The 144179-nt window shown below is 40.3% G+C and overlaps 1 protein-coding gene and 1 non-coding gene across 3 annotated transcripts; one reads left to right on the forward strand and one right to left on the reverse strand.

The window, feature by feature from the left end:
• Positions 1-32714: 32714 nt before the first annotated feature.
• On the forward strand, positions 32715-102659 carry LOC103697272 (protein DETOXIFICATION 46, chloroplastic). Of its 2 annotated transcripts, XM_039116389.1 has the most exons (14): positions 32719-33356; positions 33444-33538; positions 38495-38603; positions 49331-49386; positions 51016-51071; positions 55789-55927; positions 83057-83194; positions 83273-83341; positions 83440-83550; positions 84142-84270; positions 85788-85865; positions 92614-92685; positions 102052-102114; positions 102198-102659. In XM_039116389.1, exons 1-14 carry the CDS (start codon positions 32945-32947, stop codon positions 102297-102299), a joined length of 1629 nt encoding a protein of 542 aa, XP_038972317.1. In that variant the 5' UTR covers positions 32719-32944; the 3' UTR covers positions 102300-102659. The 2 variants fall into 2 exon arrangements, with proteins under 2 accessions (XP_038972318.1, XP_038972317.1); XM_039116390.1 differs by lacking the exon at positions 85788-85865 and having other exon boundaries at positions 32715-33356.
• A 27818-nt stretch (positions 102660-130477) lies between these two features.
• LOC113461112 lies at positions 130478-130541 on the reverse strand. Its single transcript, XR_003383168.1, has one exon. It is a non-coding gene; the product is annotated as a small nucleolar RNA U49 (small nucleolar RNA).
• Positions 130542-144179: the final 13638 nt, after the last annotated feature.

The following is a 144179-nucleotide window of genomic DNA, read 5'->3' on the forward strand; positions in this document are numbered from 1 at the left end:
AGGAGGCGCGATCCCGGATGAAGCGTCTGGCGCAGAGCTCAATCGGGAGGTGGGACTGAAAGAGGGGGGATGTGATCCCGGATGAAACGCCTAGAGCGGAGTTCCACCGGGGAGAATCTCCCGTTGATCCCAGATGAAACGGCTAGTTGGCGGAAGTCGCGAGGGGCGCCTCCCGTTCCTCCGGCAGGGGTTTCCCAGCCACGCACCGGAGAGGAGGTCCACGATCCATGGCAACCTGAACAGCTCCGGCTTGGCAGGCTCCACCGCACCTGCACTTATATTTATAGCCAAACTGTGGCCCCCGGTCGTTCCGATGCGGGTGGCTCCAATAAATGCGGGCGCATCGAATCCGGAGCCGTTCCGGCTCTCGAGGCGTATCCTCCCACGACCTCCTAAGCGTCGTTCTCCTTAATTGCATTCTTCATGCAGGACACTCCGGGCGGCGTGTATCCCACGGCCCACGTATCTCCGCACGCGCCCAGGCCGCATCCGCCTCGAAGAACGCGCGTATCGCGGCCGCTTAACTGGCACTCCTCGCAAGCAGCAACTGGCCGATCCGATTTCCCAGGTAACGCCTCAATTAGCATTTAATAGCCTTCTGGTGTTCCCCAGGCGACGTCGAGAGGAGGAGAAATACGATGCAGCTGGCCACGGAGAAACCCCGTCGAGCGGCAAGTGATAGGCGCGCGACCAACGAGCGGAATTCCCCGAGGCTCGGCCCTCGGATGCCAGGCTAACCCGATGATCATCCCGGGAGCAGACTAGCCTGAAGCCCCGACCGGTCGCCTCGGCTTGCGCCAGCCTTGGCCGACCAACGAGCGGAATTCCCGAGGCTCGGCCCTCGGATGCCAGGCTAACCCGATGATCATCCCGGGAGCAGACTAGCCTGAAGCCCCGACCGGTCGCCTCGGCTTGCGCCAGCCTTGGCCGACCAACGAGCGGAATTCCCCGAGGCTCGGCCCTCGGATGCCAGGCTAACCCGATGATCATCCCGGGAGCAGACTAGCCTGAAGCCCCGACCGGTCGCCTCGGCTTGCGCCAGCCTTGGCCGACCAACGAGCGGAATTCCCGAGGCTCGGCCCTCGGATGCCAGGCTAACCCGATGATCATCCCGGGAGCAGACTAGCCTGAAGCCCCGACCGGTCGCCTCGGCTTGCGCCAGCCTTGGCCGACCAACGAGCGGAATTCCCCGAGGCTCGGCCCTCGGATGCCAGGCTAACCCGATGATCATCCCGGGAGCAGACTAGCCTGAAGCCCCGACCGGTCGCCTCGGCTTGCGCCAGCCTTGGCCGACCAACGAGCGGAATTCCCGAGGCTCGGCCCTCGGATGCCAGGCTAACCTGATGACCCAAAGATTGATTCATAGATTTTTTGATGATCACAAAACCTTGAAGTATAGATACTAATGTTTATGTTGCAAGGAGAAAGATATTTATGTTGCAAGGAACATAGCAAGTTGGAAGAACACAAGAAGGCCTCTAAAAGCACTCAAGAAAAGTTGGAAGAAAGCTACAAGTTATTGGCCAAGTCTCAAGTTCAAAAGATTCAAATTGGAGGAGCAAATTCAAGGAAAATTTAAAAGAATAGTCTTCGAGTCGACTCCTGAGGAATTCGAGTCGACTCCAATGCTTGGCGAGTCAACTCGAGAGTAGAACGAGTCGACTCCAGGGTGTAAAAGGCAGAAAAGTCAGAGAGGGATTTTCGACCCTGAGATTCGAGTCGACTCCTGAGGAATGCGAGTCGACTCCAATGGTTGTCGGGTCGACTCCAAAGAAAGCGAGAGTCGACTCTCAGTGGTACACAAGGGAAAACTCAGAGAAGCAGTTTTTGGACACTGAGATTCGAGTCGACTCCCACAAAGTCCGAGTCGACTCCAAAGACAGCGCAACCCCAAGACAGAAGACGGTATTTTCGTCTCTGAGAGGCGAGTCGACTCCAAGACAAGTCGAGTCGACTCCAAGGCAGCGCGGCTCCAAAATACAGAGGATCAGTTTTCCGACTCTGAGATTCGAGTCGACTCCCAGACAGCTCGAGTCGACTCCAAGGCAGCACTACACTAAGATGGCAGAAGACCAACTTTCGAAAACTGAGAGCCGAGTCGACTCCAAGGAAGTTCGAGTCGACTCCAAGACTGGACGAGCCAAAAGACAGAGGATCGGGAGTTCGGACTCTGGGATTCGAGTCGACTCCCAGGATAGTCGAGTCGACTCGAGTGGACAAAATTCAAATTTGGAACAGTTGCCGAGTCGACTCCGGAAAAGCTTGAGTCGACTCCCGCTACAGCCGAGTCGACTCCTGATCGCGCGAGTCGACTCCGATCCCAACGGTAATATTGTCAGGAGGTGCAGACTGGTTCCAACGGCTATATTTTTGTCTCTAACGGCTATATTCTTGTTTCCACTCCATCTAAAGCTATAAAAACAAGAAGAGAGCTAGGGGAGAACTCATGGAAGTGGGAGAGAACATTTAGGAAAAAGATTCCAGAGAGATTACACGGAAAATCTCCCATAAGCACAAAAGGGCGCCATTCAAAGGAAAATAGAGAGAAGAAGAGCATCCAAGTGAATCCCAAAGCTTCCTCTCCATCCGTGTGCTGCCTCGGTGATCCTCTACTTCGTGCCAAATCAGAAGAGGGTCAAGTAAAGAAGAAGCCGAGCTCCTTCATCTTCAAAACTCGTTTGAGGGCTTCTCTTTACTCTATTTGTTTATATTGTCATATTTGCTTGTTTAAGAAGCTTTGTTTTGTTTTATACCTTGTTTTAATATCTTGTAACTTGATTCAATCAAGGGATTGAATCAAGGGGTTAAGGTTTGTTGGTGAGCCAAAGGGAAAACCAACTGTGCAAGGTTTGTTGGTGAGCCAAAGGGAAAACCAACTGTGTAAGGTTTGTTGGTGAGCCAAAGGGAAAACCAACTGTGTTAGGTTTGTTGGTGAGCCGAGGGTAAAACCAACGAGTAGGGTTCGATTGTGATCCCGGAAAAACAATCGGAGTGGTTCTAGTCGGTGAGCCTGGAAAAACCGACCGAGTTCGTTGTGCGCTCGTAAAACAACAAGTTGGGTTGTGAGCTTGTAAAACAACCGGCTGTAATCGTAGGATTATAGTGAAATTCCCAAGAGGTCTTGGGGAGTGGATGTAGGTGCTGGGGTGCACCGAACCACTATATGTCCTTTGTGTTTGTAATGCCTCTAGTTATTGTCTAACTAACACACTTACTTACTTAGATAAATTGCTTGCTTAATTCTTATCCGCACATCCTTTAGTTGCAAGCATATTTAATCAAGTCGAAGTCTATACATCAAACCCTTGCTAAGTTTAACTTTCACTGTGCATCTATACAACTTAGCATAGTTAATCAAAAGTTTTAGAAGTAGCATAAAAGTTTTGAAAGACCCAATTCACCCCCCCTCTTGGGTTGTATCTACTGGGCAACAGTGGTATCAGAGCAGGTGCTCTAAGTTTAATCATTGATCTCACGATCAAGAGCCAAAGATCATGACAACTCAAATAGATAGTTTTCTAGGAGAAGGACAATCAATTAATACACCTCCACTATTTAATGGCATAAACTATACACATTGGAAAATACGCATGCGCATCTTTATTCAATCACAAAACTATTATTTATGGAAAATCATAACAAATGACCTTCACACACTCTCACAAACTATTAATGAAAAGGACTTAGCACAATTGAACGCTAATGCTATGAACATGTTATATTGTGCTATTCAAGAAACGAAGTTTAATGAAATTTCTGCATGCTTATCTGCTAAGGAGATCTGGGATACTTTAGAAAATATTTATGATAAATCTCAGACTAGCTCACATGTGCTTCAAATATATACTAACAATGAGACTGCAGAAAAGGGTGTTGAATCTCCCTCAGTCGAGTCGACTCCAAGTATCTCAGAGTCGACTCTCAAGTTCACCGAGTCGACTCCAATAAGGTCCGAGTCGACTCCGAGGCAAATCAGCTTCCTAAAGACAAAGAAGAAAAGGAAGCAAGAAGAAAGGAAGAAAGAGATAAAAAGGAAGAAAGCCTTGACCAAGAAAGAGTCAAGCCAGAAAATAAAAGTTAGGAGCGACAATGATGATATTAGCTCCAAGAAACTACAAGAGGTAACTGACTTGTGCTTTATGGCACAAGAAGACAAGGTAAAAACTGAATCTACTCTTACATCAAATAATTTTCAAGAAGAATTTTCTTATGATGAATTATTAAATGCTTTTCATGATTTGTATGGTGAATGTAGAAAATTAGCTGTAAAGAATAAAAATCTTAAGAAACTAAATCTGAAAATTTCAAAAGAAAGAAATTCTAATGATGAAATACAAGAGAAACTAAATTCTGAAAATGAATGCTTAAGGTCATTTTCAGAAGAATTGATTCAGAAAAATCATAGCTTAATTAAAGAAAATCAAAACTTAAGCGAAGAAATTAATCAATTAAAATCTTGCATTAACAAATTCACCGTAAGCTTAGAAAGATTAAAAAGATGTTTGAAAGCCAACATGCTGATTTTGATAAATCAAAATTTAGCTTGACTCCTTCACTTAGCCATAAATCTCTAGAGAAAAAGGTTATCAATTTACCAAGCAAACCATTAAATAAGATAATTTATTTCAAAAATAAAAAGGATGGGAATAACAACTTTACCTATCGTTCTAGTATAATTAAATCAAATGGTAAAGTTATTACTATTAAACAGATATGGGTTCCAAAAGGAACCATATGTCCTAACTCTCAAGGACTCAAGCAAGCTTGGGTACCCAAAATGAGAAATGAGGATGTACACATAGGTGTACCAAGGTACCATGGAACATAAAGAAACTTAAAAAGTTATTAACAAAAAAAATAATAATGAAATCAGTAATTCTTGCATCTCATCATTATTTGTGCTTTAGTATTTGATATGATTTGCTAGTAGTGATCAATTTTGTGATATAGAAAATACTTTTGGAAATATAATCAAATCATTTCATTTTACTCACTAGTGGATAAGGTGCTAAATGATTAATCAACTTATTAAGAATAACTCTATGAATTCTCTATATGCTTGATTGAAGTTTTTATCTATGGCATTATTGTTTATTGATCATAGATATGATAATGTGTACTTGGTATGCTTTTGAATATATGCACTATGAATACCAAGATTAAAGAAACCATATTTGGCATATGAAATCAGCTCATGCTAGTATGTACTTAATCTCAAAAGACCTTGCCATAGGCTTACTTAGATTATCCTCTTAAAGGTCAAAGTTTTACTATGCATGCTAACTAAGGAAACAAACAAAAATAATTTCTAAATCTAGAGATGTTGTTTCCATCACTAAGTTTTCAAAAGCTTACATTGGATTTGTTCTTGGCAATAAATTAAAATATTTTCTACATTTGCTAAATCTTGTAAAGGATCAAATGATAAAGGTTTGCAAACTATGAAGTAAAGAGTATCATGGCATAGTGATTGAAAACCAATTTTGTGTTAAGTTGTGCACAGAAAAATAATATTTTCAGCACCAAGGACACCTTAAGTAAAATAGGATTAATAGAATTCTTGAAGAAATGAAAAAGACAATTGTGTATGATAGTCATCTACTTAAATGATTTTTTAAAAAAAACTATCATCACTGCTTGTCATACATATGATTTCTATTAGATCTATTTTTGATGAAAACTCCTTTTGATCTTCTGAAAAATGGAAAATGAACCATTGCATATCTTTCATATTTTTCAGTCGTACATGTTATGCTTGATATGTTCTTATGAAAAATAATGCCAAATCTGATAGAGATATTCTATCCTTGGATATCATTCATCAAGCAATGCATATAGAATATTCAATGAAAAATTTTAGTTGCAAAAATATCAATTCATTTTATCTTGAGACTAATGATTTATTATCAAATACTAAATCAAATTATATGGTTAATCTTTTACATATAACAATCTGAAAACTTGTTAATAATTATAACAAAATTGAGTTTTTCAGAATGCACTTAATGATTGACTACTAAAAGACTGAATCAAGAAAAGATGAAATAGATCTTGATTCTTGCATGATTAAAAGTAAAGATCACCTATCATTTGCTTGCTTGAGCTTTATATTCTGTCAAATGAATGTGTAGAATTCACTCCTATGTGGTTATTTATTATGTTATGAAATAACCACCATATTTAAAAATTACACATTACATATATGATAAAGCAATATGTGATTTAAAACAAGCATCAAAAGCTTGATATATAAAAGCTTAGGTAACCTTGTTGATAGAAAGTAATAGTGATAAATCTATGCATCAAAAAGAAGAATCTATGATATCTTGCTTGCTCATAGCACACATTGATGGCATCATTTTTGTTCTACCAATGAAAATTTATATGAATAGTTATATTGCAAAGTGAGTTTGAAATATGATGAATGAATTAACATCTTCTCTCAAACTCCAAATTAAGACAAACAGGAAAGGGGATCTTCATTGACCAACGTTAGTCCACAAGAAAACTCTTATGAAGATTGGCGTGAAGAAGGTATATCTATGACCCCATCTTGTAGAAATTGTAAAGGATGAGCAAAGTAGATCTATTGTTTAAAGCTGTATTGAAGCATGATAGAATAATTATTTTATCATACAGCTAGTAGACCAGATTGTATGCTCATTATGTGACCTTGTGCAAGACTTCAATCTAACTTTAATTAATCATATTTTATTGATAACAAATACGTCATAATCTGAATTTTGATAGAAACAAACGTTTAAGATAAGTTGATTAAAACTTAGTTAACACATCTTATTGATAATTATCTTAAGCAAATAGAATCTAAACTAAATTGATTTGACCTTGATAAATCTGTCTATTGCCTCACATGCTTGTCCTTGAACTATCTTGGTTAATGAATCTATCTCTTTAGTTCAAGTGATATGTGCTTGCTTATATTTAGGCAATCTCTTGAGTAAAGTGACTCAACATGCAACTATTGTCATATCTTATATTGAGTCATCTAATTAAAAATATATATGTTGGATGAATGCTTTGTATCTTAAAGAAACTAATGACCTTCCTTCAAGAAAGAAAAATGAGAAATTTCAACTTGAAGGATATCTTCATGTAAGATACACTAAACATTCACATGCAAACAAGAGAGAGGATCTTCTTCAGCCAAAAGTTCACACATAAGAAATCTAGTTTGGCTTGAAGAACATATAATGAATAGGTAATTTAGATACCTTTCTCACAAATTAATTGAGCAAAGTCAGTAACTTAAACCTTATTATGGCATGATTAAATTCTTTAATTATTAATTTTTGATATCATGTCTATATGTGTATGACTGACTTATACTTTTAGAAATTATTTCATGGTTTGCCCAAACTAAAATATATCTTTGCCTATATCATAACCATGAAATACACAAGTATATGCTTAAAATTTTGATGTAAATAACTTGTGAGAAGTTATGAATCTTGAGCATAATGAAAATGTTGTTTGCATATATACATCTATATGATACATAAGATTATTCTTTATTCTGCTCTTTCATGTAAATTACTTGAGAATAAAAAAGAGAGAGAGATAAAGAAAAGAAAATGGACATTGTTCAAGAGATGAAAAATCTGAGTAAAGGCAAGTACTTCAATCTTAAGGAAAAGCAAAACAAGCATAATATATTCGGCACATTTGGAAGGGATAAAATCTATAATTAATTACACTCAAACAGGGAGAGTTTGAAGTAAATTTTAACCTTTCTATATTGCTCATCATAGGGATGGTGCCAATGGGGAGGCTAGTGGTAGTACCCGGCACTATTTGACCCAACTATTCGGTGTAGGGCATATTAGGGACGGCACAAGAGGGAGGCTAGTGGTAGTACCTCGTGCCCCTTCCCAACTCCACCGGATAGGGAGCAAATAGAGTATAGAGCATAAGAAAGTAAAAATGAAAGACAAAGTAATAAAGTATATAAGAAGAATCAAGTCAATTTTTTAAACACTTGAAAACATACTTTAAGGATGAAATCAGTGCAAGATTATATATAAATAGGGGAGTTTATTTGAAAAGAATTGATTTTGATCCTTGACATTCTTGTCTTAGTATTTTAATGCATGACTTAACACATGGTATATTTTGCATATGGTATGATGTCTTGATTTATGATTCTCATGTTTTGTAATGCTTCATCTTGGACAATTTGTTGAATGTTTGAATTGCTACATAACATCTTTTGTTTGGTTTATTGAAAAGAAATTTCAGATTTGTCATTCATAATCATCTTAAAATCTGAAAGTCGAATAAAATTGTAGAAAGGAGAAGAGAAGAGTATCTCTATTTAGGAAAAATAAATTGATTTTGATCTATCTTTCTAATTGCCTAACTTTGATACATAATGTTCTAATACTTGTTAAAATATCCTTATTTTGTAATAATTTAAGATGAGCCACAATGTGAAAGATACATATCTCAAACTATGACTTAAAAAGCCTCTATTGAAAATCTTTATGAAATTCAGAATATGATTTTGTATAAAAGTTTAAACTCCATATGATTACTAAATAAAATGTTAATGTAAGAAAAACAGAATTTATTTTGATCGCTCCGATACACTTCCGAAACATATCATTTCTTAATCTTCAAAGTGTACTCATATTGGTCTAAATGGTGTGTCTTTCAATGATCTTGATTACAAGCAAATATTTTTAAATATATGACTTTATTTTAATATTTAAAATTTTATTGAGCTTCATGTGTACATAGCTGAAAAACTGTGATTAAGAAATTGAAGTTTATAAAATATATACCTCAATGATCATCTATATGTTTTTCCCTCCTACATTATAAAAGACTTCCATTAATATAGTGAATGATCTTAAAGCCTAGAAATATTTCACCTCACTCAAATGAGTCTAAAAGAAAGAAAATGTAAATGGTTTTGAAAGAAACTGAGCTTCAAATGAATCATTTTTGATTAATATTTCAGTACATTTTCTCAAAGTTGAAGAGGAAGCATACCTTGTTCTTAAAGGATTAGAAAGAGTAATTGCTACAAATTTTGAATAATACTAGATTACTCTACATTCTCGATGTCATAGAATTTCAGTGTTATTCACGTTTATCACTATAATCTGAAATTCAACCAATTTAAAATGATTAAAGAAGAATGCATCTTTTGAGGGGGAGCTTTAGATATTCCAGTATCCCTATCCCAAAGACACTTTATTTTGATGCATGCTTTGAACTTTATGGGATTGATTTTGATGAACCTCCTTATATTGCAAGACATGCTTTAATTACCTTGAGATGAGTTCTATAAAGGTTGTCTTATCTCAAACCTTGAGTCTTATGAAAATAAGCTGAAACTTATAGAAAATATATTTTTGAGATTGACAATTTTGTTGAACATTATCTTAGGATTCTAAACTCTAAATGGAATGATCAATTGAGGGGGAGAAAGAAAATTTCAGAAGGAGAGGTCTTATGGAACTTAATTAACATGAATCTATAGGAGAGGGAAAGAATACTAAATGAAAAGTGATCCTAATACTCTCCAATATGTATCATCTGAAATTTAAATCTGAAAATCTTTATGATACACCTTGAGGCGTGTTATTTGGTTAGTATATCTTATGCATCACTCATGAACCAAATTACAAATCTTGAGAGCCTCTAACTTAATGAAAAAGGGGGAGAATAACGTGTAATTGACTTGAACTTTAGAACTTAAATTGTGTGCCAATTCATATTGTTATGTATCAAATTGTGCTTACTTTCTACAGAGATAAAAGAAAGTCTCTAAAGAAATCATGTTGCATGATTTCATATTTTGGTGTTTGTGCCCCAATGATCTTATTATCATTAAAGAACTTTGAAGTTATTAAGACTTAATGATCCAACATGATGATGTGTCTTTTACATATATAGGTTTTGACCTGTTACTCTGAAAATTAATTAAATGCTCTCCTGTTGATAAAACACTTAATAGATTGGGCAAAAGATCTTAAATGAACAAGCTTTCATACTTATTATTGAAGAGATGTTAGACTTCCATTCGTGCTTTTCATTGAATATCATTTGTGGTACTTCTTGAATTAACCTAAGAGAGATTCCACCCACACTTGATTAGAAAACTATCTGTGGTATCAAATTAGAAAACTTCTTGAAATCACATTCAATGTGTTCTGCTCTGAAATTATCTTAATTGGCTCTGATCTGTGCTCACTAATCTGATTCCAATATTATTGCCTTGAGTTATATGATTCATATTCTTGCAATAATTCAACATTCAAATCAGAGTACAATAAGGAAAAGAAATATTTGTGCTTAATGTTTCCCTATTTTTTTTTGATGTTGTCAAAAAGGGGGAGAAATATTTAAGTATATGCTTATAATGCTTTTTGTATTGAGTACAAATCAGCTTAAATTGATTGTGTTAAGCTGATTGAATCTAAAGCAGTATCATGAAGTATGTTTCAAATATATATGTTTTCTACTTCATGCAACTTAGCTATGTATTACTTCTAGAAAACAATATCTTTTATATTGCATATACTCCAAGTTTGTCATCATCAAAAAGGGGAGATTGATGACCCAAAGATTGATTCATAGATTGATTTTGATGATCACAAAACCTTGAAGTATAGATACTAATGTTTATGTTGCAAGGAGAAAGATATTTATGTTGCAAGGAACATAGCAAGTTGGAAGAACACAAGAAGGCCTCTAAAAGCACTCAAGAAAAGTTGGAAGAAGCTACAAGTTATTGGCCCAAGTCTCAAGTTCAAAAGATTCAAATTGGAGGAGCAAATTCAAGGAAAATTAAAAGAATAGTCTTCGAGTCGACTCCTGAGGAATTCGAGTCGACTCCAATGCTTGGCGAGTCAACTCGAGAGTAGAACGAGTCGACTCCAGGGTGTAAAAGGCAGAAAAGTCAGAGAGGGATTTTCGACCCCTGAGATTCGAGTCGACTCCTGAGGAATGCGAGTCGACTCCAATGGTTGTCGGGTCGACTCCAAAGAAAGCGAGAGTCGAACTCTCCAGTGGTACACAAGGGAAAACTCAGAGAAGCAGTTTTTGGACACTGAGATTCGAGTCGACTCCCACAAAGTCCGAGTCGACTCCAAAGACAGCGCAACCCCCAAGACAGAAGACGGTATTTTCGTCTCTGAGAGGCGAGTCGACTCACAAGACAAGTCGAGTCGACTCCAAGGCAGCGCGGCTCCAAAATACAGAGGATCAGTTTTCGACTCTGAGATTCGAGTCGACTCCCAGACAGCTCGAGTCGACTCCCAAGGCAGCACTACACTAAGATGGCAGAAGACCAACTTTCGAAACTGAGAGCCGAGTCGACTCCAAGGAAGTTCGAGTCGACTCCAAGACTGGACGAGCCCAAAAGACAGAGGATCGGTGAGTTCGGACTCTGGGATTCGAGTCGACTCCCAGGATAGTCGAGTCGACTCGAGTGGACAAAATTCAAATTTGGAAACAGTTGCCGAGTCGACTCCGGAAAAAGCTTGAGTCGACTCCCGCTACAGCCGAGTCGACTCCTGATCGCGCGAGTCGACTCCGATCCCAACGGTAATATTGTCAGGAGGTGCCAGACTGGTTCCAACGGCTATATTTTTGTCTCTAACGGCTATATTCTTGTTTCCACTCCATCTAAAGCTATAAAAACAAGAAAGAGAGCTAGGGGAGAACTCATGGAAGTGGGAGAGAACATTTAGGAAAAAGATTCCAGAGAGATTACACGGAAAATCTCCCATAAGCACAAAAGGGCGCCATTCAAAGGAAAATAGAGAGAAGAAGAGCATCCAAGTGAATCCCAAAGCTTCCTCTCCATCCGTGTGCTGCCTCGGTGATCCTCTACTTCGGTGCCAAATCAGAAGAGGGTCAAGTTAAAGAAGAAGCCGAGCTCCTTCATCTTCAAAACTCGTTTGAGGGCTTCTCTTATACTCTATTTGTTATATTGTCCATATTTGCTTGTTTAAGAAGCTTTGTTTTGTTTATACCTTGTTTTAATATCTTGTAACTTGATTCATCAAGGGATGAATCAAGGGGTTAAGGTTGTTGGTGAGGCCAAGGGAAACCAACTGTGCAAGGTTTGTTGGTGAGCCAAAGGGAAAACCAACTGTGTAAGGTTTGTTGGTGAGCCAAAGGGAAAACCAACTGTGTTAGGTTTGTTGGTGAGCCGAGGGTAAAACCAACGAGTAGGGTTCGATGTGATCCCCGGAAAAACAATCGGAGTGGTTCTAGTCGGTGAGCCTGGAAAAACCGACCGAGTTCGTTGTGCGCTCGTAAAACAACAAGTTGGGTTGTGAGCTTGTAAAACAACCGGCTGTAATCGGTAGGATTATAGTGAAATTCCCAAGAGGTCTTGGGGAGTGGATGTAGGTGCTGGGTGTGCACCGAACCACTATAGTCCTTTGTGTTTGTAATGCCTCTAGTTATTGTCTAACTAACACACTTACTTACTAGAAAATTGCTTGCTTAATTCTTATCCGCACATCCTTTAGTTGCAAGCATATTAATCAAGTCGAAGTCTATACATCAAACCCTTGCTAAGTTTAACTGTTCACTGTGCATCTATACAACTTAGCATAGTTTAATCAAAAAGTTTTAGAAGTAGCATAAAAGTTTTGAAAGACCCCAATTCACCCCCCCCTTCTTGGGTTGTATCTACTGGGCAACATAACCCGGATGATCATCCCGGGAGTAGACTAGCCTGAAGCCCCGACCGGGTCGCCTCGGCTTGCGCCAGCCTTGGCCGACCAACGAGCGGAATGTTCCTGAGGCCTAACCCTCGGATGCCCGGCCTTAACGCCGGAGGAATTTCCTGAGGCCTAACCCTCGGATGCCCAGCCTAACGCCGGAGGAAATTTCCTGAGGCCTAACCCTCGGATGCCTGGCCTAGCGCCGGAAGATATTCCTGAGGCCTAACCTCGATGCCATGGCCTAGCGCCGGAAGAATTTCCTGAGGCCTAACCCTCGGATGCCTGGCTAGCGCCGGAAGAATTTTCCTGAGGCCTAACCCTCGGATGCCTGGCCTAGCGCCGGAAGAATTTCCTGAGGCCTAACCCTCGGATGCCTGGACCTAGCGCCGGAAGGATTTCCTGAGGCCTAACCCTCGAATGCCTGCCTAGTGCCGGAGGAACTTCAAGAGTCAGGAGTCGGCGAGATGCTACCAAGAGTTAAAAAGAGGAAGGATGTCCGCCGAAATCCGCAAACCGCCAGATCAGCGACAACCTCCATACGCCATAAAAAAAGAGCGGGGAGCTCGGAGCGCGCGCGCCTTTCCGAGGGATGGCAGCAATCTCGAAGCATCACTCCCTTCACCCGTCCCCTCCTGGTTCCAGGCTCGGAAGTGGGGGGCTACTGTTACGGGGAACTTAGCCCACCATGCCCCACGTGACCGGCACGCGCGCCCAGGAAGACTACGGCTGCCCCTTGATCCAGCAATCCGACCTCGGGTCGGATATCTTCGGCTCTGCAGTCCGACCCGAGTCAGCTGCCCCTTGATCTAGCAATCCGACCTCGGGTCGGATATCTTCGGCTTCGCAGCCCGACCTCGAGTCGGCTGCCCCTTGATCCAGCAATCCGACCTCGGGTCGGATATCTTCGGCTCCGCAGTCCGACCCCGAGTCGGCTGCCCCTTGATCCAGCAATCCGACCTCGGGTCGGCAATCTCTTGACAACAACAGACTGTTCTCCTGAGGCACGCCGCGGCCCCCTGCTCCACTACTCCCTGCAACGGCCGAATCCGGCGCTGCCCCACGATCCCCTGTAACAACCGTACGAAGCGGAGCTCCACTACGCCCTGCCATGGCCGTACCCGGCGCTGCCCCACGACGCCCTGTAACGGCCATGTCAGTGGCAACCCCATCGTGCCACACGATGACCAATCCCCAGAAAAACCCCCCAGCCTGATATATATGGGGCTAGGGAGGAAGGGGGAGGGGAAGCAAGATTCTCCATAGCATCATCTTACCTGCTACCTCTCCTTCTCCTTCGATTCCCTCTAACTTGATCGTCGGAGGGCCCCCACTACCCCAGTGGTGGTGCGAGGCTTGCTTGCAGGTTTCCCGGCGGAAGGTGGAGCGCAACCAAAGCAATTCAAAGGAAATCCCGTTCACACCGCTGTGCCAATCGTTCTCGGTTTGGACCCCCAGCAACAGTATGCTTTTAGTTGTATGTGAATATGGAGGGAGCATATCGAATGGCGATACATGGCCAAGAAGAGCTCACCATAAATTTTTGACTCTTGATTGAGACGGTGGGGCCATGTTTGATTGATTGGTAAGAAAGATGACCCCAAGTTATATTCCATAAGGGCTAGGATAGAAAGTCAAGAGTCCAAAGCCAATAGTTTATCACATCAATACTAGTATGCAAGGTGATGATAATCGGAATTGAAGGGATAGTTCAATCTATCTCAAAGGTCGGCTGCTTTCATGATCAGTCACCTTAGAGGTAGAGGTGTACTAAGTATGATGTGACCATGTGAGCAACACTGTATGTTTGAGAACTTAGATTATGCAACATATTTTCTACAGATTATGTTATATTTTATATGCATTTGGCTCATTATTACTATTTTTTGGTGTAGAAATGAGTATTAGCATTTTTAATCCTTTAATAAAAATTTCTAGAGAAGACAAGTCGGATGGTCCTAACTATACTGTCTACAGTTGTATGTGGATTTAGTGTTGTTCGGTAATAATCTTAATTAGGTGTTAACAGAGGTTTGGCCAATATATCCTTGAGGTGCTGACCTTATGGATCAACAAAAAGAAGCACCTAAGAATTGGGATTGTACCAATAAAAAACCAAAGATTATTATTCTCGCTAGTATGTCGGATATTCTCATATCACGAAATGAGAAAATAAAAATAGATATTTAATGTTCATAAAATATTTGGTGGATACAAAGGCTTGCACACCTTAAGATTTCGAGGGCGTTGATAAACACTAAGCTACTAGAGTGTGTCTATATGGTCAAGATAATTGGCTATATTCAAGAGTTTGGAGCTCCAAGTCTAGAGATGGATGTAAACATCTAGATTGATACTGTACTATAAATGCTACTAGAGTTAGTAATTTCACTGTCACGCCCGAACCTAGAGGTAACAGATGTGGACCATGCAAGCATGTAAGGCTTACAAATCAAGTCATAATAATCTCAAAGCAATAATAATAATAATTCTTCGATCCTCAAAAACTAATTTAATCGACATCTAAACAAAATCATTCTCACAATCAATTATTCCAAAGTGATATAAGTTAAAATATGCTAACTAATTCCAACCAAATAAATTGTTCTAAACTGATAGGGAATAAATTAATTTTTGAAAAATACATATATCCGTTTTAAAATTTATTATTATTTTTTAAAAACTGATACTAGAAATTCAATATCAGGCTATGGACACGTTACTCAGGGACATGGGTCAGATACAGAATGCACGAAGTATCAAATACCAATATTCTAATCACTGGTGGTTTGGTGTCAAAACTAGTTTTCTCATATTACAAGTTGATGGGGCCAAAAATAATCTTCATTGGCGGGGATGATTATAGTTGTGCTGAGAATACATACATATAAAATAAATTTTATAATTTTTCCAGTCATATTTTCTAAATTTTATAACATAACTCATATCATATTTTAAAATAATTGCTATCGTAACTATAACATGTCCGGCCCATTTGACCAAGTATAAAACAATATAACAATCATATTCGATAAACTAATTATTATTTTACCAAAATTTGAAAAATATATTTTGAAGCATGAGGTTATTTACCTCTTCTCGCTTTAAAAACTTTACTTCAGTTGGACGAATTAGATTTACCTATTTTAATATCATTAAGATACCATTATTTTTTTATTATCATAAAGGCCAAGCAAAATTAATAATAAGATACTATTATGGATACAAACCTTATGCCCAAATAAGGGTGGAGAAAAGGAAATGTCAATAAGACGATGGTACCCAACTGCATAGGTCAGTCCGAACAAGGTAAATTAAACTAGTCAAGATCAGACATTATTTAAGTAACTCAATAAAGGTCAATGATGACCGAATTTTCAAGAGACTTGATAAGTGCTGAGGTAATGGGCCGGCCCTATCGCTCGGGCACTGAGGTAGTTCAGGACCTTCACATTGGAGTCAATTGGAAACTGAACGAAGAGAGATAGAACTTCATGCTTTATAAGGATGAAGAAGGATAGGGCTGATCAAGCGATAAAGCCCAACAATCCGACCGATTCGGTCAAGTTCATTCTATCCAATCAAAGATCAAATCAAAGTATAGGTAACTTATAGCGATCGAGGAAGGCCATATCTAGTGGAGTCCAATAATGATCAAGACGCCAACAAAGATTGGGTAAAATTCAACATGTTTGAATGCTCACAACTAAGCCAGTTCCAGACCTCCTATTTGGGCCAATCTAAAGTCCACAAAGTAAAGACCTGGGACCCTCTATTAAGCCCCAGATCATGTAGAGAGAGATAAATAGAGAGAGAAAGGATGGGAAGGAGAGAGAAATAAGAGAGAGTAAGGAAGTTTCTCTCTCTAACCAAGGAAGAGGGGTGGTTTCCGAGGTCAAGGACCTATGGTTGGACAACAAGCGATCGACGACGACTGGCGGCTGGTAGCCCCAAAATAGATCAAAACAAGAGTTTTGATAGAGATCAGAAGTAACCAATTCTAACAATATCCGAATGACTGTACTTCCATGCAAAACCAGAGTTGACTATAAAAATGGATTCGTATAGAATGATATATGAGGTTGGCGAGATGGCAACGTCCGACTATTCAAATTGGTCAGCATAACGAAACTCAATCCATCTGATCAAGAAATATATATCGAATCAAGAAAAGAATAATAGATCAAGAGTTATCAATTATGGATTCAATGGTAGCTGATAATAGTCGGGGTGAAGGAAGGACAGGATCGATTAAATAGCAATGCTCGACAATTTGGGTTGGTCTGCTCTAGCCAATCCAACTAGTCAAATCATAAAATAAGAATCATACCATGACACAGATAATACAATAGGAATGTAGGATAATAGAGTCCAACAGTACTCAACAATGGTTGGGCTAAAGCTGATGAGCTGCATGGCCACAAGCGAGGTTCAAGATTCTCTCTTCAGAGGGTCACCTAAAGATCCATTGAGAAGGCTAGGACCCTCCTCTAGGGTCCATAGATCCAAGCAAAGAGAGAGAAAGAGAGGAAAACAAAACAAAACGAGAGAGGAGAGAGAAAAGAGGAAAAGAAAATAAAGAGAGAAAAGGAGAGAGAAGAGAGAGAAGAGAGAAACAAAGTCTCTCTCTAGCTAGGGAAGAGAAAGAGAGGAAAGGTGGCTGCGGTGATGCCTGGGGTCAGGAGATCCACGGATGCCCACTATGGAAGGCGGCCGATGGCAACCGGTGGCCGTTGGCGAGAAAAAAAAATTCTCCTAAAATAGGGTTTCGAGCCCCTTTAACCCATGAAACCAAGATATCTTAGTGGCTGGGACTCCGGCCATGGCTATTAGGGGCCAACATAGAGATGAGGTGAAGGTCTCGACGATGAACACTAGCGGCAGAGGTAGCCAGAACAAAAAAAAAAGAGAAAACAAATAGGGGCGAAGACAAGGGTTCTTCTTCTCAATTGATTTCTGGAAAAATCGACACTGATGGTGGTGGTTTGAGGTTGTGGAGAGAAGAGGAAGAAAAAAGAAAAAAAAAGACCAAGGCCTTACCTTGCTTTGGTGAGCTCTTCGACCTTGATTCCTGGTGGGCATGATGCATCCAAGCCATTGGCAACCAAGGGAAGGAAACAGAGAAAAACAATGGCGGCCGTGAGATTTATCGGTGAAGAAGACCTAGGGGTGTCGATGGCTTAAATAGGAGTGGAGGCTAGGCTTATCCTAGCCTCTGACAGAGGTTGCAGTAGAGGAGGACTCCTTCTCCTCCTCCTCCATGGTTCACTAAGGCTCTGACCTGTTCTGAATGGAAAAAGGGCCTTCGGGCCCTTAGTTGGCGTCAGGCCGGGTGATGGAAGCCCTCAAATGATGGATGGCGGATGATATATTGATGGTGTGTTGGGTGGCTAGGATTCACCAAAGTGTTGGATGAATGCCCACGGTAGGATGGATGGTTGGGGCTTGATGGCGTGATGGATGGATTGGATTAATGGACCACCTCAGGGCAGCACCAAAAATCAAAAGATAGTAGTGGGATTTGGAAGTACGACTAGCTCAAGCTAGCACCTATTTTCATGGGTCGATTTAGAGCTAATGCCTAGAATTTTTTTATTCATTCAAAAGATCCCTTTCAAATTACATAAGAGGCTTATTTATAGGACCCCCTAAGGATCTCAGCCATCTCTTCAAACGAAAGATAATTCAAACTCAAATTTCAAATTCAAAATAGCAACTCTAAAGCCTAAAGATCCTCTTTCTTTCAAGGGATGACCAAGTTAACCTCTAAGCCATGCACATGTCTTTAAATTCAAATGGCTCATCCGCATGCCTTTTAATTTAAATTCAAATAGTTGATTGCTCTCCCTAAGATTTAAGAAGCCACATGCCATGCTCCTCTCCATGTGCCATGCCTCCTTGCTGGTCCTTTGTGCCTTATACGCCTTTTTTCAAAGTGGGCTAAAAGCCAATTGCATTGGGTCCTTGCAAGCTGCCATCCAAGCAATACATTTGCTTGGCTTTCTTGCTTCGGCTCTCCTTGCCTTTCTTGCTGCATTTCTCATGGCTTTCTTCATGTCTTCATCATTCCTCCCCCCTTCAAGACTGACCTTGTCCTCAAGGTCTAGCTTTGAAAATTTTTCCTTGAGAACTTGGATGTTTTCCCATGTGGCATCTTTACTGTAAGTCCCTTCCATTGCACCAAAGCTTCGGTTTGGATTTGACTTTCTTTCTCCACTTGTCGGTATTCCAATACCTCACTTGGCTGAACATTCACCCTTCCTTCTTCATCTACCATTGGCCAATCATTGACCACCTTGCTTGGATCCTCAGTTCTTCTTTTAAGCCATGAGACATGAAAAACCGGATGGATGAGAACCTCGGTTGGCAAATCTAACTTATAAGCAAGCTGCCCACACTTCTCCAAGACTTGATAAGAACCAAAATACTTACCCCTTAATTTGCTGAGTGTTGCCTTTGATAGAGCCTTGTACTTTCTTGATAGGTATTTGAGGTACACTCACTCATCCGAATCAAAGGACTCCATGCTCCTTTCTTTGTCAAAGTGCTTCTTCATTTGCTCTTGAGCTTTTGCCAAATTCTTCTTGAGCTCTATCAAGACTTCATCTCTTTTCCTAAGCTCCATGTCCATTAGATAATTAGGTGAACTTCCAGCTTCATAGGATACAAGTGTAGGGGCCAGCCTCCCATAAAGAACCTCAAATGGTGATTCTTTGATGGATCGGTGGTATGAAGTGTTATACCAAAATTCTGCCCAAGATAAATACTCTTCCAACTATTTTGGATATTGGTGCACATAACATCTAAGATATTGCTTAAGAGTCCAATTAGTTACCTCACTTTGGCCATCGATTTGGGTGTGGTAAGTGGAATTTATTGCCAACTCTGTGCCATGCATCTTGAAGAACTCCCTCCAAAAATTGCTCATGAAATTCCGGTCTCTATCCATCACGACACTCCTCGGCATGCCATGCAATTTCATCACATTGTCCACATAGAGCTTGGCTATGGACTTGGCGATGTAAGGATGCATCATGGCGACAAAGTGAGCATATTTGGATAGCTGATATACCACCACAAGTACCCCATCAAATCCATTGGAAAGGGGGAGCCCTTCGATGAAATCCATAGTGGCATCTTTCTATGTATTGGAAGGGATTGGTAAGGGTTGCATCAAATCCTTTGGCTTGCAGCTCTCACTCTTCACCTTTTGACAAGTATCACACTCCCCCACATACTTCCTTATGTCACCTTTCATGCCTTCCCAAAAGAATAAGTTAGCTATCCTTGCCCAAGTTCTATACACCCCTGAATGTCCTCTCTCATTGGAATCATGAAAGTAGCTCATAACCTTTTTTCTAAGCTCTCCTACATTTGGCACTACCACCCTTCCTTTATATTTCAAGAGCCTATTTTGCACTTCATAATTTTCCACTCCTTGTCCACCCACTTCTAACTTCTCCATCACTTTAGAATATTTCAGCAACATCTCTCTCAAATCTCCTGGCATTTTAGCCCTTAACTCCACTCTCATCTTCCTCACCCTCACTCAAGGTCCTCGATTGAGAGGCAATGGTGTTAGCAAAGCATTGCCCCTCATGCCTCAGAAATTTTTTCTATCTCATTCAGCCCAATAGTTCTACCTCCAACTTTTTTATTCATTCTCAAAGTGACCCATTTTCCTCCCCACATGAATTTCGTACTCATTTTTTTATAATCCGACACTACCTTTCCTAGCTCCCTAACCATTGTACACCCAACACTACATCCAACCCTATAATTGGCAAAGAATATAGGTCCGCCTCAACCTCAATCCCTTGCATTTTTACACACACTCCCTTAAACATCTCTCTACACTCCAGCTTATCACCACTAGCTACCTTCACCTCGAAAGGTCCAATTTCAGTTAAAGGTAACTTCGAACATTCAGCTACTTTAGAGTTTATGAAGTTTAAAGAAGAGCCATTATCAATGAAAATGGTTACCTCAAGCTTGCCAATGTGTGCTTGAGTCTTCATAGTTCGAGGACCCACAACCCAGGCCAAGGCATGGATGGAAATGTGTGGCTCCCCATCCTCGGCTTCATCGAGCTCCTCCTCCTTGCAAGCTCCACTATGGCCCTCCTCCTCTTGGGTTTTCTCCCCCTCAAGAACTGGCTCAATGAGGTAGACATGCTTTGCCTTGCATTTGTGACCCAGTGTGAACCTCTCATCACAATTAAAGCAAAGACCCTTCTCCTTTCTTTGTTGCATTTTCTCCCAAGATAACTTCTTTATGCCTTTGATAGGGGGCTTGCCTCCAGATGTACTGCCACTAGGACCTCCCAGGATGAAGCCCTTGCTGAATCCCTTATTGACCCCAAATGGTGCAGCTATAGGGATTGTCTTCTTCACCTCAAACCGGTTGTTCCTCCTTAAGTCCTGAAGTTGATCATCCTTCATACTTGCAATCTCCAAAGCTTGCATTAGTGACCTTAGCTTTCGAAGCTTCACTTCGACAGCCAATTTTTCCTTCAATCCGCCTACAAAAGACCCAATAAGAGCCTTCTCGGACCAGCCATGCACTCTAGTAGATAGGTACTCGAACTCCTTTTGATAATCCTTCAAGGAACCCGTTTGCTTGATCTTCGAAAGAGCTTCATGGTAGTCAACATAATCAGTGGGTCTGAACCTCTTCAAGAGCTCTTTGACAAACCTCTTCTATCTCAATTCCTTTTTTTGGGCTTTGTAGATCTTCCTCATCCATTGCCACTCCTGATTAGCTTCACCTTCTAGGAAGTAGGCAGCATAGGACACCTTTGTTTGACCTTCCATGGGATGGTGCTCAAAGTATTGCTCGGCTCGGCTAACCCATGTGCTAGGATCGTTCCCATTGAACTTGAGAAAATCCATCTTAGGCATAGCTGCCCCTACCCTCGGTCTTCTCTCATATCCTCCTCTTCTCTCCCTTCAGTCCTCTGCATCTTCTTCACTCCCTTCGGAAGACTCCTCCGCTTGGCTTGAAGATGCTTCACTAGATGAACTTGAACTTTCTAACCTTTCATTGTACCTCTTGCCCCTAGATCTCTCGGATCCTCGCTTTGGTCCTCATTGGTTCTTCTTCCTCCTTGTTTGTTTATGGACACCACGAGCTGATGGAGCACCTCTTCGACATAGCCTAGTCTTTCATTGGCAGCAGCATTTTGAGCCTCTAAGGTTGCTTCCAAGGCTTCAATCAGCTCTCTATGAGTTGGTTGTCTTTCGGCCATGATCTTCTTCTTCTTCTTGGCGTCAATGGCTTCCACTTTCTTGGGTTGAATGCTCTCTTAACGAAAGCACCAATGATGGAAGCCCTCAAATGATGGATGGTGGGTGATGTATTGATGGTGTGTTGGGTGGCTAGGATTCACCAAAGTGTTGGATGAATGCCCATAGTAGGATAGATGGTTGGGGCTTGATGGCGTGATGGATGGATGGGATTAATGGACCACCTTGGGGTTGCCCTAAAAATCAAAGGATGGCAGTGGGATTTGGAGATAGAACTAGCTCAAGCTAGCCCCTATTTCTATGGGTCAGTTTAGAGCTAATGCCCAAATATTTTTTATTCATTCAAAAGATCCCTTTCAAATTACAAGAGAGGCTTATTTACAGGACCCCCTAAAGATCTCAGCCATCTCTTCAAATGAAAGACAATTCAAACTCAAATTTCAAATTCAAAACAGCAACTCTAAAGCCTAAAGATCCTTTTTCTTTCGAGGGATGACCAAGTTAACCTCCAAGCCCATGCACATGTCTTTAAATTCAAATGGCTCATCCACATGCCTTAATAGTTGATTGCTCCCCCTAAGATTTAGGAAGCCACATGCCATGCTCCTCCCCATGTGCCATGCCTTCTTGCTGGTTCTTTGTGCCTTGTACGCCTCCTTTCAAAGTAGGCTCAAACCCAATTGTATCGGGTCCTTGCAAGCCACCATCCAAGCAATACATTTGCTTGGCTTTCTTTGCTTATGCTCTCCTTGCTTTTCTTGTTGCATTCTTCATGGCTTTCTTCATGTCTTCATCACCAGGCCAACAGGCCGACCTAACGAGGCTGGGCCTAATATTCTCCCATCTTAAAAATGAATTTTGTCATCAAAATTTGACATACCTTAATTTGCAAAAAGGCCTGAATATTTCTCTTTTCCTAACTCAGGTCTTCTTACCATAATACCTTTCGGATCAAAGAATCAATATTACTAACCAGTTCCAAAATAACTTGAACCACCATACTTCTGCTGCGCACCCTGATTCAAACTACCAAAATCCATTGGAATCACTAATAACTTTTGATCAAAATACTACTTTGTATTATAAACCAAAGAGATCCAACATTTTAATTTTTAGATAAAGCCTAAAAAGGAACTTTTGATTCTCGTCCCTTAATTTACCTCGAACATATCCATCTAGATTAACCCTCAAGTCAATTGATTCGTTCAAAACCATCATATAGGTTAGTTATTATAATTCAAATATGAATTAAATCTTAATTCTCTTATCAATTCAACTAAAGGATTCCAAGTTAAACTCCTACAAGTAAAAGCAACTAGATGAATTTTCTCAATGCACCCCCAAATTAGAAGGATATAAATCAACACAAATAAGTAAAACTGACTCAATTATCTCTCTTAGAGTTTTCTTCATCGAGATCTTTAGCATTTATCAAAAATCTTTCATGATAATCATGTAATCCTCTAAAATTCAAATTCTTTATACAAATCTAGATTTCATCAGCAACCTCAACAATATTGGCAAAAGACCCTAGACCGATTTATAAACCCAAACTTTGAATTGAAGTTTCATATGCATCACATAGTCTCTGATAGACATAAAATAACTATACTATCTAGAGCTGCAAGTTGGATTTGGTATTGTTTGCTAATAATCTTAACTGGGTGTTAATAGAGGTTTGGCTAATATATCCTCATGGTGCTGACCTTATGGATCAACAAAAAGCAGCACCTAAGAATTAGGATTGTACCAATATAAAATCAAGGGTTATTATTCTAGCTAGTATGTTGGATATTCTCATATCACAAAATAAGAAAATAAAAATAGATATTTAATATTCAGAAAATGTTTGGTGGATACAAAGGCTTGCACATCTTAAGATTTTGAGGGCATTGATAAACACCAAGCTACCAAAGTGCAGGTCCATCACTAATCATATGGTCAAGATAATTGGCTATATTCGATAGTTGGAGCTCCAAGTTTAGAGATGGATGCAAACTTCTAGATTGATGTTGTACTACAAATGCTACTAGAGTTAGTAATTTCACCTTAAACTATACTCCCAAAAGTAAAACCTTGACCCTTGCTTAGTTGCTCCAACAACTCTATGCAGCTAAGGAACTTGTTAAAAGGAACATAACTCTATAAGTGCTTTCTGCACAGGCATCATATCCTAAAATACAATTTAGGTTGAGGAGTGGAACGAAAGATAAGAAAGGAGTTAACCAAGGGTCTATTTAGTAGCAATAGAAGGTGTAGTAATTACCAAGTCAAGTACGAAAAAAGGGTAAGAAAAAGTTGAAGGGTGCTCCAATTGTGGCAAGTCAGGATATTGGAAGAGAAATTGCCATTTGTATCTAGCTTCCAAAGCCCAAGGAATAGTTGAAGGTATTTTTCCATTCAAATATGACTATTTGATGTTATACTTAATAATCTTGGGCTATAGACTAATAACATTGGTCCATGATTTTCTTTTTTGCAGGGAAGGCTTCGAAGCCAGGGCAAGTTGAAGAAGATGAGATCTTCTAATTGAAGCAAAATAACATAGATTGATTGTAGTTAGTATCACATCAAGGTGGATATATTTTTAAGCCATAGATATTCTTACAAACAATATTTAATTCTTTTTATGGTTTTGATGTTTGATCTAGGAATGATGAATTTTAATAGTGGCTTAATTAGTAATTATCAATTTTCTATGATTATACTGCTATTGGTGATGTCAAAATGTTCGATTGATGTTATGACTTTGGTATGAGTCAATTTGGATGCATATACTTCCTATCAATATACTTTCTTTAATATGTTTAGTGGGAGCTTTCAAGCTTCACATATCATTTGAAAGTGAAGGAGATGACTAGTTTTTTTTATCTTATCTCATGAAATGAGAATTGTTAGCACAAGTAAGAACACATGGTATGCTCAAGGAATATATTGAATTAGTTAAGCCAAGAGGTTCTTTTCAAAAGAGTTTTGATTGGAGTAAGAGAGACAAAATTTTTACCTACCTTTTCTCCCAGCATATAGCATAAATTGTCATATGATAGCACCCACCTAAGTTATTTCATCTTCATAGGCGGTGATTATTTTGGTTATCAATTGACATTTCTAGTTGCATAAAATTGTTTGATCTTATTGAGCCTTAATAGGTGTAATTGGTTCGTAAGAAAATTCTAAAATGAGAGTTGACTTTATTGTTTGATATGATAGTTCACATATTAAATGGGAGTCCCTCAAGTATAATTCATATTGGATTGATAGTATATTCCTCATAGAGTAATTAGTATTCATATTTATAAAGTATGAGAGAATTTGAGATGGTTATTATGAAGGAAAAATATCCCGCACAATCCGATAAAATCGGATGCCAGGTCAGAAAATCAGTTTTAAAATTTTATCTATTTATTTATAACAGGTATAAATAAATAACATAACTATATTATGTTTACCATACCTCGATCCCGCAGCGGAAGATGGTCAAGGTACTCAGGAACAGAATCTGGTACAGGGCCAAGTGCTGGATCAGATACTGGATCAGATGCTAGATCTGGTACTGGATCGGGAACTGGATCTGGAACTGGATCTGGTGCCGGATCTGGTACTGATGGATCTGGTGCTATGCGAGGCCCGGATGTACGGACCCTCTACTTCACACGCATGCCAAGAAATGCAGGAAGGTAGGATGATGTCTGTATAGTGCAAAAACCCTTTTGCAAATAAAACCCTGGAAGAAAAGAATTTCAAAAATTCCTTCTTCCCTTTTTCTTTTTCTTTCTTTTCCTCTTTCTTCCCGTTTCCTTTTTCTCTCTTTTACAGGCTACTCAAAAGATCATGAATCTCCCCTCTCTCCGGATAAAATCTCTAGCTCAGAATGAAGAGAAAGCTAGCCTATTTATAGGCAAAGACAAGGCTGAACCAGGGAAGAGAAAACGCCAAAAGGGAAGAGTGAACGCCAAACGTTTCATGATTTTATTAAATTTTTTGAACCGTTTGATTTCAATTAAATCAGTCCTATATTAAAGAGGTTTCAAAACCGAAGAGACACGTCTCTTCGGATCTTCAAATGGTAGCCGAAAGAGGGAAGATCAAGCGGCCTTCGATGTGTTCGGAAGAAGAAGAAGAACGCGGTCCACGGGAGAAGGTTTGCAGAAAAATTGGTCACTGGACCGAGGAAGAAACCAGAACGTGTCATTCAATTAGAGGGGCAAACAAGTAAATTTCCATCAAATTTGACTTTTCTTAAATGGGTTAATTCAAATGGGCTGAATCAAATGGGCTTGGGTCCATCATTGGTTCTAAACCAAATTGAAGACCAATTTGAAAGATTTTGGATCCGGAAAAATTCCACATGAATCTGATTCATGTGAACTCCAATTAGTTCAATTTTCAGATCAATCCAAGTCACACTTGGACTAGAATAAATATGGAATAAATTCTAATAAAATCATCATTAAGCCCAATTCATCCAATTCAAAACCAAACTCAACAAATGAGTCTAAATCAATTTCAATTACATTAATTGAAACTTGATTAAGCCAGAATACAGACATAATTAAATACACATCCATGAAATTCAGTATGTACCTCATGTTCAGTGCTAGCTGAACATAGACAAAACCAAATCTCAAATGACCCACAATTTAATTCTCAATTAAATTGGATCAAGTCCTTCCTACTTAACTTGACTTATGTGCGTGACTCCGATAGGTTCGAACACTAAGCCGGTAGTACATGGACTACTCCATGCACTAATCGAGGTGACCATCTAGCAATGATACCCGACGTCCGGATAGGTCGAATATGCAGAGCAACATTCAAGAACCTAGACGTATGGTTGTTGCATAATTCATCCCTATGACCATCGATGCTCAAAATGACCTCAGAGTGGATTGTCGACCTCTGGGTCCGGTCATCCATAGTGTATTTCAAATAATCAAATCAAGTGACCTATCACTTGGTTTACCCTGGCCAAGGTTTTACTGAATTGAAATACAGTGAGACATCAACTCCTAAAATCTGGAGCGGTCAATCCCATCTTGACTCATACACAGACTTCGCGAGTACTTGACTGCACCCAGCATCCTTCCGATCCCTGAATTAGAAATTCAGGTCATCCAGTGCCTAAGTACAGTGAGTTGCTTGCAAGTCACCGTGACAGTCTCAGGTCTAAGGGGTACTTATGTCCACATGCTTTGCGAGCTAACTCCCGACAGTGGAGTGCTACGCAGGTGAGTCACTGTTCAGTGATGATGTACTCCTACATCTCACCTGTATGCCATACATTGTCTCCACACTCCTTGGTTTAAGAGGACAACCAACTAAATGACACACAACGACCTATACTTGATATAGCTATCGTCCAATTGACAGCTCATCATTTGGTCGCGAACTGATTTAAGGACTAAATGATAAAACCTCTTTTATCCACTAAATTAGTCCTAAGGACTTCATCACAATACACAGGAGTTCAATTTGAAAATGTAACACTTGTGATGAATAGAAAATTGCCAGAATAATTTTTTATTCATTTTAATAAAACATATACATAATCCAATTTCTTACAATTAAAAAAAAAATGGCTTTGGGACACAATTCCCAACATATTAGCCCTTCCTTTTTAGATAATCGATTATGGATATTTATGAACTGTTTTTATTCATTGGGTGCATCATGATATAATCATAAGATTTTCTTATTTTCTATACCCCATAAGACAATTGCTTACATTGGGCAATGGAATTTGCGAGGATAGCTTATGCTACAAGAAGGTTTTGTAACCTGAGAGGACATAAGAATGTAAGCATGCACCATATGTTAGCTCTATGAATTAAAGACCCAAATAGCTTGAAATGCAAGTGAGAGATTGTTACAAGTAGTGTATGCCTTAAAAGCTATTTACATAATTAACGAAAGAACAAGTTAAGAAATATGGTTATCTCCTTTATATACACAGTCATAAACAATATTAGGCTGTATCATGTGTCGATTTTAGTGCTAGAAACGAGTTTATATGTGTCACTATTGGGTGGAATGACCAAGTGGATGGAGTGTTTTCCGTAGAAAGAATTGAATCACTATAGACACTTGAAAATTTTTTATAGCTAAAAATGAGGTTGGGTGTCAAACGTATATGGTTATCACTATGTACAGTATTCAATGTCAAATTAGAGTTACTTTTTTCTCACAGTCATCAGAGTAGTTGACTTTGCACTAGTATAGTGGGTATTGAACAGTCAATTACATAAGACCATCTCTTGAAAAATCACTATCAAATTTGGTGATGTTTTTTGTACACACAATATGCAAGTGGTCCCTAAACTTAAGGATATGACTACTTACTACATGTTGGTTCGTTAAATTTATGGCCAAACCCATATATCAACAATCATAATCTAGATTATTTTCTTGATGGGGAGCACAATAGTTTTTTGCTCCATATCACAAGTGGAAGTACTGATTGTTCCAACAAAGAATCCATCTACAAGAATCTATACATATAAGAACAGAGACATGCCACACATGGAAGTCTTAGATTTAGGCAGCATTTTATTCAAATATATTTTCCATAATATATTACTAATTGCTCTGAATATAACCAAAGGTTATTCAAAATTGGTTCTATGTGTGCGTTGATTAACTATAATTTATGCATTTGACCTAAGGTTCTAATGGGCCATAAGATTAGTTAGCTATGGATTTGATAATGCAATGATTTTCCCCACCATACTATTAAGGAGAAAGGAAGGTGAAAAGACTGAAATACAAGAACAACTATTGTGCATGAACGAGGCTTTCTCTATCTACTCTATCTACCTAGGATTAGCACGGGCATAAATCATTATGTATAGAAATGCTGCTCCACTTTGATTTATTGTGTCTATGGCATAGCCCATCCAATAAGATGGGACATGATATATTAGATACCTGAGTTGACTTTAGTAACCCACATTTGTCTGTCAACCTCGACCTTCTAGGATCTTTTTTGAGTTCTCACAAAGCTTAGGGTCTATTTGTTGAGTAGGTGAATCAATCCCTTATATAGGGATTGGTTCATATGAGTTGGCATATTAATAAGTAGATTGGATTGGCCTATACAATGGTTTTGCTAGAGTAGCGAGCTCTTAGGGGCTAGCTCTAGGTGGCCGATTGCTTCTAGAATCTCTAGGGATGGCCGTCCAGACCTTGGATATCCTAAGTGGTTGCCTACTACTAGGGTTTCTTCCTAGCTAGCCAACTAGAACTAGGATTCCATCCTAGTGGCTACTAAACACCTAGGGACTCTTAGGATACAACAAAATACCCCTAGGATTTCAATCCTTGGGTGGTAGCTTAAGAGGCCTAGAATTTCTTAAATGGGCATAGACTCTTTCCTATAAAGGGGGGAGAGGCGCAGGGTTTGAATGATCCTAAGCGGAGAGTGCCATTTCTAGGGAGACAAATAAGAGTGAAGGAAGAAGAGAGAGAATGAGATGAGGAGGAGACTTTATAATATTTCTTGGAGGACCCATGGGTACGAGTACTCTATGTGGTGCCTAAGATCTATTTATTCATCTTTTTCATCATCTCTCTCTATATTTTTCTCATCTTTGCAGGTAATCTATCTCAATATGCATACTGCCTATGTATTTATGGTAATTTATTAGAAAAGAGAGATACTATTTTATTCTATTTATATAATTTTACTATATAACACCCTATGGATGGATTCCATATCCTTCATGAACCACTTTAACCATCAATGTTGAGTGTGATCTCAAATATGGTCTCCTTTAACTATTGGTGTAGGATGTATTTGATATAGACTAGAAACATTTCTACCTTGAGATTCATGAAAATGCCAAAGAAACAACACCTAGCATTAAGAGTGACCCTAGTAGAGACTAAATTGACTTCTAGGCACGAATATGGCCGGAACTTGACCTACGGGTGCCTAAGGAGCTCAAATGTTTAGTCTTATGAGGTGACATAACTAGTAGTAACTTTGTTATAGATAAAATTTTATCATGAAACTACTTCCAAAAGTGTTTTTTGTCAAGTAAGCTTTCTAGCATAAGTTTTATCATGTCAATCAGAGGTCGAATAATAAAACTATAGTGAGACATCGAAAGATATGTTAGTATAGTTAATTTGAAGTTGTGAACTGACGACTAGAACCTTCTATCAAAAGATGTTAATAGCGACAAGGCCATAGCTAGTACAGTTCTATGATAGAAAACCTATCTTTAGTTGGTTTTTTAGTCCCAGTCAATCTACAAGTCGTCGAACAACAATTAGTATGCATCCAATTGATATCAACAGTAAATAGGTCTTGTTTTAGTGCCCAAATTGTTCTTAAGGCATATAAATTGTTTTTAGAAGCCTTCTTTTGCAATTTTTTGACTTCTAGTCGAGTTCTAAGGGATTCCATGAGTTTTTATAATATAAAAACTTTGGATCATTATAAATACTCCTCTCTTCCCCTCTTTTTGATCTTAGTTAATATTATTGAATTTTGAAGATCTCTTTGAGTGTTTTCTTGCGCATCTAACTTTATCTTGCTATGATGCAACTTTGTTGCAGTTTTTGTGTAGCCCAAAGGATCCCTTTTCTTCAAGTCTGAATCTAGAAGGTCTTGCAAGAAGTTGGTGCAGTGTCCGTAGATACGTGGGAAGCTCAAGAGAAAACTGATGCGACTTCAGCTGAATCAAGGGGATTGGCTGGTGAGGCACCCAACCGGTTGTCCTAGTTTTAGCTTTTCTTTTTTGCTTTCTACTTCTAGATTAGCCATCTTGTTTCTATTTAGCCTTCTAGTTCATTATTATCTACCTTCTATTTCTGGTTTAGATTCAAAGCCTCCTAGTTAAATTTATTTTGTAGTTCTTTTCTTTATATTCTTGCTTCCAAAAATTAATATAAAAATCAAAAGAATATATATTGTTTTTTTTTTTTTTACAATTCTAGAAATCCTAATTCCTATTTGGCATAGTTGATGCCTTGTTCAGAACTTGATGGGTTTATCATAGTCATATTTGTTTATCATAATCATATTTGTTTCTTAGGTTGTTTTCAACTTACAATCATGCTTGGCCTTTGCTTATGCAATAACCAATTGGATTAACCTTTTGCTTTCACATGCACATGCTGACTATACATAGTTAATCACTAGTCCCAACAATCCTGCCTGTGTCAATGACATTGGGCATAGGCTCAAGCTGCATTGATCATTGATGTGGAGCGTAATCCTACAATAAATCAAGCGTAGATGAGTAAAAATATAATAAAAGTCAAAAGATTCATGTGACTTTTCTTGAGAATTATGCCATGCAATATTTTTATGCTTTGAAATTCATGATGAGAGAGTTCTTTACCTCATTATATGCATTTTGGAGATTTAAAGCGCGGCAGCAAAGAATAGAAGAATAATGAACCAATATGCTTTCGATATGTTTAAGGTTTTGAACCTTTTTGGTCCATTAATGGAAATGATAAAAAGAAACTATTTCTTGGCTTGGAAATTGGGTTTGAGTGGTTCGAAATTCATTTGGTTCAAGTCAAATTAAGGTTTTTTGGGCCCTAAAATTGCCTAGGTTTTTAGAAAAAGGAGAATTGAAAGCATAAGTTTGGTAGAGATTCCAAAACATTGGGTGTTTTGTCAAATTGGGAGAACAGGTTTCATGAGGTCGCCGCAATCTCCCTTGTGATTTAAGGGCTCGTTTGGTTCGCGAGAACCATTTTCCTTCCGGGAATATGATTCCTGGGAAGCATATTCCTAGGAAGAGGATGCCTAGAAAATTATTTTTGGCATGTTTGGTTCATCATGAAAAAGTGACAAATTTCTAAAGTACTTATGTTTGGTTGACCATCCACTCTCTTGGAAAAGTTATGTATAATTTCTATTATACTCTTAATAAAAATTAGGTTTTTAATACCTCTTTAATATTTCTTTAATGCTGAAGAGACTTTTTGGAAAAAAAATAAAAATGAAGTGATTCCCGCCTCATGGAAAACTAACTTTTCCATGTTTCTCATCGGAAAGACTTTCTCATGAATTGTGGGAATCATATTCCCATGCGAATACAACTTTCCCGTCTCTCTCCTTTGAAAACTCCAACCAAACAAAAGGTATTTCATTACTTTTTCGTTGACCACACATTTCTCCCTTCTTTTCCTGCGAACCAAATGAGCCCTAAAGAATTGGAACTTTGAGAGTAGTTTAAGACGTTACCAATATAAAGGCCATCCATATCCAAGCATTGGCAATTGTCAAGCCCAAGCAACTCCTAGTCTCATGATGTCCGATGGTGACCATATCCACTCTATCCTCCTTTCAGCAGCTGCTTAGAGATGGGGCTGATAAATAGACTGCAAGTTGTGATGAGAGAAGAGTAGCATATAGTTAGAGTAGAGGTGGCGATCGGTCCGGATCGGATAAAATATATGCTAGATAGGTCAAAAATAGATCAATCTAAACCTGATATTTTTATTAAGCAGGTTAAAAATTTAAATCAAAAATATCATCATTTTATTAAATAGATAATTTGATTTGATGTACAATGGGTTGAATGATGTTAAACGGACTAAAAGAATCAAGCATTGCCATCAATATCTAGAAGAGCTTTTCTTGAACTTAAGAATTCATTTAAATTTAAATCTAAACATTTGCGATCTTGATTTGATCCAAGCTGGAGAGCTAGTGGTATAACGATCAATTTACAACCATATGCCGTGCCCCTCTTTCAATGTCTTCCAGGCGGCATTTTCTTTGCCCGATCCCGTCTACTTACATTCCGTCCAGGACTCGTTCAATCTCGCATCCACGCGCACTCGCCAGCGGTCGCCAAAACCCCACGTTGCTAAATACGCCTCAATACCAACAAATCTCTCCTCTCATGTTCGTCTTAAGCGTCCCACTACCAATCGCCAAATCCCTTCCGCCCCTCCGTCAAGAAATCAAATAGTCCCACACCTACCACGCCTCCTCTCGTTTCCTCCCTTCTACCCGCGCCTCCCGCTCCCATGGACCTCCGCCTCCTCTCCTCCCGCCTTCTCCCCCTCCCTCCTTCCATCACCCGCCTTCCTTCTCGCCTCTTCGCCTTCCCCTCCCGCTCTATCTCTTCCCCCTTCCCTCTCCGCCCTTCTATCCCAAGAATTCGATTCCCGCCCAGTGCTTCCGGCCGTGTACGGCTCAATCCCGCTTGCTCGTCCCATGCCGAAGAATCCCAGCTGCCCGACAGCGGCGGCATCGCCGGGTCCTCCACGCTTTCCGGGGAGGAGCTGGATTCTGGCCCACCGAGCATTTGGGCGCAGATGAAGGAGATTGTCTTGTTCGCGGCTCCTGCGACTGGGCTGTGGATATGTGGGCCTCTCATGAGCCTCATTGACACTATGGTTATTGGCCAGGGGAGCTCCTTGGAGCTCGCCGCCTTGGGTAATACCCCTTTGTGCTGCAGTTAATGTTGTTTCTTGTCTTTATCCTTTTCAGTTTTGGTGATTTTTGTGGTTGGGGTTGTAATAGGACCGGGGACGGTGTTCTGTGATTACCTGTGCTATGTGTTCATGTTCCTCTCCATTGCCACTTCCAATATGGTCGCCACTTCGCTTGCTAAAAAGGTCGGCATTGTTGAATTTCTGTGCTTGAAATGAATGTTAGGGACCAAATTCTTTTAATGCTTACCGTAGTCAATTGTATGTTTTTGGACTATATTTCTTCTTGCTGATTTTCTTCATGATGGCTATGATAAATTCATAAGCACGCAAAATGCAAGCCAAAAGTTACATTATTTCAAATGACGGAAAACATGCATAATTACTTTATTGCTTCTTAGAGATTTTAAATTGTTATTCTAATTAATGTTTTTGCAAACACATATCATTTTCAGATTTTTAAGATTCATCTTTGTGATCGATCATGGCTTAGATCGATTGGAGGTGGCTAGGTTCTTTTTATGCCTCGAGTAAGAGGACTCTAAATTTGCTGAGCGGTTGATAGAAAGAAAATAAAGATTGTGATACAACATGATAAAAGAATTAAACGTGGAAAAAGGGGAAGGAATAACTCATTTCTGTTGCTTTAATTGTGACCAATTCTGTTACTCAAACTGCATATAGAAGAAGGAGAAGTAAGTTGATTCTTTTGCTTGCAGGCGAGACTTGAGCCACTTCCTTGATGATAGAAAGATGGTTGCCACTAACTCCACTAGGCACTAAAACTCCATGTGCAAGCAGGTTGACCCTCAATTCTATGGATACATCGACCTCCATATGCGAGCAAGTTGAACCTCCAATTTTTGGAGGACATCCATGTGGAAGTAGGTTGAACCTTCGGTCTTTGGGTCACTCATCATCCATGTGGGAGCAAATTGAACTTTCACTCTTTGGACAGAATTGGAACCACATCCACTGATGGTTGTAAGACAGTCATCATCAAGAAAGACTTTGGATCCTAGGATCTTGGGAGGGAGTCATTAGTCCATGTACTCATAGGGTAGAAGATGACTGGTGCTTGGTAGAGTTGTTAGTGTCAAATGTATTGGAAAAAGAGGAGAGCAATTGAAGTTAGCCATATGCTCTTATGGAATAAAAATATGGTAATTTTGATGTAGGCACATATATGCAGAGATGCATGAGTTGTAATGCTGACTTCTCATCCTCTTACCTCCTTTTTCTTCTTACCATCTTTACATTTCTTTTTTATTTGACTTACAACAAAAATATAAAAGAACTTATAGAGGTTGCATTTTTGATCCTTAGCAAGACATAAGATATGATTGTAATCTGTGAAAATGAAACAAATTGAAACTAAAAAGAAATAGATATGGAGCATGCTTAGGGTCATTCTCAAAACAAACAGGCGGCCTTATCAAATCACCAGCAAATATTTAATGACTTTCTGACGAACACTAGGTTTTGCTTTAGAGAACTCTATATTTCTTTCTATCAAATATCGTTGGGGTGAGTGGTTGTGGAAGCTGTGGCTTCAATTTACCTACTAATAAAAAAACCTAGACTTTTTAATGAGATTTTGGCCAAGTGAATTAAAAGTAAAGTAAAAGAAAGAGTTATTTTTTCATCTTCCACCAAGCCAAGAGACCATTTCATGTCAATATAATGAGGATCTAAACTAGGATGCTTTCCTTAACAAATGCAGTGTTGTTTGGACTGTTGGATTTTCCAATTCTTAAATTTGGTAGCAATCTTGGAAGCATGATATGTCTAATAGGGTTTATAAAAAAATAATCTTTTGGAATTGCATTACCAAATCTAGCAATTTTACCATTCTAATCTACCTTTGCTTTGAAAAAAGAAAGGAAATATAAAAAGCATACTTTCTTGATTTCCTCATTATTCTCTCATTGTTGATTTCTAAACAAAAAGGAGAGTTTCTTTCCACACCACAAATTAAGGCATAATTTATTTTTATATCTCCATTAAACCTATATCGTAAAACAACATCCCTCCCCATTCAATCAAACTTTCCTCTCCCAAGAGAGACAAAGAAAAAAAACTGCCTTTCCCTATGTTTTCATTCTATATTTACATATTCTAGATCTTGTCCCTCCTATTCCTTAGTCTCCTTGATAGTTGGCCAGGCCTTGGCTGTTGAGTTTTCACTTTGGGGTCTGGGTAAATCCTGATTTCTAATAGTTGAGATGGATGAAAAGTAATAAATACAGAAATGAAAAGAAGCAAAAGGAAAGGAGGAGAAGGAATGGAGAGAAAGAATTAGAAATGGAGATGAAGGAAAAGAAAAAAAGAAAGTTGAAGGAATAGCTAGCAATCTTGTGCCCATAAGATTAAATATTTCTAGGGCCTTGTACCCATTTCATGCCTCCCACACAAGATAAAGAGAGGGAAAATATCTCTTGATATAGTCTGAAAGCATGCATCTATATATTTTTATTGGGATGGGGAGTGGCCACTTTTTAATGGCCTTTCTAAATGACGTTGTGCAATAATCCCATGGTAAATAGAAACTCTTTACATATAAATTCATACTTCATAGTCAATGAAATTCATGGAAAACAGCCTCTAATCATTAAAGAATAATTAAACTGACTAAACTTTGGTTTAGCCATCCAAAAACCTTTGAATTATGGTGCAAAATTATCCAATTCGATCCATAAGTTTTGGACTGCTTTTATGACGATTCGACTCTGAAAGCATCATGAATCCCATCGTACCACCAGAACGATTAGAAGTGGGGAGGTGGAATCCTCTAAATGGAGAACTTCACTAGACTTGTGGAATTCTCCAGTTGAACAATTAACAATGAGTCAGAATATTGCTAGTCTTGACACATTCATCCATTTAGTGAATCTCCCCTCAGAACTAATTTTAGTAGCTATGACTACATTCGCATTGTTTATAGGATTTGATTTCCAGTTTCTACATAACCCACATCATCATTGTATTTATGAAAATGTTACATTAAAATGCCTCATGAAATCCTTTTCAAAGAATATTCTTTTAGTGAAGAAAAAACACTGATTTTTAAACACAAGGTTATCAACATCGACTTAGGTGCTGGCACGGCATGGCACAATACATCTTGCATGATTTCCTTGCTGGCTTGTGGCAAGGGCATGATATTGGCTAAATGCATTAGTTGGCATGTTTTCATGCTAGTGCGCAACATTTGCACAGAATGGCACGGTCTTGTATGTACTGTGCTAGTGCTCGGCCGGCATGCCCCTCTGCATGTGATACTAAGAACATTGGTTGACAAGCAAACTTTGCATTTTGGCCAACAATTGAAATTTCATAGATCTTGTTAAAGGAGGTGCTATAGAATTTGAAAGTTTCATATATTACTATTTTGAAATGAGGGTGAGGATATTATGAATGTAATATTGATGCCTCTCAAGGAACATTGATTGTGAAAAAATAATGATTTTTTTTCTCATAACCTCATTTTTGAGAATATAGAAATCCCTCTGATTGGTCAATGACTATGAGCCAATCAAACATCACACATGCAGATTAGAACTGGTATGTCATATGTCTTCTGTAGAAATTCGACCGGGATGAGCTGTAAGACACAAAACATGATGAAGTACCACAGATAAAAACTGCGCATCAATTACCTTGATATATATATCGCTCTAGTAGGTTGCTCTGATTCCAACATTGGAGTTGAAGTGAGCACTAGCTGTTGCATTATCCAACCCTAAATTCTTTGTACACCAGTCCCATTAGCTAGATTTATCACCATAATTATATCCATTTGTTGCTGCACTGCCAAGAGAAATAATGAGAAACTTACTAAAGTAACTTTAGGTAAATGGCAAATCACATGATGTTGATTTTTTCTTAATATAATTTTAAACGCACTTTTTTGCATGCATTAGTGCCGTGGATATTTATTCTTCATCAATCTGTTAATCTTGTTAGTAAGATTAATGAAATTCAAGAAGTTGTATATAGCTCCAATTGACCAAAATAAGTGCCTTAGTATTTGTATCGTCTAAGTATTTTTCCATGAAATAACTGGCCCATATAGCAGTATACTTTTCAATCTCTATGTCAACAATGGTATACAAAGAAAAATATCTACTATGTGGTTGTACAAATTCTTATTATTGGCCTTAAATTCGCCTCGATTGTGTATGCAGAATTAAATTTGCCTCTATAATTGTGGAAAGGCTTCTTACAGAAAAGTTGCTTCTTCAAAATTTGAATTTATATAGCTCTGGGTTTCTTTGTTTGCTAGTGTTTTAAGTGGAATTTGAAAGAACACCCTGTAACTAACCTGAAAAGTTGTGGCTTAGAAGAAGTAAATAGATTTAGGCACTTCCTTGGTGGCACAATTGTTAGGTGGAAGGTTACATTGACAGGGCGTGCCTACAAATATCCTTGCCTTTCCCTGGACAAAAATAGAACTAAAGAGAGAGAAGGTAAGATATTCTTATGAACATGGGGGCTCGAGAGCTGCAAGGGACTTTATGCTTACCGATGTCTATTCATTAACTGCTTTTTTTTAGTGTATTTTGAATAGGAATACATCAGTTCTGTTCAATAAGGGCTTTTGTTATCCATTTTACCACTAATCTTTACTCAAACATATAAGTTAAGCTTTTAAAGGTAGGTGGCAAATTCTAAAGTGTGCTTCTTTCATGGAAGTCATTGAAAACTTGTGTTGTCTAGGTTAAATTATAGAAATCCCCATAAAACATTCCAAAGAGTCCTGTGCTACCATTCAGCAATATTTGCTTCCTAACTAGCTTATGATTTGGCATTCATGATGTGAAAAACACAAGAATTCATTTTCTAGAAAAAGGCTCAGATATGTTAAATGCATAAAAATGAGTCAGTGTACTCTAATGGATATTAAAAGAAAATTGTTTTAGATTCTAGATCAGTGAATGCCTGTGATAGATGCAGCTTAGCATTTCTTGAATTCTTTAGTAACTATTTTATTGCTTTATTGATCTGCAACAGTATTTTTTTACCCAGATGCACCTCAAAGAAACTCTAGGTGTCAAACAATTATTTTCTAATTTATGCTGTTTTGCTTGCCATGCTTTCTATCATATGATGACGTAGGCAAATGTGATATTGTAAATGCAGGATAAAGGGTTAGCACAACATCAGATATCCATGTTACTCTTTGCTGCTTTTGCTTGTGGCTTAGGAATGTTTCTGTTTACACGATTGTTGGGTCCTCAAGTACTAGCAGGTATATGAGAAACCTTATAGAAATTATGGCAGTTGCTGAGATGATATTGCATCAGTTTTATGCTATGACTTCATTTTTATTTCAGTCATTTTTTAATGAGAAAACATGTGGATTTATAAAATAGTGAAATAGCCTTTAAATTCTATTTTCTGAGGATTAAAAATGAAAAGAACAAGCTCTGTCCTTGATCTCAAGGCTGATCAAACATTAAAAATGAAAAGAATTATTTATAAGATATGGGTTCCAAAGAAGTCTATAAGTTGCTGGGAAAGAGATAGGGAGATCATTCTGCGGAGAAATTTATGACGAGTGAAATGATGATTGCCTTCAGTATCCTCCTTCTGTCATGAAAGTTTGGTTGTATAAAATTCAGTGGAAAAATGAGGGATTTTGTCCTTGTATACATTGAGGTTTTCAACAAGTGTCAAAGATAATATCACTACTGACGACTGCTGGAGATGAGTCGCAACTTCAAATTCTTGTAACAACTATAGATCCTTGCTTGGATTCACTTAGCCCCTGTAGCAGTTATCTAGTAGTTTGCTAAGCCCTAGAGCTTGAGAGAGAACCTGGGAGAGAAAACACAGGAGAGGAGGGAGCTATATGGGGCACGTGAGGAAGAAAATGAACTTGAAGGCTGGGCACCTAGCCCCCTTCTTTCTTAGTGTATAGGGTGTTCATAAGGGGCTAGCCCCCTTTCTTCTCTCCTAATCTGGTAATGCACTGCGCTATCTCGACAACCTGCATCACTTTACGAATCTTCTCAATATTCATCAACATCATATCTATGGTGTGTGTAGCATATGGAATCTAGAAAATATATGGCTGCCTGTCCATCAGAATCTCTTGGTGGCCTTATATTATGGTCCATTATCTGTGACCACCTGCACGACATTCCGCTCCTTTACATGGTCTCCATTAATTTGAGGATCTAATGGACGTCGTGCACCTGATTCGAACTATTAAATGACTTGTGGAAAAATATCTTCATGTTCCAATATATCAAAAAATTAATGGTGCTCCCCCTGCTGCGACTCGTCCAACCATCACAAATTAGAGTCAAACTGTTGGTGCCTTACTTGCTTTGGTAGGAGGCTATCCACTTCTCTAACTCCTCTTTACTATTGTCTAATAGCTTGCTGTATATGTCCTTCGATCCAGGAGGATATACACTCTGATTGACTCCCTAGATGGAGGTGTTAGCAGATTAATAGTATGTCATCTACCGTATTTGTAAGGATGTGGTTGAAGTGGAACTAGGGTGTAGCTCTCCTCATGTCCCTTTTCTTATCTTCGCTAGCATGGTGTTAATGCTCAGCTGCTTGGAATCTTTGCTGAGAAAGGCATGCAGATCTATATCGTGAATGGTGGTTCATGCAGGAATTTCTCTGGACTTCTTCCCTTTCTTACTACCAAAGGCCCCAAATATAGAGACTATCTGGTTGCTGCCTCTGCCAACAACCTCTCTGACTGACGAAATCCTTTTGTAGCCTAGATCTGCGCTGGAGGACTCAGAGCTAGAGTTTGACTCAAGGATCGCCGAACTGGTATTGGTAGGCGTACCGGTCGGCCATTGGATCGGCTGAACTAGTACAAAAAGGTCATAGCGCGCGCGCAACGCGCTATGGTCTTAAATGCCACAACGCACGCTGTGGCAGATTGAACCGGACTCGGTGCAAAGCTGCACCGAGTCCTGGCTGAACTGGACGGGCGGTTCTGGCCCCTACGGGTCCGGAACCGTTTTCTATGCCTGAACTGACCCGATCAGATATTGGACTGGTTCGGTACGAGCTGAAACGGCCGGTACGGGCCGGTTTAGGATTCCTTGGTTGACTCATACTATAAGGGCCCAAACTAAATCTTTTGCTTGACAATCTCCTTCCTCTGACACTAGTCATTGATGCTTTTTTGGATGGCAGCTTGAATCTGTGCCTGCTTATCATTGAGGATGACTGCCTCATAATTCTCTGGATCTCTCAAGTTGTATGATCAAGGTTTGCCGAACCAGTACTAGAACCTATACCGGTCGGCGGCTGGTTCAGTACAGTACCATATTGGTATCGTACCGACATATTATACGCAATGGCATGTCGGTTCTGAATCGACAGGCCAATTTTTTTTAATATGTTTTTAAGTTTGAATTAAAGAAATTAATTTTTTTAATTTTTTAATAATTTTAAGTGTTATTTGATGTTTCTTGATTTTTTTCTGATGTTTCTATGTCCAAATATATCCTAAATGATGCCTTTTGATGTTTTAGAGTGATGCAAAACATAAAATAATTTTAAGTGCAATTTTTATTTCTAGAATATTTTGCATGCTAAAAGAAGCAACATGAAATATTCTAAAATCAATTAGTAAGATACAAAATATAAAATGAAGTAATTAATTACATATATCTAAAGTACAATATATATACCGATATCTAAAATCTCGTCAAGTGGTGATTCTCTCATAGATATCTGGATCATTAGCATAATCAGGAAGCACATTAGTCCACTCCTTTAACCAAGTGGTGTTGTAGTTCTATACGCTCTTTCCATAAGAAACGCGTTCTAGGTTATAACCAATCTTGATTCTCACTGAAGCTCTAGCTCTAAGAAGTATTCTCTGGCTGATAATACAACTGTGGAGGGGTCCATTCGAATATGCCGGAAACATCTGATCCGTAAGATGCTTCGGGCTGCGTAGGGTAGCATCCACCGAAAAACGATGATTCAGACACACCATATCCATATCCGTATCCATATAGGTCATAGGCTGCCTATGGCTGTGGGTAATAGGGTCCAGCATACGACTCGGAACTTGATACGTCTATGGATCCTATTCTATGTAGGGATCATCTGCAACCATTGTATGTCATGCTGGCCTAAAATGGGCGGTACAGGACATACCGTATCGTACCAGTTCGGTATCGATACTGTATTGTACCATATCGACACTGTGCTAGTTGGAGTTCGGTACCGAGATGACGAACCATGTCTGCAGCTGCATTGTGTCTTCCTGAATGATCTCAAGAAGCTCGTCTCCTGTATACAATTATATTCTCGTGGGCTCTACCAAATCGTGCACCACAGTTCCTATCTTGTGTAGCATGTGTAAATTAGAACCTACCGGTATATCGAAGACCACTCTATTGCTGCGTCATAAATGGTGGTTCTTTGCTTTTTCTATCAGGGTTGCAATTGCTTTTTCTTTTTCTTTTTTGCTGCGTTGAGGAGCTGCCTGCTTTTCCTTCGTGCCCTTCTTTGCCTGGCTATGTTGGGAGGATGGATGTAGCCTTCCTGACTGAGTCGACTAGGTAGCATAGTGGCCTCGTCTAAGCAACTCTTGATCATATCTCTGGGAGAATGTCTCGAACCAGGAGTCATATGACGACTGGCTCCCTAATGACCCTTGTGGCTGTGGTTGATTAGCTGGAAGTAAGGTTCGCCGTGCCGGTACCGGAGCCCATACTAGTCGACCGACGTTATGGTTCGGTACACTCCCGTGCCTTCTGTGCCGGGCCTATACTGACACAGTAGAGAGGGAGAGAGAGGGAGAATAAGAGAGGAAGAGAGAGGGGGAGGGAGGGCCATCAGAGGCCTCCGTTGGGCGCCAGAGGGGCGCCGGAGGGGCCCGTGCCAGCCCTTTGCTTCAGCCCTCCAACACCTTTTAGCACCCCTCCAACGCCCTTCGGAGGCCTCTAGCGGCCCTCCCTCCCTCTCCCTTCCCCCTCTCTTTTTCTCTCTTTCCTTCTCCCTTTCTCCTCCTGCCTGTTTCTTTTTTTGAATGCTGAATCCGTCCTAGTCCGCCCCGAATTGAGCGATTTGGGGATGACTCCATATTCCTTGGCTGGAAGGACGTGTGGAATGTTAGGATCTGCCCATTGCCATGCATCCACCCTAGTTTCGCTATTATGAAACTAGCCAGTCGTGGAGGCGATCCTAGTTCATCAAGCTCTAGCTCCTGCTGTTGGCCCACAAGCCATCTGATAATAGGATCATCCTCATTGCCAACGAAAGCATAGTGAATTGGATTCGTATAGTTGAGCTCCACTTCCTTCTGAATGCATTTCAGCCTTAACCTTAGATTGTAGTGAACATATATAAGGTCGTTGAGGTGTTTCTATTCAGACGGCTCTTTTGCTTGCTGTGGATGAGGGCGAAGGTGGACTAGTTACGCTCACAACCACTCGACGAGATTGTCTAGGAGAGGATTCGGATAGCTAGCCACTTAAGATTTTTTGTGGACAAACCAAAATGAATCCACCATTCAACTGCAAAAATATTGAAGAAAATTACATATAAGATAGTATCATATTAGTAACCATTTAACATCAGGTAAAAATGATCATTGATATGTAATATACTTGGATTCAAACTTTTTTTAGTTACGACAGCTGCCGAGATTCCAAAACTATCAGTGTCCTCTCTAAATATTTTCGTTTGTGAAAAAGAACTGTGTTATAATATGTTAATCATTGAAGACACGAGTTAATTTATGCTCTAGCAACTAATGTCACGCTCTAGCTTCTTACTTTTTGAATCTATTCTTGCAAGTTTACCGAACACATTCAAAAATTTTTACACCAGTTGATAATTACTTAATTAATTATTTAAAAATTGTAAAATTATATTATAATAAAAAATCATCAACTAATGAAAAAGAACCGTGTTGTAATATGTTAATCATTGAAGACACGAGTTATTTTACGCTCTAGCAACTAATGTCACCCTCTAGCTCCTTACTTTTTGAATCTATTCCTGCAAGTTTATCGAACACATTCAAAAGTTTTTACACCAGTTGATAATTACTTAATTAATTATTTAAAAATTAGTAAAATTGCATTGTGATAAAAAATCATCAAACTAGTCCAGAAAATACTTCTACATTGTTTATATCTAACACAATTTTTTAATAATTTTTAGAGTTACTTAAATATTTTGTAATTAATTTTTTATAATAAATTGATATTTAATTAGGAGATATCTATAACGTTAATTTTAATTCAGATTAATGTAGAACCCAACTAGAGATCATACATATCTCAATTGATCGTTATTTAATTAATTATTTAAAAATAGTGAATTTTCATTGTAACAAAAAATTATATTTTAGTCCAAAAAATACCTCTGAATTATCCAACATATAATACCAATTTTTTTATAATTTTTTATATTGTATGTATATTTGTAATTATTTTTTAAATAAAAATATTTAAATATAAAATATCTAAAAAAATCATTTTAATTTGGATCAGTGTAGGACTCTACCAGGGGTGCTATATGTATTTTTTTGAGCCCATAGATATGCACAAAAGACCATTTATTTAAATTTTGGCCTAGGTTTTTACATGCATGATCATGCCTAAACTTACAAAAATTGCTATGAAATTTAGATATAAAGTAGCATGTATACTCCCAAACAAGCTATCAATTTCACAGAATTTTTTTGGTCATTATTTTATTTTTAATATTTTTTAATGCAAAGTATATTTGTTAATTTAAAAATTCATAGGCTTAAAAAAATTATGATTTTGGCTGCATTGCTCATATTATTCGTAGATCTATAGCATATCATGAATCATACTGAAATCCAAAATTTTGGCATGATTCTCTCATTTTTCTATTTTTGTTTGATTTTTAAACAAGGTATGCAATCTCGGTGTTGGACCTCGTGCCGGTACCATGTTGGTACAATGCCTGGTATGATGGTTGGTTTAGTGTACTGACACTTGGTATGCTCCCATATCGAGTATTGGTTTGGTAGTACTGTACAATACTCTTTATATAGGGTGGTGTGCACAAATATTGGGAACCTTGGTTTTAAATGTCTTGGTAAGATATATCTTAAAGATCTTCTAGAGAAATGAAATATCATGAGGTATGTGTCCGGCCATTTGATGGTTCAACTATCTTTAAGATAACAACTGTCTCTAGGATAATAACCGTCAAACCCATAATTGATACACCCATCTATCGAGCTTAAGGCTTTGTTTAGACTTTATAGTTTTTACATTAAAGAAACTCTTCATCCAAGAAAATAATTTGCAAAAACGACAAATATAACTTTTTATTTTTACACAAATAATTTGTACACTTTTTTGACCATTCACTAACCTATTTTAATTGTTTGATCAATCCTCATCATCAAACTAGTTGTTCACTTGAATTGAGTAGCAAATCTCTTATTGGACATATTATATATCTCAAGTGTCATCCATACATACACACACATATATAATATACCTCTAAATTATAATTCTTTTGGTCTATCTGGCTTAGCTAGTCATGTGACTATGGCTTATGCTGGTCCGCATGGACCTAGCAAGTTAGGAAACATGTAAATACCATCACATGAGAGATCAAAACCTATCTATATTACTCCTTATAGAAACACTTACCTCGTCTCTCGACCTACACATTTTTTATAGAGAGACACAAATTAAAGACTACTATTTTTTGTGAGTTCTAATTCATTCTTCCTTATTTGAGGTACATTGCTCCCCTTCCCTGCAATTATATAATGGTCATTCTGAGATATCTACTTCCTGTTCTATTGATGGTTTTCATTCTTGTAGCCTTACGGTGATCTAGTGTCAGCTGGCTTTCTCTATCTCACGAGACATAGAGATGTTAGCATCTGAAGGCTCAAACCTCTTGCCAGCAATTGCATAGAGTTTTAACTTGGTCTGTGATAGCTTCAATTATTTAAGTTTCTCTTTCTCTCTCTTTCTTTCTCCCACACACAAAAACACATACATACACAAGCAAGTGCGCACAGATAACACTTGTGCATTATTCTTGTTCCTCTTTAGTTCACTGGAGGAAGTTAAAAGAACAATTACTAGGTCATCGAAGGAATGTTGTACTACCTAGAACTATCCTGTTTGGGGCGTATCAAGCCGTATCGGGGGTGGACTGGCATGGTTTTGCCCTTGAGTTTGATAAACTGACGAGGGAGGGAGGGGGAGGGAGAGGGAGAAGGAAAGAGAGAAAAAGAGAGATACAGAGGGAGGGAGGGAGAGATGAGGGAGAGAGAGTGAGGGGGAGAGAGGCCGAGAGGAGAGAGAAGGGGCTTTCGAGCCCCTATTTGCTCCACCGTGCGAAAAGAGGGGCTCCGCCCCTATTTCGAAACAAAAGAGGAGCTTTAGCCTTTTTTTTCTTGAATTTTGTAAAGTGAAGTCGGTGCTGACTTCACTTTAAGAAGTTTCAAAAAAAGGTCCAAAGTCCCTGTTCTTGCGCGCCGGAGGGGATGGGGCCTCAAAAGCCCCCTCTCTCTCCTTCTCTCGACCTCTCTCTCTCTCCTTCTCCCTCTTCCCTTGCTCCTCTCTCTTTTTGCTCTCTTTCATTCTCTATCTCTCCCTCCTGCTGCCTCCCTCCATCTCTCTCTGCCCCTCTGGCTCCCTTCCTCCCTCACCCCTACTTCCCTCTCTCTCTTTTCCTCTCTTTCCTTCTCCCTCTCCCCCTCCCCCTCCCTCGCCGGCTATGTTGTCTTGATATGGGCTCGGAACAGAATGGCATGGTTGCGTACTGTATCATACCGTACCGTTCGGCAACTAGTATGGGTTTTGGTACCAGCACAATAAACAATGAAGTCATCCTTCTAATCTTTAGGAAGCAATATTTACCCATACTTTGCCTGACTTGATCTAACCCATTGCTTAGTCTAATTCAAATGCAAATTGAAGATAAACATGTCTTCATATCATTGGATAATTTCCTGTTAAATATGTTCATTATAGTCCTAACCTATATGAATCATAACTATCAACCATTGGCCTCTCTTGTATGAATCCTGATCCACCAATTTATCCTGTTTATTGTTACTTTGATGTTATTGCAATATTAACATCCTGGCATTTATGAGTATTGAATTAGGGTTCATTTCATAATTTGATATGACTTTTACAATTAGTTATCAACTTAACGTTAGCCCGCCACCTTTTTCATTTGGGCTTGAGACTGACATTGTTGGTAATAACCCCAATTATTTACTAAAAGTCGATTCTGTTTTTCACCAATTTTTCTAATCATGTTATTCAATATATTTGCTAGACTAAAAAGCATAACAAATATTATAAAGAGTGGCTAAGAAGCCTCAGTATCCAATCAAAAGTTCAACGAACCAGATCTATAATTCTTATCCCTATATAAGGATATATTAAATGGCAATTGCACTGACAACTGCTAATATTTTTTGATGCCTAATTTCTCTCTCAGCTTGGAAATCCAAAATCAAGAAATATTAGATTTTATAAATAATAAACCAAATATAGAAATAATGATTATGCACAATTTAAAGAAAAATTCTGATTTTCTTTTTTTAATTTCTGATGTATTGCAAAGGCAGAAAACCATAGATCGCTTAAAATGAATGCAAGAGAATCCTATTAAAGATCATAATTTGTGTCCTAGAATTGGGTATTTTTGGATTGTTTCCAATTGGAATCGATTCATTATACTTTAGAAACTTGTACTAGGTTCTATGGTACGCCATACCGTACCAAACCGGAGGTATGGGGCGTACTGTTCTGTACCAGTTCGGTATCGGTACACCGACACTCGGTAGTTGAATCGGCCGTTATACCAGGTGTACCGATATAGTGACAGGGTGGCACTCGTACGGGGCAGTACTGTGATGGCGTACCTTGCTAGGTTCTCTTAGGTTAAGTTAGGTGAAACAAACATCTTTGATCTGATCTCCGAACACTTATAGGCTTGTGGTTTCATTTATTCATATGAAATGGGCTGCATTTTGCTTGAATAATTTAACGGTTAGAACCAAAAGACTATCATGGTTAGAGCCAAAAGAACAAGGCTTTATAGCTTCAGCTGTCTCATACTTAATGCAAAACTATGCTTGTTATATTGATCCTCCCAATGACATTCCAAAATTTTTTGGCTGAAAGTTCAATAGTTAGCCATCTAGGTTATCTGCTGGGTCATTGGTTTATCTTCTTTTTTGTGTTGATGACATGTTTATTGTAATAAGGGGCATGCCTAGGATCTTCAAGTTTGAGGCTTTAACTGAGACATTTCGGAAGCATGGAAATTTTGAAGGACTCATCAAATGACAGACTGTGATACCACAAGCGAAATATGTTCAGAAAGTTCCAGCATATGGACAGAAGAACAAAATTGCAGGGAATTTCTAGCACATTACATGTTGTTGGCGTGACCTAATGTATACGAAGACTCTAATTAGATTCATTAAATGCATTAGTATTATGCCAATTTTGTTACTAGATAGATGAAAAATTCAGAAAAGGAGCATTAGGATGCTTTGTTCCGAAAATAAATGGAGAGAGCTGGTGGTTTGTTTTTTTATAGAATGTGTTATCAAGGGCACTGTGATAGATCTTTTTGAGGCCAACTTTTCTTGTCACTGGTACGGACGATGGTAGAGAACCTACAAGTTTTGTGCTTACTCATCTCAAGGGTCTTTTCCAAGGTCTGTTGAATCGGTCGGAACCGACGGGTTCAGCCTGTACCGTACCGGTACCGGCCTCCACCAGTACGGTATAGCGGTGGAATTCGGTTCCGACCCCAAAGCCCGTACCGGTGCGAATTGCACCGGTTTGCACCGGAGGGGTCGGAACCGAACGGTTCCTTGCTCGTACCAGTGCGAACCGCACCGGTACTCGCGGGGAAGAAGGGGGGAAGAGAGGAGAAGAGAGGAGGAAAGAGGAAAAGAAGACCTCTCGTGCTATCGGGCCTCTTTCTTCCTTCCGAGCACCTCACGGGGAAGAAGAGCTCCTTTGCTCGCAGGAGAAGGGGGAAAGAGAGGAGAAGATAGGAGGAGAGAGGGAAGAAGAGAGGAGCTCGGGAAGAAGAAGAAAAGGAAAAAAAACAAAGAGAGAGGCTGCGGGAAGCGCGCTCGCATGCGGGGATGCGAGCGTGAGTGGGGAAACGCGTCCCCGACTCGTGCCCGCGCGCGTTCCACTCAGTGGGAATCGCGGTCGACGCGTGGGGAACCGTGCGCGTGATTCCCTGCGCGGGCTCGCCATGCGGGGCAGCAAGCCCACGCACTGCCCTACGTGGCCGGTTTTAATGCGGCAGAGTGGCATTTAATGCCACTATGCAGCATAACGCGTCCGCGCGCGTCCGCGCATTTTTTTTCAAAACCGGTTCGGGATCGGTTTCGAACCGGTGTCGAATCGGTACCGGTCTTCACCGGTACGTCGGTTCGGTCGGTTCGTCTAACCTTGGTCTTTTCTATGGTACTTTTGCAGTATGAATTGATTTAACTTTGCCTATTTCAGTGACAGATACTTGGCAGCTAGAGAAATGGTAAAGGAAGTATCATGCTTGAGGAAATTGGTTGGTTGTATTGTTTCCAAGAAGTCAACCATGCCATTGTGATAGACAGTGTATTCCACATTGTCCCGTTACAGATGAAGCATGTTAATGCATGTTATAACATTAAGGAGATCTAACTGGTTTATTGATAAGTACAATTTCTTGTACCAGAGGGGGGGGGGGCAAGAGAGATTCATTTCTAATGCAACATTGATTGCGTGAATGCTTCTTCTTCTTCTTGTTTTTTTCTTGTTTTTCCAAATTGTTTTCACTTAACGTTTGGTCTCTTTTGTATGCTTTGAACATATATTGGTTGTACAGCTTTAGTCCAGCTTCAGCATAATTACTCTATTTTTTTATGCTTTACGCTTTGCATCATTAATTGATCAGAACATTGATTATACATCTGAAATTTGATTTCACATGTTTCTCATCCATGTTCAGCTTTTACTGGGTCAGAGAATATGCACATTGTTCCTTCTGCCAATACATACATTCAGGTGCATATACTTCAAAATGCACTTTTATATTTGATGTATTGAGAAAGTATAGCTTACAGTTTAACTAACTTGAATTTATTTATCTAAAAACACAAAATACAATTTTCCTTGCTTAATTTTGATTCAATTTTTTGCTGTCTCTGAATCATAGCAGTTTATATATTAGTTTGTTATCTTTAATTTAGTTCATTCCATTGTTCTCTTCTTGAACTTCGTATTGACTTTTTCTTTCCTTCAAATTGAGGAATGCACCATTTAATTTTAAAAGACGACCCCCAATTGTGCTTAAAGGATTGCTGATTCTCTAATATTTAACTGATAGGAGTTAAGTACTTTATTTTAATTTATTCTCTCTCCTGATATCTGGTTCCTTGGGATTGTCAAACTGACAAACATTGAAGTAGTTTGTTGATATGAAAATGACTTGTTGGTTTAAAATATCATGTTACATAAATTTTTGGGCATTTGTATGATATACATTATTAAATGTGGATCTTATGATCCTCTGATATCACCTTTCTATAATCAAATTTAACAAAGATTAGAATAATAATAAGTTATTGCAAATGTCATCTGGATCTTTTATTTAGTTATCATCCATTGTTGAGCCATAACAACTATCATATTCCTTTTCACTTGGGAAAATCACAATATAACTACTTGTATTCTTTATGTGAAAAATAAAAAGAAAGATTCTCTCAAAAATTATTGAGTCTTATGATATTTTTAACCCCATAAAAGCTTTAAACGATAGTGTCAATACTGAAACAAGGAAAACTTCCCAGTTCTTTTCCAATATATGAGCTTGTTTCCAAAATCTTTAAACAAAACTCTAATTTCCAGATTTGAAAATCAATGCATAATCCATGAAATTTGATGCCACAACCGTTAGATGCCAATGAGAGATTCTGATTGCTAGAAAATGGAAAAGAAAAACAACTAGAAGAAAATCTCCAAGGGTTTTAATTTTCATTTGTTTATTGTCATTCAGACTTCTAACTGTATGGTCATACGATAGCTCTTGGCTTATTTTTTGTCCCGAACTCTATTGAAAGGTCTCATAGTGACATGTGATGCAATGAAAATAAAACATTTATTTTATGGGTTGGTATGCATCCTACTTATTGTTATGCTTCTATAGAAATAAATGTAATGAAGGTATGTGCTGGCATGTGTGAAACAAGTTGCACAACTTTTAAGTTTGAACTCTTACTCAGTGAATAGATTGTGACGTATGACAGCTGTTGTTGATATGCTAATCTGGGAATGCTTCTCAAGTGAATAGATTGTGACATATGACAGCTGGTGTTGACATGCTAATCTGGGAATGGTTCTCACGTTGTCATTATATTTTCAAAATGTTGAATAGACTGAAGAATTAAAATATTGTAAATTATCTATGAGAATGTTTGTTACTTTGTTTAGATTGTGCTTAAATCATACCACACGATTAGTTCTAAAAGCATACATCCTGCATATATCATTCTTTTGCATTGATATTTATAAATACAACCGAATGAAATAATATCTAGTGTTCTCTGAATTACTTTAATTCTATAATCTGTAGTTTTTTTTTTGTCATAATCTGTTAAACTTTTCTTGATGTTTTTATCTGTTGTTTTCCCTCAGATTAGAGGCTTTGCATGGCCTGCAGTCCTTGTTGGAATGGTTGCTCAAAGTGCTAGGTATTATTTTTGAACATCAATTTCCTTTTTGTTCTTAAAAAACAATATAATCTTAGAAACATGTTAATTCTGTTCTTTTATCCATAAAATATGCTAACTATTGCTTGCCTAGCAATTTAAATATGGGTCCAAATATTGAATAATCAATATGTCTCTTTGGATGCATTTATAGTGCTGATTCATTTTTCTTTTATACACTATGCTAGTATCTTTATATGGAACTTTTCCCTTGAGATTGCAAAAGAGCATTATGCCATTCAAAAGACATAATAGATGCATTATATTGTTTTTCTTATAGAGTTCATATCTGGTTTCAATATAAAATTTTGAGCCAGTTTGTAAAATTTCATCTCTCCTCTTGTATATTACCTATTTAAATTATGCCTTTATCTTTTCACTAGCACAACAAAGATGACCGAACTATGCCGAATCGGCAAGTTCGAGCGTCCCCCCTCCCCCCGCATTCATGCTTGTTAAACCCCTCCTGATGAGTTCTGCCCATCCTCCACCCCCCCCCACCCCCCCCCCCCCCCCCCCCCCCCGGTTTGCACTTAAAGATATTTTGCACAGTTAGATGGCAAATTGGCAATAAGCCATGATCATCTTCCATTGTGTCATCACATAATTTGTAAATGGTACATGACATGATTGTGTAAATTTAGCATATGTTATTTGACTTTTTTCCCGAAGTTTAAATATTTTGAATGGAAAAAGGCATCCTTTCCTTTTGTTTCTATACCATTCAATGGGTCAAGTACCAACTACTATGGCCATTCCGATGCTTTTAAATTAATATGTCCACTCAGCTGATCCCTTCTGTAAGGGTTGGCGCATGGCACCGTCTGTCTCTCGATTCATATTTTTTCAGAAGGAAAACGTCCCTAGAAAAGAAAAAAAGAAAAAAGCATGAGAGTTAAAAAGAAAATATCCTTGGAAAGAAAAAAGAAAGAAGCACAAAAATTAAAAGGGGTGCAACACGACGACTTCCTCTCTCCCTCTCCTTCTCCCCCCCTCTCTCTCTCGCTTCGCTAGGATTAGGGTTCGAGTTTCTCTTAGCCCTCCCCCTTCCTCCTTCCCTCTCCCTCCTCTCTCTCTCTCTTGCTCTGCAAGGGCTAGGGTTTTCCTTGACCCTCCCACTTCCTCCCTCCCTCTCTCTTCTTCTCTCGTTTTCTCCCTCTCCCTTGCCTCTCTCTATTTTCCACATGCCCCATAATGGCACGGTATAGTCCCGTACCATACTGAACTAGTCGCCAACCGGTATGCCTTCAGGTACTGGTTCGGCGAACCTAAGTTCAAAAGATGTTGAGTGAAATTCTTTCTATTTATGTATTTGTTGGATAAGAAAAATGTCTCCTACATGTTTTCAGTACATGCTATTCTTGTTTATCATGTGGCTTTGTTGGTCTTTTCTATTAGTGCATAAAGCGCCCATGCCGATTTGCTTCCAATGAAACTTTGCTGCCAAAACAATTCATTTTGTGGCTTGGGCTTGCACATAGCATGGACATTTGATTACAAGGGACAAACTGCTAACGAATAACCGTAAGGGACTTGTCGAACATGTGCTAAAATTGTAACTTTATATGATGCAATCTTATTGCTAATGTGAATCAGTATAATAATCTTAAACTTAAAATCTGAAATACTCTGCATGAATTTTTTTAAAAGCTCATCTAGATGCAAGGATGATACATAAATATTATTCTACCAATGCAAGTTGCTGAAACTTAGTGTTGGGCAATAAATTATATGGCATACACAAATAAAGCATAAATTCAGCAAGCAGAAGCATTGGTAGTTACCAAATGGCCATAAAAGGATTCAGGATAGCAGATCTTATTTTGGTCAGGATAAATCAAGTGCAGCCAACTGTTCGATTATGTCATGTCTTGCTTCTTGCTTTTGGATCAAGAACCATTCCTAGTAAATTGAAAATCTCGCTTCATTTATATTAGAGGAGTTAAACACTCTCCAAAAGCCATAGAACTCTAATTATGGTTTGTTTAGATGTGGGGGTCCAAGTAAATTCCCAGATCTGAAAGTCACTCAAAAATTTGAAGTTCATGGAAAAAAGGAAAGTTTTTGATGGAAAATTCAAAGAAGAATTAGGCTTTAGGAATTCATGCTGTAGTGCGGCTGTGGGAATTAATATTAGAGGCTGTTGGGGCTGGTTGGACTCTCAAGAAGTCCACCACATGCTGCTATTTGGCTAGGCTCATGAGGTCTGATAGCAGCGAGGTTGGTTCATTTTGAGGGCCAATTCGATGGTCTACTGCTTTTGTTGCATTGGAGGGTAATAAAAGAGGGGAAGAAGCTGCGATAGGTGCAGTTATGGCTAAAAGGAGTCAATATAAAAGGAGATCAGGGTGAGGATGGCCAAAATATATTTAGAAGGAAAGCAAGTAAAAGAAAGAAGGGTTGAGGTCTTAATGATCTCACACCATAAAGGCTTGGAATTACCAAGGCCTCCACAATAAAGTTGATTTCATTAGGGGGAAGGAAGTAATTCCCTCAACCTGCTTAACTCAAATCTCTTAGAAAAATTAACGAAAGTAGTTTCTAGGTCCTTTTTTCTTTCATTAATGAATAACAAATTGAGATACATAGCTTCTATCTCTTGCACAATTGGGTTGGATTCCTCTTCTAGTTAAAAGAGAACACAACTTTTCTAAAATAGGCATGACATGAAAAGCTAAAATCCTACACGAGGTAGATCTCGACTTCTACATTGCCTTTGCCTTTAGCTGCTTGGTGAAAGGCTTTTCCGAAAAGATAAGTTTTTCTTTGACCGGCATATTTTGGGGCTCGAACGATGGAAGTTGGTAGCAAAAGCATCATATCTTAGAGCTGAAAAAGTTACCCAATTTTTTTAAAAAAGACATCTTAATCAGGTGGTGTACGGCCAAATTATGGCCTTTGGAAGTTGGCAGGTATTTTGGCTTCTCGATGTGGTAGATCTCGCTTTTGGACCCTATTTAGTCCTTTCTATATTGCTTAAAGTGGTCAACACCGAGTTTGGTGACCCTCTTGGATCACAAGTCCATACATGGGACATTAGAGGAAGAAGATTATGACTTTTTCTGTTTATTAAGAAGCATTCATGTATGAAATTAAAACCTTAGGAAGCCTATTGATACATGTTTATGGTTTGTCCATTCCTTTTGAGAATAGTGCCCTTTTCTTCTTGAATTTAGGATGTAACTAATTAAACCATTTTAAAATTGTCTCTATGTGCATTAAATTACACTGAAGCAGCAAAATGCATAGAAGTATACTAAAATTAAACACCAAGGACTTGATATGCTGATCTTGATTTTAGTTGTACTTTAATGATGCTATTCAAATTTCTAGTGTTCCACCATTCTCTTAGTCATCGCACAAGGTCATTGATTTTGATCCATAAGCTGGGATGTTTCCATGATTGTCTTGTGTAGACCTGAAAACAACGAGTGCTATGCCGGAATCGGGGCCCGGACCGGTTGCCTGGCGGCATGGGTCGGTATGGCCCCGTGCTATTTTGTGCGACCCTGTACCAACACAGTAGAGGGGGTGGGGGAAAGAGAATGGGAGAGAGGAAAAGAGAAAGAGAGAAGGGGGAGAGAAAGGAGGGCGGCAGAGGCCGGCGGAGGGCCAACAAGCCAGAGGAGGCGAAGGAGGGGCTTTGCCTTCGGTTCCCCTGTCACTTAAAAATTGCGTAAATAAAAAGGGGCCCCATCTGGAACCCCTGCTTCGAATGAAATAGAGGAACCGAAGGCGGTGCCCCTTTGCCTGCTCCGCACGGCTCCGCGGCCTTCCGCCTGTCGGTCTCCACCTCCCTCTCTATTCCTTTCTCTCCCTCTCCCTCCCTCTCCTCTCTCTCTCTCTCTCTCTTTTCCTCTCTTTCCTTCTCCTCCCCCTTTGTTGCCAGTTTCTCGTTTTGGTTGTCGGAACCGTCCCGGTCCGTTGCCGGTACAGCGTGGTACGCCCTGAATCGGGAGGTTCGGGATGGTTTCGCCGACCATGCCTGAAAACCACAATGATCCAGTAAACAACCAAAAGAACTAGCTCATCATGTGGTCATCTCTAGAAATGCAAGTTTTTGCTCATGCAAATAATGCAACCTATGGTCATTTGCTTGTATTCACAATTGGTCGCATGTATTGCTTACGCTGCAAGTAAATATTTCCTTGCAAATAGTATGTCATGTGTGGCTTCACACATCATGTAGCCTCACATATCATGTAGCCCTTGACTTGAATGTTCAATGTCATGTCTATGGGTCGGTCTAACATCTGTTTTCATGAATATGCATGTGCACCAGTTATGACAGAATCATGGTGTTTGTTAGGTTGGAAAAAATATTATATATATTTTTAAGCCATAAAAAAATTGTTTGCATTCTTGTAGATGTGCATAGGATATTCAAATTTTGGACGTTGCATTAGTGACTATACATTGCTCAAGATGATGAATTTATATCATTGGTTGTATTATATTATTGAGAAAATGATGCCTTGATTCTGTGTAGTTATAAATTTATTCTTCCTAGGTAAAATATTCATTTCAACATTTGATGGTTCATGATGATATTGACATTTTTTGCTCCTTTTAATATCCATTAATTTTGTATAATTTGGCTATGTTTAGAATTGCATTTTGATATTTATGTCATTAGTTTTTCCCCATGCATTAATTGCTTCACCAAACTAAGTCTGTTGTCATATTGCTGTGCCTACAGTTTAGGTATGAAAGATTCATGGGGACCATTGAAGGCTTTGGCAGCTGCTAGTGCCATAAATGGTTTTGGTGATATTCTCCTCTGTTTTGTTTTCGGCTTTGGTATTGCTGGTGCTGCTTGGGCGACAATGTTATCACAAGTATGCATATTATAGTTTCTTTAATAACGTGCAAGTTTATTTATATGTCTATGTACATTATTGGACAAATAACATTTTCAAACAAAGATTATTCATTATACTTTAATTTGATATAATATGAGATCCTGACATGATTAACTTATTAAGAATATGGGTAACAATGTCCTTCTAAAAGGATTTCGAGATTAATGAAAATAAAGTATATAGTTTTCGAATTGCTTGTGCAAATGGTGGAGGATACATACCATGAGTGTTTGATAGTTTAGTTTAGAAGGCTTGCACATTTGAGGAGGCATATGTAGGTGCTTCATGGGAAAGTTAGGAACTTAGGATAAAGGAAATGTAGTAGCAAAAATAGAAGGTATCTGTTCAATCTTCAATGTGATATTTATATTCTGAAAAACTAGATTATTTTGATTAACTAGTCTCATGATGTCTTTTTGCATCCTTTTTTTGCAATCTTTTGAGTATTTCTTGTTAGGAGTATGCCCTAGAAGCCAATTTGACAGACGCATTGTAATTATTCTGGAGGCATGAAATTTGTACTTGATCTTTTATTACTTAATAAAATCAGGCATTTTGTTCATTCATGTTATTATGTGTCCATGAATCGTCCTAGGAATTAATAAGATGATAGCATATATTCTCAAGAGTTGAGAATTTAAGGCATGTGTAATTAATAGTTAATTCCTGAATAGCTCCTGATCGATGGATCATCACTAATGATGGTGATCGATCCGATGAGATTAGTGCATAGATCATTTTCCTTAATGTACGAGTCTTAAGTCCACAGTATGGGGACACTGGGGTGATTGTGCAAGTGCTTATTGGAGAACAAGGGTACTGAGCGTGACCAAAGGAAGAAGTCACTTGGATGTCTATCCATTCGTCAGTGACTTACTTGATGCTGCAGTTGTATGACTAGTACTTAGACCTGCGATGCCTCAGCTAATCACCGTGAGGTTGCTGTAGTTTGACGAAGACATAAACATGGGCCCTAAGGGTTCTTGTGGTGCAGATTGGCTGCAGTAGGTTCACTGTCGGATTAGGGTTGCATCAAGATGGGATCTATCGATCTTGATAGATTAGGAGTGATCCTATGTGATTTATGAGACTAAGTTCGAAAGACCTTGGCCAGGACAGTTTAGGAAAAAGAGTTTTTCAATTTCGAACTTGAGTCAAATAAATTTGACATAAGACAGACGATGGGGTTTGACGAGTTATCCATAACCTCCGTCATGTCGGGATGCATGATAGAGGTACTGTATCATACGCTAACTACACCTAGAGGTTCATCCATTCTATTCTGCTGGGTTGTCACTATATGCTGCTAGGTATCACTAGTTGATTGTGACACTCGAAGGCATTCACTTTGTGATCATTGAACCCTAAGAGTAGAGTTGAAATCGTTTCAAGCCATTGTTTTAAGTAAGGGTTGTGATAGAATTAAGTAAGGGATGTAGCTGATTTTCGAGGAATGAATCAAGGAGTGATTGATTCTTGAAATTATTTCTTGTTTGTATGGGCATGATATGCCTATTTAAAGGGCCCTGGCGTGAAGCATTGAAGCCTCCTTGCAGCCGGCCACCCTCCCTCCATCACTGACGTGAGCAAAGAAAGAAGAAGAGGCGTCTTCTTCATCTTCTTCCTCCTTCCTCTTAAAGTAATCAAGGAGTTAATTAAAGGAAGAGGAATTCAGCCATCATAGATGATCTCTACAAGGGAGCTAGCACCTCGGTGAGATCTTGGAGCGATCTGTACCTCGTGTGGATACCTGTAATGGCCGGACGCTTGTGCAGCTTCGAGCGAACCAAAAATCTCACGATCATCAGATAGTGGTGAAGTTCTACCCGCTAAAAGGTAAAGATTAAATCTTTATAAATTCTATACGATTAGGAATTGTAGTAGATCTGAAATTAATCTAGTCTTTAATTTTAATCTTTCTTTTAGATTTCATAAATCTAAGTTAGAGAACTTTAGAAAATTTTTGAAATTTATGTTTCCTAGAACGTTCATGAGATGAACGAACCCCGCACGTCTTTCCGCTGCAATCATTGCAACGCGTGCGGGGGTAACCCGACAGTGGTATTAGAGCCGCGTTTATGGGATTTAGATTAAAATTGATAGGTTGATTAGAATTTAATTAAGATCTGAAAATTTCATATGCTTGCTGAAATTTCTGCGTGCTGAAATTTCAGATTTCAGCATGCAGATTTTTTGTTTAAAAATCTAGATCTTGCACGATTAATTTTAATTACAATCAGATTGCAATAATTAAAATCATATCTTGCATGATCAGAATTTCTGTTGATATCATATTTAATTAAAATTTTCAGATCTGAAATTACATAAGAAGCCTGTGATAAGATTCAATCAAAGATTCATGATCAAAAAGATAAATTTCTATTTATGCCTATGCTTAAAAGGAAATTGATATATGCATGATATGCATAAGATATGATCAAATCATGGATTCATGATAATTAAAGAAAGATTTTGTTTAGGCTAATGCTTAAAAGAAAATTGATATAGGTATGAGATATATATATGTTAAGCAATCTTTACATTAGATGTGAATAAAAACCCAAATAGCTTAGGACATTTACATAAGATGTAAACCTAAACTAATATGCAATTTACATAAGATGTAAACACATATGCAAAGGGTTTCATATTCACATAGGATGTAAACTTGAACAATATGACATTTACATAAGATGTAAACGCATAAACATATGAAAGCAGTTTTATATTTACATAAGATGTAAATTCTATTCGAGACTTGAAACCTCCTGAATTAGTCAAGAGTGAACGATATATTGAGCTAGCCATATTTGATTAATTGATCTAATTGATGTCTAGAAAAACATTAAAGGTGGTTACTTAATTAGGACCTTACTCTCTGAGTAAGGGGAGCCTCCCACCTGCTTACCTAGCCAATTGATCGATTACCTCCTATGAATAGCTCAAAGTTGGAATCACTAAGACCAGATTACTTAATATTAAGTCTATAGGTCTTCCACCATAGTAGAGTTGCTAAGATCTTTTTGGTGTTAATTTGTCTCGGCTGGACACAGTGGGCAAATTGCATCGAGGGGCTGGACCTCTCTATTAACATGAGATGTTGTAGGGGTAAAGATGGGGTTGGAAACAAATAACTGTTAGGTGAGGACCCAATGACGACTTTACTTCTGCAGGAATTATGGTGGGTCTGACTTAACTAAGGAACATGACCAATAACTGTTAGGTGAGGCCCTTATGACTTGGAGACCAAGTAGGCTATAACTTGCTTATAAATCATTGTACAAAGAGTTGTACACTCATCGTTTATGTGTCACCAATAACTGTTAGGTGAGGTGGCATGTAAATTGGTGGGACCGTAGCACCCTACTTGAAACCTAGAGTCGCAGATTTTCGTTTCTCTACTAAAGGAGTGTAGGAGATTCGAGAAAATAGTAGGAGATATTTTGTTTTAAAAGTTTCTAAAACAAATAGAAATTCAAATTCAAATTCAAATACAAAACTCTAACTAGAATCTTTACTCTCTGCAGATAAAAATGTCAGCATTTAATCCCTTGACCCGCATCCTTGAGAACAACTGATTGACCGGACCCAATAATAAGGATTGGCTCCGCAACTTGAAAATTGTCTTAAGTTGTGAGAACTTAGGGTATGTACTGGACCATGACGCCCCAGTATTACCAAATCGTTCGAATGCTGAGCAGCATGAGACGCATGCTAGGTGGATGGATGATGACAATAAAGTTAGGTGCTATATTTTGGCATCCATGTCCGATGAACTACAATGCCAGCATGAGAGCATGAGAACTGCCAGGGACATATTGAATCATCTGCAAGAGTTGTATGGTGAACAGAGCCGCACAGCTCGGTTTGAAGTGTCTAAGAGGCTCTTCAAGGCCAAGATGCGCTTTGTCCATGATCATGGTCTGACCATGATAAAGGACTTGGAGGAGCTTGAGAAGCTAAGCATGAACATGCACAGGAAATTGCAAACCGATTTGATCCTGCAATCCCTTCTTCATATGGACGGTTTATAGTAAACTACCACATGAACAAGATTGAATGCACCAAATTTGAATTGTTAAAGACGTTCGTAATAACTGAGGGAGCCTTGAAGAGTTCAAGGGGCACAGTTCTCGCTGCCGAGTTGACTTCTACTTCCAAGAGAAAGTCTACCTAGAAGAAGAAGAAGTTTGCAAAGAAGCAGAAAACCGAGAAGAAGCCAAAAAAGGAAGTTCCAAAGAAAAAGGCCGCAGACAAGGGAAAGTGTTTTCATTGCAACGAAGACGACCATTGGAAGAGGAACTGTCCAATCTACATGGGGAGTATAAAGAGCAAGAAATGTGACGCGCCTTCTGAAGGGATGTCAGATATGCTCATTATTGAAACTAATCTAACAGTTTCTTCTATTTTCAATTGGGTTATAAATTCTGGTTCTAGTGCTCACTTGTGCACTACTATGCAGGGTCTAAAGGAAAGTAGAAGGCTTACGGAAGGTGCGGTAACCCTCCGGGTTGGCAATGGAGCAAGAGTTGCTGCTATTGCTGTGGGCACGTACCCTCTGTGATTGCCATCTGAATTTAGTTTGATACTTAGGGACTGTTATTATATACCTGCTGCTAGCAGAAACTTGATTTCTGTATCTTGTCTAGCACAAGAAGATTTTGAATTCAATTTCAATAAATACTACTATTCCGGTTATTTGAGAAATAAAATGGTTGCATGTAGTTTTATGATTGACAGGCTCTATCACTTACATTTGGATGTGTCTGTGTATGTATCTGAGCAAACAGTGAGTACCATAGGATCAAAAAGATCTAGAGATGAGATAATGAGATAAATCAAAAGTATTTGTGGCACCTCAGGCTTGGTCATATAGGAGAAGACAGAATAAACAAATTGGAGAAACATGGGCTTCTAGGCTCATTGACTTTCGAGTCATATCCGATTTGTGAATTCTGCCTTCAAGAAAAAATGGCCAAATTACCCTTTGTAGGACACGGGGAGAGGTCCACTGAAATACTTACCCTAGTACACACTGATGTGTGTGGCCCATTCGATGTGCAAGCTAGGAGTGGTTATTCTTCATAACATTTACCGATGATTGTTCTCGGTATGGGTATGTGTATCTTATGAGATACAAGTCTGAAGCTTTTGAAAAGTTCAAAGAGTTCAGATATGATGTAGAAAAACAAACAGAAAAACTTATTAAGGTTTCTCGATCAGATCGAGGAGGCGAATACCTTAGTGGAGAATTCCGTGATGTTGCCCAAGGTGACAAGCCAAGAGGGGGGGTGAATTGGTTTCTCTAAATTTTTACTATCTTAATTTAGTCAATCAATAAGTGAGTGAAGTTAAAACCAATACACAATGCAAACACACAAGAAGTATAGTGGTTCGGTGCTCTCCTAAGCACCTACGTCCACTCCCCAAGCGATCCCTTGGAAATTCACTATAATCCCGCAGATTACAGTTGGATTGTTTTTCGGGCTCACAATCCAAAAACCTTTACACTTTGGTTTTCCGGGATCACCAAAAACCTATGTTGGTTTTACGGGCTCACCAACGAACCTTCACAATTGGTTTTACAGGTTCACTAATAAACTTATGTTGGTTTTACGGGCTCACCAACGAACCTTCACAATTGGTTTTACGGGTTCACCAATAAACCTACACCGTTGGTTTTACGGGCTCACCAACAAACCTTTACGAGGTGATTAAAAGAGAAGAAGATTGAAACTCCTAGATGAGCAAATATAACAATTATAAGCTACAAAGAAGAGTTTAGAATATAGTTATCGCTTGATGAGACTTTTCTCTTCTTTGTCAAGAATGCTTCACTCTTCAAGGGTGGATGGAGCTCTTAATGTCTCTTGGAATCTGCTCAACCACTTTCTTTTGACTCTTGAGTGAAGCACTTGGATGAAGAAAGTTAGGGCTCTTGTCTTTCTTGTGTAAGCTTTGATATTTTGCAAAAGGATGTTTTCTCTGATGAATAGTGTCCCTTTAAATTGTTTTCCTCATCCATCGGACACCCCTCATTGGTCAGATTTCAAAAACTAGCCGTTACTTGCTGTTGGAAGGACAAAAAGTACTTCTGCAGAACTAGCCGTTATGCTTCTGCCCGTGCTTGGGTTGACCCAAACTTTCCTGGGGTCGACTCAACCCACTGTTCATCAGACTTGGGGTCGATTCAACTTTCACTGGGGTCGACCCAACTTTCACTTGGGTCGACTCATGCAACATTGGGGTCAACCCTCTCAGAAAACACAGAACCTTGTGTTTCAGCCTTCCTTCACTTGGGTCGACTCAACTCTTTTTGGGTCGACTCAAGGATCAGTTGGGTCGACTCAATTTTCACTTGGGTCGACCCTCTCAGGGATTCCAGAGAACCGATTTTTGAATGACATAGCCTTTGGGTCGACTCATGTTCAGTTGGGGTCGACTCAAGGTTGGGTCGACTCAAATTTCATTTGGGTCGACCCTCTCAGGGATTCCAGAGAACTGTTTTCTTGAGGCTTGAAGATGGGGTCGACTCAGCCTTTACTTGGGTCGACCCAAGTACTGTTCATCCGTGCCATTTTTGCAGAAGTGTGCCAGATGGTTCCTTGATGTGCCGGGGTCGACTCCACCAATCTTAGGGTCGACTCATTCCACACTTTGCTGTAACTTAGGGTTAGATTCATCCATATAATCAATGAAATATTCTTCAAGCAATTTTGAATATATGTCATGGTGGTGCTATATACTCTTAACAATGAAAATTACTATCATTTTCTTGAGAGTACGTTTTACTTGAAACTTTGCCGAATTAAAATTTAGAATTCACTATCATTCTTCAAGCAAATTTTATCTTATTATTAATCATTGAAATACATCTTGATCTCATTCTACTTATGTACCGAGAGTGACGAACTTAGTAATGATGTATCATATTACCTTGTAAAATTTAATTAGATATTCCTTCAATGGTTGAGTTAATTATAAAAATACAACTATTATCCTCAATCTCCTCCTTTTTGATGATTACAAAATATTGAGTATGAGCAGATTGTTACTTAAGTTAAAATCCGTTTTTAGAAGAGCTCAAGTTGCTGAATTTCAGCTTTTCAAATTTGAGAGTGAAGTCTCCTCCTTTTTCATCCAAATATTGCCAATTTAATCTTTTTGATTTACTCCCCCTTCTTTTATATTTGGTTAAAGATGAAACTTCAAAAATTTGAGATAAAACAAAAGTCTCAGATTATGTATCGAGGTATGAGAAGTACGTGCCAAATTCTGAAATTTGATTTCAATTTGAGACTTTAACTTTTTCATTGTTACATATTACTCCGCCTTAAGTGTATAATCTTTCCTATTATCATTTTCAATTTTGTTTATCAACTTATTTCTTTCCTTACTTCTTCCTCTTTTTGTTATCATCAAATAGGTGCATGGCAATAGATAAGTAGACATAGTAAATAATAAACATTCAGATTTTACTGATCAAACATGGAACATTGTAGTATATTAACACCAAAAATACAATGTTTTTCAACAAAGTGCAATGTACATGATCAACACAAAATACATATGAGAACTAGATAAATCCTAGGCACTAATCAAGGTGCTAACATCAGCCTAGGGGGTATCTAATGGCTGTGATCTAGTCCTCATCCTCCTAGCATAAGTAGCGAGGGGAGGTCGAGCCTGATAGGACTGAGTTTGGCGTGGACCTCGCTGAGCTGGATGACTCTGTGCCGATACCTCTGACTCAGCTGCTCGGGGCACAGATGGACCATGAGCCTCTCTCTCCGTAATGCTTCTACCTGCTCTCTGAGATCGCTAATCTCAGCAGTCATGCTATCCATCCTGCTCCATATCCCATCAGAGAGAGTCCTCACCTGAGCTGATACAAGCTCAGTCATCCTACTCTAAAACTCCTCTGTACATCCCGTAGGTGTGGATGACGAAGGTCCAGCCTCTGAAGGTGCTGTAGGATGATTCGCAGGCTCCTCATCCTCAGGGATGGGGTCTCCAATCTCTGGTGCATCACCCTCTGGTGCATGTATCCCAGCTCCTGCACGCACCCACTGCCCGTTCACCTTCTCATAACCCATGCGAATAAGGGATCGTGTAGTGTACGTGTCAGTAAATAGTAGATGCCTGGAGATCTCTCCCTCTACTAATATGTCATGCTGTCGAAAGACCAGGGTGAGTATCATACCATAGGGCAAGGAGACTCTCGAATTGCATATAACCTTTTTCATCTGTCTGATCATCATACCTGGGAGGTTCAGGGAAATGTCCTGAATAATGTGCTCCATAATGACCAAGTCTCGCTCAGAAATGAGATCAAATCTCCCACTCTTCGGAAATAAAATCCGACCTATGAAGTTGTGCAACAACCTCATCTCAGCTGAAAGAGAGCTTGCTATCACATTTTCGGAATAGTCGAAATCATCGTTCTCAAGGATCAATTGTAGAGCTCTCAACTTGTTTTCAGGTTTTTTCGGTGTAGCTTCTTCGCAGGGGAGATGAAGCAACTCACTCAAGTTTTCTTCTGAAACCCTAACCCTTACTCCTCAGACTTCAGATATAAGCCCTCCCATTCCAACTTTCAGGAAGGCATAGAACTCACGAACCAATCCAGGGTAGATCACCACATCTAGGGAGCAAAGATACTCCCATCCTTGCCTTCGGATCCAATCATCCAACCGGAATCCTTCTTGATCCAAGAACTCGGAGTGGATCCTTCTTCCCGTGGTAACCGGTCTCCCCGCATATTTTGCAAGTTGGACGGAAGGGGAGGGAGGAGGAGGAGGCTCTACACATGTCTCACCTTGTGGAGGCACTGTAGAAGACTCTCTAGCATTTCTTTCAACACGGGTGGTCCGTGAAACTCTCCTGGATCGCTTGGCTATGGCTCGCTTGGGTCCCATTCCTTCAAGATCTTGATCTAACGGCTTGGGGAAACTTCCTTCTACTGTTTGGAGATGATTGGAAGAGATTGGAGAGTGGGAAATAGGATTTTAGGAAGAGGACAAGATGAAACAGTGCCCTAATGTCGCTCACGGGTCCCCCTTTTAAAAGTGGGATCCCGTCGTTGGGTCGACCTCATTCTGGTTTGGGTCGACCCTAGTTCAGAAAATTTTCTTTCTCTTCCTTTTCTTTTTAAAATTCTTTCTTTCCTCCAATCCTTACAAATTCTTACTGGGACAATGATACATGAGTAAGGAATCTATAGATGACTAGTTTGACTAATGTTTCATGGGTTTTTCGAAATGGGAGGAGAGTATCATGAGACTACTTGCTCCTTCTTATATCTCCTGAATCAAAGGGATCACATATACCTAATTCCCTCCTAAGCATGCAAAACCTGTCTTCACTCAAAGGTTTTGTGAATATGTCAGTCAATTGTTTCTCGGTACACACATGCTCAATACATATATTTCCATTTTGAACATGATCTCTAATAAAATGATACCTTATTTTAATATGTTTGGCTTTAGAGTGCTGAACTGGATTCTTGGTAAGGTTAATGGCACTAGTGTTATCACACTTTATAGGAATGTTATCTAGTTTAATTCCATAGTCCTCTAGTTGTTGCTTGAGCCAAAGTACTTGAGCACAGCAACTGCCGGCAGCTATATATTCGGCTTCAGCCTAGGTTCGCCGTACCGGTACCGAACCCCGTACCGGTGCCGCACTAGTATAGGCGTACCGAGTGTCGGTACGGTACCGTACGCTCGGTACCGACCGTACCGACATTGGTATACCGATACCGGTACCCATCGGTACGGGTACGGTACGCTCGGTACCGGCTAGTACCGACCGGTACAGCGAACCTTGCTTCAGCTGTTGACAATGCTACTGAATTCTGCTTTTTGCTAAACCAAGATACTAAGTTATTTCCTAAAAATTGACATGTTTCACTAGTGCTCTTCCTATCTAATTTGCAACCAGCAAAATCTGCATCAGAATATGCAAGCAAATCTAGACATGAGTCTCTCGAGTACCATAATCCTATGTTTGCAGTTCCTCTCAAATGTCTAAGGATTTTTTAACAGCACTTAGATGTGACTCCTTAGGATCTGATTGGTATCTGGCACAAATTTCCACACTAAACACTATGTCTGGCCTACTAGCAGTAAGGTAAAGCAAGGATTCAATTAAGCCTCTATAAAGCTTCATATCTATACTTTTCCATTTTTTCATCTTTGTCTAGTTTATTAGTGGGATTCATTGGGGTGCCTATTTTCATTGTGATTTTCATTCCCAAACTTCTTTAATATTTTCTTTGTGTATTTAGTTTGATGAATGAAGATACCTTCCTTAGTTTGCTTGATTTGTAATCCGAGAAAGAAGTTTAGTTCTCCCATCAAACTCATCTCGAATTCTCCTTGCATTAAATTAGCAAACTCTTTGCAAAGATTATCATCTGTGGCACCAAAGATTATGTCATCTACATATATTTGTACCACTAGCAGATTTTTGTCTTTTCTTTTCAGAAAAAATGTTTTATCTACATTTTCTTTACTGAAATCATTATTCAGTAGAAATTTGCTTAGTCGATCATACCAAGCCCTAGGTGCTTGTTTTAATCCATATAATGCCTTATGTAATCTAAACACATGATTTGGCAATTCATGATTCTCAAAACTAGGAGGTTGCTCTACATATACTTCTTCCTCTATAAAACCGTTTAAGAAGGCACTTTTTACATCCATTTGATACAATTTGAAATCCATGAAACATGCAAAAGCTAGAAGTAATCTAATTACTTCTAATCTAGCCACGGGAGCAAATGTTTTCTCAAAATCTATCTTTTCTTCTTGATTGTATCCCTTAGCTACAAGTCTAGCTTTATTTCTTATGACTACCCCATTTTCATCTAATTTATTTCTGAAGATCCATTTTGTTCCAATTACAGAGTTATGCTTTGGTCTTTCAGTTAATGTCCATACATTACTTCTTTTGAATTGATTTAAAATTCTTCATAAGTCTTAGGTTCCAATTGTGAAACAAAAGCAAGATAATCATTTAAATTTCTAAGAGAGGATCGAGTTCTTACCCCTTGAGATGGATCACCAATGATTAAGTCTTTAGGGTGTCCATATGCATACCTCCATTCCTTTGCCAAGTCTTGAGATTGTGGTGGCACACAATCATTTTCCATCTCTTGATTTAGCACGTCATCAAGATTCAATTTTTCAAAGTCAATAATTCCTGCATCATCATCAAGAATATTTTCTCTCCTAGGAGACTCACTATCAGACTCATCAAAAATGATATTAACTGACTCTTCAACTACAAGAGTTCTTTTGTTGAATACTCTATATGCCCTGCTAGATGTAGAGTATCCTAAGAAGATACCTTCATCTGACTTGGCATCAAATTTACTTAGATCCTCCTTGCCATTATTTAAAATGAAACATCTACATCCAAATACTTTAAGATATTTAGCAGTTGGTTTCTTATTCTTCCAAAGTTCATAAGGAGTTTTCTTGGTTATAGGTCGTATTAAAATCCGATTTAGAATATGGCAAGCAGTACTTATAGCTTCAGCCCAAAAGTACTTTGGAAGACTTGACTCGCACAACATTGTGCGTGCCATTTCTGCCAAGGTCCTATTTTTTCTTTCAACAACCCCATTTTGTTGAGGCGTTCTAGGTGCTGAAAATTGATGTGAGATATAATTTTCATTACAAAATTCTTCAAAGTGTTGATTTTCAAATTCAGTTCCATGATCACTTCGAATTGCTATTAAGGCGAGCTTCTTTTCAGTTATGATATTCTTATAATATTTTAAGAATGCTGAAAATGCTTCATTCTTATATGCAAGAAATGAAACCCATGTATATTTTGAAAAATTATCTACTATAACTAGTCCATACTTCTTCCCTTCTAGACTTGCGGTTCTAGTGGGTCCAAATAGATCCATGTGTATGAGTTCAAAAGGCCTAGTGGTTGATACTACATTCTTTGATTTGAAGGATGATTTTGTTTTCTTACCTAATGAGCATGGTCCACAGATTTTGTCCTTTTCAAAGATCAATTTTGGCATATCTTTTATTAATTCCTTCTTGACTAGTTTTGATATTAAGTCCATACTAGTATGTCCTAGTCTACGATGCCAAAGCCAACTTGTTTCTTTTTTTTTTTCTTCATTAGTAATTAAACATAATCCATTTTTCTTGCCTAATTAATGAAGATCTACCATGTAAATATTTCTTTGCCTTTGCCCTACAAGTACGATGCTGTTATCTTTACCTTTATTACAAAATTGACTTATGCTAAGTAGGTTATGTTTCAAATCATTAACTAATAAGACATTTTCTATAAAGGTAGATGGAGTAATAAAAATTTTACCCTTTCCAATGATAAATTCTTTTCCATTGTCTCCATAGGTTACTACTCCACTCTTCTTAGATTCCAAGGTGACAAATTGTTCTACGTCACCTATCATGTTTCTTGAACAGCTGCTATCTAGATACCATCGTTTATCCATCTTATTAGCTGCAAGACACCCCTGCAATCAAGATCAAGAGTATGCTTTAGGTACCCAAACTAAGTTGGGTCCTTTAGGGTTAGTACTTGATGTTCCTTTTGGAACCCAAACTTTCTTATATTTACGCTTGTAATTATTACTCAATTTGTTGTAGCTAGACTTTCTATAGTTACATTCATATGCTTTATGTCCTAATTTATTGCAGCAATGACAAATTATATTTTCATTTTTGGCTTTCACAAATATGTTCTTTAAGTATTTTTGTTTCCTATTTGTTTTATATTCCAAACCAGCCTTATCATATACTGCCTTTTGACTATCAAGAATCATATTTAGTTTAGTTAAACTAAGTGTAAACTTGTCCACAAAGGATTTGTATTTTTCTGCATCTTCTTTTAGCTTGATATTTTCAGCAATTAAATTCTTAGTTTCATTTATGAATCTCCTACTTAATGTTTCATAGTCATTAGATATTTTCAGCTTATTTTTGATAAGAGATTGATTTTCATCTTTTAGAACTTTATTTTTATTGATTAATTTTTTGTATTCTTCCATGAGTTCTAAAAATGCATCATGTAATTCTTCAACAGTAAAATCACATTCAAGTTCAGAATCTACCTCATCGTCATTGGCCATATGACAGATTTGGGCCGTCTCTTGTGGATCTTCCTCTTCCGAACTTGACTCCTCACTTTCACTCCATTCAGCCATGAAGTTCTTCTCATTCCAATCCATTTTTGGTTTGGGAATGAGTGTGCCCTCTATACTAATTGTGGGTGTGTGTGGTCCTCTAGTTATGATATTCCACAATTCATAGTTTAGAGCTTGAATGAATATCCTTATCCTAGCTTTTCAGTATGTGTAATTTGAGCCATTAAATAGAGGTCTATTTGTGGATTGCCCCTCACTCATAGAACATCCTACTTGGGTTGTCATGATCTTTGTCTCTTGATTGTGAGATCAACAATACTATGTGAGCACCTTGCTCTGATACCACTTGTTGCCCAAGGTGACAAGCCAAGAGAGGGGGGTGAATTGGTTTCTCTAAATTTTTACTATCTTAATTTAGTCAATCGATAAGTGAGTGAAGTTAAAACCAATACACAATGCAAACACACAAGAAGTATAGTGGTTCGGTGCTCTCCTAAGCACCTACGTCCACTCCCCAAGCGATCCCTTGGAAATTCACTATAATCCCGCAGATTACAGTTGGATTGTTTTTCGGGCTCACAATCCAAAAACCTTTACACTTTGGTTTTCCGGGATCACCAAAAACCTATGTTGGTTTTACGGGCTCACCAACGAACCTTCACAATTGGTTTTATAGGTTCACTAATAAACCTATGTTGGTTTTACGGGCTCACCAACGAACCTTCACAATTGGTTTTACGGGTTCACCAATAAACCTACACCGTTAGTTTTACGGGCTCACCAACAAACCTTTACAAGGTGATTAAAAGAGAAGAAGATTGAAACTCCTAGATGAGCAAATATAACAATTATAAGCTACAAAGAAGAGTTTAGAATATAGTTATCGCTTGATGAGACTTCTCTCTTATTTGTCAAGAATGCTTCACTCTTCAAGGGTGGATGGAGCTCTTAATGTCCCTTGGAATCTGCTCAACCACTTTCTTTTGACTCTTGAGTGAAGCACTTGGATGAAGAAAGTTAGGGCTCTTGTCTTTCTTGTGTAAGCTTTTTGATATTTTGCAAAAGGATGTTTTCTCTGATGAATAGTGTTCCTTTAAATTGTTTTCCTCATCCATTGGACACCCCTCATTGGTCAGATTTCAAAAACTAGCCGTTACTTGCTGTTGGGAGGACAAAAAGTACTTCTGCAGAATTAGCCGTTATGCTTCTGCCCATGCTTGGGTCGACCCAAACTTTCCTGGGGTCGACTCAACCCACTGTTCATCAGACTTGGGGTCGATTCAACTTTCACTGGGGTCGACCCAACTTTCACTTGGGTCGACTCATGCAACATTGGGGTCAACCCTCTCAGGAAACACAGAACCTTGTGTTTCAACCTTCCTTCACTTGGGTCGACTCAACTCTTTTTGAGTCGACTCAAGGATCAGTTGGGTCGACTCAATTTCCACTTGGGTCGACCCTCTCAGGGATTCCAGAGAATCGATTTTTGAATGACATAGCCTTTGGGTCGACTCATGTTCAGTTGGGGTCGACTCAAGGTTGGGTCGACTCAAATTCCATTTGGGTCGACCCTCTCAGGGATTCCAGAGAACTGTTTTCTTGAGGCTTGAAGATGGGGTCGACTCAGCCTTTACTTGGGTCGACCCAAGTACTGTTCATCCGTGCCATTTTTGCAGAAGTGTGCCAGATGGTTCCTTGATGTGCCGGGGTCGACTCCACCAATTTTGGGGTCGACTCATTCCACACTTTGCTGCAACTTAGGGTTAGATTCATCCATATAATCAATGAAATATTCTTCAAGCAATTTTGAATATATGTCATGGTGGTGCTATATACTTTTAACAATGAAAATTACTATCATTTTCTTGAGAGTACGTTTTACTTGAAACTTTGCCGAATTAAAATTTAGAATTCACTATCATTCTTCAAGCAAATTTTATCTTATTATTAATCATTGAAATACATCTTGATCTCATTCTACTTATGTACCGAGAGTGACGAACTTAGTAATGATGTATCATATTACCTTGTAAAATTTAATTAGATATTCCTTCAATGGTTGAGTTAATCATCAAAATACCACTATCATCCTCAATCTCTCCCTTTTTGATGATTACAAAATATTGAGTATGAGCAGATTGTTACTTAAGTTAAAATCCGGTTTTAGAAGAGCTCAAGTTGCTGAATTTCAGCTTTTCAAATTTGAGAGTGAAGTCTCCCCCTTTTTCATCCAAATATTGCCAATTTAATCTTTTTGATTTACTCCCCCTTTCTTTTATATTTGGTTAAAGATGAAACTTCAAAAATTTGAGATAAAACAAGAGTTTCAGATTATGTATCGAGGTATGAGAAGTACGTGCCAAATTCTGAAATTTGATTTCAATTTGAGACTTTAACCTTTTCATTGTTACATATTACTCCCCCTTAAGTGTATAATCTTTCCTATTATCATTTTCAATCTTGTTTATCAACTTATTTCTTTCCTTACTTCTCCCCCTTTTTGTTATCATCAAATAGGTGCATGGCAATAGATAAGTAGACATAGTAAATAATAAACATTCAGATTTTACTGATCAAACATGGAACATTGTAGTATATTAACACCAAAAATACAATGTTTTTCAATCAAAGTGCAAAGTACATGATCAACACAAAATACATATGAGAACTAGATAAATCCTAGGCACTAATCAAGGTGCTAACATCAGCCTAGGGGGTATCTAATGGCTGTGATCTAGTCCTCATCCTCCTAGTATAAGTAGCGAGGGGAGGTCGAGCCTGATAGGACTGAGTCTAGCGTGGACCTCGCTGAGCTGGATGACTCTGTGCCGATACCTCTAACTCAGCTGCTCGGGGCACAGATGGACCATGAGCCTCTCTCTCTCCGTAATGCTTCTACCTGCTCTCTGAGATCGCTAATCTCAGCAGTCATGCTATCCATCCTGCTCCATATCCCATCAGAGAGTCCTCACGTGAGCTGATACAAGCTCAGTCATCCTACTCCAAAACTCCTCTGTACATCCCGTAGGTGTGGATGACGAAGGTCCAGCCTCTGAAGGTGCTGTAGGATGATCCGCAGGCTCCTCATCCTCAGGGATGGGGTCTCCAATCTCTGGTGCATCACCCTCTGGTGCATGTATCCTAGCTCCTGCACGCACCCACTGCCCGTTCACCTTCTCATAACCCATGCGAATAAGGGATCGTGCAGTGTACGTGTCAGTAAATAGTAGATGCCTGGAGATCTCTCCCTCTACTGATATGTCATGCTGTCAGAAGACCAGGGTGAGTATCATACCATAGGGCAAGGAGACTTTCGAATTGCATATAACCTTTTTCATCTGTCTGATCATCATATCTGGGAGGTTCAGGGGAATGTCCTGAATAATGTGCTTCATAATGACTAAGTCTCGCTCAGAAATGAGATCAAATCTTTCACTCTTCGGAAATAAAATCCGACCTATGAAGTTGTGCAACAACCTCATCTCAGCTGAAAGAGAGCTTGCTATTACATTTTCGGAATAGTCGAAATCATCGTTCTCAAGGATCAATTGTAGAGCTCTCAACTTGTTTTCATGTTTTTCTGGCGTAGCTCCTTCCCCCAGGGGAGATGAAGCAACTCACTCAAGCTTTCTTCTGAAACCCTAACCCTTACTCCTCAGACTTCAGATATAAGCCCTCCCATTCCAACTTTCAGGAAGGCATAGAACTCACGAACCAATCCAGGGTAGATCACCACATCTAGGGAGCAAAGATACTCCCATCCTTGCCTTCGGATCCAATCACCCAACCGGAATCCTTCCTGATCCAAGAACTCGGAGTGGATCCTTCTTCCCATGGTAACCGGTCTTTCCGCATATTTTGCAAGTTGGACGGAAGGGGAGGGAGGAGGAGGCTCTACACGTGTCTCACCTTGTGGAGGCACTGTAGAAGACTCTCTAGCATTTCTTTGGACACCTTCCATTGGTCAGATTTGAAAAACTAGCCATTACTTGCTGTTGGGAGGACAAAAAGTACTTCTGCAGAACTAGCTGTTATGCTTCTGCCCGTGCTTGGGTCGACCCAAACTTTTCTGGGGTCGACTCAACCCACTGTTCATCAGACTTGGGGTTGACTTAACTTTCACTGGGGTCGATCCAACTTTCACTTGGGTCGACTCATGCAACATTGGGGTCGACCCTCTCAGGAAACACAGAACCTTGTATTTCAGCCTTCCTTCATTTGGGTCGACTCAAGGATCAGTTGGGTCGACTCAATTTCCACTTGGGTCGACCCTCTCAGGGATTCCAGAGAACCGATTTTTGAATGACATAGCCTTTGGGTCGACTCATGTTCAGTTGGGGTCGACTCAAGGTTGGGTCGACTCAAATTCCATTTGGGTCGACCCTCTCAGGGATTCCAGAGAACTGTTTTCTTGAGGCTTGAAGATGGGGTCGACTCAGTCTTTACTTGGGTCGACCCAAGTACTGTTCATCCGTGCCATTTTTGCAGAAGTATGCCAGATGGTTCCTTGATGTGCCGGGGTCGACTCCACCAATCTTGGGGTCGACTTATTCCACACTTTGCTGCAACTTAGTGTTAGATTTATCCATATAATCAATGAAATATTCTTCAAGCAATTTTGAATATATGTCATGGTGGTGCTATATACTCTTAACAACGAAAATTACTATCATCTCCTTGAGAGTACGTTTTACTTGAAACTTTGCCGAATTAGAATTTAGAATTCACTATCATTCTTCAAGCAAATTTTATCTTATTATTAATCATTGAAATACATCTTGATCTCATTCTACTTATGTACCGAGAGTGACGAACTTAGTAATGATGTATCATATTACCTTGTAAAATTTAATTAGATATTCCTTCAATGGTTGAGTTAATCATCAAAATACCACTATCATCCTTACGTGATTATCTTAAAAAAAATGGTATAGTTTCACAATGGACTCCTCCTGGTACATCTCAGCTCAACGGAGTGTCAGAGAAGAGGAATCAGACCCTATTGGATATGGTCAGATCCATGATAAGCTTCACTGACTTACCCTTATTCCTTTGGGAAGATGTCCTACTTTCAACAATTTATATATTGAATAGAGTTCGCTCTAAGTCTGTTCCTACCACACCGTATGAGATATAGCATGGTAAGAAATCAAGTCTTGGTCATCTCAAGATTTGGGGATGTCCGGCCCACGTCAAGCGGCAACAGGCGGACAAGTTAGAGGTTAGGACAGTTAGTGCTCGTTTTATAGGATATCCTAAGGAGTTGTTAGGATACAATTTTTACGTCCTAGAGGATCACAAAGTGTTTGTGAGCCGATATGCTGTCTTTTTGGAAAAACAATTTATCCTTGATAAAGGCATTGAGAGAAAAATTGAGCTCGAAGAGAAAGTCTCTAAAGAGCAACGAGCCACTGTGCCTATAGAACCTATTCATATTGAGCCAATACACGTAGAACCTCCTCCACCTCGTAGATCTAGTAGGATTTTCTATCCTCCTGAAAGATACTTAGGTATGCTTACAGGGGAAGTAGGGAAAGTGTTCCTTATGGGAAATAGGGATCATTCTAAGGGTCCCAATACCTACAACGAGGCGATGTTAGATATCGATTCCGAGAAATGGTTGGAAGCGATGAAGTCAGAGATGGACTCTATACATACCAACCAAGTTTGGACCTTAGTAGATCCACCAGAAGGTATAGTACCTATTGGATGTAAATGGATCTACAAGAGGAAATTAAGTTCGGATGGCCAGGTAGAGACCTATAAGGCAAGGCTAGTGGCGAAAGGTTATGGTTAGCGCGAAGGCATTGACTATCGGAAAATCTTTTCACCTGTAGCCATGCTGAAGTCCATTTGAACATTGCTTGCCATTGCAGCATATCATGATTATGAGATATGGCAGATGGATGTGAAAACTGCTTTTCTAAATAGATATCTTCAAGAAGATATCTATATGGACCAGCCTTTAGGTTTCACTTTCAGTGATAGTGATCACAAGGTCTGCAAACTGCAAAGGTCCATTTATGGACTAAAGCAAGCATCTCGGAGTTGGAACACTCGTTTCAACGATGTAATCAAATCGTTTGATTTCATCAAGAACGAAAAGGAACCATGTGTTTATAAGAAATTTAGTGGGAGGGTTATTGTATTCCTCGTATTGTACGTAGATGATATCCTCCTAATTGGGAATGATATTCTCATGCTTATTTCGGTCAAGGTATGGTTGTCTAAGGAATTCTCAATGAAATACCTTGGGGAAGCATCCTACATTTTGGGAATTAAGGTCTATAGAGATAGATCTAAAAGGATGCTTGACCTGTTATAGAAAATGTACATAAAGGAAGTGCTGAAGAGGTTTAGCATGGAAAATTCTAAAAGAGGATTGTTGCCTCTGGATTCATCTTTCCAAGAAGATGTGCTCCAACCAAGGTTCGCTGTACCGATCGGTACCGGTCGGTACCGAGCGTACCGTACCCGTACCGATGGGTACCGGTATCGGTACACCCATATCGGTACGCCTGGCGTACCGCATACCGTACCGTACCGACACTCGGTACGCCTATACTAGTGCGGCACCGGTACGAGATTCGGTACCGGTATGGCGAACCTTGCCTCCAGCACATCTGAAGAGATTCAACGCATGAGCAAGATCCCTTATGTTTCGGCTATAGGGAGCCTCATGTATGCCGTGCTATGTACATGACCTGATATAGCACATGCTGTGAGTGTTACGAGCAGATATCAGTCGAATCCAGGCGAAAAGCGCTGGACAGCTGTGAAGAACATTCTTAAGTACTTGAGAAGAACTAAGAATATGTTCTTGTTCTTTGGAGGAGGATCAGAATTAAAGGTAGAAGGATACACAGATTCAGACTTTATAACTGACATTGATGATAGAAAGTCTACATCAGGGTATGTGTTCTTGTGCAATGCTGGTTCGGTAAATTGGAAGAGTTCCAAACAACTAATTATTGCAGATTCTACCATAGAAGCTGAGTACATTGCCACCTTTGAAGCTGCAAAAGAAGCATTCTGGTACAAAAAGTTTGTTGAAGAGTTAGGCGTGATGTCATCATATGCCATCACACTCTACTGCGATAATAATGGCACCATAGCATTGGCTAAGGAGCCGAGGTCTCACCAGAAGTCTAAGCATATAGAGCGGCGATATCATTTGATACGCGACTACCTAGAAAAGAAGTATGTAGAGGTGTAGAGAGTAGAGTCCACAAATAACGTGGCATACCCATTTACTACAGTTGAGTCAGCAAAAGACAGAAGTACATCTTGAGAAGATGGGGCTTAGATGTATGTTTGATTGACTTTAGTGCAAGTAAGAGATTGTTAGGAGTATGCCCTAGAAGCCAATTTGGCAGACGCATTGTAATTGTTCTGGAAGCATGAAATTTGTACTTGATATTTTATTAATTAATAAAATCAGGCATTTTGTTCATTCATGTTATTATGTGTGCATGAATTGTCCTAGAAATTAATAAGATGATAATACATATTCTCAAGAGTTGAAAATTTAAAGCATGTGTAATTAATAGTTAATTCCTGAATAACTCCTGATCGATGGATCATCACGAAGGACGGTGATCGATCCGATGAGATTAGTGCACAGATCACTTTTCTTGATGGACGAGTCTTAAGTCCACAGTGTGGGGACACTGGGGTGATTGTGCAAGTGCTTGTTAGAGAATAAGGGTACTGAGCGTGACCAAAGCAAAAAGTCATCTGGATGTCTATCCACTCGTCAGTGACTTACTTGATGTTGCAGTAGTATGACTAGTACTTAGATCTGCGATGCCTCAGCTAATCACGGTGAGGTTGCTGTAGTTTGACGAGCACATAAACATGGGCCCTAAGGATTCTTGTGGTGCAGATTGGCTACAGTAGGTTTACTATCGGATTAGGGTTGCATCAAGATGGGATCTATCGACCTTGATAGATTAGGAATGATCCTATGTGATTTATGAGACTAAGTTTGAAAGACCTTGGCCAGGGCAGTTTAAGAAAAAGAGTTTTCCAATTTCGAACTTGAGTCAAATAAATTTGACATAAGATAGACGATAGGGTTTGACGAGTTATCCATAACCTCCGACATGTCGGGATCCATGATAGAGGTACTGTATCATACGCTAACTGCATCTAGAGGTTCATCCATTCTGTTCTGCTGGGTTGTCACTATATGCTGCTAGGTGTCATTAGTGGATTGTGAGACTCGAAGGCATGCACTTGGTGATCAGTGAATTCTAAGAGTAGAGTTGAAATCATTTCAACCCATTGAAAGGAGTTTCGATGATATTATGATAGAGATCATAATATATCTCACTATCAGTCAGAATAGAGCCTACGGGGTCACACACATTAGAGGTTTTGATCGTTTCGATGGTTGGAGAGCGATTTAGGATCGCAATTGATCTTGATTTTCAATTTAATTAACAATTAGAGTTAGTGAATCAAAGAAGAAGGATTTGCAATTGGATTGCAATTTAATTGGACCTAATTAAATTAGGCTTAACCTTATTGGATAAGGATGGGAAGGCCTAATTAATTAGAACTCTTTATTAGATAAGGAACTTAATTCATGAAGTCCAATTTGGATCCTAATTGGATTAGGATTCACATAAATCAATTTGGAGGACACATTGGGTTCTAATTGGATTAGAATTCAATTGATCAAGTGGGACCATGTAATTTCTAATTGGATTAGGAGACTCATTCACGGAAGGAAGGGAAAGATCCCTTCCTCTATGCGTGTGGAGCAAAGAAGGAAAGAGGGAGGGCGTCTTCCTCTTTCTCACACGCACAAAGAAAGGAGGGGCGTCCGCCCCTCCTTTCCTTTCATGGTCCACATGCCAAGAGGAGGATCCGCCCCTCCTCCTCCTTGTTCATGCGGATTGCCACATGGCATGAGCATGTCCCTTGGATTCTTTCCAATCACTTTTAAGTAAGTGTTGTGATAGAATTAAGTAAGGGGTGTAGCTGATTTTAGAGGGATGAATTAAGGAGTGCTTGATTCTTGAAATTATTCCTTGTTTGTATAGGCATGAGCTGCCTATTTAAAGGGCCCTGGCATGAAGCATTGAAGCCTCCTTGTAGCCGGCCACCCTCCCTCCTCCATCCCTGGCGTGAGCAAAGATAGAAGAAGAGGTGTCTTCTTCATCTTCTTCCTCCTCCTTCCTCTTAAAGTAATTAAGGAGTTGATTAAAGGGAGAGGAATTCAGGCATCAAAGGTGATCTCTGCAAGGGAGCTAGCACCTCGGTGAGATCTTGGAGCGATCTGTACCTCGTGTGAATACCTGTAGAGGCCGGACACTTGTGCGGCTTCGAGCAAACCAAAAATTCTATGATAATCAGATAACGGTAAAGTTCTACCCGCTCAAAGGTAAAGATTAAATCTTTATAAATTCTATACAATTAGAAATTGTGGTAGATCTGAAATTAATCTAGTCTTTAATTTTAATCTTCCTTTTAGATTTCATAAATCTGAGTTAGAGAACTCTAGAAAATTTTTGAAATCTACGTTCCCTAGAATATTCATGAGATGAACGAACCCTGCGTGTGTCTTTCCGCTGTGATCGTCGCAACGCATGCGGGGGTAACCCGACATTTCTGTCATATTCCATTTATGGGTCTTGACCATGGGAACCAGGCTATTTGGACCTGGTTGAAGGTACAGTGGTCTAATTCTTAATTTATTTTGCTTCGTGGGATCTCACTGCCTTTGATTTCTTCATTTCAGATATAAGGGTTTCTGCACATGGAACCTTTTCTTTCATTGCCATTTTTTCACTTTCTATCCTTGTGATCTCAAAAGCCTTTCATACAACATTGCCTGTAGACAACTACCAGTCATAGCAAGGTTGGAGATCATCATTTTGAGTGTATTGATCATGGAAGAAAGTGCAGCTGAATGATCTACTCAAATAGGATTAACTTATTGTTTTAGAACACTAAAACAAAAGATCTTTAATATCCAAACACTCATGCATCTAGTGAGGACAATGACACCAATCCAAATGGAAAAAGCTAGAACAAAAACACGCAAAAATAGTTAGATGGTAGTGTTTTCCACCACTTGCCAAATAAAAACTTGTTATATTCTCTGTGAAGGAAAAAAGAAAGGTTGGTTGAAAGAGTGGGAATCAAGGTCTGCTAAAGCAATACCAAGATCCATACTGGTAGGTAGCCGATTTGGTGTGGTAGTGTTACAGTACCGTACCGACACAATACGCAATGGTGCGCCCTTTCCGAAGCAGCATGCTCTTTTTTTAATATTTTTTAAGTTTAAATTAATGATAAATATTTTTTAAATTTTTTCAATGATTTTAAGTTTAAAAATAATTCCACCAGCAGGCGCATTGACTTATATAGGAACCTGGAGGGATCAAATTAATCCGATTATTCATATGCTCGATAGATCTTATGCCATGTGTCAATATCCCCTACAACAACCTTGGGCAATCCCTTGGATCATTGCTTCCAAACATTTAATCATTACTTCAAATCTCCCGCTAGCAACGATAATGTTTGGGGAAGCTCATCGAATGCCAAATAATAAATAAAACAACTAGAGCAAAGTTTGTCGTATCGGTCGGTACCATATCATACTGGACGTACTGTACCATATCGGTACCAAACCGGTACGCCATCTCGTACCGTACCGATACTCGGTGTACCGATATTGTAATAGGATGGTATTGGTACAGGGTCAAGCATCGAGACGGCGAACTATAGACTAGAGCTTTCTAGAATGCTCTAGTAATAACTCAAAACTTAAAGGTCTGCTTAGCTCATCAAGCCAGCTCAATAGCTCAATCTATAAACTCATCAGCTCAACAACTCAATTCAAAGTCTTAGCAACTTAACAGCTTAGGTCATCAGCTCAGTAGCTTGTCCCTAATAGATTAGATCTCATGGCTTATGTTATCAGAACCAACAGTTCAATTCAAAATGGTGAATCAGTGGGGGGCAACTGTTACACTAGGGCAAGAGCCGACCAATGAAAGACTATCCCCTGTCCACCAAGCGAGCTCCAACCGACCCAAACTGGAACTAATCATTCAAGGCTTGCCACATGGTCCACCTCTTCCGAAACGTTCAACGGCATAACGATCTCAACTGATCCAACAGAAAGTCGTTGCACGCCAACAGTCTTAATTGGCCTAATAGAAGGTTGATACCTCCCAATTGACCCAATGAGGGGTCAGTACATCTTAACCAACTCAACAGAAGACTGATATTTTGTAACCAGCCTAACAGAAAACTGGTACACTTGGAACAAATCTCTAACAGATTCTACTAGGCTCCCTCTATAAATATGTCTACCCTAAAGGACCCGAGGGTAAGCTGAGGAGGAAGAGGAGACGCTTGATCTATCTCCTTTCTCTCTCTTTCTCTCTCTCTCTCTCTCTTTTTCTCTCTCCCAAAACTCTCCTGTTTCCTTAAGATCTTTGCTTGACTTAAGCATCAGAGAGTCTCTCGCCGGATACTTTATGGCAAGTGGACTTTTTCTTGTTTCAGGTTGGACACAGTGTCGATTAGCCTACTTTCGCAAACCTGCAAGGGATGCTCGCTGACCCTCCCCAACTGGAACAACGGAGACTCAAATTTCTCTAGCCATCTCTTCATCTTTCTACTGGGATTGGCTCGCGCTCAACAGCAACAAAAATCATACTACAACCTATAATTCTTCGACAACTATTCAACAGAATTATTGTACATAATATTGTACTTTCAAAGTCATAAAAAGAACTATTGTTAGTGGTACCTCAATGATCCCCAGATCCTGAGGATGCACCTCCAGAAATTTAGTTCAACTCTCACCAATTACTCCAAAAGGTTTCATGATGATGGTAGTGGCCTATGTAGATTTATAAACAATTTTACCCTGGAATTTGGAATTAAGTTTCAATTGAAAATAAATGGTGTTTATGACATGTTCAAATCATTGTACAAATCAAATTCATAGGAATGTCCAAATGAAGGTTCAGTGAAATGATGTAGAAAAAATCGAAACTAAAATTTCCTAATTGAAGATTGAAGTACTACGAAAAGAACAAAGCACATAGTAAGAAGTTCTTAATTGACTCACACAATTCATATTTCTTAAAAAAAGAGTTAATTATTACCCTTGAGGCTACGTAAATCTTCTTTGTTGATGCAAATATGGGGACATATACCTTCATAAGTAAACTAGATGAGACTACTTACATCCTTGAGGTTCACATATCCCACTTGGCAAAGGGTCTGAAAGTTCTTATCAACAATTTGATTGAGGCTGCATATAGCACCTAGCTAGGGGTCCCCAAATATCCTTATCAAAAATTCCAATTAGGCCAAAATACCACCTAGGTAGAGTTCGATATATTTTTTCAAGTGTGATGTTAGTTTTACATTTGAAAGAATTTCAAAAATGCTAGATGGAACATTTGCTAGAAAGCTTCAACGAAAATTAAATAAGGCGGCGTAATTATGTTTTAATTTTTAAATACTAAAACATTTATCAATTTTTGAAGGTTCATAAATTCTTTTAAAAAACCCAAAAATTGGTAACTCAAGTAAGAAAAGTCTCATACATTAGTCTCCAAGGCATATCATCTATTATCATAAAACTAGATGGAACATTTGCTAGAAAGCTTCAATGAAAAATAAATTTGGTGGCATAATTATGTTTTAACTTTTAAATACTAAAACATTTATCAAATTTTGAAGGTCCATAAATTCTTTTAAAAAACCCAAAAATTGGTAACTCAAAAATTAGGTAAGAAAAGTCTCATACGTTAGTCTCCAAGGCATATCAACTATTATAATGCTATTTAGAGCTTAAAGCACCAATAGAAGTGTTCATATTCCAATCTTTTGTGCTTATATAAATTTGTCTTATATGATTGGGTTATCACAAGGGCTAATGTGATAAAATGGTAGAGGTGAAATTGAGGGTATTGAAAATGTCTGTACCAAATGATTTTGGAGCAACTTGAATGGATGTTATGTCAACATGATTGTATCATGTTATGCAAAAAAAGATTTGAGAGGTTATATCACATGATGAAGGTGAATGATGGTGTTGCTTGGGCTTTGGATTGAGTCTAAGGGTTAGAAACTTAGAATGCTGATTAATGTTCAGACAAACCCTGGAAGTGTGTGAGAGAAATTGACAATCTTGCATTGAATGGATTTCAACCTGGTTAGTAATTTATAGCAATGCATGTTCACATGGAATATTTATGGTTGGTTTCAGGTATGGCTGTGGTATGAAGCAAGGTCTATTGAATCTACAGGATGGTCTTGCTCAATATAGGAGCAAAAATTTTGGATGTAGGGTTGAAAAAGGGTGACATGAAAAGCTATGATGGGAAGTGTTGAATTATGTTTGGTGAATGTTGCATATTAGAGTATACAACCTGACTTGGGTATGTTGGCAGCAACATCCATGCTAATTTGTTTGATCATGGGCATTCCATGGATTGCAGAGTCAATAAGTATGAAGAATAAGTGAATAGCTCTTCAGTGCATATGACTATGCTTTAGGCTTCAAATTAATAGCAATTAGATCCATTTCATATGCAGTTAGGTGGATAAGAATCCCCTAGCTCTTGCAATTTGTTCTAGCCCAACTTTAGACCAATGGCACCTTTGAAAATCCTTTAATTCCAAAATAATGATTCTATCACCTTCTTGGCTGATGAGAAGATGTATAAAGTGAGAATGTGAGATAATAAGGTGCAAGAAAGTTTGAACAGAGTTTCTCTTTTGAAGCAGATAATTCGAGTGCAAAAAATTTCAAAGCTCTAAAACATGAGGAATCACCTAAACACCTGTTTTAAAATCTCTTTTCAAAAAAAAAAAATTTGTGATTAAAAATACTGTAAATATGTGCTACTTGTTCTTTCAGTTTCTTGGGCATATTTTCTAACTAGCTGTTTTATATTTGTCTCCTTCATTATGGTACTTACCAGGTAGTTGCAGCTTTCATGATGATGAATACTCTAAACAAGACAAGTTTTGGGGCTTTCTCATTATCTGTCCCATCACCTGGAGAGCTTCTCCAGATATTTGAGATTGCTGCTCCAGTGTTTATAACAATGACATCAAAGGTTTTGTGCTCAATTCAAGTTTGTTCATCATTGATGTTTATTCTTGTTTGCTTTGTAGCTGAGACATGTAAGCTTCAGGTGGCCTTCTATTCCCTACTCACTTATTTTGCCACATCAATGGGAACAATGACTATTGCGGCGCATCAGGTTTTTCATGATCGTTTCTGATTATTCAAGTGCACCTTTTTTTATCTTGTATAATTTATAAAAAACATCATGGGCATTTCTTTCTTTGGTAAATTTAGGTTATGATTAATGTCTTCTGCATGTGCACTGTCTGGGGTGAACCACTCTCTCAAACTGCTCAGTCATTTATGCCAGAATTGATACATGGAGTTAACCGCAGTTTGGTGAAGGTTTGAAACTTCTATTGCTTGTAGAATGTTATGCATCATGGTTAATGGCTTAATGCAGTCTCCTCCTAAATATTTAACTATTACATTAAGGGGCCAGATTTCAGTTTTTGTTAGCATGCTGCTTAATCTCTCACTGAGTGTAGGCAATAACAAATATGTAAATGCGGTCCTTTGTCAAAGTCGGCCAGTTCTTTTAGCAATAAATATATCAGCCAAATGGATTACGTTGATAGGACTCATACTCTCACAGCCTGCTTCATCAAACTGAGCTTCCACAGCACATGATGTTCTGCTAAACATTTTTTTCATTGCTACCTGAAACAAACTGAGCTGCCTTAGGAATAATATTAGAACCATACTGTGATAACTAAGGAAAAGTGGCTTTATGCTTGTTATGCCTTCTAGGAGATTTCTATCTGTGTTGCTATTTGTTGTGCTTCTTTTGTATTACTGATCTTTTCTTTTACAAGTCAATTGCTGTTTTGGAGTTCAACATTTTTTGCAACCATTTTAAAATGTTCTATAGCACATTTATGTTCTAATTGTGATCCATATTGTCTATGATATACTGAAATGTTACCTTTATTTCAGGCACGAATGCTGTTGAGGTCACTAATTATAATTGGAGCTATGACTGGATTGACTTTGGGAGTTGTTGGGACATCTTTCCCATGGCTCTTCCCTTATCTGTTTACAACTGATCACACGGTCATTGGAGAGGTTTGCAGTACATTAAGTCATTAAATTTGGGTTTATCAAGCTTCTCTTTGAAATATTTCATTAGCATTCTCTTTCATGGGCATTTGTGGTTTGGAAAGACTTCTATTCAAGTCAGTAACTATGATTAGGGAAAAGAGAGCGATCAAACTTTTTACTCATGGAATCCATTATGAACAGTTATGACTTATGATTAACTGCAGCTTTTTTACTCATTTTTCTGCATACTTGATTAACTTTCTCTTGAAAATAAAAAGGTGCACAAAGGAACTTCTTGCATCTAATTTTTCTCTTTTAGTTATGCAAAATGATATTCTTTTCCTAGGTTCCATCTATCTTTTCAAGGAAAGCAATTCTTTTTTCCCTTTGATGAATTTGGGTTTCCCAACCCCTTTCTCAAAAGCAAAGGACATGGATGGTATTGGCTGGACACTTATTTTTTGATCAACTCTATAGAAAATTTTCCATGTTATTGTGTAAGAGTGGAGTTGTAACCATTCTTTTGACCTAGTGGATATTAATAATTTATGCAATTTTTTCCCAAAAAGATCTATGATGTTTTATCTTCCAACAATGATATTTTATCATTTGATTGATTAATAGTGGTTTTGCTTTCTTTTTATTTGTTAAGTTTGACTCAATCTCTAACTATGACAGTGGAATTATAGACTAGCTTAATGGGTGTACAATTTTCTAAAATGCTTGACTTGAATTGGTTACAGTCATTTATCAGAAACATGTTTTCATAAGGGAAGCTTCATTGGTGAAATCTGACTAATTCCTAATCGCTCTTCCATTAGATATGGGAGAATAGAGAAATCAGATTAACCTGTCAAGAAACAAACAATTTTGGCATCTGATGCTGATATAGCAGTCTTATCCTTGCATCAAGTACCGGTACCCACTGATACTGGTATGGTACGCCCTGTACCAACCGGTACAACATGGTTGATAGTTTGTCTCTCCTTACCAATCAGAACACTCGCCATAATAGTTCATGTTGTTAGACCTGTAAACAGATGTAAATCCCATGTAAATTGAGAAATTGCGTCCTTTTGTGAGTGACACTAGATGTCTTTTCATTTTTCATCATAGTTCTTAATGTTTTGAAAGTTGCAAAATGTATAGCATTTCAAAGTCTTATATATTACAAGTGCTCTACTTGTAAGCAAAATGAACTGATACTTTCAGCTGGAAGAAACATTTGCAGGTAATGGTTCATATGTATTTGTGAAATTTTTGGTCCCTGGCTGAGGCAAATTTTTCATATCAACATTGCATATATTCGAGTTATTATTGCCTTTGATGTTTCTTTGTTAATTTTGGTTTCATTTAGTTTTTTTTAATTCCATAGAGTATTTATTTATGTAGTCAGAAGTGGTCAAATATATGTACTCTTTATTCATGTTTTATATTCCAATTTATGTCACCATGATTTAGTTTTTTCAATTTTTAAACTTTATTTGTCAAAACTTTGTTCGCTGGAATTATCCCCTCTCAACGAATGTTTATGCAAACAGATGCACAAAGTATTGCTTCCATATTTTATTGCATTGATAGTGACACCATCGACACATAGCCTTGAAGGAACATTGCTGGTATGCTAACTAAAATCTCATTACATATGCAATTTAATAATTTTTGGCATTACTTTTTCATATCTATATAAAATTTCTGAAGATAAGTAGACTAAATTACATATCATATTATTCATGAAAAATACATTCTAAGATAACTATTATACTTCGAGTGTGAATCTAACAGCTTTTATTGATTAATCATGTTAATATTCAGATCTTGGATCAAATAGGATGGTTCAATGGGCACACACATGCACACATGTAATTACTTTGTGCAACAGACTGCTTCTTATGTTATATTACTGATTTTTATATGGAAATTAAGTTTATTTGTACATTGGTGAGTGAAGTACTGATTTCATTCTCCCTATAAATTGAGATATCGGATTAACTTCTTTGTAATTTATTTTGGGGTTAATATTATTTTCTTGAATGTTGATATGAAAGATACACTTGATTCTGGTAGAAAGATGTGGTACCAGAAGTTGCTCACATCATAAGACATGTTGGGCATTAGGTGGCAGTCATTACTCTAGACAACCACTTGATGGAGCAACTAGACTCCTAGTACACCAGAATTTTTTTCGAGGTAGGCTTGGAATTAAACATTCTATTTCCACATCAGATTCATCAATGCATTACTACCCTATCCCTATGTGAGGTTGCCTCCGTACTCTGACTTAGATCTGAATTTGGAAAGCTGGAAAATTTTCAAATGCAATGCAAGACCAAACCAACATCAGATTGATCCAATACTCTTCCCTATTTTATGATTCATAATATCAACTCTAGTTAGCACTAGTTGGTTTGGATTGGTCTGAATTGTTTTTTCTTTCGTGGCAGTAGAATTTTTCAATTAGGCTAAAAAAGATGCATAGGATTGTATGGGTTGCAAGTGATCATGCAACCTATAAATTGGTTCTTTTTTCTAGAGATATACATGGAAAATGGCACTATCCAAAATTGAATGCAAAACCTCTCTCCATTGGAGAGGGGTAGGGCTGAAAATGGGCCCGGGCTAGGCTTGAGCCTGCCGGGCTGGGCTAACTTAGGGTTGGATCAGCTATTTAAAGTGGGCCATAGGCTTAGGTCATAGATTTTAGGCCCATGTTGCTTTTAGGCCTAATTTGGGCAGGCCAGACCTAACTTTCAACCCATAGCTATAATAGACTCCAAATCCCAGTCCCATTGATTTCTCTTTGTTCTGCTCTCATGATCACATATAGATGCCATTGCCATCATTTCTTTCCATGGCAGATATGGTTGTCATGCATGGTGAAGGGCAGAGAGGAGTACCCAGTGGTGGCAAGCATTGGTGAGGATGCAGTGGTGGCAAGCATTGGTGAGGATGCCATGACGACATGCAGCAGAGAGGATCATGCAATGCCGGAGGAGCATGTGTTGACATTCAGAGGTAGAGGCTAGCATATGGTGGTGGAGAGGAGCATGTACTAGTGGTTATGGTAGGGAGGAGAATGTGGCTGAGGGTAGTACTTGGCACCAATGGGTGGTCGAGAGTACGCTGTGTCCACAGCACAGACTATACAATTGCAGTGAGTTGTAGAGGAGAGCACATGATGGTCAGTGGTAGAGGGGAAGACACAATGGTGTGGTGTTGGAAGTGCGGTTGTGCCCTAAAAGCCATTTGCCTTGTCTAACACAAAGAATAGTTGGGAAATCATGACCATCTCCTATTTTCATAGCCATATACAGTGTAAGGCATGCATCACACATTGACTATAAGGCCAAAAGGGAGTCAATAAGTACTTCAGGGGGTTTATCCAAGTAGATGGAGTTTCTATAGGGAGGATTAGATATTTTTAAGTACTTGAAATATGTTCATAGTTATGTGTGAGATTAGGCATCGCACTTATAAGGCTGCCAAGGTGGATAGTGGCACCTTCCTTCTTTACTGAGGTTAGACTGTGCATCGACTCTTGGGCATGCCATCATACTTAATAGTCAGTGCTGACAAACCACCTTATAAAGCATTGTCAAGAGTAGAAGTATGATTAGGATCAAGGACCGCTGAACCGGTACTGGGTCACGGTACCGGTCGGCGACCAATATGGTTCGGTACCGAACCGGTACCGAACTGGAACCGGTACATGTAGGGCATATCGGTTCTATACCGACATACCCATTTTTTTTAACTTTTCAAGAATATTTAATGGTAATCACTCTTTTTGAAGTTTTTCAATGATTTTGTCTAATTTGATGTTTTTTTGGTGTTGTTTTTGATATTTTTTGGTGTTTCTATAATTTCGGTTTATATTCATTTTATTATTTTAAAATGATACAAATCATAAAATGATTAGTGAGATGTATACTATAAGGAACAACATAAAATATCCTCAAATCAAGTAGTAATATTAAAATTATAAAATACTACAATTACTTATATACATTTAAAGTACAAAAAACATATCGATATCTAAAATCGGGTCGAGTGGCGATGACTTTCGTAGATATACGGATCATCAGCATAGTCGAGAGGCACATCAACCCACCCCTTTAACCAAGCGGCGCTGTAGCCTCATATGTTCATCCCGTAAGAAATGCGCGCTGTGTTATAAGCACTCTAAGATCTCTTGCTGAAGCTCTGGCTATGAGAGATGTCCTCTGGCTGATCATATGGTTATGGAGGGGCCATCCGAATATGCCAGCAGCAAAATTCGACTCTTGAGATGCTCTAGACTGCGTAGGGTAGTAGCCACCCACCAGAAGATGCCTCGACGCACCATATCCGTATCCGTATTTGTATAGGTCGTAGGCTGTCTATGACTGTGGATAATAGGATCCAATATACGACTCGAAACCTGATACGTCTATGGATTCTAGTTCACGTGCGAGCTCATGTATAGCTGCATCGTGTTCTCCTGACTGACCTCAAGGAGTCCGTCTTCTATATGCAATCATATCCTCGCAGGCTCTAATAGATCATCCACCGTGGTCCCTATCCTGTGTAACATATGTAAACAGTAAACTGGGACTCATCGGTGAATCGAAGACCGTCCTGCGGCTATCTCATAAACAGTGGTTTCCTGTCCTCTACTCCCTCTATAAACAGTGGCACTATGGCACTGTGCTAATATTGATTGAAATGTGTAATTGGTGTGAGGCTGATTAGAGCGAGAATGGAGTGATTACATTGAAGTAGCATGTGGCTGGTAGTTACCTTGATGTATTTGCTAGTAAGAAGTGTCCATAATAGGTTCGTTAACTATACTTTCATGATTTCAAGGAGAACAAGAAAAAAGCATTGAGAAACAGATTAACAGTTATCATTGCCCTCCTATCACTCTAGGAATTAGGACTATGAGGTATTGATGTTGATGATATGGAGGAAGCTAGATTCATGCTGCCATGTGGGATTATCTAAATCATGGACGGTCACACTGCCTTGAACCATCCAGTTTGGGGCGTACCATACTGTATTGGGTCGGAACATGTACAAAAATCATATTTGGGTCAGTACAAGCCTCTACCACCCCATATCAACTTGTACCGAGGCATATTGACGCATAACGAGGTGAACTGGGATGTATGCCAACCCATACTAAGGCATACTGAGATAAAAGGTGAGAAAAGATAGCTCGAGAGCTGTCTCAGTACAGATGAGTACCGTATCGTACCAATCCATACCGTCCCAAATTGGTAACGTACCAGTGTTGTACCCGAGACCAAGATTGCGGTCCTTGCCTAAATAATCAGTGATGGATGAAGTTGTGAGGCACAGGGCATTGTTTGGACCCTCAATGTATGATAGGAGTTTTGATTCTGGAGTTGCTAGGGCAGATCTAAGCTATAGGAGCCAATCGATTAAAGAGGCAGTTAGCAAAGGTGGTAGTCTGATAGTGTCCATGCTAGGGATTTTTACGAGCAAGAAGGAAAAGAAAGTCAGAGATATACTAGTAAGAGCCACCATTCATGACTTAGATATACATGCCTCTCCTAGCAGGGACTCAAAACAACAAAAAAATTGATTCCATGCCCATCAAGTATAGGGTGAGGGACATGTTGAGGGCAATTTCAAAGTGGTTTGGTTACAGACATATCCTACAAGGTTGCAAATGCCGCTAACAATGCCTACCACTATATTGTGATCAGCTCCATCCAAAAAGTTGGTTCGGGTGTCGATCCTCTTGCATCGAGGGAAATATATGCTGACTTACTAGATAATAACAAGGAGGAACTGCAGAAATAGATAGCTTCCTGTAAAGAGTAAATGGCCTATATGTAGGTTAACACTTATGTGTGATGGCTGGACGGGCCTAGAAGACAAAATATCATCAAATTTCTGACATATTGTGACAAGAAGACATTCTTCTAGAAGTCTATTGTTGCTTCCAACAAGGTGCACAATGCTGGCCGTTCGGCCTACTGTGGGGCAAGAGAATGTTGATGAAGGATCATGGCTTGCTTATGTGATGCAATCAAAGGCTAATGCTAGCGAGCAAGGTCAATTGATAAGGGCAGGCGACTGTAGAATTTCTTAAATTGCCTTGCAGTCGAGATGGGGATAAAGTTATAACCAAGGTAACAACAAAGAGATAAAGAAAAGTACGTTTATTATCTTCAAAATCAAGTTAATACAGCGGTTGTTCACCTAGTTTAGGGTAGGTCTCTTTCGTCACCTAACATAAAGTGTGAGGTTACAAATATTAAACTAACATAAAGAGGATTGAAAATCTGATACGTAAGTGTTGTTGGGTTGTCTGTGTTGACAGCATATCTCTGTCTGGATCTCGTACTCCTTTCATGAAGACAATCCTGACATCATTGGCTAAGATAACAAGGTGGGCTGGTGGACCACTATGCTTGCTATCTTTGTGCTCCCTTGTTTGCCACTACATGTCTGGTACTTTGAGACAGCATGCTAAGCAAGCATTGCCATGTGTTGTCATCTCCATTGGGCTGACACGTGCTTTGAGTGCCTTGCATCCTCCTGTTGTCTGGTTCTCGTGTATCCATTATTTTGGCTACATTCAATATAGTCAAGATGGCCACGTGGCAACACACCACCTTACTACATGGTTGTGCTCGATTAGCATGCTACCTTAGCACCAACCTCTCCACCCTTCCTGATTCTTGATGACTCCACTTTCCACCTCTTTTTTCCACTCTTCGCCGAGGGGATCTTGGTACATGTTTTCCACTTCGTATGTCAAATAGTAGTAATAGAACTCTTTCTTCATTGAATCCATGGACCATGGCTATTTTCACCAATGTAGTCTAGTGCGTCCTTTGACACCCGATCACATGTCCCTGTCACCCAATGCCCTATTCTCCAAGACATTTTCCTTGCTGCTTCCATCAGTCCTTCCCCTAGGTCCCAATTGCAATCTCTTCTCTCTCTTTCTAACCATTTATTTGTAATCTAGATTTGGAGAACCATGGTCCCAATTTCTTCATTTTCTTTTGAGGCATTATCTGATCTTAGTTCGAATTGGGGATCGAGGAGCAAAAAACAATCAATGGTGTTGGTGGAAGGTGGCTTGGGGCAGTGATGGTCGCTCTACTTGCTGTGGCTGCCACTCTCCTTGGCCTCTCATTGGAAGGCTCATTCACCACAATAAGGGCGTCCTTCTCAAGAAAATCATGCACCTTATCGCTGATACCTGTTTTGATCTTGATACATGTTGAGCGAGGTGAAGTGGTAGTGGTGGCCCTGATGGCGATTGAGCAGTTGATGAAGTGAGAGCGAGATCGAGATTGTGGATCGTAATGGGCATCAAGGAAGCAGGTGCAAGAGTGAGCATGGTTGCAATGGTCCGGGGAGTACGGGTGGTTGCAGTCTCTCGTACGCATCTTCTTGGCCAAGAGAGAGAAACAAATGTGGAAGTCGAGGTATTAGGAATCAAGAAGGGTTGGGGAATGCAGTTTTTCTTTTTAATTTTGGGAGCCCTATAGTGTTATGATTATTTCGGGAAGACTCATGTCACTTCTTCGCCATCCAATTCTTTCAAGGAGGCACAAGAATTGAGAAACACAACTGAATATTGCTAAGGAGTTGAGGGGCAAAATTGTCTGCAAAGCTGAATAGCGGATAACCCTGAAAAGATACCCCAAGAACTGCCTGATCCTGTGGAAATGACAGCTTCGAGAAACTTTTATGTTTTCTTTTTATATTTTTTCCTTAACACTTTGTGACATATTTGCTTGAACTTTGATCTGTACTTATTTATCACAATTCACAAGAATATAAAAATATATTGCTGCCTGTATAGATGATTACTCACATTTCTGGCTTAATATGAGAGTTTCTTTCATTTCAGGTCAAGCAAATCATTTTATTAATCATCTGGGTTGCCATATACTTGTCCCATTGGGACCATTAAGATTAACTGGTTCCATGCTTGCTGATTTGTATTTATGTGATTAAAAGTTATTATATAGTGAACACATGGCTTATTAGAGGACTTATTGTATCATTTAGTGACTCAGGATTTTATAGCAATTACATAGCAACCATGATAGGTGTCACGTACTTATAATATTTCAGTGATTCTAAAATAGTTTTAATTACTTTTACCGATCAGAACTTAAAAATTAATTAGTAATATGCAAGATTCATTTGGTTGAAAGAGGTTTAGCTACTTTGGCAACCTATCATTTTGTTTCCAGATGGATGACATGATAAACAAACTCATAGTTATCTGTTTTTTATGAATTTGATGTGCTTGCTATATATCAGGCCTTTCTTCATCCTCATTTAATCCAAGTAGTTTGCTTATATTTACATTTAATACTTGTCTCTATGCAGGCTGGTAGGGATCTTAGATTTTTAAGTTTGTCAATGACTGGATGCTTTTGTTTCGGTGGCCTTACACTATTGGTATGCTTTTGATAAAGTTACACCTTTTCCTTGAGAAGCATGTAAATTTGACAAGTTTACAATTTGCTTTAGAAGCCTATATAGTATATACTATGTTTTCATGCTTATTTTTTTGTTTAAGTTTATAATAAGTTGGTCTGAACTACCATGAGTCAAATTTGGTCGTTGTTCAATGAACCTGAAAATTTGTTATGAGAAGTGCAAGTTTTTTTTTATGCCTTTTAAATTAATTTTGTATTGTTAAGCTACATTTTGCTCATATTGTTAATTAGGAAATGTCTTACAAACCATCGAATTTCTTTTTTGATAGTTTGCAACTTTGCATATCAATGTTCTAGTAAAATGAAACCTGAGTGAGGAGCAAAAGTTATAGTGAGTGCTATTCGTTCGAGGGTATGAAGTCAACAATTGGATTTAACAAAATTGTATGCAATGAGAATGCCACCATACAAGGACCACGCATGGACTAGGAATCTTCTTCAAATTCATGTAAGTATATTAGTGGAAAACATAGTAAAAGCAGGCTTTGGTGTATGCACCTTAGTAGAGTACTATGCAATCAAAAACACACCCATCCTGCCCTTAGACTCAAGGTGGATCATGCATGTACTGTTTACCATGAGAAAGATAACAAAGCGTATAACAGGTAGCAGATATGTTAACAAGCAAGATTACATGGGTATTAAGTACAACTGGTTGTGGAATATCTATATTCTACAAGATAAACTGATGCTAAAAACGTGGGGATATGAGCAAAAGGATAAGCTAAAGTACCTAATAACATGAATTCTGAGGAAGGTGCCAAACTGATGAAGAGGTAAATAGATATATACTCAGATGGCACCAAGAAAAAGTGACGGAAAGTGGAAGTGATAAACTTGAAAATGACAAATGGGGTGAAGAAAACTTGATAAATGTTACCACAAATGAAGTCACATCACTACAAGAAGCCTTGGTTGAGTGAGCATCTGAAATCATGGCATTCATGGGCTAGAAACTCAGTTAATGAGGCTAGCGAGGAAATCTAGCGAAAGGATTAGGAGGCTTGCTGAGTCAACTAGCTGTCGAACAGGTTAGCTAGCTTATATAGCAATACAGTTGACCAGCTTGGAGTGATGATGGAATGACATAGGAAGATGATATTAAAACCTTTATAGGTGGGTTCTGCTGATAGGAAATGAGCTACTAACAGCTGCCAAGTTGTACAGGAGCTCAGCAAAATGAACTCCGTCCCAAACCAAGTTTCTATTAGTGGGAGTTTCTTTTTATTAATTTTAGTAGTTAATAAGTGTAACCTTATTTTGCTTTTTTTTTTAACTAGGCTGTTATTTATTAAAAAGAAGTTATAGTTAGATGGGTCTGGCAAGTTCCAATTCTTAACTAAATATTTATTTGTAATGTGGGAGCTAGGAAAGGAGAAAAGCTATATATATATAGGGCTCATCCCACCTCACCATGGCATGTCAAACTTCCCTACCAGCAAAGAAGCGTATTGTTAGCAAATTTTCAGCCTTTTATTCCTACTGGACAATATTGGAATTTTGTTGTGTTTCCACCCATCTCTGCTGTATTTCTTATGATCCTTTTCATTGACCTTTTGACCGGTAGTCAAACAATTAAGGATCATGGCCCGCTCATGTGACACATGTGAGGCTGTCAAAGAACTAGGCCAGCGAGCAAGGTTGATGAATAAGGCAGGCGACTGGAATTCCTGTATGGTTAATATTGTATTTAATATATATATAAATAACAGGGTAATTTGGATAATTTCATGAAGTGCATGCCAACTATGTGCGAGGAACAGTTCTAATAAATTATCTGTAGCTATTCCTAATTCTTTGATTAAATAACACTGTTCACTATTTTATAGATTTTTATTCAAAATTAATTGAAATTTCACAAAAATTCCATACATGGGTGCTACATATTTAATAGATGTCTCTCATGGGTACTACATATTTGATAGATAGCTCCCACAAAAAGTACACCTTTTTCAAACATAGGTTGGGTTGCTATGGAACCCAAGAAGGCAAGAATAATGCAGTTCCAGCAATAGCATGTGCATGTCTATAGCACAGAAAATCCACCATTAATTATCTTTATTTTATTTGAATAATTATTTGATCTGAAAGTTAAGATAATTAAATAAAAATAAAAATATGTATTAGGTAAAGCTTCTAGTATGTTATAGGAATTCTCCTCCAATTCAAATCACCCAGCAGCCACAAAGCAAAGAAAAAACAGCAAGGAATCTGCTCTTTTGCCTTGACGCCTGTTAATGCTGGGCATAACTTGGCTTTTGTCACTTGATACTGGTCGGTACCAAGCAGCATAGACTGCATATCACCTAGTTCCATAGGACGTGGGGTATTGGGGACTCTTGGAGAGTTGATTCTCTGCCAATGTGATCTGGTACAGGATGAGACCGGGTCTTAAATCCTTGCTGAGAAAGGGGCAAACATGGTCTCAGGCTTAGTTTTGCTGTAACTCAGCTTCAAAACTGATATCAGGTGTTTCATATAATTGGTTTCAGGTTTTAACTTGTTTAGGGAATAGGGTTGGTTTGTGGGAGCTAGGGAAGGAAAAAAGCAACAAAAAGGGCTGGACCTGCCTCATAGTTACATTTATTACTTTTCTACCAGCAAGGAAGAATATTATTAGAGGATTTTGAACCTTTTCCATCTGTTTGGCAGCAGCAAAATTTTTCTGCAATTTCATCAATCTATACTGTATTTCTTGTGTAATCCATTTCTTTTAAACAATCCTTCTAGCTATAGTTTCTTCTGTTTCATCCTCAACACTATATCAATAACCAAAGCATGACAGAAAGATAACTAAATTTAAAAGCATGCACTATTGAGGTGAGACAAGACTACTAAATGCCAAATATGGTGATGAAGAAAGCTGCTTCTGTGACCCAACAAATTGAGAAAATGTGATGGGTTTGAAAAATGCCATGGCAATAGGAAGTTACTGCATATAGTGAAATAACTGATCCGGAAGCTGCAGACATTACAGACAAAGGATACTGGTTTTGTTGATGCTATTTATCCTGCTAAGAAAGATTGGGGACAAAATGGAACTCTGAGAGTGGAGGTTTCAGCACTAACAGCAAAAAAAAAAAAATTCTGATGGAGGAGAACAACTAGGCTGTAGGGAATCACATGTTTTTGCTTCCTAGGCAGAGAGGCCTGGTCCACATCTCAGAGAGAAAAATTACCTTGTGACTGGGGCATAGAAGCCATCCCAAAGAATAAACTCTTCTTATGCTGAGTAAGTTTCTGTCAGAAACAACATCTAGTTAAGAATTTACACTTACTGTAGTTTTTAAGGTTTTCATGGATTCTCGTACATTGCACTTAGACTCCCCCATTTATTGGTCACTTGATTGTTCCTATTTTGTTAAAAGTTTCACTTGTCATCTAGGGTGCATATGTCGAGTTTATAGCTAAACCAGAGGTTTGCCAGAGTTTGATTCAGGCAGTTCCCTAAGAGTTATTTCTGTCAATATCTCATGCAGTGATTGCTTGCTTGCATCTATAGATGATAAATATTTACATAAGACAATTACTATTGCACCAAAGATGGCAGCTTCTTAAATCTTAACTATTGTTTTCTAAAATGCCCATCTTCGGTTGCTCTTCGCATGTATAACTTGACTTAAAAGATTACTTGAGCATCCGGAGCTTCTTCTGATGTTGTTTCTTCATTACTTGATCATTCTGATTTTTTTTTCTAGCATTATGTATGGATCTCTCTTAGTATTTCGTTGAGCGATTCTGAAAGTACGAATGAATTCAACCTGATGTTGGATGCTGGATGCCCATGCTTCAAATTTGAATGGAATAGTGAGAACTGCAATTAATGAAAAAGGGAGTTACCTTGTCTGGTCCTTTTTCCAATAACCGTACATTAACACTGGTTAGGGATGCAATGGGGAGATTCTAGTGCCCATTACCCTAATGTTGCTTGTAATCATGAGCAGTTTTTCGAGTCATTTGAACCTCAAGTTTGTTGTCAAGCTACTAGAAAATATTGACCTCAATTAACAACTTGTAGCTGATTAAATAATGCCATCAGGAAGAGTCACAATTTTGGTATTTTCTGATGGGCTTATTAGTTGAATGGATGCCATAGACATTGGGATTTACATGCTAGTTGGAACACTGAGAATGCACGATATATATCGTGCCTATGCTTTATGGCACATGGCACTATCACAATTTCTGCTGTGTGCTAGTACTTGTCCTACCACAACGTTGATGCATGCCAAGGATATCAAACACTACCATAGCATGGTAGAGATAGAGGTGTATTATGCCCAATGCAAAGCTTGCATGCCACTCCCACACAATATTCAGATCCTTGTTAGACAAAATACCATCATCTCAAGGAAGAAAATATCTTCAAATTGAATTGTCTAGAGGAAGTAGGATGACTAATATCTCCAACGAAGCATAAATATATTTTCATATTCATTAAAGGCATCAATGCTAACCATGGGTTAATATTTCGGTTGGTATTGGTCCACCTTGGTTGGTATTGGTCCATCTTGATTGTCCTGGATCAGACCAGTAAGATAGCAAGTGCTGGGATAGGTCTAGGTTTGTACTATATGTAAACTTTAGTTGCCTTGGTCGATACCAGCCAATATGAAGAAGTTAGTGACGAGGTCAGCCGACATCCACCAATATTAGACAAGTGAGATAGAAGAGGCCTAAGTGGCTTTCTTTTGGTTGGTTTTTTGCATGCTAGAGGAATGATACAAGGGAGAAAGAGAGGAAGGGGAGACTAGGAGCTTAGATCTAGCAAGTACTGCTTAAATTTAGCCTCCTCGATGCCCATATCTACTATAAAGCTTGGTAATCTCCTCTCTGATGCACGTCATGGACTTGGCTGACATGTACATGAACTAATATATGTCAAAGTCTGACCAAAGGAACAATGGGTTTTAACATTGTGTTCGAGCCTAAGTCAGTTCTACAATGCTGCTACTAATTAGGAAATAATCCTAGAGATCTTATCCAATCAAGTGATATTAAGATGAGTGAGAGATCTTATCCAATTAGGTGACATCAAGAAGAGTGACAAATCTTATCTAGAGGTATATTATTAAGAATTTTTTTTTATTTACAAGAAACGAATGTGGACACATTTTTAGGAAAATTCAAGGGGTCCTACAATTATAAATGAGGATGCCTAGCCATTGTAAAGAGCATCTTGAATTGATTGATTTCTAGTTCTAGTCTCTATTTTTCTGAGAGTTCTTTCTTGTTGCTCCTTCCTCCTATCTTTTTATTCTATTGTTTTGGTAGTTCGTCTTAAGGGAAAATATTACCATGTGCACTACTCTCCCACCTTATGTTTATTTTTTTTTGTTGTTTTTTTGGTCCAAAAAACATAGAAAAAAATACCATTTGTCCCAAGGTTTTCCAGACTGACCATACCATACTGCACCGCTAAGGTACCATTTGGGTATCAAGGTGTGGTTCAGTATGTAGTTTAAACTAATCTGTACCAAAGTACGTCATCTCGATACTAGGACATGTACCAGTGCCACCGTCATTGTGTCGGTAATGCCCGGTACGGGTTTGGTTCAGCTTACTGAGTGTTGGTACGCCCCTATAGCATGTACCGATATCGAACTACTATGGTGCAGTATGCTTCATACCACCGGTTCAGTATGGTATGTCATATCTTGATCTGTACTGATCCAAACTAAGTGGAATCGCTTGGTGCAGCCTGGTATAAACCCGTATTGTTTTGTTTTGGACGGTACTATGGCTAAAAGTGATAAAAAAAATGGTGGAAGCCTATCACGGTATGGTGTGCAGACCATACCGTATTGACCATACCATATCAAACTAGTAATGTGCTGGTATGGTTCTCAGTACTTATTTTGCGGACTTTGATTTTTCTTGTTGACATATTCAATATGTTGTAGGTTAAGTCTCAACTTGCAATGCTCTTTATTTTATTTATTGGATGTATTTTATTTCTATGTAATCATATGATTTTTTGATTTTTTGCAATTTTTTTGTATTTTCATATTAGTCTATCTTTGTTATATTCATATGAAATTCTTATAAAGTTCTCTATTTGTACAAATTAGTCCTTCAATTAGTTTTTATTGAAAAGCATGGTTAAGATTAACCATGATTGCAAAAGAAGGCTCGAGACTTGGCCTTCTCTCACTTATTTTGCCCTGTTGTCGCACAAGACTTGGTCACTATGGGACCCACAGTGGAGGGGGGCAAGTTAGCAAGTTGGTTAAGTGCGAGTGATAGGGGGAAATGTCAAAAATTATGAAATTAACACCATTAGAAGAATATAAGTAGAATGTTCTATTGTCATCTAGTTAAGTTACAAGTTATCAGTGATTATAATACGAATATAGAAAAGACAAGGAACTAATCTGCTGAAAATCCTTATTCTTTAGGAGGAATCATATTATTTGTGAACATTAAAAATCCCAAAATGTTTATGAAAAAATGCTAGCAATTTACAGTATAGATAGGCACATGCAATCATATTATTGCAAAAATTGCATTAATTTTTGGTGCGTTTCAAAATGCTCGAATTGCACCTGAAATTGGCATAGTAAAGTAGCTTGATGAAATGCCTTTGTTTGGTTTGGGAAAATGTATGCAGTACCTAGGGTTGTCTACTGAAGCCCTTAACTAATTTTAATTTTTCAGAATTTCTATCAATTTAAACTATTTCTATAATAAAATTTTTAAAATTAACAGAAAGTAAATAAGCACTATAAAATTTGGAGACAATTTATATAACTTAGTGCTACTTTTGGAGGGGATTGGCATGTATTCAATGATTATCTGAATAATTCCTTTTATTTCATAGTTTTTAATTCAATAATTGATTAATGTAAAAAATAAATTTTGGATTATAGAAAAATAATACACCTTTCTAAATTTTGACATAAGCAAATTTTAGAAAGTATCTAAACAACCGCTAAAAGTGTGAATTAAATAACCACTAAATTTTGATGAATTGCACCTTTCTAAAAGCAACAAGCAAAAGAAAAGACAAATACAAAATAAAAAAGTTTGGCATTCCCAGTTAACTTTTGTGATGCTAGGTCATCCGAAGTGTTAGTAAGTGCCATCCTGGTATTTTACGAACATGATCCTTGACCAATTCCAAGCCTGGGATTGGGATTCAAACCTTGATGTTAATGAACATGACTATCATGAGATGAGAAGAAACAAAGGAGCAAGTTAGTGGATGGAAGTAAATAAACTAAGAAAGAAGCATTCATTAAGGCAATCATAGGAATTATTTAAAATTATGTAATGATTTTCTATTTTTAATCTTATACCTGAAAGCATAACCTTCCAAGTGTTTGAACAAGCACATAGAGATGCATTATTTAAGAAAGATTACAAACAAGGACAACCAAGTGCATGCTTCGAGCCCAGAAGTACAATTTTTCGAAAGGAAACGTTACTAAAAGCAAGGCGCCCATATGATGCGACATGTAAAAACTAAGATGGCCTTGGTGGAAATTAAAAAAAAAAACTAAATCTAGCATGATCAGTGATGTGTGCTCTGGAAGAACTTTCCATCATAAGCTATGAGACACGATAGGAGTGCTTTAATATAGGTCATAAGAAGTTTCAGAAGAAGGCTTTCTGTAAAAATCAATTAAGTACCTCCACGATTTTGGAGACCAAGTTGGAATAATGGAGGTGAAATATGAAAAAGTTTTAATAAATTTTACTCAATAAAGGTGTCATAAGTTTTAAGTAAATATGAGTGTTGATGATACAATAACATACAACACTGGAAGAACTTGTAAAGGATGAACTACGAAAAAAAAAGGTCAAGTCTAAAAATGAAAAGAATCATCTTATTCAATCAACTTATAATTAACTCCCAGACTATTCCCTGAAGATTCCTTTAATGCAAGATTGACCAGTTCAACCAAGTCAATTTCTCACTACATTGCATATTCAATTGCCCTTATGACTTGTTTTCAACTATCTTATACTGACATTGTTTTCATAAACGTTGAGCAATTTATATAGTGCAAAGTTATGGAACTATAGTTCCAACTCTTTAGTTCTTTGTTCTTGTTTAATCATAAAAAGTGTGAATGGCGACATCATTGTCAGAAAGATCTTATAGGCAATGGGCTACATCATAGGGTGTGGCCATTCCATAAAAACTCGCAACTCCTCAAACCCTATGAATCGTCGGACCCTGTGAAGGCAGGACCTAAACCAGTTGTCTGGTAGAACTACCAGCTTGGTATGTTGGCACCTTGGACTGAAGAATCATTGGAATAGAAAATAAGCTCAGCAATTTATTTGTGTAATAAATTTAATGTTGTTTTCAGTTGATGTTATCTACATGAGCGAGATATATTGCATAGTGTTACAAAGAATATTGATGCTGCCAACTAAAGAAAAAGGCCATCTAATAATGATTGTTGTCAATACCTCTTTTATCATCACTGCATTATGTCCTTGATGCACATAATCAACCATTAGATGCATGTCTTATGCTGCTTCTGGAGCTTTCAAAATTTAAAAGCATAATTTTATCTTTTATTGATTGAAATTTTTCATATTTTGAAAGTTGAGATTTTCTATATTTTGCTATCCAAATGAGAAAGATCTGAATAGGAAATTATAAGTGATAGGGAGGAGACAATCATGAACTCGGAATTTTCTACTAAAATTTGTGAATTTATGCAACAAACGTATCCAATTTTGAAACAATGCAACCATTAAAGCCATTTTATGTGCATAATCAGTGCTCATGAAATCATGCGAAGTCACAACCCACCACCTGCATCATTGATCCATAACAGGTAGCTCCTATCACACTCCTCATTCTACTAATCTCTATAAGTGAACAGATGCACAATATACTGAAGACCGGTTATCTGGTCTCCTCTTTACTCACTTTTCAACTGTCATGAGGAGATTGATAGGATCTGCCTCCTTTTCTTTTCATTGAATGGAGAGGGACCAGGGGCTCTGTAATTGTTATGAACCCTCCCATTAGAAGTCCTAAACCTCTCGTGTCCCACCTCTCTACTATGTAACAAGGAATTCTACAGGATTGGGTTACTTAAAGTCGCTTCATGGTTTTATTACAAGTCCACAGAAGTTTACTGACAATAATTTAATGTACATCTAGATTTATACTTACTGGTGCAGTTTCTACTCTGATTGTTTATGTATTTTGTTATGATATTACTTGTTAGTATGAGTAATTGAAGTGTCTCTTTTCAACAACACTGCAGTTCTCTTTCTTTTCTTCATTTGTTTTGCATGTATATATGAAATGACTTCCATATATCACTAACTTCTTTTCTTTTTCCCCCCATCAAATCAGCTTGTTTGCAGTAGGGGTTTTGGTTTGCCAGGATGCTGGTGGGCCCTAGCAGGGTTTCAATGGGTAATGTATTTCTGAAGTGACAAGATAGTATGATATTTCTGATAAGTTATTCTATCTGATATTGATTGAACCTGCATGTCCAGGCTCGATTTTCACTTGCTTTTCAGCGGCTTATTTCTCCTCATGGCATGCTATACGGCGATGATTTTTATCAGCATGAATTGGTGAAGGTGAAAACCACGTAGTGATTTCTTCTCTATTCATATAGTTTAGAGATGGAGATACTCCTGAAAGCCCTAAACATCTGTTCCTGGCCCGAGATTTTGTGATATCTGGCACTACCAATGGAAGCGTTCCTCTATTTGATAGGACGTATCCACTGGCATTTATCAAAAAAAGTTATCACGGAGAAGCTTCTTGCTGATGACCTCCTCATAAAATATTATTTTTTCAACAAGCTCTGAGAGCAAGGTACAAGTGAGGCAATTTATGTAAATCATCCAATTTTATGTAATAATTTTTGGTACTTGTGAGTTCTTGATTTTTGTAACTTCTTCCAGATTGAGTTACTATATCAAGATTTCAGAAGAGTTTCTTACTGTCAAGAACAAAGTTTCTGGTGCCTTCTGAGTTGATCCAAACATTAAGAGTAAAATCCTATTTCCAAATTCGTATCGGTAATCTATACTAGGAATGTACACTCTTCTAGGAATGTCAAGAACACCCTATCCCCACACTAATGTCCCTAGAACCCGCCAAGACTACTACAGAATCCACCAAATAAAATAGAAGTGCCACACATCAAAAAAATCAAGAAATCATTCAGTGATAAAAATATGAGCTATATAGGTGTTATTTATTTATAGGCTCTAGGATCACTTTTGTTGGATCAAGTGTTTACCACCATACCAAAAGTAATTGCTATTAGTAGAGGCATAATTTTATTTCCTTAAGCTAAGGCTGACCATCGCGGGATACCTCCTACGGCTATCAATGGCAGAGCAGAGTTCCGTACTAAGTGACAGGTGGGCTGGAGGGGCTTCGTAATACGTCCTTCCATAAGCGTATCGGCAGGCTGGGCTGTTAAGCATCGATGCCACCATATGGTTTCCATAAGCCACACATGGTAGCAAATCCTTAAGGTGGGGGGGTTTGGAAAAATCCCAACAATCCCCCCTCCCAAGCGACATCCTAGGGGTTCGAACCTGCAATCTCGCTCTGATACCACTTGTTGGATCAAGTGCTTACCACTATACTAAAAGCAATTGCTGTTAGTAGAGGTGCAACTTTATTTTCTTAAGTCGAGGTTGACCACCGCAGGGCACTTCCCACGGCTATCAATGGCAGAGCAGAGCTCCGTACTAAGCGACAGGTGGGCAGGAGGGGCTTCGCAATGCGCCCCTATAAGCGCATCAGCAGGCTGGGCTGTCAAGCACCGATGCCACCATGTGGCTCCCATAAGCCACATATGGCAGCGAACCCATAAGGGGGGGCTTTGGAAAAATTCCAACAACTTTACAAGTGATAAGGTCCACCAATTGTCCTTAGATTACAAGAATACTCAATAAAAGTCCTCAACATCACAACTAGAGCTAATCAAAACTCGGGGCGGGTCGGGCTCTACAGCAGAAATTAGGCCCGATGGTTATGCCCAGGCCCGGCCCGGCCCGATTGTCGGGCTTAAATTTTTATCCAAGCCCGACCCGACTTTATAAATCTGGTCCCAAGCCCGATCCGACAGGCCCGATTTTTTCTTTGTTTCGAATTTGAAAATTGGCCCAATAGCTTAATGGGCTCTCTAAAACTGGATGTATTTTTCTACCTTTACATGGTGTTTTATATATAAAACACAAGCTGGGCTGGGCCATTTTTAAAAGTTCCCAGCTCGGCACGATTTTTTGATCGGGCCGCTTTTCCTGCCCAAGCCCTACCCATGGGCCTTTTTTTTAATACCCAGGCCCGAAAAATTCCGGGCCGGGCTGGGCTGGGCGAGTCAAAAGGCCCGTGATAAGCTCTAATCACAACTAAGCAATTCTTGTTGAAAGGACATTCCTAAAAGAATAAGTGTTCTCACGTCATCATGGCTACCATTAGAATTAGAGGTGGCAATCGGATCGGGTCGGATCATAAATGGGTCGGGTCACATGCAGGTCGGGTTAGAAAATCATAAACCTAAACCCGACCTATTTATTAAACAGGTCAGAAATTACAACCTGAACCTGACCTGTTTATTAAACAGGTAACTCGACCCGATCCGTTTAACCTGTTTAATAAACAGGTAACCTGTTTACCCAACCCGACCCGACCTGTTTAATCTGTTTGCCCAACCTGACTCGTTTAACCTGTTTAGACATGTTTAACTTGTCCAACCCAACCTGTTTAACCTGCCCAACCCGACCTGTTTAGACATGTTTAGACCCGTTTAACCTGTTTAGACCTGTTTAACTTGTTTAACTTGTTTAGACCTGTTTAACTTGCCCAACAGTTAAACGGATTAAACGGTTTAAACGGGTCAAACATCTAAAACCCGTATCCGACCCAATTAATAAACAGGTTAAACGGATCGACCTGTTTACGACCCGAACCTGTTTAGGCCAAATCCAAACCTGTTTATGGCGGGTCGAACACGGGTCGGGTTGGCGAGTCGGGTCATATTTTGCCACCCCTAATTAGAATGCTCCGGATAGAAGTTGTGCTACCATTATACCACATCTATTGGTGACAGATTCACTATCAATTCCGTTAGTCTAGGTCATTGACCCAAACTTGGTTCCTGGCTCTTTGGACAATTCAAATGACAAGCAGTGCACTGTCGGCTCTAAAGGAGTTAGGCTCAAACTTGGTTGCTTTATCTGCAGCTTTTCTAGGAGGTCCATTCTACTAATGACTTTTGGACCACTGATTTCCTTCTCGCCTAGTTTGGCCCCCCTTTGGTGTCTACGCTAGGCTCTGCCTGGCTGAACGGCCGAAGGGTGACCGCAGCACCTTACCCAATAGCGACATCGAGCTCAAACAATATAGGAACTGAATAAAAGCACCAACTCTAGGGTTGAATGGTTTGACACATAGGTAGCCAAGAGCACCAAAACCATGAGGTAGTTTCAGGCTCCTCAGCAAGATGTTTTGGCTTGATTGCAAGCACTTCTAGTCTTAGAACATGCAGCACTAGTAACCCAGATTGACTGGGACCAGGAGTCCAACACTGGTAATTCATCATGCAAGAATCGCTGCGACAACAATTAGAGCCAGTATCTTAACGATAACAAACACAATAGGCATCATAACAAAGGATGACAAATTATTTTAATATCAAGTATCAACTGAAGTAAATGATGAACTGAACATTTTTCGCTTGCATCATGAGATGATGTTTAAGTAACAAGTCTACATTAAGTGGTAATGGTTTTACTAGATCAGTGGAAATAATCCGAGAATGATCACAACATGGAATTTTTTCTGTTCAATGGGAGGTCTTGATCTCTTTTGGAATATTTTTTTGATAAAATCATATATATCAATTTTGACATCAAAGTATAATTGTATGATTTTGTACATGAGATGTACTAACGCTTGTAAGTGAATATTTTACTGATAAGTACCCATGTAATATAGGGAAGATGTGATGTCACTGCCAAAAAAATTTTATTTGACGGCTTCAATTCCTACATATCAACTGTTAGGATGCTCAAGAAGGCTATTGTAAAGGGATTAGGTACTTGCTTTTTCATCTATAGGCCACCTATTTTTCTGTACTTCTTATATCAAAAATCTGCAAGTATCTGATTAGGATGCATTAGCGTGTCATAATGGAATAGATCAAGTACAACAAGAATATGATTTTGTGGTTGTATCTGTAGCACTGCCATTACCATATAGGGTTTTAATTTACAATTTTAACAGGGCTTGTTTGATTGCCTACAATTTTTCGCACTGGCTTTGATGCATTTCATACCAGATTTGAAATAGCTAATACGTGCATATATAATATAATTTGTGCATGCATACTTTGTGCCACATGAATTTGTATATATATTATCATATTCTATGTTGGTGTCCTGGTGATCATATCACTGAATCTCACTAATACCTCAATGAGATCTTATATATTAAGCATATATAAGTGCAGGTACACTACCAGCCATCATAGCTCTCCGTTATCTGCCTTATGAGGTGTTAGCGTATAGTGGAAAACGGCAATGCCCTAGTAAAGGCCAAAACCAATTTTGTTACAATGTGCTTGTATTGGTATGTGAATCTAAAAGGAGCATATCAAATGGTGGTACATGTTCCACCAGAGCTCACTTCACAGAGATGATGGGTCCAGGTTATAACTAATGGGTTCCATGGCGACCCTTAGGTATCAAGCAAGTATTCCATGGGTGCCAAGATAAGAAGTTGAGTATCCTACCTAGGGAATCTAGATGTTGATGATGCTATCAATAATAAGGGTTGAAGGATAAGCCATCCATTTCATCTGGTTGGCCTTGTTTACAGTGGGGTCAAGAGAGTGGACATATCATGGGATGGAGAACTCTAACTAGTTTTATCATTGAGTCAATAAATTGAGGGATTATACTAGATTCTAGTGTAGTGGCACTATATGGTTTAAGAAAATCATTGATAATGCAAATCTTTTTCTATAACCATGTTTATATGTTATATGCATTAGTTCAGGAAGTTCTAACCCCTAATGGAAATTCTGAGAGAAGATAAGTTGGTTGGTCCTAACTACATCACTTGGAGGCATAAGTGAGAGTTGGCCTTAGCTACAATAATTTAACTAGTTGTTGATAGTGGACAGGCTAACATATTCTAATAGTGCCGTCCTTATAAATTTGTAGAAGGAAGCACTTGAAAATTGGGACCAGCCAATAAAAAGGTAAGGGTTTTATTCTGGCTAGCATATCAAATATTGTCAGATCTCAAAATGGGAAGATCACAATTTCCTCCAATATCAAATTTAATGTTCAGGAAAAATATGGTAGACAACAATTGCATGCCTTAAGACCCTCAGGATCTTGATAAACCCCAAGGTACCGGAGGGCAAGTCAGTCACTAATCATGTGGGCAAGGCAATTAGCTACATCCAGGAGTTGGAGCTTCTTAGATCAGTGGATTTGGACATCTAGATACAAATGCTTCTAGTCTTGCACAACTTTGTATTGAACTACACACTGAATGGCAATATCTTGACCCTCACAGGCTGCTCTAACTACTCCAAGTGGCCAAGGAACTCATTAAACAAGTTAAAGCACCAGAAAGCACCAGAAGTCCATTATGCACAGGCACTGCATTGTAACAGAAAAGTTAGATCAAGGGATGAGAACAAAGGAAGATTCAAGCAAATCAAGGATCTGAGCAGCAGCTGCAAATACAGCAAGAACTAAAGCAGGATTAGATTAGAAAGTGTTGGGAGAAAAATGGATTGTCCAAAACACGTGAATATATCGCCGGTACGTGATGACGAGCACAACGACGCTCGACCTCAAGGCGCCCGACCTCGAGACGCCCGACCTCAGCGCACTCGACCTCAGAGCTCGCAGCCTTGCAGCCTTAATCTCGGTTAAGCTGAGCCCGATCAATTTCAAGCCCAAAAGAGACCCAGTCAAAGGACAAAGCAGACCCCTCCACTCCACCGGAAATCAAGCCTCTCTCCTCCTCATCCGGGGTCCAATCCCGCGATCTCCGCCCCAGCGACTATCAATAATTAAATACGCACGATCTCAACGGACCTCCAGCCAGCCCAAAATCTCGGGCCGTCAATGGTAACTCATTTATTCACACGATCACGTCCAATCATGACGGTAACTCATTAATTCACACAGTTACTTCACAGGTAACCTATACACCCCTCTTATAAAAAGGGGGGACTTCTTCCTTCTAGGGGGAGATATTTTTTCCTTTTATGTAGTCTCTCTGCTAGCTCCACCAAAAAAACCCCCTCTGACTTAAGCATCGGAGGGCCGGCGCCGAAACCCCCGGCCATCGGCTTCTTGCAGGTCCCCCGGAGGATGCAGCCCGCCGCCGCATCCCCTGTCGGAGCTCCTCCTTCTTGGTCCGCGGTCACCTCCGGGTCTAGTTTTCAGCAACAATTGGCGCTAGAGAAAGGGCCCGAGTCATGATCATGAGGCTAAGGAGTAAAGGAGCCTCTAACGCCTCCCGGTATCGCGCACTAAGTCTTGGACACTCAGTCCAGAACCCACCACTAAGGCCTCCGGCAAATCAAGTCCTCCAGGTCCAACCAGAACAATTCACCACACTGGTGCAGCAAGTTCAATCCCTGGCAGCAGCAGTCCAAGGCCTGCAACATGTGGAGACCCCTCCTATGCCGCCTTCACAGGCTCAGATCCAATCGGTGCTCCCTCCAGATGGATCGGTTCCCCAAGGCCGAGATCCCCATAACTCCTCGAGGGTCAACAATGGAGAGCAGCGCAGTTACCAGGGTTCAATCCGAGCATCTCCCCGAAGAGAGCCGCTAGGGAAGAACCAGAACAAAAGGCCATAGCTTTCGGAGGCCGAGTCGGCCCTGGGTCAATCAGTACCGGAATAGACCACCGTGGCAATCTCCCAAGGCGGAAAATTCGACAAGAAGGTTGAGAAACTCGAACGGCAGATCGATGCGCTCCACAACCAGAAGGCAAGGCGTGAGGGTGACTTTGAGTTCACCACCAAGTCATCTTTCTCCTGCCAGATCGAGGATGAACCGGTCCTGCCGAGGTTCAAAATGCCCCAAGTAGAGCCCTACAACAGGATTACCGACCCCCTTGACCACTTGGAGAGCTATCGATCCCTTATGGCACTGCAAGGGTCATCGGAGGCCGTGCTCTGCAAGGCCTTACCTGCAACTCTCTGAGGGACAGCTCAGCTTTGGTTCTCCGGTCTGAAGCCAAGCACTATATCCTCCTTCGAGGAGCTCGGCAGGCAGTTCGCTGCCAACTTCGCTGCCAGCTGACGCCAGTGGCGAACGTCAGATTCTCTCCTCAACATCAAGCAAAAGGAAGGAGAGTCCCTTAAAGACTACATCGATCGTTTCACCACTGCAACCTGGGAGGTCCGCGAGCTCGATCAGTCGATCGCCATGTCTGTGCTGAAGACAGGAGCTCGGTCCTACAGGTTCCTCTTCTCTATCGAGAAGAATTTTTCGCTAACTTCACCAAGATGCTGCCCGAGCTCGGAAATATGCAAAGGCTGAGGAGGCCATCGCCTCCAGGCGGGGCGAGGCCGAGCAGGCCTTAAAAAGGCAGCAAAGGCTCCGCGAGGAGCGCGGCCGCCCGAGAAGTCGGTCTCCCCGTCGAAAGAAGAATCTACCTCGTTTGAGGAGTCCACGTTGACAGCGGGCGCAGCCTCGACCAAGATCCCTGCCTCGGCCATGAATGCTTCCGAAAAGGTACGGAAACTACACTCCTCTCAACGCACCCCGGGCGGAGATCCTCATGGAGATCGAAGGCCGAGACTATTTCTGACCTCTACCCCCGATGCGGGAGTCAGAAACCCGGCGGCACTTCAAAAAGTATTGCCGCTTCCACCAAGACCACGGCCACGACAGAGAAGAGTGCTTCCAACTCCGAGACGAGATCGAGGCACTCATTCGTTGTGGGGTGCTCAACCGGTTCGTGTAGAACCGGCGTGATAAAAGGAGGCCGGTAGAGGATGCTGCATCGCCTGAAGATCAAAACGACAACAGGCCCATTGCTGGTACCATCAACACCATAGAGAGAGGCCCGACTGAAGAGAGCTCAACTGAAGAACTGACTGGGAGGAGAGTCCCTCCAAAGCGTCAACGCACCTCTGAAGCCATCTCATTTTCGGACGAGGACCTAAAAGGAGTTGAAACTCCTCATGATGACGCTGTGGTCATCTCCATGGTCATGAATAAATTTGATGTAAAGCCTATTTTGGTTGATAATGGAAGCTCGGCAAACATTTTATATTAAAATGCTTTCCAAAGAATGGGAATGATAGAGGGCCAGCTCCGGAGAATGAATGCTCCATTGGTCGGGTCACCGGAGACTCAGTCCCGGTTGAAGGTGTAATCAGCCTACTTGTCACGGTCGGGCTCCCCCCTCAAGAGAGCACCGTGAGGACGGACTTCCTCGTGGTCTGTCTGCCTTGGTTCTACAACGTCATTCTTGGGCGACTAGGACTCAATGCCCTCTATGCCATAGTCTTGACATGCCATTTGCTCTTGCAGTTCCCTACCGAACGAGGAGTAGGCGAGGTTCGTAGGGACCAGGCGACAACCAAACAATGCTACATAACAACCCTCAAAGCAAAGCAACCAGCTAAAATACCGGGCCGAGCAGAACAATCAATTGATGTGTCAGCCCAAGCTTCGGACCAGGCGCTGCCCATTGAAACCCTGGAGGTACGGGACGAGCCTAGTAGAGAACAGGCAGAACCTAGTGAGCTCCTCATCCAAATCCCCTTGAGAAGAGACTGTCCGGAGCTAACCGTGCAGATTAGCTCCGGCCTGAGCCCTCGCGAGCGAGATCGTCTGATTGAGTTCCTCCAGTCCAACATGGATGTCTTCGCCTGGTCACCCACGGATATGTCGGGAATAGATCTCGAGGTCATGGTCCACCGACTCCAGGTGAGACCAACCTACAAGCCCGTAAGGCAGAAGAAACAGAGTTCCGCACCAGAACGACCGTGAGCAGTAGCCAAGGAGGTTGACAAGCTCCTCGAGGCCGGCTTCATCCGAGAAGTCTCCTACCCAGATTGGCTCGCCAATGTAGTCCTCGTGAAGAAAGCTAATGAAAAATGGCGCATATGCATGGACTACACCAATCTGAACAAGGCTTGTCCAAAGGACATTTTTTTCCTTCCCAGGATCGACTAGCTTGTCGACTCCACCTCAGAACACCAGCTGCTGACCTTCATGGACGCCTTCTCGGGATACAATCAGATTCGGATGGCTCCCGAGGATGAGGAGAAGACAGCCTTCATCACAGACAAGGGCCTCTACTGCTACAAAGTAATGCCATTCGGGTTAAAAAATGCTGGAGCGACATATCAAAGGCTGGTCAGCCAGATCTTTAAAGATCAGATAGGCCGAAATATGGAGGTCTATATAGACGACATACTAGTGAAGAGCCAAACGGTAGAGCATCACATCACCGATCTCGATGAAGCATTCTCCACCCTCAGGAAGTACCAGATGAAGCTTAACCCCACCAAATGCGCCTTTGGGGTTACGTCGGACAAGTTCCTCGATTTTGTGGTAACCCAGCGTGGGATCGAAGCAAACCTCGAGAAGATCAGAGCACTGTAAAAAATGGTACCACCAAAAATGATCAAGAAGGTACAACGGCTCACCGGACGAGTTGCGACCTTGGAAAGGTTCATTCCAAGTCGGCCGAACGGTATCTTCCATTCTTCAAGATCCTCAAGAGGCCGAAGGACTTCCTATGGATAGAAGAGTGTTAGCAAGCCTTTGAAGAGCTAAAAAGCTACCTTGCCTCCCCTCCACTGCTTAGAAAGCCTCAGCAAGGTGAGCTCCTTTATCTATACCTGGCCGTCTCCCCGGTAGCGGTAAGCTCGGTCCTGGTCCGAGAAGAAGGCAGGTCTCAAAGACCGGTATACTACATCAGCCAAGTCTTAAGGGACGCCGAGACTCGATACTCCAAGCTGGAGAAGACAATTTATGCACAGTTCACCTCTGCCCGAAGGCTTCGACCTTACTTCCAGGCCCATACTGTGGCCATACTGGACGACCAGCCTATAAAGTAAGTCCTGCAACGATCGGATCGTGCGGAAAGAATTGCAAAGTGGGCGGTCATGCTTGGGGAATTCGATCTCGAGTACCGCTCGAGGCCAGCAGTCAAAGCCCAAGTGCTCGCTGACTTTGTAGTGGAGTGCACCTTACTGGACGATCTCGAGCCCGAGCTCATGCCAAGAGAGGAGACCTCGGGGGAACCATGGGTTCTACATGTGGACGGCTCCTCAACCTCAGGGGGTAGCGGCGCAGGCCTCATCCTCACTAGCCCAGATGGGGTGATCGCAGAGCAGACCCTATGTTTCGAGTTTTCTGCCTCGAACAATGAAGCGGAGTACGAGGCGCTCATTGCCGGGCTGAGGTTGGCAAAGAAGCTCAAGGTTGGAAGCCTGAAGGTCTTCAGTAACTCCCAATTAGTCGTGAGCCAGATCTTGGGAGACTTCGAAGCGAGGAAACCGTCGATGCAAAAGTATCTCCAAAAGGTGCGAGATATTACTTTCACACTGAGCTCCTTCAACATCCAGCACATTCTTAGAGTGGAGAACGCGAGGGCTGACCAGTTGTCAAAACTAGCAACTTTCCGCATGAGCGAGCTCCCGAAAACCACAATGCTCGAGTATCTCCAAACACCCAACACCGAGGAGCCTGAACCAGTTCTTTGCGTCGAAATTGAACAAAGCTGGATGGACGCATTCGTCAACTACCTGCAAAGCGAAGTCCTCCCCGATGACGAGCTCGAAGCCCACTGGATCAAGCGTCAGGCATTCCGATACCTCTTGTACGAAGGCAAGCTCTACCGCAAGTCATTCACCTCTCCCCTTTTCAGATGCCTCCGCCCTTCAGAGGCGGATTATGCCATGTAAGAGGTTCATGAAGGGATCTGCGGGAACCACCTAGGGGGCCAGGCCCTAGCCCACAAGATTTTGCGCCAAGGATATTATTGGCCCACGCTCCAAAAAGATGTTATGGGCTTCATCCAAAAATGCGATCGATGTCAGCGAAACGCCAACATTCAGCGCCGACCCTCAGTCCCATTGACCTCGATCAGCACCTCCTGGCCATTTGCCCAATGGGGGATCGACATCTTGGGTCCATTTTCCTAGGCCACAGGACATAGAAAGTTTCTAATTGTTTCCATCGACTACTTCACTAAGTGGGTTGAAGCTGAACCGGTGGCCCAAATCTTCGAGCCAAAAATGCGAGGTTTCATCTGGAAATCAATAATCTGTAGGTTTGGGCTCCAGTTCGACAACGTTCGCTTCAGGAAGTTCTGTTAGATGTATGCTCTAGAAGCCAATTTTGGCTGACACATTATTAATTCTGGGACATAATTTTTATTTGACTTTATTATTATTGAATAAATAAAAGGCATCTTTTTTATTCATATTGTTTATGTGTCTATGAATCGTCCAAGAATTAATAAGATGATGATGCATATTCTTAAGGTTAAGAATTTGAGCCATGCATCATTGGTGATTAATTTATGAATGCTCCTGATCGATGGATCATCACGAGGGCGGTGATCGATCCGATGAGATCAGTGCACACATTACTTTCCTTATGGATGGACGAGACTCGAGTCCACGGTGTGGGGACACTGAAATAATAGTGCAGGTGCTTGTTAGAGAACAAGGGTACTGAGCGTGACCAATACAAGAAGTCACTTGGATGTCTATCCACTCGTCAGTGACTTGCTTGATGTTGCAGTAGTGTGACTGATCCTTTGACCTACAATGCTTCGGCTACTCACAGTGAGGTTATTGTAGTTTGACTGTACACATACATGGTCTCTAGCCATAAGGGTCCATGCAGTGTAGATTGGCTGCAGTAGGTTCACTGTAGGAGTACGGTATGCACCTATAAGGAATCTATCAACCTTGATAGATAAGGAGAGATCCTATGTGATTTATAAGACTGAGTTCGTAAGACCTCAGCCGAGGCAGATTGCACAGTAGAGAAAGAGTTCTCCGCTCTCAAACTTAATTCGAATAAATCTTGACATATGACAGACGAAGGGGTTTGACGAGTTATCCATGACCTCCGTCCTGTAGGGATCCACGATAGAAGGACTGTATCACATGATAACTGCACCTAGAGGTTCACCATTCTATTCTGCTGGGTAGCCACTACATGCTGCTAGGTGTCACTGGTGGATGGTGGGACTCACAGGGATTATCTCGATGATCGATTAACCCTAATGAGTAGAGTTGGAATCGTTCCAATCCATTGAAAGGAGTTTGCAATGATATTGTGATAGAGATCACAATATATCTCACTACCAGTCAGAATAGAACCTATGGGGTCACACACACTAGAAGTATTAACTGATCCGATGGTTGGAAAGTGATTATGAATCACGAGTAATCAATTCGATTGATAGTAAGTTGAAGAAGGAATGGGAATTGATTAATTAGACTTAAAACACGAATCCTACTTCGAGTAGGATTCCTAGAGTCCTAATTGGATTAGGACTGGGAATCTTAATTGGAGTAGGACTGGGATTCCTACTTGGAGTAGGATTCCTACAATCCTAATTAGATTAGAAGATTTGAATTAAAATTGGATTCCTACTTGGAATAGGATTCCTAGAGTCCTAATCGGATTAGGACTTCGGATTCAAATTAGAGTCCTAGTTGGATTAGGACTAAAATTAAATAAGTCCTAATTAGATTAGGATTTTTTAAGTCCTAATTAATTATTAATCTAATGAATCAACATGACTCCTAATTGGGTTAGGATTGAAGAGTTCAATTGAGTCATGGTTCATTCAAGTTCTAATTGGATTAGGACTAGTATAGATTGAACCCAATTGATTCATGATTTGGTTAATCCTAATTAGATTAGGACTAAACCATGAGAAGGACACCTAATCCTCCTTGGAGGAGGATTAGGTTAACCAAGTAAGAGGGGCATAAGCCCCTCTCCTCTTGGTTGGTGCGGCATGAAGAGAGGGAGCCGACGCCCCCTCTTGGAAATAAGTCAAGGGCTCCTAACTTGTAGGAGCCCTTCATGACTTTAAAAAGGGAGGTGGGCGGCTGACCTAGGGGATCATGAGAAGCCCTCCTCCTCTCCAATTCGTGGCCACCCTTCTCTCCTCTTGGATCAGCCGCAAGCAAGAAGGAAAAGGGCCTTGATAGTCTTCTTCTTCCTCCTTCATTTGGGATTCAACACAAGGAAAAGGAAAGGCTGCATCTAGCCTTTTGGATCTTCTCCCTTGATCCCTTCATCTTCTTCCTCCTCCCTCTATCATTCAAGAGTTGAAGTAAAGGAAGGTGATCAGCCATCAAAGTAATCTCTGCAAGGGAGCTAGCACCCCGGGGAGATAGAGAGCTTGGATTGGTCCTCTGCTTCGTGTGGATGCCCGTAGAGGCCGGTCACTTGAACGGCTTCAAGCGAACCTTCATCCAAAACCACGATCATCAGTTTGCGGTGATCATCTACCGCATAAGGTGAAGATCTGATCTTCCTAAAGGTTCTAAAAGTTTTAATTCTTATCTATCTACGAACGGTTGTTGAAACAATGTTCATGCGATGAACGGTTGATCCCGCTTATGCCGATTCCGCTGCCATCTGATTTTGTTTTGAATTTTCTGCGGCATGGACGGGTTTCTAACAGTGGTATCAGAGCCTAGGCTTCGTAGATTAAGGTAAGAATTAATTATCTAAAGGCATCTTAGATCTGAAAATTGAAGGATTATGTGTGCTGAAAATTTCTGCATGCAGATTTTTCAGGGTTGCTGAATTTTTGCATGCTGATTTTTATGTGATAAGATGATGATTCTAATTGCATTGTTAATGAGATTACAAAGTTTAGAATCATGATTAGCATGATCAGCAACCTATGTCATAACATAATCAATTAATTCTCAGATCTGAAAATTATAATTGCTGCATATGGTGATGGTCATAGGATTCAAACCCTTTTGGTATTAAATGTAAAGACCTGCGATGTGATCTGCAATGTCATGTAATTTTTCAGATGCTTGCATGCATCTTATTTGATGTTTTGAGAGGCCTGCATTTCTCCTAAAAGAAGATGTAATTATTATTATTTTTATTTTATATCTGGTTGTATTTCTGTTATGTGATGTACGTCTACGATCAAGTTGAAGACAAGGCATGAGATGAACAAGGGTCTAAGCGGTTGATGGCGATTGGATCAAGAGTTGGTCAAGGATCGAATCAAGGAGGCTTGGAACTAATTCAAGAGTTGAAAACCAGTTGATCGATTGACGTGCATGTGCTTGTAATATGACCTAATTAGAATCCATGATCATCACCTATTTAAAGTTTAGTTTTACTTAATGCTGCGATTATAACTGCCTGCAATGTGCCGTTTGCAGGTGATGTGAATGAGAGTCGGGTAGATAGGTTTACATGTGATGTAGCAAACCCAATGAGACCTAAACTAAAACCTCCTCAATCAAGTCGAGAGTGAACCGACATGAGCAAGTCATATTAGATTAATTGATCTAATTGGTGTCTAGGAAAGCATGAAAGGTGGTTACTTAATTAGGACCTTACTCTCTGAGTAAGGGGAGCCTCCCACCTGCTTACCTGGCCAATTGTTCGATTACCTCTTATGAAGAGCTCAAGTTGCAAATACTAAGACCTGATTAACCAATATTAAGTCAATAGGTCTTCCACTATAGTAGAGCTGCTAAGGTCTTTCTGATGTTGATTTGTCTCGGCTGGATACAGTAGTCAAGTTGCATCGGGGGGCTGGACCTCTCTATAGACATGAGATGTTGTAGGGTAAAGGTGGGGTTGGGCACCAATAACTGTTAGGTGAGGGCCCAATGACGACTTTATTCCTACGGTTATACGGTGGGTCTGACTTAACTAAGAAATGGGACCAATAACTGTTAGGTGAGGTCTTCATAGCTTAGAGACCAAGTTGCACTGCAACATGCTTGAGAAGCATTGTACAAGAGTTGTACACTCATCCATCCATGTGTCACCAATAACTGTTAGGTGACGTGCCATGTAGATTGGTGAGACCGCAGTACCTACTAGAAACTCTAGTCGCGTAGGATTTCCGTTTTCCTACCAGGGGAGTGTGAGAAATTCGAGAAAATAGTGGGAGTTACATTTGTTCTAAAAGACCTTAGAACAGATTAAGGATCAAGTACAAAAGTCTAAGTAAAATCTTTACTCTCTGCAGATCATAATGTCAGTCTCAAACCCTTTGACTCGTATTCTTGAGACCAACCGATTGACTGGAGCTAATTACAAGGACTGGCTAAGAAACCTCAAAATTGTTTTGAACTGCGAGAAACTGGGCTACATACTCGAAAATGATATCCCTAGACTACCAGCACGTCTTACTGATGTTCAGCATGAGATGCATCAAAAGTGGACGGATGATGACATCAGAGTCAAGTGCTATATCATGGCATCCATGTCCAATGAACTCCAATGCCAGCATGAAATATGAAGACTGCTAGGAACATACTGGCACACCTACAAGAGTTGTATGGTGAGCAGAGTCGCACAGCTCGTTTTGAAGTGTCCAAGAGGCTCTTCAAAGCAAAGATGCGCGAGGGGTAGTCTGTCCATGATCACGGTCTGACTATGATCAAGGACCTAGAGGAGCTTGAGAATCTCGGTATGAACATGCACAAGGAATTGCAAGTTGATCTGATCCTTCAATCTCTTCCTGATTCATTTGGTCAGTTTATAGTAAACTACCACATGAATAAGATTGAATGCACTAAGACTGAACTGATAAATATGTTGGTAACTGCTGAGGGAGCCTTGAAAGGTTCAAGGGGCGATGTCCTTGCTGCTGAGTTGACTTCTGGATCCAAGAGAAAGTCTACTTGGAAGAAAAAGAAGCCTGCTAAGAAGCAGAAGAAAGACAAGAAGCCAAAGAAGGAAGTTCAAAAGAAAAGGGCCAATGACAAAGAAAAATGTTTCCACTACAATGTCGATGGCCACTGGAAAAGGAACTGTCCTTCATACCTTGAGAGCCTGAAGAACAAGAAAGGTGACACACCTTCAGAAGGTATAGACTTGCTCATAATTGAAACTAATCTAACAGTTTCTTCTACTTCTAGTTGGGTTATAGATTCTGGTTCTAGTGCTCTTCTATGCACTACCATGCAGGTCTAAAGGAAAGTAGAAGGCTGGCGAAAGGTGCGGTAACCCTTCGGGTTGGCAACGGGGCAAAAGTTGCTGCTGTGGCTGTGGGCACCTACCATCTGCGACTACCGTCTGGTTTTAGTTTATTACTTAGAGACTGCTATTATGTACCTGCTGCTAGCAGAAATTTGATTTCTGTTTCATATCTAGCACAGAAAAGTCATGTTTTTATATTTGACAAAGACTGCTGTTCTATTTATTTCAGAAATAAAATAGTCGCACGTGGTTTTATGATTGACAGTTTCTATCATTTGCATATGGATGTATCTATAAATGTGTCTGAGCAAGAAGTGAGTGCCAAAGGATCCAAAAGATTCAGGGATGAGATAAACCAAAAATATTTGTGGCATCTCAGGCTTGGCCATATTGGAGAGGACAGAATGAACAAAATGGATAAAAATGGGCTTCTCGGCTCATTGACTTTCGAGTCATATCCAGTTTGCGAGTCCTGTCTTCAAGAAAAAATGGTCAGATTGCCCTTTGTAGGACATGGAGAGAGGACCACTGAAATACTTACCCTGGTACATACAGATGTATGTGGCCCATTCGATGTGCTAGCCAGGGGACGTTATTCGTACTTCATTACCTTTACCGATGATTATTCACGGTATGGGTATGTGTATCTTATGAGACACAAATCTGAATCTTTCGAAAAGTTCAAAGAGTTCAAAAATGAAGTAGAAAAACAAACTGAAAAATCCCTTAAGGCTCTTCGATCAGATCGAGGAGGAGAATACCTTAGTGGAGAATTCCGGGACTATCTCAAGGACAATGGCATAGTCTCACAATGGACTCCTCCGGGTACACCTCAACTCAACGGGGTGTCAGAGAGGAGAAATCGGACTCTATTGGATATGGTCCGGTCCATGATGAGCTTCACTGATCTACCGATGTTTCTTTGGAGAGATACCTTACTTACCGCAGTATATCTACTTAATAGAGTTCCCTTTAAATTCGTTCCTACCAGACCGTATGAGATATGGCATGGTAAGAAACCAAGTCTTGGTCATCTCAAGATTTGGGGATGTCCAGCCTACGTCAAAAGACTACAGACGGACAAACTAGAGGCTAGGACCATAAGTGCTCGTTTTATAGGATATCCTAAAGAGTCATTAGGATACAATTTTTACGTCTCAGAGGATCACAATGTGTTTGTGAGCCGTCATGCAATCTTCTTGGAAAACCAGTTTATCCTTGATAAAGGCAGTGGGAGGAAAATTGAGCTTGAAGAGAAAGTCTGAAAAGCAACGAGTCATGGATCCTATAGAATCCATTAATACAGAGCCAGTACACGATGTCCCTCAACCACCTCGTAGATCTAGTAGGGTCTCCCATCCTCCCGATAGATACTTAGGTGTTCTAAAAGAGGATACCGAGGAAATGTTCCTAGTGGGAGATAGGGATCACATACAGGATCCCAAAATCTACAACGAGGCGATATCTGATATCGATTCCGAGAAATGGTTGGAAGCTATGAAGTCAAAATTAGACTCCATGCATTCCAACCAAGTCTGGACCTTAGTAGATCCACCAGAAGGTATTGTACCTATTTGATGTAAATGGATCTACAAAAGGAAGATAGGTTCGGATGAAAAGGTAGAGACCTATAAAGCAAGGCTAGTGGCGAAAGGGTATAGTCAACGCGAAGGCATTGACTATCAGGAGACCTTTTCACCTGTAGCCATGCTGAAATCCATCCGAACATTGCTTGCCATTGCAGCATTTCATGATTATGAAATCTGGCAGATGGATGTGAAAACTGCTTTCCTAAATGGATATCTTGAAGAAGATATCTATATGGAACAGCCTTTGGGTTTCACTTCCAGTGATGGAGATCACAAGGTCTGCAAGCTGCAAAGGTCTATTTATGGACTAAAGCAAGCATCTCGGAGTTGGAACACTCGTTTCGATGATGCAATCAAAATGTTTGATTTCATCAAAAACGAAGAGGAACCGTGTGTTTACAAAAAGGTTAGTGGGAGCGCTGTCGTATTTCTCGTACTGTACGTGGACAACATCCTCCTGATAGGGAATGACATTCCCATGCTAACCTCGGTCAAGGTCTGGTTGTTAAAAGAGTTCTCCATGAAAGACCTTGGGGAAGCATCCTATATTTTGGGAATAAAGGTCTATAGATATAGATCTAAAAGGATGCTTGGCCTATCATAGAAAATGTATATAGAGGAAGTGCTGAAAAGGTTCAGCATGGAAAACTCCAAAAGGGGTCTCTTATCCCTTAGGCATGGAATTCATCTCTCCAAGAAGATGTGCCCCAACACATCTGAAGAGATTCAACGCATGAGCAAGATTTCCTATGCATCGGCAATAGGGAGCCTCATGTATGCCATGCTATGTACACGACCTGATATAGCTCTTGCTGTGAGTGTCACAAGCAGATATCAGTCAAATCCAGGTGAAGAACACTGGACAGCTGTGAAGAATATTCTTAAGTACTTGAGAAGAACTAAAGATTTATTCTTGGTCTTTGGAGGATCATCAGAGTTGAAGTTAGAAGGATACACAGATTCAGACTTCATGACTGATGTCGATGATAGGAAGTCAACATCTGGATATGTGTTCTTGTGCAATGGTGGTACGGTGAATTGGAAGAGTTCTAAACAACCGATCATTGCTGATTCTACTATAGAAGCTGAATACATAGCCGCCTCTGAAGCTGCTAAGGAAGGCTTCTGGTTTAAGAAATTCATTGCGGAATTGGATGTAATGTCATCAGATGCCATAACACTCTACTGCGATAATAATGGCGCCATAGCTCTTGCTAAGGAGCCAATGTCTCATCAGAAGTCCAAGCATATAGAGCGGCGCTTCCATCTCATACGCGACTATGTTGAGAAGAAGTATGTCGAAGTGCAGAGAGTAGACTCCGCGGACAATGTGGCAGACCCATTCACTAAACAGCTAAGTCAGCGAAAGACTGAAGCCCACCTTAAGAAGATGGGACAAAGATATATGACTGATTGGCTTTAGTACAAGTGGGAGATTGTTAGATGTATGCACTAGAAGCCAATTTTGGCTGACACATTATTAATTCTGGGACATAATTTGTATTTGACTTTATTATTATTGAATAAATAAAAGGCATCTTTTTCATTCATATTGTTTATGTGTCTATGAATTGTCCAAGAATTAATAAGATGATGATGCATATTCTTAAGAGTTAAGAATTTGAGCCATGCATCATTGGTGATTAATTTCTAAATGCTCCTGATCGATGGATCATCACGAGGGCGGTGATCGATCCGATGAGATCAGTGCACACATTACTTTCCTTATGGATGAACGAGACTCGAGTCCACGGTGTGGGGACACTAAAGTAATAGTGCAGGTGCTTGTTAGAGAACAAGAGTACTGAGCGTGACCAATACAAGAAGTCACTTGGATGTCTATCCACTCGTCAGTGACTTGCTTGATGTTGCAGTAGTGTGACTGATCCTTTGACCTACAATGCTTCGGCTACTCACAGTGAGGTTATTGTAGTTTGACTGCACACATACATGGTCTCTAGCCATATGGGTCCATGCAGTGTAGATTGGCTGCAGTAGGTTCACTGTAGGAGTAGGGTATGCACCTATAAGAAATCTATCGACCTTGATAGATAAGGAGAGATCCTATGTGATTTATAAAACTGAGTTCGTAAGACCTCGGCCGGGGCAGATTGCACAGTAGAGAAAGAGTTCTCCGCTCTCGAACTTAAGTCGAATAAATCTTGACATATGACAGACGAAGGGGTTTGACGAGTTTCATGACCTCCGTCTTGTAGGGATCCACGATAGAATGACTGTATCACATGATAACTGCACCTAGAGGTTCACCATTCTATTCTGCTGGGTAGCCACTACATGTTGCTAGGTGTCATTGATGGATGGTGGGACTCACAGGGATTATCTCGATGATCGATTAACCCTAATGAGTAGAGTTGGAATCGTTCCAATCCATTGAAAGGAGTTTTCAATGATATTGTGATAGAGATCACAATATATCTCACTACCAGTCAGAATAAAACCTATGGGGTCACACACACTAGAAGTATTGACCGATCCGATGGTTCGAAAGTGATTATGAATCACGAGTAATCAATTCGATTGATAATAAGTTGAAGAAGGAATGGGAATTGATTAATTAGACTTAAAACACGAATCCTACTTCGAGTAGGATTCCTAGAGTCCTAATTGGATTAGGACTGAAAATCCTAATTGGAGTAGGATTGGGATTCCTACTTGAAATAGGATTCCTACAATTCTAATTAGATTAGAAGATTTGAATTAAAATTGGATTTCTACTTGGAATAGGATTCCTAGAGTCTTAATCGGATTAGGACTTCGGATTCAAATTAGAGTCCTAGTTGGATTAGGACTAAAATTAAATAAGTCCTAATTGGATTAGAATTTTTTAAGTCCTAATTAATTATTAATCTAATAAATCAACATGACTCCTAATTGGGTTAGGATTGAAGAGTTCAATTGAGTCATGGTTCATTCAAGTTCTAATTGGATTAGGACTAGTATAGATTGAACCCAATTGATTCATGATTTGGTTATCCTAATTAGATTAGGACTAAACCATGAGAAGGACACCTAATCCTCCTTAGAGGAGGATTAGGTTAACCAAGTAAGAGGGGCATAAGCCCCTCTCCTCTTGGTTGGTGCGGCATGAAGAGAGGGAGCCGACGCCCCCTCTTGGAAATAAGTCAAGGGCTCCTAACTTGTAGGAGCCCTTCATGACTTTAAAAAGGGAGGTGGGCGGCTGACCTAGGGCATCATGAGAAGCCCTCCTCCTCTCCAATTCGTGGCGACCCTTCTCTCCTCTTGGATCAGCCGCAAGCAAGAAGGAAAAGGGCCTTGATAGTCTTCTTCTTCCTCCTTCGTTTGGGATTGAACACAAGGAAAAGGAAAGGCTGCATCTAGCCTTTTGGATCTTCTCCCTTGATCCATTCATCTTCTTCCTCCTCCCTCTATCATTCAAGAGTTGAAGTAAAGGAAGGTGATCAGCCATCAAAGTAATCTCTGCAAGGGAGCTAGCACCCCGGGGAGATAGAGAGCTTGGATTAGTCCTCTGCTTCGTGTGGATACCCGTAGAGGCCGGGCACTTGAACGGCTTCAAGTGAACCTTCATCCAAAACCACGATCATCAGTTTGCGGTGATCATCTACCCACACAAGGTGAAGATCTGATCTTCCTAAAGGTTCTAAAAGTTTTAATTCTTATCTATCTACGAACGGTTGCTGAAACAACGTTCATGCGATGAACTGTTGATCCCGCTTATGCCGATTCCGCTGCCATCTTATTTTGTTTTGAATTTTCTGCGGCATGGGCGGGTTTCTAACAAGTTCTGCTTCGAGCTTGGCATCGACCATCGTTTCACCTCAATCGCACATCCGCGGACGAACGGAGAAACCGAGGTGACAAATCGCACCATCCTTTAGGGACTCAAAGCAAGACTTGGCCGACCTAACGGGCAATGGGTCGAAGATCTTTACAATGTCCTTTAGGCTTATAGAACTACATTCCGAGTCCCCACCGGCGAAACCCCCTTCAATCTAGCTTACGGAACAGAGGCGGTCATCTCCTTGGAAATTGGGCTCCCATCACTAAGGGTGGAGAACTATGATGCAGCCTCCAACTCATCCCATCTCAGAAGTAACTTGGATCTCCTCGAGGAAACAAGGGAGACTGCTCGAGTCCGCATGGCAAGATATCAACAGAAAGCGGTGCAGTACTACAAGTCCGGGGTAAAGGTCAAGCTCTTCAAGGTGGGAGTTCTCGTCCTAAGGAAAGCTGAAGCTTCTTAACCTACCGAGCAAGGGAAGCTCGTCCCAAACTAGGAAGGACCATATCGAGTCGCTCGAGTCCAGCGGCCCGGAGCGTACAAGTTGGAGTCTCTTGAAGGGACCCCCATTCCCCGAAGCTGACACTCCGAGAACCTTCGAATGTATTATCAGTAAAGCCCCCCCAGTGGTCTCCCGTATTTGAGAACACAACCAATAGAGTATTTCTCAAGATTTTCTCTTAATTATTCAATACTTCTTTTAATGTTACTCTACTTGCGAACCCCAAGATGTCCCCAAGATGGCTCAAGTCTCTCCAAATGAAGGCCCGACCAAGTTCGGATGCCCCGACCAAGTTCGAGATTTCCGACCAAGTTCGGATGCTCCGACCAAGCTTGGGATGCCTCGGCCAAGCTCGAGATGTCCGACCAAGTTTGGATGCCTCGGCCAAGCTCGGGATGCCTCGACCAAGTTCGGATGCCCCGCCCAAGCTCGGGATGCCCCGACCAAGCTCGCGATGCTCCGCAGCGCCAACCTCAAGCTCATTCTCCCTCAACCTCAAGTCTCTCCAAATGAAGGCCCGACCAAGTCGGGATGCCTCGGCCAAGTTCGAGATGCCCGGCCAAGTTCGGATGCCCCGGTCAAGTTCGGATGCCCCGACCAAGCTTGGGATGCCTCGACCAAGCCCGAGATGCCTTGATCAAGTTCGGGATGCTCCGCAGCGTCAACCTCAAGCTCATTCTCCCTCAACCTCAGGTTTCTCCAAATGAAGGCCCGACCAAGTCAGGATGCCCCGGCCAAGTTCGAGATGCCCGGCCAAGTTCGGATGCCCCGACGAAGCTCGGGATGCCTCGACCATGCTCGGGATGCTCCGCCGCGCTAACTTCGAGTTCGGTCTCCCTCAGCCTCTGGTCCCGCCTAACAACGCCTCGACCGAGTTCGAGATCGGGAGAAACGCAAGTTCTCACGGTCGAACGGCAGCTCAGCCTCGGTCTACACCGCCATTAAGTCTGAGCTTAAGGACTTAGCAGGATTTTTGCCAAAAGCTAAGCCCAAAGACTTAGCAGGATCTTTTCCTGAAAGCTAAGCCCAAAGACTTAGCGAGATTTTCTCCAAAAGCCGAGCACGAAGACTTAGCATACTTCTTCCCAAAAGTTGAGCCCAGGGACTTAGTGGAATTCGCCAAGAAATATCTAAATTGCCTGTGAAAACGAATGACGCGTAAAGTTTAACTCAGGCAGCCAAAGACAAGGGTTCATTGCATGCACGAGTGAAAGCGAATTTGAAGACACAAAGAAATGTAAGAAAGTATGTATTTCATTGATAAGAAGCCCCAAGGCTGAGTACAAAACTCGATCTTGAGGCTGACCCACCTGGCCATACAATGGCTGCAATGGTTGACCTCATTTACAAAAAAAGAAAGAAGAAAAAACCAAGTCCTAAAGCATTTCTAGAGCAGCGGTAGGCTCGGCATGGACCCCGGAATCATCCATGAGAACCACTTTGAGAGCCTCTGCACGGGCAGCCTCGGATCCTCCGTCTCGGGAGCGGTCTCAGCAGCAGCTTCAAAAGTTTCTCCTAGGGCGTCTTCGGCAGCTCCTTCGGACGGGGCCTCCTGAGCGATTCGCTCAGCCGCCTCGGTCTCGACCTCGGTCTTCAGAACTTTCGGGCTCGTCATCATCTTCAATGACCCCCAAACGAGGTTGAAGTCCGTGGAGGTCGAGCTTAGGGCAACTCCTCAGCATCCGCCTCCGAAAATCCTCGAAGCCGTAAAATAGCCTGTCAACCGCCTCTTCCTCCATTAGCTCGTGGAACTCGTCCGAATCGCGGAAGATCTACACCATGTTTTGGGCTTGCTCCAGCGCCCTTCTCTCTTGAGCTTCGAGTTGCTCGATCTTTAGCCGAAGGACATCCGCCTCATACTTGTGGTCGGCGTTCTCGGAGCGGGCATCGACCAGATGCGCCTCAGAGGCGCGGAGCTCCGACCTGGCCAGAGCATACGAGGCCTTCTTTTCATCGGCGCTCAACTGTGGATCATAGCTCGGCCTCGGCAACTTCCATCCTTGCGGTGGCCTCCCTCCGCGCAGCCTCCGCTTCGCCGAGTTTCCTCTCGGCATCCTTCTGCCCCCGTTGGCTCCTCTGAGCCTTGTTTTGACACTCGGATGCCACGGCGACCAGCATGTCGATTTCATGAAGGTGCTGTAAAGAAAGAAAGTGGAGGTGAGCAGAAGTCAAGAATTCAAAATAATATGAAAATTAAAGCAAGAAGATGACTTACTCGGATGGTGAAGCAGTAGGTCTGATCGACAAGGCTGCTGATATCGGCAGCCTCGAACTCGGGTCGGTCGATAGGGAGCAGCGCACAGCGGACTACTTCACGAGCGACGTTGCTATCATGGAGGGCCGAATCGCCCTCGCAGACTGACCATTCTGGGCAGAAGGGCCTTCTATCAGAGCAGCCCCCGGTTCTCGACGAGCTCGGGACGTCAGCCCTTGAAGAGCTCGGGAGGCTGGGCCTTGCTAAGCCCGGCAGAGGAGAGCTCGGGACCCCGAGATCGCTGCGCGGCTCGGGAACTCAAGACCGCTGCCCGGCTCGGGACCTGAGTGCCGCAAGCGGACGACCTGGCGAGGTCGCTGAGAAATGGGGGTCGGGCAAGCTGGGGCCGCAGGATCCCTCGCGCCCCTGGAAGAGCTCGTGCGCTCGGCGGGGAAAACTTCCTTCCGAATGAACTCGGAAGTCCCGGCCTCAGGATCCCCCACCTCGGCGGGAGCAGGAGTCGAGGCCGGCCTAGCCTTCTTTCTGGGCACGGGATGAGCCCTGCCGGCCTCGGCTGCCCTCTTCTTGTACCTGGCGAGGAGGGTCGCATTGCTGGTCACCATCTCGGCAATGTCTGAAGAGGAGAAAGAGCTCAAGTGTCAGATCAGCACCAAAAAATGATGATAAAAAGGAAAATGAGTAAGATAAAGGACGACGAAATAGAGGAGGAGCAGTGCAGCCGCCCTTACCCTCGGGGCGCGCCGAGCTCAGGCCAACGTTCACCAGAGCCTCCTCGCTCCGGAGGTTGTTTACAAGAATGTCTCCCTCGAGGCTACGAAGAGCATTGAGAATCTTCTGCTCGCTCACTGAAAGCTTGGGGGGCGTGTTGATGGCCTTGAGCCGGGGCTGCCCCCACGACGGGTCAAATTTTCACGTGCGCTCGGAAGAAAGGAAGAAAAATTTTTCCTTCCACCCACGAATGGAGGAAGGAGCACCTCGGAAGAACGGCCTACCGCCCCGAAGGGCAAGGTAAAGCCATTCTCCGTCCGCGGGGTTGGATTTCAACATGAAACACCAACGGAAGACGTTCATCAAGGCCGGTATCCCATACGCGAGGCAAAGAGATAAAAAGTCGATGATGGTCCTCCACGAGTTTGGAGCGAGTTGCGCTGGGACGAGCTGGTACACCACCAAGAGCTCGTTCACGAGCCCGTATAGGGGGAATCGCAGGCCGGCCCAAAGTGTCTCCACGTACACCCCGATCCGACCTGGAGGAGGTCTCATCACCCAGTCTTCCGGCCTCACGGGCTCAAGGCGAAACCTGCGCTGGGGAAAAAATCGGGCACGGATCAAATCTTACTCCTCGGCCAAGTTCGACCCGACTCCGTCTAGGCCATGGCCCATCTCCGATGCGACCTCCCTCCTGCGAGGAAGGTCTCTACTGGAAGATGAAGCACCACCTGACCTTGCCGTGCTCACCAAATAGAAGAAAACGAAGAAAGAGGAAGAGGAAGAAGGAAAAGAAAAACGATAGTCCTCTAAGCAAACGTGGGTAGGAGACATACTGTGGGTTTCACCGAAAATACCGCCGACCGAAAGCGAGGGATCAAGGCGATCACCAGAAAATGCCTCGGAACGCCATCGAGGAAAACTAAACAATGATTGAAGAAAAAGGAGAGAAGAAGGTAGAAAAAGAAGAAGACAATAGCTGCGGCACCCAAATGAGAGCTTTTAGGGCCAGGCCAGGGTTTATATAGACCCCCCCGACGACTCAGATCGACAGAGCCAAATCGCGCCTTCCGTCTAGATCGCGCCATGTGTCGGCCTCGAAAATCGATGCAGCATATCAACTTGGATCAACGCTTTAAAAGCGGAATCAAAGCGGCATCTCGTTGGATACTGGAGCCTCATCATGAACCCATGGCCCGAAACTGCCTCGAAAAGCGATAAGCCGCCGCCTCGTGCTCTCGTTAAAGACGCCCCCGAAGCGTACGAAATGGCGGAGCGACTTAAAGCCGTTGGATTCAACTGGCATGATAAAGATAATTACTTCCTTCGCCCGAGCTCGCAAACGGCTCGAACTCGAAAGTCGGGGGGTAGCGTTGGGAAAAAATGGATTGCCCAAAATACGTGAATATATCGTCGGCACGTGATGACGAGCGCAATGACGCCCGATCTCAAGGCGCTCAACCTCAAGGCGCTCGACCTCAAGACACCCGAGCTCAAGGTGCCCGACATCGAGATGCCCGACCTCAACGGCGCCCGACCTTAAGGCGCTCGACCTCAAAGCGCCCGACCTCAAGGCGTCCGACCTGGAGACGCCTGACTTTAGCGCACTCGACCTCAGAGCTCGCAGCCTTGCAGCCTTAATCTCGGTTAAGCTGAGCCCGATCGACCTCAAGCCCAAAGGAGACCTAGTCAAAGGACAAAGCAGACCCCTCCACTCCACCGAAAATCAAGCCCCTCTCCTCCTTATCCGGGGTCCAATCCTGCGATCTCCGCCCCAGCGACTGTCAACAATTAAATGCGCACGATCTCAACGGACCTCCAGCCAGCCCAAAATCTCGGGCCATCCACGGTAACTCATTAATTCATACGATCACATCCAATTATGACGTAACTCATTAATTCGCACAGTCACGTCACAAGTAACCTATACACCCCTCTTATAAAAAGGGGGGACTTCTTCCTTCTAGGAGGAGATCTTTTTTCCTTTTACGTAGCCTCTCTGCTGGCTCCATTAAAACCCCCCCTCTGACTTAAGCATCGGAGGACCGGCGCTGGAATCCCCGGCCATCGGCTTCTTGCAGGTCTCCCGGAGGATGCAGCCCACCGCCGCATCCCCTGCCAGAGCTCCTCCTCCTTGGTCCGTGGTCACCTCTGGGTCCAGTTTCCAGCAACAGGAAGAATGTTGAGAAGGGCAAGAAAAAGATCGATCAAAGGTTGCTTCCATAATTCCATTGTGGCAAGTCTGGCCATAAGAAGTTGAACTGTCGTCATGATCTAGTTACCATAGCCTATGGAAAGTTGGAAAGTTTTTGCCATTCACATCATAAGTTTGGACCACTTCTCCTGAGTCTATGTGCTAATGTTGATCCTTGATTTCCCGTATTAGGGTGATCTTCTAACAAGAGCAGCTGTAGCTTAGACTGCTGGTAGCTGGTCACATCAGGGTGGATATGTTATAGTCAATGGTATCTATGTGCAGAGAGTATTTACTGTCATGGTTGTAAATAATGTTAGTGTGGCGTACGCCCTATAAGCCATTTGCACGCAACTATAAACAATTTTAGATTAAAGCATGGATATTTCCTTTCCTATGACCATATATAATTAGGATTTTTGCCACATATTGTTCATAGAGCCTGAAATGATTCCACAAGCACTCTAAGGGATTTATCTAAGTGTCCAGAGTGTTTCATAGAATTTCTCATTCATCAAGGTGAGACCTCACATTGACACGCGGGTGCACTATCATACTGAATACTCATCACTACAAGCCACCTTACTAGGGATGGAAGTGGGTCGGGCCGAGTAGGGGCATGCCCCTACCCAGGGACGGCCCAATGCATTTGGGAGCCTAGGGCGAACTCACTAAAAGAGACCTTTAAAATAATAATAATAATAATAATAAAATTTTAATAAGTGCAAAATATTTTAAAAAATTATTTAAAAATAATCCATCTAAAGCGAAGAGAGGCCTAAGGATCAACTATTGGTCCTAAATTAAGGAAAGTGATATTGTAGTGTCTCTAGCTTGACTAAATCAAAATCAATTGGACCAAAAAAAAAAAGTTGGTTCAAAATGCAAGACAAACCTACAGGGCTCGTTTGGTTCGCAGGAAAAGGAGGAGGAAAAGTGTGGTCAACGGAAAAGTAATGAAATGCCTCTTGTTTGGTTGGAGTTTTCAAAGGAGAGAGATGGGAAAGTTGTATTCCCATGGGAATATGATTCCCACATTTCATGGGAAAGTCTTTCCCATGAGAAACATGGGAAAGTTACTTTCCCATGAGGTGGGAATAACTCCTTTTTTATTTTTTCCCAAAAAGACCCTTCAGCATTAAAGAAGCATTAAAGAGGCATTAAAGACCTAATTTTTATTAAGGGCATAATAGGAATTATACATAACTTTCCTAGGATAGTGGATGGTCAACCAAACATAAGCACTTTGGAAATTTGTCACTTTCCCATGGTTAACCAAACATGCCAAAAGTACTTTCCTAGGTATCCTCTTCCTAGGAATCTGATTCCCAGGAATCATATTCCTAGGAGGGAAAATACTTCCCGCGAACCAAACGAGCCCACAATGTTTAGATTTTCCTTTTGAAAAAATAATGCTTAGATCAGCTAGACCCACTCTAGCTTGAGTAAATCAAAATTCAAAATCAATTGGTTTGTGGTCCGTGGGCCTTAGGGCTGTGGGAGTTCTGTTTCAGCTACCCTTTAAGAACAAGCCCAAAGTTTGTTTTTATTTGAGATGAGGGGTCTGAGAACAGCAGATAGAAGAGATCGATATAGGGTGAAACAGCTGCTGTTAAGTGTCATACGGCACTTCCTATCATGAGGTCATTCCTCCTCATCAGGATCAATTAACCGTGCATACAAACACCTAAAAAAACACTAATGAACCAACCATAAAAAAAGAAAAAAATCAATTAGGAGGAAGATGTTAAGATGGCATCACTTGAGTGTTATAAACAGTGGTAACCCAAATATATATATATATATATATATATATATATATATATATATGATAAAATGTGGGCGCAAGGAAATAATTCCAAATCTTGTCCACCAAAGCCATCTTTTTTTTTGATATCAATGGTATCCTAGGAGCCCCCACCTTCTAGTTCTCTCAAGGTGAATTTTGATGACAGCATATTGGAGGGCGGTAGCAGATGTGGAGTGGACTTTGTGATCAGAGACCACGACTCCAGACTAATTATGACCGGAGGCCAGTGTATATTTGATGGATCCATTCATGTGGCGGAGTTGCATACGGCATGGAAGGGTCTTGTATATGCTAGAGTACACCTGGGTGCCCGATGGATATTCCTAGAGGGCGACTCGACCACAGTGGTTGGCTGGATCCGTTGCCGACAAGCTAAGTCGGACTTGCACCCACTACTCCGGGACATCTGGAGCATGAGGGAGGAGTTAGATTTACTTCGGGTTTCGCATGTGTTTCAGGAGGCAAACAGTGCTGCGGACTGGGTCACCTCCTATGCAGCCAACCATTCCAGATTTATATTTTGGGGTCCTTCCAATCATGTGCCGCAGGCATTAGATCATGTCTTGTCTTGTAATTATTCTGACCTTTTCATCGTCGTGTGTAGTGAGAAGCCGGTTCACCAAAAAAAAAAAAAAAAAAAGGCCATCTTTTATACCTTATATGCTCATCAAGAAAGAGAATTTCATAGAGAAAACCAACTGGAAGATTAAGCTATCATAGATGACATTTGCACCAAACATAGCCAATAATTCAGGTACCATAGATGACATTTACTGACTAGAAATTCATAAGTTCAGCTGCAGGTAGACTAATATGCACAAAGACAAGAATTAAGCCTTCCAACTAGACCCAAAGTGAGACCAAACCATGAGGTCCATGACTCATCTCTGATAAACTGTTCCCAACTATCACTCCAAACCACAGAAGACAAATTAGTCTGGGGATTAAGGCAAATCACAAGTCAAAAATCCAGAAGGAGTGGTGGGCCGGGGCCTTAGGGCTTTGAGGGAACTGGCCCAATCGAGGAAGAAGGCCTGTGGTCTTGAAGGAGAAGGGGTGCCACCTTAGGGCTTACCGGTTGTGGTCCTGTGGCTGTGGTCCGGTCGACCGGGAGGCGGGAGCCGGGAGGTGGCCACCGTCACGGTCGGAATCGGAACGGCAGAATAGCAGAACCCGAAGCCAGAAGGATTAGAGCGGAGGAGCTGAGGAGAGGAGGACTTGATTTGTTGATCAATCGGCTTCTCTCCAAAGTCCGAAGGCGAAGGGGCAAAGGGTGGAATGGTGGATTTGATGGCCCATCGCTGCCGCTCGACATGAGAAGCCGAGAAGGAAGTCAGACTCTCGGATTCGGAGAGACAGTTGAGAAGCCGTTAGCCTTCGAGCCGAGAAGGGAAGGACTGAAGGGGGCCTGGTGAGTGGGGACTGGGGGGAGAGAACTCGAGAAGAAGCCGAGAAGGGTTCAGAAAAAAAGAAAAAAAAAAGCACTGGTAGTGGCAGAGAAGGGCGAGACAAGGGGGAAGACTTGTCCGTTGCTTATCAGCTGTCGTAGCCATCTCCCTCACTTGTAGGCCGTAACCCATAGCCTCTCGGGAAGTGCGGAAGGCATTGCAGCAAAGTAGCTAGGCCTCGTCGTCGCCCATCGGTCTGTCCATTGTTGTAGGCGCCAGGCGGTAGCTACTGCTTACGAATGTGAAAACTGCAGTTCAATAGTGGGGTGAGCACTGGGCAGTGACGCAGCGGGGGCCTTCTTTGGACCGCCGGGCCTGCCCCTACCTAAACTTGGTCTGATTTCTTTTTTCAAGCTTTGGTCCGATCACGCCCTAAGCTCGCGAGACAGACGCCACACACCTATATGGCAGACCGTACATGCATGCAAGGCTATGGATCATATCAAAGCAATGACAAATTTTTAAACTTAATTTATTCAAATAGTTCTTACAATAATTTCAAAGTAACATGTACTAATATAAATCAAATAATCTAACTAATCTAACAAAAATGCCAATAACTGAAGAAATTTCAGAAAATTTAGCGCACTCCCCGGTTCTGTGCGATCATACCTTTAGATCTACAAAACGAAGAAAATATGATAATGGGCTACACTCGCCCAGTAAACAACATGTACCCTATAGTGGGGTTAAACCATGACAGATATTTAATTAAAACACAAAATAATGACTGAAAAATAAAACATCAATAAATATACTTTTTTTTGAAATTTATTATCATTTTCATAAAAACTCTAATACCAGAATCCCAACATCAATAGGCTATGGCCACGTAACCTAGTGACATGGGTCGCACAAAGTGCTAAATCCACCGTTATTAACCATCGGTGGCAACGATGTCCAAAACCACTATTCTAATTACCGGTGGTACAGTGTCGAAACCAGTTTCTCACATATTGCAAATCGACAGGGCCAACGAATGATCCTCATTGGCGGGGCTAAAACAGATCATAGCCATACATACATACAAAATGAATTTTTCATAATTTGCCAAGTCACATTTTTTAGATTTTATAACCTATAACATAATTTTAAAATGATTATTAGCATGTCTGTCCCATTTAACTAAGTACAAAATATATGTCAAAATTTAATCAACTAATTATTATTTTACCAAATAACTTTGAAAACACACTTTGAAGCATTAGGTTACTTGCCACTTTTCACTTTAAATCCCACTTCAGACAAATGGGTCACATACACTTGTTTAATATCATTAAAATATTATTAATTTTTAACATAATTTCATAAGTCAAAATTAAACACTACGGACTCATGTTTCCAGATCTGGTTGGTCGGGTGTCAGTGTTCGACCGCTCAGGTCCAAGCCAGAAGAATTTAATGGGTCAGGTAAAGATCAAAAGTGGTCAAATCTAGCTGGCGTTAAAATAATGGAACGGTTTACCATTCGGGTACCAGGGCAGTTTGGAGTTTTCCAAACTAGATCAACTTGAATCTGAGTTACAAGAAGAATAGGGCTTACACTAGGATCTTCAAGCTTGTGTTAAGGGAGAAAAAAGAGGAGAGATCTTAGTTCGGATATGGATTTGGTTTGATCCTAGCCTTGGGCCTGGTTTGAGTGGTTTGGGTCGACCATTAGGGAAAAGGTCTAGAGAGAAAGGGATACGCAATCTAAGGCTAGTTGAGGTTTTGGGCTTGATCCACTTAGTTAGTTCCAATTAGAGACTTGACCTATTCAGTCCGTTTTCGCCAAAATGAAAAAAGAGATATTTGACCTAGGTCGACCTGGATTGACCTGAATCAGTCAATGTAGCTGGTCCAAAATGAACGGACTCAGCCCACAATGGATGAAAAAGGGGTCTAAAAGGAATACGACCTACAATAGATGAGCAAGGCCTAAAATGACTGATCACGATCCAAAATAAACACGACCCACAATGGGTGAACAGCGCCCAAAATGAATATGACCCAAAATGGACACGGCCCCAACAGAGTGAGCAGGGCCCAAAATGACTAAATTGGGCCCAAATTTGGCTCACAATGGGCACGACTCCAATAGGGCCCAAAGTGAATAAATTGGGCCCACAATTGGCCTGCCTAACAAGGCATAAGATGGTTGAATTGGGCACATGTTTGGCCCACAATGGGCTCGGCCCAACAAGGCCCAAAATGAGTGAACCAAGCCCGAATTGGATGAACATGGCCTAATGATGGCCCAAATGATGTTCTTCATCCCGTGAAATAAGAAATAGGGAGGAAGGGGAGGAGAAGGAAGAGAGAGAGAGGTGATGCCGGAAGGTCCGATGGTGGCTGGGCCTAGGTGGCCAGAGATCTGGCATGGAGGAGTCGGTGACCGCGGCCGGTGGAAGTGGCAAATGGCCGACAGTGGAAGAAGACCGAGAGCATTCTTAGTTTGGTCTGGAGTAGATTATCTATGAACAGAAAAACAAAGAGAAGGGGAGCTCATCGGCGAGTTGACGAAGGGGAGAATCTCGACCGAGGGTGGCTCGATCAGGCAGTCCAGCAACGGCAGTGGCGGCGCTTCTGCGATGTTGAGAAATCAAAGAAAATAAGACACTCATACGGCATAGAGGGAGAAGAGGAAGTTTTGGGTGGCGGTTCTCGATCGGGGTGGGATGCCCGCCACCATAGGAGGGGGAGGGAGATAAAGGTTCGATGGTGGATCAATGGCAGAGGGAGGGGAGTTTTTATAGTAGTTATCGAATGGGGTTGTGGCTCGTTCACCGCCATGATTCTCGTGATAGTTGAGCAAGACCGGCGGACATCCTAGCGGCCGCCGGGCTGCCGTGGAACGGCCACGATGCCTCCCTCCCATCTCGCTCGAGGAAGGCGGAGCAGGGGAATGCGATTGCAATCTCCTATTCCGCTTCTCTTTTGGGCCAAGGGTTAGAGTCGGCTGGGCTTGCCGACTTTAGCCCGTTCAGGCCCTATTCGGGCCTTCCAAATTTAGAGATGCTTAGCCCATTGAGTATCATAAATGCGAGATCTCATTCTGCTCGATCAAAATGTGGTAGATAACTTTGGATCAATTATAAACTAGCATGATTAGTACTAAAGAAGTGACTAACTAAAGTCTATGATTGAATTATCATCTTGATGTAAGTTCACTCCATATCGAATTCGGATCAATTCACAACAAGATCAATTAAAATTAATTGTGTTTGGGATAGAACTTAAAATAAAATGGATTCGATACACATATTATGGTAGGGTGTTGATCCACAAAAGATAATGACCAACCTTAATTAGAGTCAATTCATCATATCGTTAGGAATGGGATTCACAAAATAAACATGTAATTATGGTCATTAGACAACATCGGTCTATCTCGAAAATGATTGGCATCAAATCACAAGAGCAAGTCCGAGAAAACAAAATATTTATACCGTTATTCGATATTCACAAGGCTTTAAATTTAGCATAAACTTATAAATCATAAGGCAGGAGTGAATGATGCATGATTTATTCAGATACTTAACAATTAGACCATATTTGATCAATAATTAACTAACCTTGGTCATGATATGTTCAATTTTTTTCCTTAGCATACCAACAAAATAGCAAAAGCTATTAGAGAGATAATTATCGGGTTACCCCCGCACGCGTTGCGACGATCGCAGCAGAAATACAAGCGCGGGGTCATTCATCACATGAACGTCCTAAGGAACGTAGATTTTTTAAAAAAAATTGAGTTCTCTGACTCAAAAAATTATGAAATATAAGAAAAGATTAAAATTAATTACTTGATTAATTTCAGATCTACATTTAAAATTGTAAAGATCAAATCTTTACTTTTGAGCGGGTAGATCTTCACCGCTATCTGATGATCGTGAAAATCGGATTCGCTTGAAGCCGTACAAGTGTCTGGCCTCTATAGGTATCCACACGAAGACTTGGATCGATCAAGGTCGTAATCTCACCGGGGTGCTAGCTTCCTTGAAGAGATCTCTTTAAATTATTGGAATTTCTCTAAGCAATCAACTCTTGATTGCTTCCAAGAGGAGGAAGAAGGAGAAGGAGAAACGCTTTCTCCTTTTCTAGGAGGAAGGAAGAAGGAGGGAAGAGAGGAACACATTCCTCTCTATGTTTTCTTCCATATGGCTGATGAAAAGGACGAAGAAGACTCCAACGTGTTGCCCTTTCTTTTTCCTTGCGGATGGATGAAGGAAGGGATGGAGGATGCCAATATACAAGAAAAGAACCATAAAACCCAAGGGGGGCCGGCCCCCTTTTATTTCCTCTTTTCATGAAGCCCTAGGCGTGGCCTCCTCCTTAAAATTAGGAGGAGCCACGCCCCAAAATGGGTCTCGCGTCCCGGCCAACCGAGAAGCAGATCCCAGGAGTATCCAAGAAAAGGAGGAGCTCTTGCCCTTCCCTTCTAATCCTAAACAAATTAGAATTTAGGTGGCCCTTGGTTCATTGAATCCTAATCTAATTAGGACCCAATTAGTCTCCCTATTTGATTCAAGATCCTTATCCATAAGATTAAATCAATTATGACTCTTGGAGTCCTAATCTAATTAGGACCCAATTGGATCATAACTCAATTGAACTCTTCAATCCTAATCCAATTAGGAGTTATCTTCATCTATTATACCAATAATTAATTAGGACTCTAGAAGTCCTAATCCAATTAGGACTCATATAACAATACTACACTACAACAATTTGAAGAAATCCGCCTTAGACTATAATTTGAATTAACTAGTCGTGTTGAGTTGAGGCTTATTTCCATGAAAAAAAATCCGCCAATCCCGATATTCAAAAATTTCTGCTGCGCCTGGTGACGCCTTCATGGCGCAGGATCCAACAATTTATGTCTTACTCGATGATTAGTCATTGAGAGGTCAAAGATATATCTTTCTTCAAAAGAAAAAGAATGAACATTTGTTTGATCTTGATCTTTGTGGAGCGAAAAAGACACTATACTGGATCCGCGCGGACCTCCTAATCCAATTAGGACTTTAGGGATTCTACTCCAAGTAGGACTCTAATAATTTGAAGTCCTAATCCAATTAGAACTCTAGGAGTCCTACACCAAGTAGGACTCTTGAACCTTATCAAATAAGATCGAGCCCAATTAATTAAGTCCAATTGATTCAATTAAATTGCAATCCAATTGCAATTAATTCCTTCTTCAACTCACTAACTTTAAGTGGGTTAAACTAATTATCAATCACATTGATAATTACAAACTATTGCGATTCCAAATCACAATCAAAACCATTAGATCGATCAGATCCTTTATTATTTGTGACCCTATAGGTTCTACTCTATCTAGTAGTGAGATTTATTGTGATCCTTATCACAATATCATTGAAACTCCTTTCAATGGGTTGGAACAATTCCAACTCTTCTCATTCGGGTTTACTGAACATCAAGTGAATGCCTTTGAGTCTCACAATCTACCAGTGACACCTAGCAGTATGTAGTGGCTACCCAGCAGAATGGAATAGATGAACTTCTCGGTGCAGTTAGCGTATGATACAGTCCCTCTATCATGGATCCCGACAGGATGCAGGTCATGGATAACTCATCAAACTCCTTCGTTTGTCATATGTCAAGATTTATTCGACTCTAGTTCGAGATTGGAAAACTCTTTTTCCAAAAAACTACCTTGGCCAAGGATTTACGAACTCAATCTCATAAATTACAAAGGATCTCTCCTAATTTATCAAGATCGATAGATTCCATCTAGATGTACCCCTACTCCTACAATAAACCTACTGCAGTCAATCTGCACCATAAGGACCTAAATGGATAGGGCCCATGTTTATGTGCTTGTCAAACTACAGCAACCTCACTGTGAATAGCCAAGACATCGCAGGTCAAAGGATCAGTTATACAACTGCAGCATCAAGTAAGTCACTGATGAGTGGATAGACATCCAAGTGGCTACTTGCTATGGTCACGCTCAGTACCCTTGTTCTCAAACAAGCACTTGCACAATCACTCCAGTGTCCCCATGTCCATTAAAGAAAGTGATCTATGCACTAATCTCAATGGATTGATCACCGTCCTCGTGATGATCCATCGATCAGGAGTAATTCAGGAAATAATCACCAATAACACATGCCTCAAATTCACAACTCTTGCGAATATGCGTCATCATCTTATTAATTTTTTGGACGATTCATGAACACATAAGAATATAAATAAAAAGAATGCCCAACTTAATAAATTCATAATTAGGTTAAGTACAAATTTATGTCCCAGAATAAAATAATGTGTCAGCCAAATTGGCTTTTAGGGCATACTTCTAACAATCTTCCACTTGCACTAAAGCCAATCAGCCATAAATTTAAGCCCCATCTTCTCAAGATGCGCTTGAATTTTTTACTGACTTAGCTGCTTAGTGAATGGGTCTACCACGTTGCCTATGGAGTCTACTCTTTGTATCTCTACTTATTTTTTTTTCGAGGTAGTCTTGTATCAGGTTAAATCGCCGCTCTATGTGCTTAAACTTTTGGTGATACCTTAGCTCCTTAGCTACTGCTATGGTGCTCTTGTTATCATAGTAGAGTGTTATGGCATCCGATGACATAACACCTAACTCTGCAATAAACTTTTTGAACTAGAAGGTTTCCACTGCACCCTTAGAGGCGGCGATACATTCAGTTTCCAAGGTAGAATCTACAATAATCGGTTGTTTGAAACTTTTTCAATTTACTGAACTACCATTGCACATATTCAGATGTAGATTTTCTATCATCAATATGTGTGTATCCTTCTACCTTTAACTCTAATCTTTCCTTAAAGATCAAGAACATGTCCTTAGTTCTTCTCAAGTACTTAAGACTGTTCTTTACGGCTATCCAGTGCTCCTCATCTGGATTTGACTGATTTATGCTTGTGACACTCACAGCATGTGCTATATCAGGTCGTGTACATAGTATGGCATACATGAGGCTCCTTATAGCCGAAGCATAAGGGATCTCGCTCATCCGCTGAATATCTTTAGATGTGTTGGGGCACATCTTCTTGGAGAGATTAATCCCATGCCTAAGTGGTAGTAATCCCATTTTAGAGTTTTTCATGCTGAACCTCTTCACCACGTCCTCTTTATACATTCTCTATGGCAGGCCAAGCATCCTTTTAGATCTATCCTATAGACCTCAATCCTCAAAATATAGGATGCTTTTCCAAGATCTTTTATAGAGAATTTCTTAGACAACCATACTTTGACCGAGTTAGTATGAGAATATCATTTCCAATTAGAAGGATATTATCCACGTACAATACGAGGAATACAATAGCCCTCCCACTAATCTTCTTATACACATATGGTTCATCTTCGTTTTTGATGAAATCAAATGATTTGATTACATCGTTGAAACGAGTGTTCCAACTCCAAAATTCTTGCTTTAGTCCATAGATGGACCTTTGCAACTTACAGACCTTGGGATCATCATCACAATATCTCATAATTATGATATGCTGCAATAGCAAGTAATGTTCGAATAGACTTCAGCATGGCTACAGGTGAAAAGGTATCCTGATAATTAGTGACTATAACCTTTCGCCACTAGCCTTATCTTATAGGTCTCTACCTTGCCATCCGAACTTAATTTTCTCTCGTAGATCCATTTACACCCAATAAGTACTATACTTTCTGGTGGATCTACTAAGTTCCAAACTTGGTTGAAATGCATGGAGCCCATCTTTGACTTCATCGCTCCTAGCCATTTCTCGGAATCGATGTCTAACATCGCCTCGTTGTAGGTATTGGGATCCTAACCTTGATCCCTATTTTTCATGAGGAACACTTACTCTACTTCCTCTATAAGCATACCTAGGTACCTTTCAGGAGGATGGAAGATCCTACTAGATCTATGAGGTGGAGGAGGTACTACATGTATTGGCTCAATATAAATATAAGTGCTTTCACGGTGTCAAGACGAGTTACCGGAGCAAATGTTTTTTGAAAGTCAAAACCGGGCTGCTGTGAATAGCCTTTTGCAACCAGCCTTGCTTTGTTTTTCTAGACAGAACCATCTGTATTTAATATTATCTTGTAAACCCACTTCACATCGATAACTTCAACTTTGCTCTTCAACTTTGTCTTGCTCTTCAACTTGGCCTTGCTTCCAATTCCATCTAGCTTTCTCATCAAATATCACATCTCTGCTAATGATTATGTTGTTGGTCTTCAAACTGTACAGCCTACAGCCTTTTGACATTGAGTTGTAGCCAACAAAAATGCATTTCTCACTAGCCTCATCCAGTTTGTATCTTTTCTCTTTTGGAATTTGAGCATAACAGAGGCAACCAAACACTTTCAAGTGCTTTACTGACGGTTTTCCGCCACTCCAAGCTTCAATTGGTGTTTGATCCCACACTGCCTTTGTAGGACACTTGTTTATTAAATAAATTGTTGTATACACAGTTTCAGCCTAAAAATGCTTTGGTAGACTAGCTTCATGCATCATAGACTTGGCCATTTCCATTATAGTTTGGTTCTTCCTCTCGGACACCCCATTTTGCTGTGGAGTGTAGCCAATTGAAAGCTATCTTTTCATGCCTTCATCTTCACAGAATTTTTAAAATTCATTCAAAGTGTACTCCTTCCCTCTATCACTTCGCAAATTTTTTATAGGATGGCCACTTTGCTTCTCAACAAGGCATTTAAACTTCTTACAGATGCCAAACACTTCAAATTTTTTTTCTTATGAAGTAAATGCAAGTCATACGACTATAATCATCAATGAAGAGTATGAAATACCTATTTGAGAGTAAGAAAGTGTGTGCATAGGCCTACATACATCTGTTTGCACCAATTCTAGCACCTCTTTTGCTCTCCATGCCACTCCTTTTGGAAAAGATTGGCAATGATGCTTCCCCATGGCACAACCTTCACAAACTTCACTTTTCTCTTCAATCATAGGCAGTCCTTGTGCCATATTTTTCTTGTACAACAGCTTGAGGTTTTGGAAATTCAAGTGGCCAAATCTTCTATGCCACAACCATGATTCATCAAGCACATTAGCTTTCAAAGCAACACCTCTAGCATAATTGAAAGTGAGTGGAAAACTTCTATAAGGACCCATTTTAACTTTAGCCACAACTGATTTTTCTCTTCTTTGGTCAAAAATTCTGCAGCCATTGCCTTCAAAGTGCAAACTATAACCATGCTCCAAAAGCTATCCAACACTCAGCAAATTTTGGTCTAACTTCGGAACAAATGACACATCACGAATAATCTTCCTGCCCTTCTTTGTTTGGACTCCAATGGTGTCTTTTCCCTTCACTTCTACTACTGCACCATTTTCCATCTTCACCTTGGAATTAAACGAAACATCCATATCTAGAAAATTTTGTTTTTTAGGTATCATATATTGCTGCAGCCACTGTCAAGAAACCACGCATCATTCTTTTGTTCGGAAACGTGTTGGCAAGCATAGAATAAATTCGCTCTCTTTCCTTCTTCTTTTTCTTCTGTAAAGTTTGCTTGCTGCTCATTCTTGAATCGACAATCTTTTTACAAATGACCAAACTTCTTGCAATTATAGCATTGAGGCTTCCCTTTGAACCAGCAATTTATCTCAAGATAGCCAGTTTTGTTGCACACATTGCATCTTTGTGAGGAACCTTCTCCATCAAATCTTTTGTCAAAATTACTTCTACCTCTACCTCTTCCTCTAAAATTTATGTCTCCCCTACTTTGATCATGTTTCATTGATTTCTTTACAAAAGTTTTTGATCTAACAGCTTAGATTGAAAAGCACTCTCCATTAACTTCTCAAAGTGTCATTCCAACCTTTACTCATGGGATTTTAAAGAACCTAGTAGCTCTTGAACACTCAATTTAAAAAGGTTTTTAGTTTCTTTAATAACATCAACTATAGTGTCAAATTTTTTTGGTAGATTAATTAGTATTTTCTCCACAAGTTTACGATCAAACATTTCTTCACCAAAAACTTTCATTTGGTTTCCTAACTCCAAAAATATGGTTGAGTAATCTTTCACACTTTCATTTTCTTTTATTCTCATATTTTCAAAATCTCTTCTAAGAGATTGGAGTTTGATGGCTCTTACCTTGTTATCTCCTTGGAACTCTTGCAGTATCTCCCATGCTTCTTTTGTTGTCTTTGCTCCCATGATTCTTGGAAAAATAGCTTCTAAAACTTCCCTTTGTATCATTCCAAGAGCTCCTGCATCTTTGCGCTTGTTTTCCTTTAACTCCTTTTTCTGGGCTTCAGTTAGAGTTAAGGAAGATACTGGGATTTCATAACCAGATTCTACTATCTCCTACAAATCTATGGAGACAAATAAGGTTCTCATCTTTATACTCCAGAAATCATAGTTCTCAATTGAGAAAATAGGAACCTGTACACTGCTCCAATTTACGCTACTTGTGTTGGCCATTTTTCTTCTCCAAAATCTTCTTTTTCTTCTTCAAATTTCTGTCTTAAACACCTCTTTCAACCAAGCTCTGATACCAAATTTGTTGGTTGGACATACCAGCAATTATAAAAAAGTAAAGGCAGAATTAAACTCAAACAAATTAGCACAATAAAGGATCAAGTAGTTGCTGAAAAATCAGCAGTAAAATCAGCAAAAACTAGAGAAAAAATTGGGGAAGAGGGAGAGTTACTATTCGTTTGTGTTTTTTCTTCTATTTCTTTTCACCAGCACATTCATACATCTCCAAGGTCTCATCATTTTCCCAAAAACAACCTGCTCTCCAAGTCTTGCAATCTTAGCCAGTCATTCTAACCATACTTCGACTCTAGTTAACAAAAGTAACTATAGTAAACATTAAATAGAATTTAATTTAACAGCACATTAACCATAAGCCCTTTCATAAATAGAATCCTCTTATCGTTGGCCAAGATAAGAAAGTGGGCTGGTGGAGCACTATGCTTGCTATCTTCGTGCTTTGAGTGCCTTGCATCCTCCTTCTGCTGTCGTTTGGTTTATCATGGATCCATCATTTTGGCTGTATTCAATCATAATCAAGATAGCCGTGTGGTAACATGCTGCCTTACCACATGGTTGCGCTCGATTAACATGCTACCTTAGCACCAACCTCCCCACCCTCATCGATTCTTCATGACTCCACCTTCCACCTCTTTTTTCCGCTATTGACCGAGGGGATCTTGGTACATATGTTTGACCTCATACGTCATGTCGTGGTAATAGATTTCTTTCTTCATCGAATCCATGGACCACGGCTATTTTTTTTTTTTGCTAAAAAAAGGGAGCAGGGGGGAGGAAGGGACAAGCCCAACCCCGCGTAGCAGCCCCCACTGGGCCCCCCACTCCGCCAGGAGAATGTTCGATGCGGGCAAACCGGGTCGTGTGTTGGGCACGCCGACCTATTTTACTTATACCCTCCCCACCCGTGAGCCGGCTTGGTTATCCGACCCGACCCTCCGTGTGAGTACGTCACACCTGGCACCACCCAGGCTATCAGCCGACCAGTAGCACTTCTAGACCCCGTGTCCAGACGTGGACCACGGCTATTTTCACCAATCTAGTCTAGTGTATCCTTTGACACTCGATCACACGTCCTTGTCACCCACTACCCTGTTCTCCAAGATATTTTCCATGCTGCTTCCATCGCCCCTTCCCCTAGGGCCCAGCTGCAATATCTTATGTCTCTTTCTAATGATTTATTAGTAATCTAGAGTTGGAGAACCATTGGCCCCAATTTCTTCATACTCTTTTGAAGCATTATATGATCTTAGGCCGAATAGGGGATCTAGGAGCGGAAAACAGCAAGGGTGGTGGTGGAAGGTGGCTTATTGGGAGTGGAGGGGCAAAATTTCCCACAAAGCTGAATGGTGGATAACCCTGAAAATGTACCCCAAGAAGTGTCTGTTCTCGTGGAAATGGCATCTTCGAGGAAACTTTATCTACATGGTTTGGGGGAGAAGAAAAACGGTTTTTCTTTCTATATTTTTTCCTTGACACTTTGTGACATATTTGGTTGAATTTCGATATATAATTATTTATCACAATTAACAACAATATAAAAATATATTGCCGCTTGTTTATA

Source organism: Phoenix dactylifera, unplaced genomic scaffold (assembly GCF_009389715.1).
Source record: "Phoenix dactylifera cultivar Barhee BC4 unplaced genomic scaffold, palm_55x_up_171113_PBpolish2nd_filt_p 000090F, whole genome shotgun sequence".
In the NCBI taxonomy this organism is placed as follows: domain Eukaryota; kingdom Viridiplantae; phylum Streptophyta; class Magnoliopsida; order Arecales; family Arecaceae; genus Phoenix; species Phoenix dactylifera.

Coding starts and splice junctions, on each gene's coding strand:
- LOC103697272 (XM_039116389.1), top strand. CDS start 32,945: ATGGACCTCCGCCTCCTCTCCTCCCGCCTTCTCCCCCTCCCTCCTTCC. Junction 83,342..83,439: donor TGACTATTGCGGCGCATCAG/GTTTTTCATGAT, acceptor TGGTAAATTTAG/GTTATGATTAATGTCTTCTG. Junction 92,686..102,051: donor TCGGTGGCCTTACACTATTG/GTATGCTTTTGA, acceptor CCATCAAATCAG/CTTGTTTGCAGTAGGGGTTT.